Below are 144,179 nucleotides of genomic sequence, written 5' to 3' on the forward strand. Positions count from 1 at the left end.
CTGACTTTTACAGTTTCCTTTCTGAATTTTAGTACTTTCAGTTCTATTTGTAACTTACAACTTCCTTTAATGTCCTGATGTTTTAGCAAAATAACATAGAGATGTTGTTGTAGAGTGTTGGGCTGCTCCGTCTTTGGGCCAGTCTGGGCTGTCTTCGGGCCAGTCTGGGCTGTCTTCATTGGGGATTTTGATTGAAATTTATTTTTAAAAGACGGTAACTACAACGGGCTGCTCCAGTCCTAAGCACTGTATTTCATTTCAATTTTATGGTCCCAACTCCTGCAGCCAAACCTTTGGCAGTTCTCGATGGACGGCCAGGAATGATGCAGGCCCTGCAGCTGCAGCCCCTCAGAAGTGGGCCAGTTCACCCCAGTCCAAATCAACATGCTAAAGTTAGCTAGCAAAACTCAGAACTATCACTAAACATTAATGTAAATCTGTAAGACTGAGCGAGCCCATTAATGTATGTTGAAAGAGAAAAGTAATGTTGTTCATAATTATCTTTTATTGTCTTTTGCATTGCTGCCTGGCTTAACGTTATTGCGGTTTGGTCAACCAGAAGGCACTCAGTAGAGCACAAACCTCCACCAGTGCTTCAACATTCTTCAACTTGCCAATCTGCAACCTCCGTAACAGTATATGTTTGTTTATCGTTTGTTTTCCAGGTTTGATTTTCCCAGAAAATAGCACATGAATATAATGCGGTTTAGCAGCCAATGTTGAAATTGCGGATGTCAGACCTTCCCACCAGCACGTAAACACAGCATAATAGTTATGGTTAAAAAATCGATAATCCTCTAATGGTGGAAATCACCAAAGTCGAATCAACTGCTCCTTGGGCCAAGGGCTGTCTGTCCACTTAATTTAATCCAAATCCATTTGTTACATTTTAATCATGGTATTCAGCGATGTGGTGTTGTAGCACATAGACATTCAACAGTTACAGTTTCTGTTCTTATCAAACATCCAACTCACCTTCATCTCCATAATATTCAACACAAGTGATATAATTGTGTTGGCGTCATCCTAGGTGTGTGAGTTGAGTGTCCAGGACCTTTGGTTTACCCTCATAAAGTGATGTGCTGTTTTTCTGTTGGCCTGTGCACTTTGAACCTTTCATTTCACATGAAGGAGAGTGATGATGCTGAGCGGCTCACAGGCTCACTGCAGGCTTCTGTCACTCACATCCTTATCTGGACTGACTCTGCCTTTCACTGATAAATCTGTCAGTGCTTTTCTCCAGACCCGACCAAATGCTCTTAATATTTTAACCATGTCATCATCCCAGGTCGCCCGTTTCACACCCTGGCCATGGGTATTTAATAAGGATAATTTCATGTCACTGATGTTTAATGGACAGATATGAAACTGTTTAAATTACTATTCTGAAAATAGGAATATGCCAAAACACATATAACTGACATAGGGCTGCAACTAACAAGTATTTTAATTCTCGATTAATGAATTAATTCTTTTCATTCTCAATTAATTTCTCAATTCATTTTTCCATTAATCGATTGATCATTTAAAATCATTTTAAAATGTCAAAAATAATGACAAATGGTCATCACAAGTTATCAGAGCCCAAAGTGATTCTGAAAATTGCTCACTCAGTCTGACCAGCAGCCAAAAAACCCAAGGGATTCATTTTATAATGATATGAAACAGAGAAAAGCAAGTAAATCTTAGCATTTGTGAAGCTGTAACCAGCAAATGTTTGGTATTCTTACTTGTTAAATGACTAAAACGAGTCATCTATCAAATTTAGAATCGATTAATTTTCTGTCAGTCGACTAACTGATTAATTAACTAAATGTTTCAACGCTAAACTGACAGCTGTTTCTCAGACGTTATCCATAATCTCACATAGTTTAGTAGACTAGTAGAAGTAGTCTGCCTTCTGTTCCAATATCCGTTAATGTTGTACTCTCATTCATTGTCAGTAAACTTTGTCTGAGTCATTGAGTCATTTGCCCTGATCAGGCAGGACAGCTGTGTTGAGTTGAATTAATAGATGTCATTCTTCCTGCTCTACGTGTGTTAGTTTGAGTTCACATAGCACCAGAAGAAAAGCTAAATGCTACTTTGGCTTTGCAGAGTCTGGAAACAAAGATGCTTAAGGGTTTCCATCCCTATTTAGTGTATTCATTGCCAGCTCATTTTTATTGCTATCAGTTGATTGCTGATTTTCTATTTTAGTACCGGAACAAAAGTAGACTTGGCCCCAAGGTGTATGAATTTATTAACACCATCTATACATGTGACATTTGGAGCTCCATGCTCTTCATCAGACTGATGTATAGGTCTTAATAAATTCATACACCTCAGGTAAAACCTGCAGTGTATGCACTCTTTTGTTCTATGCTTTGTATTCTGCCTGGCACCTGGTTAACATTGGGATGTATGTGTTTTTCCTCTGCTGTATTTTAGTCTCAGTCCATGTGTTTGCTACACTAACTCTTTTCATTTATTGATCAGTACTGCTTATGCTCTTTCTAGCCTGCAGGACTGATTTACGTTGGTTTCATCCTGCATCAGACCAAAATTTCCACATTATGACTCTTAGCCATCAGTAAGGAGTGAAATGGGGCTAAGAAAATTTTTTACAGTTCCAGCTGGGTGCCAGCCCAAGAGGTCGGTCTGGCTCATGTTAAAGTTGAACAGTTTAAACATTTTGAAACACGCATGTGCCAGTGCCCCAGAGGACCAGTTTGTGGCACTTAGTGGCATACTTTGGGGTAATTTGTGCTACAGTGGCTACGTACACTGCAGCTTAAAACGGTTGTCACTCCTCATTGGAGTTAAGTTCACACACAGTTCGGTTATTAAGGAGAGTGACAACCGCATTCTACAACCACACTAACTACCTGAAAATTCAGGTATTGGCTACTGAATTGTGTGGATGCGGTTAGTCTGCATAGTATGCACCCGAGCCGGACTGGACAACCTAAGTTTAAGTAAGTAAGTAAGGTGTGATGCTCCTTACATAACGGTTACATAACGTTCCCTTCTCCCTTGTTCATTTGAAAAAAATGTTGGAGGACAGAAGATTGTTGTTTGCCTGATATCAGACAGAATTGTCAACTCGTTACACTCCATTTCCATCTTCAGTCTGACATTGCCTCCACTCTAACCGATTTCCGTGGGGGAGGGGGATTCGATTTTCCCTAACCAATCACTATAGACCAACGTATCCGCCTGAATCTAACGTCATTTTATGTCGACACTGATGCGAAAAAAACATCTCCCCTTTGAATGGATACCTTCAAAGCAGAGTGCTGTTTGGATTTCAAAGTAATTAATACTTTTAATCGATTTAGAACAGCCTCGATAGCAGCGTCTATCGCGGTCGCCATTGTTGTTATTACTCCTCCTTGGTTCCGGCGCACAGCTTGACAACAGCTTGACAACAGCTTGACAACGGCGTTAGTCCCGCCCGTGGCGCTGATTGGCTAATCGTTAGTCGGGGGGACTCACTGGACCGATCATTTTTCAACCGAGAAACCGCTGTTTCATGTCACGATGCCAGACCAGAATCAGTCAACTCAGTGGAGTGGGCGGATTCAAAGGTCTGGACCCAGGCAAGAGTGTTGTGGTTAGATTGTCCAACCAGTTCCGCAGTCTTGGGGCGACCCAAATGTTGCAGCCGCTTAAAAGTATCAAGTTCATGCAGTGGAAAAATACCGCCGCTGTCGGTGGCAGTTTATTCAGGTCTTAAGGATAAATTGACGCCTCTGGTTACTGGTGTAACGAGATAGGAGTGGAGGAGTGGAGTGACTACTTTTAGGTATTTTAGGATATATTGTGGTACACCTTTTTTTTTTAAACAATTTATTTATTGACTTTTCTCAGATACTGAGCAGTTTACAGGAGAAAACACAGAACTGAAGTATTATTGTGGTACACCTTGTCATACTTAGCATCACACTGGGGTACTTTTAAGGGTACTATGTTATATACTTTGTAGTACTTCATGTTACGTTGTGGTACACTCGGTGGTACCTTTGGGTGTGCTATAATCTGCGGTAATTTGTGATATGCTTTCATAGTTTGTGGTAGTTTGGGGTACTTTGAGGTCCACTTTGTGGTACTTTAGGGTATAGTAGTAGATGGTATACTTTGTCTACTTTGTGGTATACTAGAGAGTACTTTGTGGTTCTTTGAGATGCACTTTAAGATTCTTTGGGGTACACTCTGTGGTCCTTTGGGATACTTTGTGTTATACTTCATGGTATTTTATCGTGCTTTGTAGAGCTTTGAGGTACATTTTGATATTTTGTGGTATTTTGGGTTACTTTGTGGTTTGCTATCTTACTTTGCGGTACTTTATGGTACACATTGTGGTACTTTAGGTCCCAGTCTGGAGTTTGGTGAAGGAGCAGGCTGGACAGAAACTGTATTTTATGAAATTTATTCTCCAGATCCTGAGTGAGAGAAAACAACGATGACACCAAAGTTGCGATGAGATTTCTCTCACTAAAACAGTGAAGCGGTCCTCATTATATCCTCCTCCCGCCAGCCGATAAGGTCTCCTCGATCAGTCAACTGCAGCCATAAAACCAGGAAGATTTCTGTCCTTGAGCTGTAAATTGGCTGTCAAAACCCTGTCTTTACCTTAGCTATCTGGTCTTAATCAATCCTGGCGTCATGCAGAACTCTGAGCTCTGTGGGCCTTTGGTGTACAGAGGGTCAGAAAGCTGAGGAAAACCACAAGTTCTCTAAAACAAAGGCCAAAACTGTTCAGTCTATATTTTGTGGTCCTTTGGCATTCTTTATGGTACTTTGTAGTACACTTTGTGCTACTTTGTGGTACAATTCGCGATACTTTGGGGTATTTTGTGGTACGTTTTATGGGTTACTTTGTAGTTTTTTTGGTAGTTGATGGTAGTTTGTAGTACGGTTTGTGGCACTCTGGACATTTATTTATTGACTCCATTTCCTTGCTTGAATACATACAATATGTCTCAATCAGCAGTCTATTTGATTGGGACTGTTCTGTTATGCCAAACTGTCTGACTTAAAATGCACTCATTGGTCCAAGGCTTTCCTGACGAGACTCTATTGAGTTTTCTCTATTAACTCTATTGACTGTTGGTTTCAGCTCAGCCAAGTAGCAGCTGATTCGTCAATTCCCTGTCTGGCGGGTGTTTTCCTTTTGCCATCTGGTCTGAATTTAGCCTCCTTTCCCTCTCTTATGTCATCACTCGTCACTTGACAGAAAGGCTCCTGGAAACATTGCTGTGGTGGTCCATCAATGGAAAAATGAGTATCTCTACCCAAACCTGTTCCATCAGTTCACACACCGATTACACGGCATCAGCAAAACGGACTTTCCGTACGTACACGTGCTCACACACATGCACACCCACACCTTTGTCCCGCCTTTATCAACTTTAAAGGAATTTGAGGAATACAAACGGCAAGCTATGATTGCAGTGATTTAATTTGTCAAAATCAGTCTTTATCACGGTGTAGTGTGCTATTGTGAATAGTCAAGGGTTAAGCAACAGGGACTGTTGTCAAAAATACTGTAATTCACATCTAAACTAAATCAGCTGTCTCTTTGAAGGAGAATTGGGCCTTTTACCACAAATTTCCCCCTCTGCTACCCATGCACAAACTTTTGGTACTGTCCTGTAATTCCTTCACTAATCAGCAATTTTAGGGTCAAATCCCTTTCATTGTCACCTTTTATGATATTTCAACACTTTTATATCAGTGTGCGTGGAAAGCTTGGTCATTATAATGAGTGAATATCTCATTTCTCTGGCAAGCAAGGCCTCCCACTTGGCACTTCCACTAATTCCGAAAGCGTTGAGTATAAGTTGGCAAAATAACATGATCTGACTAACTCCTGCAACACTCAGTACAGTTTGGGAGCCCAAATCGCTGATGGAGAAAGAGGCAAAGTTCAGTTTGGAACAGAGTGACGACGGCTTGGAGCTGTCAAGTGAGAGGAACACTGTTCACTCTGTCTTATTTAAACTGGGAATGCAGTAGTTGGTGGCTCTGTCATCCAGGTCTGTTTCATAAATAAAGGTGTGTTTGTTGAAATTGGTCAAGGGTGGAGTGGATTTCTTGCAGATCCAGTGATACACAGTTAGCACAGTGATTTTTTGGCTTGTTGTAAACACAGAGCCTTTGTGAACAGACACACAGGTACAATATGACAGAAGGGAAACATACGTGCTACTTGTTGACTGAATATTTTCAAATGTTTGGACTCAAGGGTCTGGTGTGAAGTGTACCATGATTACTTAGGAAATGCTCACAATGTTGCACCTTTATGTAGGCCGGCCAATTTTTCATCTGCATCAACATTTTTCTTCTGGTGTCACCTTGGTTATAAAATTACTTTAAACAAAAAATGCTGTCAAGCCTCTCACAAGAAAAAATAGTCTGTAGACTCCTAGATAATTAGTTACTTTGGGCTGTTTTAGAAAAAAAAAAATCAGTCAGCCCATAATTCTTAATATAGATAACACATCATAAATAACAACAAATAACATAAAATGATGCTATTCCGCGTTTATAACAAGTAATTTAGTAGCGCTAATTTGTCAGGCTAATTTTAATTTGGAGTTCAGTGAAAAATTTAGCGCAGCAAATTAACACTAATGAATGTGAAGCATAGTGGGAGTATGCTTATGGGGATAGGCTGCTTTGCTTTCTCAGGAACTGGACATCAATCATTTAGCCAATTCTGTATTCCCCACTGTACACAAGTAGTGGGATGCAAAATGAGATTTCACTAATATGGGTTCACTCGCACACATAAGCAGAGACATAACAGTTTTGATGATTTATTAGTTGCTTAAATAATGAAAAAATAATGAACTATTCACTTGTTAGTTACTTTGTGCTTTATTGATACTGAAGCTTAAAAACAAATTACAAAACAATATCCAAGAATTCACCTGGGGCTGGAGGAAGGCAAGAATACCTAAATCTACATATTTGATGTGTTGTCATTTTATTCAGGTGCGGTAATATTGCGGTAAAACGTTCTTCTGCTATTAACAGTAGCGGTTGAATCTAATATATAAAAGCGCATTCTCACTGAAAAGGTTGCTTATGCCCATCTGGCTCCAAGCCCTCCAGTGTACATTCCACAGACGGCCCATTGAAGGCAGCTGATCCAAGCTGTGTGATAAAACGTAACTAACTCAAACAAAGCTCTTTGGATAACACAGTGATTCGAGCAGAGCTTTGAAGGCGCTCCCAGCTGCAGAGGAAAGCAACGCAGCCTTCCAGCTTAAACAGAGCACAATGAGGGAGAGCCAAACTGCCATGAGCTGCCTGACAGCCACAGGAGCCGCGGCTTCAGGTTTCCTCATCTGGAAAAGCCACTGTAGCAGACCAAGACCAAGGGGGAACAGGGAGGGGATTATACACACATACTATCTTGTCAGACTGTCAAATGCGTCCCTTCAAGCACATGCTAGCCTAGTCCTTCCTGTGAAAACCTCCGTGTTTTTACACAGATGAGACTCTCTCCCTCAGACTCTCTCCCTCTGTGTGTTTCTCACGCACAAGTGCTTATTGTTACACTCATTCTGACATTGTATCTCAGTTAACCCCAGCTGGAAACTATGCGAGAGAGTGAGACTAATCTCTGATTGGCTCTGCGGAAGCACAGGCCGTTCCAGGAAATCAGTGCGGTGAATTCGCCTTTTTGGTGAGTAAGAGAGTGTTGAGCATTACACGGCAATAAGACCAGAACATTGAGTGGTGTCTGAACCTGAACCCACTGGGCCGGGCTTGCTGCCGCCGGGCTCCGTACCCCCGTCACCTACATGAAGGCTTGTCTGGGTTCACACCAGTCATCTGGTGTACTCTTTTCTCTCCAGACTCAATCATTCTCTACAACTTTTTTCAGTTTATATGTCTGCAAACAAAGACGGTCTTAAGGCATTAATCACCACTTAAATCTCTTTTTTTTTCCCAGGACTACTCAACTTTTCTACATATCACAACAATACCTAACAGTCATCTCCTCACAAATTCACTCTGTTTTATTTGGTCTCAAGTAGGCCAGGATTGTTTACACAGCATGACAGCACTTATTCGTTCCTTCAGCTGTGGCCAGTGTGAGCTGATAAATGACGAGAAATACTTGGTTTTATTGAAAACTTTGCCAACCCCTCACATCTGAGTTACGTGATTAGCCTTTACAGTTGAAAAACAAGCTGATGATGTATTGATGCAGAGTTCGCTCATCTTTTATTGATATATGCCGGCCGCCACAATGTGAACTTATTTGATCGTAGCAAGCATGATGAGTTTACAAAATGAGCCAGTTTCTGTTTCAAGCAGAGCTACAGCCAAGACTCCTCAGCGGATCTACATGCACCCTGCAACTGGTGCTGTAGCTTCTTTGCCATGGGTGTCATCCAAAACCATTTGAGCTTAACCCCCCACCCACCCCCCAGTGCCTGCACAGACTTGCAGGTCCAGTTTCATGAGAGCAATTGTAACATTCAGGCGTGACCTTTGCCCTAGTTCCTCATTCTTAGCCTTTGTTTTCTGTGGTCACCTTCAAGAACTCACAGAGTTAACTGCGTCATTATGTTTTCCTCAAGTGTTTCTCCACCCTCCTGACAGGTTTTAACAAGGAGGGAGTTCTTGACCCTTTGAACTGTGCCGTCAGAAACGTATTGTTTGTGACAACAGCCTGGAGGGAGGTTTACAAGTCAGGATGATCACTGTGTTTCTGACTGATGTTGCATCTCAGTGGGCTCCTGAGTGTCTTCCTGCCTCTCAACAGTGAGGCGCTGAAATTCCATATTGCACTGATGCGTTGCAACCCTTCCCCTCCCTTTACAACTGTAAATCTGCTGGGCCTTCACAGTGAGCCGCTGACGCAGGTGATTTGTCTCGTTCGGAGTTTTAGACGCTTTTGATGATGATAAATTATACAGGAAGTTCAGCATCGCACCCTGTCTGTCCATCCCCTGCAAGCGTTAGCCTTGTAATCTGCTTGTTTGTGACAAACCCATTTGGAGTATTGTTTCAAAATTGGTGGGTGTTGAAAAGAGACATCATGAGGCCACAAACATCAGACAGGTCTACAGTCTCTGCAGGAACCCCCCCCCCCTCCCCCAAATGTACTTAGCAGCTGTTTCTGTCGGAGTCACAGGAGAGAGCCTCCATGGAAAAAGGAGTTGAGCCAGCTGGGTGGAGAGCAGTGGGAGGATTTTTTCCACTGCTGTCTGTCTGTCTGAGACATGCAGATTTTTCTCAGTGAGCTATTCATCTCAAAGTCCTCAGACCATCGCATGCAGTGGCCAGTTGCAACATTTTTTAATAAAATGGGCCCCAACAAGCAGGGGGCGCATGACAGCCCGAAAGACCATATGAATTGTTTTCTCCTGAAAAAAAAAAAAAAAAAAAAAATCCATAATAATGCTAGCCACTTTTTCAAGTAGTAGTAGTTTTGTATTTAGTTTTTCTTTCTAAAACTAGAAAATTGGAACCTGTCATTGATAACGTGCTTCATTGTGCAGAAGCTGTGAGCTTATGTTTGTTCTTGACTTCATTTCCTTTACCTTGGCACATCAGGCAAGGCTGTCCAGGCCTTACTCAGACCTCATGTAGCCGCCTCAGTGGAAAAAGTGTCCTGAATGTAGGGAGGTGTGTGTGGCAGGGGAAGGAGAAGGAACTGTGCCTGCACTGGTTGTGAAAATTAAACTCTTGAAACTCATCCCTGCTGTGTTGTTGTTGTTTCTGGTTGTTGTTTCTGGTCCGTTTTATTCAGTTGATTCAAACCAGAGGAGGATGTAGACTTAAGTGTCTTTGGTGGAAAAAATAACATGTTTGTGAATATAAGTATAAATTGGTGAATTATGAATGGTTTACACATGTGCCTGTCAATTGCATAAACATGCCAATATCCCCTTACTCTTTCCAGAGCGTTATTACTGGGATTCCAAGCTGCGCATTCCCACAGCTGATTTCCAGGAGGTCCTCCACGATGATAAGGCGGCTCTGGCCTGGCTCTTGGCACTGCGGCGTGTTGGCATCGTCTACCTGAAGGGGGCTCCTCTGGAGCGAGGCCAGGTGGCCAGACTGAGTGAGAGGATTGGCTATCTGAGGCTCACTTTCTACGGGTAAGATACCGTGACATTTGCCCATTTAGCTCTAGTCATTCTCAGCCAAGCCACTGTTTAATAATTTAAATCCCCACTAAATCTAGAAGTGCTGAATTTTCCACTGATCATATTTTAGCTGGAGTGGAGCCCCAGGAGAGTTTTAGTAAAAATTAAATACAAAGAAGGCTTGATTTACAGCCTTTTCCAGGGATTCACAAAAGCAGACAGAGTTTTTTTGATGAACAAATCACAGTCTCAGCTTCTCACTTTTGCACCGATGTTGAGGAAAACTTGTACGATACCCAGATATCTGTAACTTTGATTCATTTGAGTGACGAAGTTTCATAGACAAGCAGCCTTGGACAGTGTCTGCTGCCCCTTTCATCACACTGGGATTCAGCAGTTTGAGTTATTGCAGTGCTGATTGCTCCAGGACAGAGACGGGGAAAACAACCTAAAAGCATTCCAACTTTTTTTTTTTAAGCCAGAGGAATTACCTGGTGCACTCAGTCAGAACAGAGTTTTGGAATACGAAGCTTTTCCACTGCCAGTGGATGAGCTCATCCTGGTGGAAGCGAAAGACTGCGGACCAAAGCTGAAGACGTGTCGTTAGAAAAGCGAGACTGTTTTATGACTTGGGCAACAAGTCAAGGAACGCATCTGAACAAGGCATGCAAACAGAACATGGAAGCTAACTTTACCTCATTAGCACACGACTCCCTCTGCATGCCAATGAACTCCTTTAGAAGCTACAGTGCAAGCATTCCTCTGAAGCTCCCCAGCCTCCCCTTGGGGATCCGTAAAGTTCATCTCATCTTATCTTTTTTTCTCCATAAAGACTAATTGTTGCTGCTGGTCTTCTAAAGCTCAAATTAAATGATTAGTATAGAGTTTATTAATGAATCTTCCCCTCCTCTGCAGGCACACATGGCAGGTCCAGGACAAACCCATGGCAAACAATGTAGCCTACACTTCAGGAATGCTCAGTCTCCATACAGATTACCCCGCATTGCACTTCCCACCTGGAGTGAGTAATTGTGACTTTAACGGTCTCTTTAGAGGATAATACTGCATATAAAAGACATGGCATTACCAATCCACTTGTGAGGAGCCTTTATTTGTTCAGTTGGCAAGGTGTCCTCGGTGTTGTAAAACCAGCACTGTGCGGCATGTGTTTCGGCCCGCTGTAGGTCCAGTTTCTGCACTGTATCAACCAGGCGGTGGAAGGAGGGGACAGCGTGGTGGTGGACGGCTTCCACATGGCCGAGCAGCTGCGGAGAGAAGACCCGGAGGCCTTCCAGACGCTCACCTCGCTCCGCGTCGACTTCACCGACATGGGGACCGACTACTGCGACTTCATGGTGCAGTCCAAGAACCACATCATCGAGTGAGTGGGCTTCACCTCGACCGAATGTAGGGTGAATAGATACAAGTAGAGGCAGCGAGGAACAAGTGGCTGGTCGTGCTGATGGGCTGTCAGAGCGCCTGTCCTTTTGTACTTCCTATACACTACCAGTCAAAGGTTTGGATGCACCTAATTGAATGTACAATGGTTTTCATTATCTTAAAGCCATTTTGATCTAAAGGCTTAAATGCTTGAAATGTGTTTCTTAGACAAATATAAATAGTGATGTATGAATTTCTTTCCAAAGCCTTTTGTCTTTCCATCAAGGCAAATGGCGGCTACTTTAAAAAATCTAAAATATAAGATAGTTTTGATTTGTTTCACATTTTTTTGGTCGCTGCATAATTCCATTTGTGTTATTTCATAGTTTTGATGTCTTTACTATTATTCTAAAATGTGAAAAATAGTAAAAATAAAGAAAATGCGTGTGTCCAAACTTTTGACTGGTAGTGTACATACACACACAGCTTCTGCCACATTTACACTGTGTGTGTGTGTGTGTGTGTGTGTGTATGTATAAAAGATTCGGACACACAATACCTTGCAAAAGTCATAATGACATGCATTTGAAAACAAGATGCAGTAGTACATGTATTAGTGAGTGAGAGCGCAGGTGTGTGTAATGCAGATTGTAAACTGAAGGACACTGCCATCTGCTGTTCAGAATGATTATTATACCTAAAAACACCTACAGCATGAAAGACTGATGAAATTATCAGGTTAAGAGTAGAAAGCAAGATGATATTGAGCAATTTAATCAGTGTGTCCAATAAAAAACCCCAAGGCATTTCAAATCCTTTGTGGGGAAAATTCATTATATGTATGGTTGCTTGACTTTGGATTTTGTCCCCCCTCCTCTCTGAGCAGCGTTGACAGCGAGGGTCGAGTCTCAAGGATAAATTACAACAACGCCACCAGAGACTCGGTGCTGGACCTCCCCTTGCATCAGGTCCAGCCCTTCTACAGAGCGCTCAAGGCCTACGTGGACATCATGAACCGGCCGGAGAACGTGGTCAGCTACCGCATGGAACCAGGTCAGTGTGTGGCTCCTCTCAAAACCCAGCTGAGATAACGCGTATGTTTAAGTTAAGTCAGATTTACTTTTATAACCCTTAATCACAGTTACAGTTTCAAAAGGGCTTCACACGCCCACATTTTAACATAGTAGATGAAAAATTAAAAACGACCCATGCTAGAATGCATAAAATAAACATTGTTGTTATAATGTTATAATGATTTTTATGAATGAAGACATCTATTTTGGTTGGTTATTACATAATGCACCATATTATTACATTTTCATAAAAAAAGTGCAATAAAATGTATTAACCACCGCAATATGTAATAATTTATTACAAAATACAGGGAAATTTATTACATATTGCATTCAGGCTGTGTATTACAAAATGCGGCAGATTATTACAAAATGCGGGTGTTATTACATAATGAAGTGAAAATTTATTACATTTTGTCGAGTTATTACATAACGCGTTGTTACAATCCCTAACGAGCAAAAACTCTATAAGCACAGACCACATTCAGGACAATTCAGTTGAATACTTCAGTATTTGTTTTACATATACTTGTATACATATACTTTTGCATTTCTTCAGTGGCTGTGTCTCCAGAAGTAGGCAGCAGAGAAATGAAACGTCTGGCTGTTTCTTGTGTAGTCATCTTGAATAAGTAAAATAAATATTGAAGTATTCAACTGAGTGTGGTCTGTGCTTATAGAGTTTTTGGGACCCTGCACCAAGAAAACGTTGGCTATAGAAGTAAGTCCCTCGCGTGACAGCACATTGTCTACCATTCAGACAAGGAAAAATCATCAACACCGTCTCAGTCGTCGTCGTCATCAAGGTCATGATGAGAACGACACGTGGCGAAGGGACGTCGGTGCCGTCTCTCGGTCACCGTGGGCCACAAATGAAATTTCCCCCGTGAGGTGTGACCCTCTTAGAATAATCAAGAGGCATAAAGGGGCTGAAGTGCGGAGATGGAGTAATTGTATCAGAAATATAGGGCATCAGGGCAGCCGCACTGCTGAAGTGTCCTTGAGCAAAACACTGAATCCCCCAGCTGTTCTGTACCTGACCTCTGACCTCCCTGTGGAGTGAGGCAAACAAAACAATGAATGTCCCTGCACAGATCAATAAAGAATCACATTAAAGTCACAATGAAATGAAAAATGAAGAATTTCTCATGTCATAATATACGCCCATTTAACAATAAATGCCAAAACATTTAAAAAACTGATTTTATTTTTTCACTTTTTAATTATTTTTACTTTCTGGAAAACAGCATATCTTTAATGGTGACCTCATGCTGCACCAGGAGGCGCAAATAAAAATTCCATCAATAAAACCATCAGATATTTTAACATTCACACCTTTCTCTCCCTGAATGACCCCGCGTCCCATCCCAATATCCAATATCTCAAAATGCTGTTTCACTGGGACTTTAAGCAGAAAAAAGCCCGTCCCTCTGATCTCTGGATGTTGTTCTCTTTCAGGCGACATAGTGACTTTTGATAACTGGCGCCTGCTCCACGGGCGGAGGAGCTACATCAGCCGCCCAGACAAGCTGCGACACCTGGAGGGCGCCTACCTGGACTGGGACGAAGTCATGTCCCGCCTCCGGATACTCCGCAAGTCTGTCCACGGGGACGTTTAGGCCTGTGGGACACAGCCGCTTTTACATATGTAACTCCACAGCCTTTACAGGAAATCTAAATGACGCAAGGTGGCGATAACCTCTGTGTTATGATCAATGTTGGTCTTAAAAAGCTGAGATGACAGTGGGCAAAGTGCAAAGATATTGAAATGTCTGAAAATATCTAAATCTCTGACCTGAGTAGCCAAGAGTCAAAAGATAATTGAAACACTCTCTTATAGAAGATTTTGATTATGTGCGTGATGGTTTGGGTCAAAGAAGATCTTTCCATCAGTGGAATATAATCTGGGAAATTTAGAATATCACTGTAACTTTGCAATTCAAATTTGAACCCTAGTGCCATGCCAAGATCACCTGTTATTTATTGCATGAGGAATTTCCTCAAAGCCCTGAAGGAGCCGTTTTATAAGAAAAAACAAAACAAAACCCTGGCATTTAATTTTAAAAGGACGTTTTGCACTCTTGACTAGTCATAGTGACAAACAAACATTGTGACTTTTTGTAAGCTTAAATTAAACTATCTTGTTTTATACATTGTCCTCTATGTACTCTACATTATGACAGTCTTGTGTAATGTATGAATTTATTACTAAGAAACCTATAATTACTTTGCATTCCCTGCTCTCTAGTTACATTTTTTTGACTTTCACCTTTTGAAGCCCCATTTCATCTTGTGTTCATTGTCATAAGTGTATTATAATACCTGGCATTAGAAACAATACTCGTTCTTGACTAATACCCTCTGATATCTTGCTACCTCTGTTCTATAATAGTACAATAATATAATAATCCAGTGCCTTCAGAAAATTCAACGCCCTTGACTTTTTCTGCATTTTGTGTTACAGTCTTAATGCAAAATGGATTAAAGCTGCAGTAAACTAGGCAACTTTGCACTTTGGTTTGAACAAACTGAACTTGAACCAGAAATACTGAACGTGAGATCAGTAAACTGCACACAGGACGCTCATGTTTACCAACCCGGCCAGTCTGTGATCGCTTTAGACCAATGGGACTAGAGGGACAAAAGATCTTAAGTTGGTGAGTCCAGCTTTCTCTGGACAGGGTGCTCGCTTGCTGCTGATTAGGGGACAGTTTGGATTTTGTTCTTAAGTTTCAATTTGTAGAGAAGTGTCCATAACTCACACCAGAATTACATTTGAGCAAATAGGGCAAATCACAGGCCTGTTAGGGGGGGATGAGATGCTCTTCTCTATTGCAGCAGCATTTTTCGATTTAGGCTGTAAAAGACAGGTGCATTTTCATGTAGATAATCTGCATGCTCACCTGATATTTAATCATAGGCATATAGGCGATCTACTCTACTACTACTTCTACTACTATCATCATTTGTGCTCCTGGGTAAACCCATTAATGCAGCCTAATGCTCATCCATGCTTGTGGATGTACTGGAGGGTCAATGATAAGTTTATTCAGCACACAAAACGGTCATAGTAGCAATATTAACTTAAACCTGAGACGTACTCACTAGTGGTGGGTAAATGTTTCATCCTCCATGGGACCCCAGACAGCAGCAGTAGGCAGAGGCTGCTTGAACCTTTGATTTGTTTGCCTTATTTGCACATTTAGCAATTCTACTCAATTATCTGCATGTGTTCATTTGGCCAGTCTTTGTAAATACCTTGCATCATGGCGCCGATGTTCGTAGATTCGGGCCTAAATGTGCTGAAGTTTATTCAAACTATTATGCAAACCTGCATTTTGTAAAACTGTCACGTTTTGCTGGTTGAGGGTAATCACACCACCCACTACAATAAATCTTCAAAGCTCTGAATTCCACTGTCTTCCACTTGCATTGTTTCCATATTGGATGTTTGATGCACACACACACACACATTTGTCTTCAAAAAAGAACAGTGCACAAAATGGAGCTTCATTTGGGACAACTTTATTATGATATTGCCAAAGCTGTACATATTCTATAAATAATTTTTCAAATACTGAAATACTTACACCTGGCATCTCATTTCATTTATTCCCTCTGTTTACAGCAGCAGGCTAGTGACAGGGATGGGCTTAATAATCCAGTTTAAAAATGTCTTTAACTCAAGCAGAAAGCGCTGTATCCCATTCCCAAACCAATTTGGGTTAGGGTTAGACTCAATGAGACGCTTCTTCTCATTGAGTTCTCTTCTATTTACACCCATGTGTGGTGCTATTCATTAATGTAACAACTAAAATAACAGCATCTTGTGAACATCCTACTGATTATTTCCTCTGCACAGTTTAATTACTAAAAATAAAAGCCATGTCAACAACAAAATAAAACATCTTCCAGTGATATAGCTGTATTGATATATTGCTGATCTGGAGAAACAAACAGTTCACTACATGAATGCACATGCACGCACAAACCCACACACACTCACACCGTGAAAGTTAATGGGTCAGCGATGGGACCAGAGTCAACAGTTCTTTACTATTACAGTACAGACACAACATTAAGACTTGATGCATCTCCTCATGGACGAAACAACTACAGCAGGGCTTGACGGCAGTAGGCTTACACGTTTATAAGACAAACTCCAAACACAGTCATGTCACACTTAAGTCATCATATTCACTTCAATCAATATGTACTGTAGAAAAAAAATGTCGTCCTTTCTTACATTCTTCACTCTGAAAGCCAGTGAGACAGTAACTTGTTAAAACCTGGCTCTGGCAATGGCTAACTACGAAGTATTGCACATCTAGCGAATAAACAGTTTGTAACATTTTATTCTGAGAAATGTACAGCATATATATATATTAAATAAATACTATATATAGAAATATATATATAATATTTATTTTTTTATCCTTATAATAACATGCAATTGATAACAGCAGACCACAGACAAGAAATTTTACAGTAGAACTAGAACAGTAATTTAGCCTCACAGGGCAAGCTAGGGCAAGAGAACACATCTTAGACCACTCACAGTATTTTAGGGTTCAAAACGACGAAACCCTCAAGAAGCGTTTACATGCGGTGCTCCGGTGCAGTGTACAGTAGCGTTTTCAGAACGGGACACCCGGCACTACAAGAGGCTCTTCTAAATGTTTCACCAGTTTTAAACTTGGACAGACTGGAATTTTACAGTAGCACGTAGCACAGAATAACTCACACAGTCGTACGGAGTGGGGCGGAGGGCGAAAGCTACTCTGTAGTGAATCTCAAGGCTGTGCGTGGGACCTGCACGCACTTTGGGCCTCATGACCGTCCCTCACGTCTCCTATCGCTTAAAAACAGTTGGGTCTTGGCAGCGGGAACAATAGAGGACCACACTTTTCACGAAGGAGAAGAGATCAGGGGGACTCATTTCTCCCCGGTTAAGGAGCAGGTAAACACATAGCTAGCCGGTATGGTCGTTAGGACGGCGGCGGTGAGGGTTTGGGAGTATTTACACGATAACCACAGACCAGGGTCAAATACATCTACACACAGGGGTCTAGAGAGGGGCTTTTCTTACGCTGTACATACAGGATAAAGGAGCAAAAGTTGTGTGCTTAGAATAAAGTTAGGGATTGTCAGAAGTCTAAAGGTTACAGAACTGAGATGCCATTGCAAGTAGAGAGGCACACCGAGGGCGGAGGGCGGAGGGCGGGGGGTGGGGGTGGGGGGTGAGGGTGCGTCGGGGGCGTCGACTAGCTGGGAAGGGGTCTCGGCGACAGAAGCTTGGGCTTGCCTTCCGCCTCCTTCCCCTTCACTGCCGCCACGTAGGAGAAAAGGCAGAGGACCGAGTAACAGATCTGATGTGCCTGTGGAAGGAAAAGATGACCATGAGGAGAGAAGTCTCGGCCCAGTTCCACATGTGTAACGTTACGGCTGTGTAAGTTACTGTAAAAAAAACCCAAAAAAAACACATGGAACCAAGCTAGAAGAGGGGTTATGTTTGGTCATCTAGCTTTTGTATGTTTGACCCAGTCTCCAACAGAGCAGTTTGTATACTTCATGTGTTCTTGTCACTGGAATTTCAAGAGTGCCAAAATGCCGAGTCATTAAGTTGTCCATAGTTGGCACTAAATTGATGGCCAATGCAAGGTCTTTTAGCCATTTCTCGGTACTGTAACCTAGTGTATTAGCACCAGTCAATACTCACAATAGGAGTGATTTTGGAGTGTTGACATGACTGATTTTTTTTTTTTTTTTTTTTTTAAAAGGACAACACTGACTTTTGGGGAATTTGGCCCATTGGTCACCTTACCCAATATCTGACGAGAGGATTGGCGCCAAAATCATCTCTGTGTCTCCGGTAGATAGCTCTGTTCAGTGTGCATGCTAGCGCTTTAGCATACAATATGTTTGGATAACGCTAGTTGCCTACGATTACTAAAGTATGAGGATAAACCTTATATTAATCCAAAATTTGGTTGGCCTGTAGATTTGTAACTTCTGAAAACAAAATCTCAATCTTCATCATTAGTGAAGTGTGATATAATTCAACAAGGCAAACACTTTAGCTGTCTTGCTAACTTTGCTCACTTCCTGTGTAAACAAAACAAGTTACACTCAAAGTCTCTTGGTAAGAGAATGCTTGTGCCATCTTTTGAAAGTAGTTCTAAAGTTCGCTTTCGTTTTTTGTCTCTGTTACCAATCCCCTAAAAATGGCAGGTCCAGCCAGAGCTGCTACAAGTTCTTATTTTCTCACTCTAAGTATAATGCTAGTCGGCTATGACTGCTTATCGTACTGTATGCTAAAGTGTTAACATGCGCATTAAACACAGCTATCTACTCAGAGATGATTTTGGTGCCAATCCTCTCGTCACATATTGGGTAAGATGACCAATGGGTCAAACTCATAAAAAGTCGGAGCAGTCCTTTAATCAGAATACAGAGGCAGGCAAAAGGCCTCTCTAGAGACTAAACTCGCAATTTTTCAAATAAAGTGTTGAGTGCTTCCCTGGAGATTGGGCCTTCAGTTTTCAAACTTAATATCATGGATGATTTTCCAAAAGGGAATTGAATCAGAGCGTACCTCCAAAGTGGCGTCTGCCATGCATTTCAGATGCAAATGTCAAATATTCTGAGGCACATTTCTGCTGTGCACACCTGGTGACTATTACATGCCCTGGCATAGCATTTACTCTGACAGAGGAACAGATAACTCACCATGGGGGTCTTGTACTTGTGGATCACCACTTCTTTAGTTTCAGGAACTATGCCGGTGCAAGAGACAAAACAAAGAATTCAAAGGCAGTAGGAACCCCAACGAGTTAATGTTTGAGAGCAAGGGGTTGCAGGGGTGTTTATGTAATGCACTTTCACATTACAACAAGGTGCAAAATGAGCTGTGGGCCAAGAGAGTCCACAACAACAGTCAGCATTGCATTTAGCATCAGAGTAGAAGATCAGAGAGGAGGATGGGGCCAACGGTGGCTCTTCTTCTTTGGGGTTCGTATCATGAGCTTTCACAAGCTTTAAATAGAGTCAATCTACTATAGCCTGCCCAAATACAATAGCTAATGAACAGGTTCAACTGTTTATATATGAAAAACAATTTAAATCTGAACAGCAGGTGATTGTTGGTGAGAGGGACATTCGTGGCCCACAGAAAGGGACAAATAAAAACACAAATGGCTTGAAAGTACGTAACAAGAGACTGCACATGTTGTGGAGTTTCAAATACAGATAACAAAAAACAAGGGGAAAAAATAAATAATAAGGACAATCCCTCACCCTTCCCCCCCAATGAACTGAAAGGTTAAAGACATCACAGAAAAGCAGCTAAAAGAGGCCCAAATCCTTTGACCAAGGACCATGTCACTGTCCATAGGACAGATTGACTTTTCATTAGTAACCGTGAACCCATAGCATAGATGAGGGGCTGAGGTCAGGACAGGTGAGGGGGTTGGGAAAGTTTAACTCCTCTGCTCCCCCAAACAGTCCCACCAAAAAGTCCACTTGCTGGGGTACCAAGGCAGACTGTCAAAGCATGAGGAACACGAGAGATGGGGTCTGGGGTGATTTCCAAACAAAGAGCAGGTTATGAAGGAAGCAGAGGAAGACTCAAGCCACATGGTACAGTAAAGAAAGAGTTCTGCAAAAGTAATGGAAGGACTGACGGAGGTATATTCTACAGAGAATAAATTGAATAAGAAAGGAGAAAGGTGACAACACTTTACCTGCTGGAGAATGAAGGTTTTCATAGTGGCAAAGATGAGGGCAACATTACAAAAGCAGCACATAGACACGGCAGTAACCCAGCCTGGCACTGAGATGGATGGGCTAGTCCCGTCGATGTTCCCTAACAAACCTGAACCTCTATGAATCAGATGCAGTAGCTTGTCATATGTGATTTCTTCCTAAGCAATATAAATGGTGCACTAACCTTTCCATACTCTTTCCTATTACAGTCTCAGTACAAACACCACACAGGCTGAGATCAGTAGACACCATTCAACCCAAAATAAGCTACAAAACTAACTTGGCATTGCTTTTTTCTACTTTCCCTATTCAATATGTCTGACTGCAGACCACCTGACCAACCTAGAATCAATTTTCACATGGACCTGAGGTTTTTTTTTAATAAAAAATAATGAAAAATCAAAAGAATAAAGACAGAATTTTTCAGCAACACGAATGAGAACAAATACAGTGAAAAGCACAACAGTGTGAGCTTGAGTTGCTGATTCTCATCTGCTTATTTCCCATCAAATTATGCATATGTACAGTATATACTGTCAGCTTTTAATCATGGTCTTTTTTAAACATGATTGTGGCATGGCTTCTGTGACATACACGGTTGACTTCATGACAAAATGTCCAGGCCCTTTGTCACTGTAGTAGCAGCGAATCATCACCCTTTTAGGACCACTGCTCAAATAGCACAGGGTCACTCAAACAGTAGAGTGCCTCCTCGATAAATATTCCACATGGTTTAATGGGGAAAATATGTGGAAAATTCGCCTGCTAAAAAAAACCCATTTATAACTTGTGTATGGTGGAAGGAGGGTTGAGTTTTTTTGATGTTGCTCTAGGTCAGAGCTGAGACAATGCTGTCCATGAGAGTCACCCATGATGCACTTCTGACTGCACCAGAGCAATGTAGGGCAGAGTTCATCTTCCAACTGAAATCACACTGAGTTACAATGGGGCTGTGTTTCGGTGCTGGCCTAATGAGCATCCAGTGAATACTAGTGAGGAACAAATTCAAAGCAGTTTTGATGCATTAAGAGTTTTGTTGCTGAAGCTTCTCCTCTAATTTGCGTTCATCACCGGCATCCACATAATGATAGAGAGTTTAAAGAGTAACTAAACCCCAAACCCAAATCTGTGAAATCCAATGCTAAAAAGATGAAATTGCCATCTGGTATTGGCTGATCTTTGGTGCCAGGTGATGTCAACAGGTAAACGTAAATCAACACCAAATCATTTTTTATATGTCATGGGCAAGACACAGCCCAAAATTTAAAAAATGTGAAGTACTAAAAAAAAAAAAAAATTCTTTATCTGCCTTGTAGCACTGCCTCGTAGCACCTATGTCCTGTTGGACCAGAACTTAGCTTTATGGCACTTACTCTCGTGGCTCTCTCTCGACTAGATCCTTGCTTGTGTTGTATTAAAATCTCATGTGTACATCGCTTTGGATAAAAGCGTCTGCCAAATGGGAAATTGTAAATTGTGTGTGGGTTTGCTTATGTGTTGGGAAATTTCCACTACTCTCTAAGTCAAATAATTATCTAATTATCACATGGGGAAAAAATTGACCAACAGGGTTCATCATCTAATTGTTTATATTTCTGTCAGCTAGTTGACATGTGACAATGATGGAAACATGGGATCTCTACTTTCTCTTTCCTTTAAAATGGAGTGTTGTAGATGCAATTTCACCTTTACCTGTAAAGGTGTAGTCAGCATTCAAAGGGTTGAATGACGTTTATTCACTATAAGATAATCTGTCTCTATGCCTCAAGAACTGCCACAAGAACTGACATTGTTTTCAACAATGGTAAATTTAAAAAAATTAAAAGCTGACAGTTTCTACTTTTGCCTCATATGCATTTTTGTTGTGAAATTCACACATAAATAGCAAAAGAAACCAAAAAAAAGTAAAGAAGTAGCCTACCTGTCTTCATGCTTGTGCTTTTGACTGCACTGACTTAATATTTCTCTCCACAATCCCGTTTCTCCACTACCAACAAAAGGCTGGGAAAATTTTGCTAGTTTAAAATTTCAACAATCCCACATGACCCAAAGATGCCAATATCCTCTTAAGAATTCATCGCTCACTTTAAATAACTACCGCCATCAGTGGCTTATTGTTCCTTGAGGAGAGCGAGTATCCAATTTACTGAATCCTTATTAGCTCTTGTCAATAATTTCGCCATGAAGCTGAGTTACTGCCGTGCCGAGTACAGGCCTAGAATCAATAGATGGTGTAATTACCAAATTCCTCCAGGACAAAGACTCCCTTCACTGTATTGCACTTTTTAATGTGACTCAGCTCTATGAAAACCTAAAACAAACAAAAAACAAACAAAACAAGACAGAACATTATTAACTCAACAACACTGGCTGAAATTAAACACTTCATATTTAAAATAACCATGTTAAATCTGTTTTATTCAGTATGAAAGGTAAAATAAAACAACTGCACATGGAATGCAAGCTTTTAACTGCTAACAAAAGAAAAAAGCACACTATGGGAAGTTTCCATGATCAAACGCATACATGGGCAGGGGTTAAATGAATAGAAATGCATTGTAAAGTTTGGTCAAAGGATGAGTTGTACATTCAAATTAATTCAAGATGACTTGTTTCATTAGTAAAGTATTATTGGTAAATGGAACTAGTAATTGGAAGATATTTATATTTGGATGTCAACAGCAAAGGTAGCTGGATACCGCAATGTTTCTTTTTTATGCTCAATGATATGTAATATGGCCCATATAATGCATACATGGAATTTCCATATAAAAACGTAGACAAAGACACAAAATTAGATTTGCCATACAGCTACAACAGTAAAAAGAAAAAGAGAGAAAAAGAAAAGGAACCCAATAAAATGTAACCGCTAATAAGCAAACACAGCAGAGGTTGTGTACCTTCCGCTCCTTGCAGGGGGAGAGAGCATGGGAGAGAAATGATTTGGATTATTATCGGACAGAAGAGCACAAACACTCGGCGACACTCCGAGAGGGCACTATCCACAGGAGCCTCGTACGGATTTAAATGAATATCTATGAATAGTTACCAGTGCCAATGAAAACCCGTCACAAGAGAATCAGCCCCAGACTAGAAACTAGGAAAAAGAGGACTAGAGGTTTGACTAGGGTTTTGAGAGCTGGATTCACCTTTCGTTTTCCTGGACTTTATACATCTCAGCCCCCCAGTGCCCTCCATGCCTCCTCCTCCAGCAACAAGGGCTGGCACCAACACCACTTGCTCACACAGCAGAACAGATAGATGAGGCCAGTCGCTGCCGTACAGTAATGTCCACTACCAAGCGGGATGTCACCTCCGACACCATCTCACCGCAACACTGCCCAGGACCGGACCCACCGCTCACTCATTTCACAGCACATTTTCTATTTTAATACAATTTTCATATTCATGGCAACCGGTGCTAGATAAAGCTCCTGCTGAGGGGGTCGGTGAAACTGTTATTGCACAATCAACCATGAAACTATCCATGAAGGCGATATAGGTTGTATGAGCCGATCTGCAAATACCTGTGCTTCATACGATCTAAGAACTGAAGCGTAGCTGCTAATGTAAATCGTTTTCAGTAATGTGGTGAAGTACAATGAGAGGGTCCTATAGCTTCACTGAATTGAGCTTGTATGGCAATCAAGTAACTTTTATAAGTGAGGCACTCTACCCCTTGCAATATGAAGCGAAAAAACTTCAACTTGAGCCAAAGAGGGCCTAAGGTAGCAAAAGCAGAAGCAGCGAGAAAAAGCAGGCAATGGTCATAACAGTGACTGCATGTAGCAACGTCCAACTTCAATTATTTTTGCCGTTGAGAAATCGGTTTAGATGGAGGATGCTTGATGAGGTATGTAGTAGAGCTGAGCAATTAATCGAAATAAAATAAAATCAAACTCCCAATGTAAACCTTAGCCTGCACTAAATTGCTTAAGAGGGAGGGGCGTCCAAATGGATTTTGGAAGGTGTTTTAGAGCTGCAGGTAATCTTTGGTCCATGAATCAAGTACAATATTTGTGAAAACCTTTCATCATACTCAAACTCAGTAAATCCTGCACACTGACATCTATTTTTTTAACAATCACTTTTCTTGAACGATTTTAAACAATTTTAAAGTTCTAAAAAATGTCTGAAAAACTTGCGATGATATGAATCGCAGTTTCAATCGCAGCTGCAATATTCTGTCAAATAATCACAATTAGATTTCCTCTCAATATCTTTCAGCCCTGGTATGTAGTTTTTGAATCTGTTTTGATGCTACAACAGCAGCTAAAACAGAACTGTATAGGTTGACATTACTCTTTGATAACAGCTGCCACCACATCTTTATGTTTTTTTTATGTCCAATATGGACAATATGGTCTATTAACAGTAACAGGACCATGCTAATGACCTTTCAGCATGGTCACTCTTTACACTGTTTTAATATATTATTCAATCACAGCCTCATGTCCTAACCTTGGGAAACATGGACACCAGAACAGGGCCAAGAACCCCAATTGTCACTAATTATGAAGATGTTCAGTAAAACACATGAGTATGTTCAAGGGTCCAAACTTAAAAATGAAAGTTGCTAGAAAATAGCCAATTATTAATGAAAAGTCTTTGCTCAAGGTCTTCTGTCTTACCACTGATGCGTAACACACTCACACACATTAACACTTTTCATTTCCTCCCACATAGATGAACAGAAGGTTTTGGGCACCACGAATATCAACAGAAATTTGTGTGGAAGGATGTGTTCATATTTTCTGAAACACATGCACCCAGACAGACAGACAGACGCACATACACACACACAAAATGAAACTGATTAAAGCAAATCAAAAAAAGCAAAAGCACAAACAGGAATTCTTCCTCTAAGTTCCCTGCTGAAAAACAACAACAACAGAATTCAGTACAAAACTACAGGTATGAAGCATACGCCAATCATAAACATTTTGTCATCAGTCACCTCTAACATTTTTAGTCATTGTAACATTTTTATTTCATGTGGACATTAGAGGAAGAGAGCCACAAGATGAAAGGAAATGATAGAGAGACAAATGGGAAAGACAAGCGGGAGATGGGCGGAGGGAGGTTGAGAAGGGGGTGAACTCATGGCCACAAAGCCATCAGGAGTTAGAGGGATTCTCTTCATGCCCCTGTGTGAGATGTACAGCGCTGTTGTCTGGTGTACTGGCTTCCTACCTGGCTGTGCATGAATTTGAGGTTGATTCCTTCCAGTGTGACCTGCAGCAGTCCGCCTTCGCCAGTTTTCATGTCCTGAACCGGGAACTCTCCGCCCAGCTCCGGACCTGAGGGAAGGAAACATGGGTTAGGAGCTAGGAAGGATACCAAGTCCGCAACTAGCTGCTTTGCTATCTATCTCAATAGTCAAAGTACACACAATTATTACAAAACAAGCAATCAAAATAAGCTGCATTACACACCAGTGGGGATATGAGAAAGAGTGTAGCGATTTTTTAGCTTGTATTTCATTGGGAATTTACATTTTGCGTCACTTCATTGTCAAGTTTGAGAATCCCTAAGGTTGTTTTGAATGATTTTGAAATGAGATGAAAGCTCAAATCTAATTTTCAAAAGTAAAAAAAAAAAAAAAAAAAATTAAGATTGCAGCCACCAAACAATCAGAATTCCCATCAGAAGCAGCGACAGTATACCCATAAACACACACACTTATTCCATACCTGGTTTAATGCTCTGCTGTCTAGCAGCAGCTCTTTCCATACTATCTTTCACACAGTAGTAGAGTTCACGACACTGGAATGCAAAGAGGAAAGCAGTTTGTATTACTGCACTGTATTATTGACGTACCACTAGAGTGGATAAAATTATGGGATGCACAAGGAGAGCGATTCTGACCTTTTTGGTATAGAACTTGTTGAGCTGCGTCTCCTGGCCGTTACGTCTCCAGAGACACAGCACCTTGGTCTTGGGGCAGTAGGTCATGTTGATCAGCTTCTCGTACCACCAGCGCTCGTAAACTGTGCCAATGTTGCTGCGCAGGACTATGCAGTCGTCACAAACCTGTGGAGAAGTTGGTGAGGGAGGATTATTCCTCCAAACACACCACAACAAGCTCGAAAGGGAAACTTTAGGGAAGATTCCAGATATTCTGATATAACATTTCGCGATTTAGTTCCAAGAGCTCTATTTTTAATGAGAGGATGAATTACACATACAGTCAAGCATTTGCATACCTCCATGAAAAAGATGTCGCCTGTGGTGTCAGTGCCAGCATGTACAACAAATGTTTGCTTCTTGATGTGACGGCTCCCACTGGGCCTGATGGACAGCTCACGGCCGTTCTGAAAGATGGCACAGAAGGATGCAGAATTCCTTACCTTCCTTGAATTAAACTAGCCAGTTGAAAAAAACATTTTTGCCAAGGGGACAGATATGTACCGTTTGGGCCAGTTTGTCCAACATCTCGTTGATCTCTTGGCTGTGTGTGAGGCCAACGTGGGACTTCCCCATCAAACGCCTCACTTTCTTCCGGATGTCATTTTTGTTCACCTGAACAAAGAGAAACAAAATCCTTGATGAGCCATGGCAAATCTGGAGGAAAACAATCAAAAAGGGCATAGGTCCATAATCTGACTGTACAAAGATTACAATGACAAAGAGACATACTTTCATCATTAGCATGTAGGCAATCATATTATGCAACAGGGTCGACAGAAGCCTGTCCTCATCGTCCTCCAGACGCTTGCGGTCATGATCTCCTAGTGACAAGTATCTGTATTGAAGCAAATACAACACAGAAAAAGTGAGTTTTAGTAGTTCTAGATGTAGGGCTTGAAATAAGAAAGGCTACTCTGTTAGTTAGAATGATTAGAAAGGCAAACACATGAAACTGAAACCATGTTTAACCTTTCAATCATCTCCTGCGGCCCCTGGTCCATCCCCATGCCCTCCCGCTCCAGCATGACGGCGTCTAAGAAGGCGTCTTCCCAGAACTGGACCTGGTCCCACAGCGTGGAGCGCTCCTTACCTGGAGACATCACACATGTAGCTTATGTCCCAAAACGTGCAGAGACCAACACTTACATCAGCAACACAGCTGATTCATTCAAACACATACTGCAAATTACCATATGCAGTCACAAGCATACAAACCCAGGCCAAAAACTCAATGAGTAATTTAAATGCCTTTCTATAAAAGGCATTTACCTTCAGGGCAACCATAAACAGTATATTACACACACACACAATTTCACACACACATTATGACCAAGAATGGCTTCTGTTGGCTATTTTGAACAGATAAAATGTCATCTCATGGTAAGGGTGGGCAATATGGACAAAATCTCATATCACAGTATTTTCCGATATTATCATAATTCACCATATACACTGCAGTATTTTTCATTTTGCCTTTCTACAGCTAGGCTGCAAGTTACTGAAAAGTTCAACCCCAATGGTAACAGTTCAGTAATCCATTTGCAGCCTTTAAAGGAAATAAAAGCCAACAAGAAAAAAAAAAGTTAGAAAATCAGTAAAACTTAAATAACATCAGGATTGTCAAAACAGGTTTTCAGACCTATTTTATTAATTCTAGTCTCAAAAGGTAAACAAGCGCCGCATAGCTTTTGGTCTACTTGTCTCCTGAAACCTTAATTTCAATTGTTTCGATAGGACCCATCCTCTGCTAGACCTCTTGTATTTCTTTCTCAAATGACTTGTCTAGCAGTGAGTGATGCTGCCTTCAAGTGCTGCTCTTCAGAAGCTCCTTCTTCCAAGTTCAAAAGTTTTGATTATAACTTGATAAACTTTCAAGTGCCTTTGGTTGGAAATAACAAATCTGACGCTGTAACAAAAAGTAGTTTTTCTTTTGGTGGCTGCTGCTGCTACTGCTGCTAATTTTTTAAAAACAAAAATGCGTGACAATTAAAAGTAAAAGACAATAGAAATATAATATTAATTATTTTCATAGAATGCCAGCAATAATACAGTAATAAAATGCATCACTTTTAATATCAGTTGTTGGCATGGCTTCCATTATCTCCACCCCCTAAACATCACATCTCGCTAAATCAAGTATAGAAAATCCCAACATTCTCCATTCTTATTAACCACTTCGGTGGGCCATTCATGCACACTCAACTCACAATTATGATATTTCCCACAGCACTTGAAGGCAACATGCACTCAAAGAAGATACTGAACCACACAACGTTAAGCTTTCAGGTTAAATGGAAAGTTACGCAGGAATTGGGTGAAACAGAGGGTGAAAGCAGCAAATGTTAACAGCTATAGCAAAAGTAATGAATGAAAATTACACATGGATTGTAGACTATTACATCATGAAGTCCATGATCATGACAAAAAATTTTAACCGGTGACAATGTAAGATTTTCATATCGCCCACCCCTATCTCATGCTAACAAACACAGGGGGAAGGAGAGAGAGAGAGAGAGAGAGAGAGAGAGAGAGAGAGAGAGAGAGAGAGAGAGAGAGAGAGAGGTGGAATTCAGTGAATAAAAGCAAAAAGCACATCCATCACATCAAAGGCCAAACACAGACAGGAGAGCTAGCCCGGGTGAACAATGGGTGCACCCCACACACATAAGAAAAAGGGCAAAGGCGAAAGATTAGCCCTACTTAGAGAAAAGGTTTCCATGGCAGCATCCTCTAGTTGATCCCAAACGGAGCTCTTATCACGCCCTGGAAGAAATTCCCAGGAGGCGCAGCAGGAGAGAAGAGGAGTACGAGAGCGGAGGGGGGTTAGGCCAAGAGGTGAGGAGGTTAATGGCAAAAACAAGAGAGAGAGAGCGAGCGAGCGAGACCACACCGTGGGAACGAGAGCGAGGACAAACAAAGATGACCCAGGCTCATTTACTCACCACTTCATAGCCTATAGCTTGCCAATAAGCTTAGAATTACATTTCCCCAAAAAAATTAGTACGTTAGCACAATCAAGTAGATGAGCAATAATCCGTTTACTGTGACTTGTGATTGTGGGGGTGAGGCTGTAAACGTTTCTGTTGAAATGTCATATGTCATTTATTTCCGGTTTGCTTTCACATGTGATATTTAGAGATTTAGATTTAACTTAAGGTTTGGTGTTGAGTTAAATTTAGTTTATTTGCACAGTCATAAAACATACAAGTAAACATACAAGTGATTAAAAGATAATCTTCAGTGGTGGCAATCACAACACACCGAATTCTTCTACACAGTTTTTCAAGAGTAGAAAATGAAAAGTAATCCTGCACTATCAATATGACTGTTTCCTGTTTATAACATGAGTATAATGTTAACTATATAAAGTGCAACATACCTAGCAGGCCTTCACAAAGGTAGATCCTCATACTGATGTCCTCCAGGGGCTGGGCAGGCGGCCCCTTCACCACAGCCGGTGCAGGTTCTTTTGCACCTGGTTTCAGCTTGTGGGTCTTTCCCTGTGGAAAGAGGAGAAGCTTGTGTTTTCAAACTGATTGCTAGTGCCATAATCAAAACTGTTACAGAAAACAAAGAAACATTTCTCACGATTGACTTAAGCAGTTCTTGCAGTTGCAGTATCACTTTTAACAAATAAAAGCCCTTTGGCCCTACACACAACAGAATTGATATAGAAACAGTGGCCAACTTTATTAATATTTCCACATGTAAAAGGTTGAAAGTTGATAAAATACCGTGCTACTATTTACTTAAAACACAAAATATGCAGGCCAACTGTTTCCAAAGACTCATTATAATCAATTTCTTGTGGGAAGGAGTTTGATAGTGTATATTTAAAAAGCTCTCTCTCTTTATTTTTCTTGATAAATGAGGCCCAATCTTTTGTTTTTAAAGCAATAATTGCAGACAGGCGAAAATATGATGAAAAATTTGCCTGAGGAGACATTTTATCATCTGCTTTGTTGGAGTCTGTATGTGTACAAAGCATAATTTTCAGACGAGCTTCTCATATCCAACACATACAAGTGAATAGAGTGAGGAAAGATTGCCTGAATACCAGTGGTAACTAGAGATTTTTTATTAAAGATTCCTGAGGGGAAATTCTCTTTTCCCTTCTCCCTCCACAGGGAGGTCAGAGGTCAGGGTCAAGTATCTGACAGCGCCACTGGAGCTGGTATGGGTTCAGTGTCTCACTCAAAGACACTTCAGCAGGGTGGATGCTTGCTGTCACAGGGGCTCGAACCCGGCATTCCAGCTGAAGGCCAGTATCTCTATTCACTATGCCAACCTGACGTTTAAGACAGCTAAATCGAGAGTTGAATATTCTACATTTCACTTCAAATGACTGGTAAACTTACAAACACCGCGCTGGTGGCCGGGTTGGTCTCGATCTCGCTGTCGGACAGCGTTCCCCTGGACTGGGCGAGATGAGGCGCCACCCGCCCACCGAGGCCGTCTCCCGCTGTGCTGCTCAGGTCGCTGTCAGCTCCGAGGGTTTCTCCAGAGCTATTGCTGATCTAAAACAAGTCAGATATCCAGGTGTAAGAGCAATATATAAATGGAGATGTGTATTAGGGTCACTACCAGTCAAAAGTTTGGTCACACCTGATTGAATGTACTATTGTGTTTCATTACCTTAAAGCCATTTTGATCTAAAGGCTTATGCTTCAATGCTTGAAATTTGTTTTTTCAACAAATATAAACAGTTAAGTTGATGCCTATGTATGAATTTCTTTCCAAAGCCTTTGTCTTTCCATCAAGGCAAAGGGCAGCTACTTTAAAGAATCTAAAATATAAGATCGTTTTGATTTGTTTAACACAACATTTGTTTTTTTGGTCACTGCATAATTCTATTTATATTATTTCATAGTTTTGATGTCTTTACTATTATTCTAAAATGTGAAAAATAGTAAAAATAAAGAAAAATGTGTGTCAAAACTTTTGCCTGGCAGTGTATAAATGCACCTTTTAATATTCATGTTCATGGTCACACATTCTATGCACAAAAATCTGTTTATGCTACTGTTTTCAACTGCAATAACATGCAATAATCCATAACCTAATTATAGTAATACTAATTGTGGTCCTCAAATGGAAGGTGCTATCAATGATTTGTGCAGAACAGACACACTGCTAATGATAAGCTAAACCTGCCACCCTCATTTTTTTACTTTTCTTTTATTTTTGTTAGAGATATTGGAGGAAAGGAACCGAAAGTATGAAATTAAAATGCTGCAGGCCAAAAATACGGCCCTGGAATCTTAAGAGTTTCTGTTGTAAAGTACTATGGAGTTGGAACAGATAAGAGTGAAGTGTATAATCTCTGTGTTGGTCGTGCCCTACCACTGTGCTGGCCTCCGAGTCCTGGCTGGTGCTCCTCGTCAGGATTGGCGGCTCAGAGCTCGTTACGGACTCTGTGTCACTCTTCTGCAAAGCCAGAGAGAGAACAAAAAAAAACAGAAAAAGGGTTCAGTGCCAAACTGAACAGTAGAGTCAAGACAGTAAATCAGCTACTGGGCTTCTGGTAGCTTTAATCTTTGCTTCAAAGGTTTACTCATTCTAATCACAGTTTATGTTTCTATGGCGCTGTGCAGGGCAGACATTTGTAGGAACAAACCTGAGATCCAGACGTGACACTGAGGCCACTGTCAGCACTGATCTGTGATTTCTTCTCCTCTGTGTCAGTCAACTCTGGACGCTGCTGCTTTGCTCCTTCTGACCCTGTGGGACAGACACAATTATCAGCATGTTGTCATGAACACTTCCATACTGAACTCTTACCTTACTGTGCGCCGCACGACTCAGAAGCCACCACAGTACAACACTGATGCTGCCCAAGCCTCTACATTAACACTTACAGTTGTGACAAAGCAAAAAATCTGTAAAAGCAAGTAATTTAATCTGTCTTTTCATGAAATAGACTAAAGAGCTTAAAATGCTTCTAGCTAAAAATTCAAGATGAACAAAAGTTAATATAAAGAGGTAAGAAAACCTGTTCTATTTCATGTCTACACAACTCTGTATATAATACTTTACTTGTGCAAAACTTAATACTAATACATAACTATAATACAATAACTAATACATAAAGTAACCTTCAGAGAGCACATAGAGAAGTGACAAAGGGGCAAGCAGAGAGTGCGATAAAATTGGGAACAAATTACAGATGAAAACAAAACTGCAAGAGCGCGACAGTAAATCTGAGTTAATGTTGCAAATGTGGCCCAAGTTACACAAAAAAGACAAACAGACACAGGCAGTTAGGCATGCAGACAAACTGATGGACAGTAAAGATAAGGAGACCTTTTCTGTTTGTCATCTGTGCTTTTTTTGTATTTCTCCTTTTTGTCACTTATCACCTGCAGTGGTGTAGATATGGTGGCTTGGCGGATGCTGAAGCCCCTTCTTAATTTTCAGTTCTTTGCAGCACTTAATATTTTGCAAACAATTCTAATGAAAGCTTAAATATGCCAGCAAACTCTGGAATATTGGCTGTAAATGCACCATTTACAGCATGTCACTTGAAACTGGAAAAAATACGGTTAAAGAGCAGGACAGGGAAGTTATTCCTTGCTGTTCATCTTGATGCATGGTCTCAAGAGGAAAAAACCCTGGAAAAAAAACATACGTGTTGCTTGAACCAATAACTATAGCATGGGGGTACCCAAACTTTTTAATGTCAAGGACCCCCAACAGATGTGCAGTAGGCAACAGACCCCAAGATTCTGTGCCAGATAGCGACATCTGAGAACATTTTTGCTACATTTGATATTGTACAGAATTACATAACTGCCTATAGTGTAGGTGGAGAGATAAAAGTGGAGAGGATAAAACATATCAGAATCATTCCTTACACAGTACCTTCCCACACATGTGTTAGTTTCTAGGTTTCTGGATCCCATTTTGGAAACCACTGGTATTCCAGATGCCACCACATTCCTAGACATTGCTCAGGTTGCAGCCACAAAAAGTGGGTAGGGTAAGCCCATTTTTTGGCAATTAATTTAACAAAGTTGAGTAAAACTGGCATATAGTAATGTCCTGCAATTTTCTGCTAGAAGACTCCACTGCAAACTGTCATTTGCAGTGGAGAAAACACGCCAGGTTTGGTTGCCATCTCAAGTCTGGATAAAAATAAGACAGGAATTGCTGTTTAGGTATGGAACTAAAACGAGGAACAAACAACTTCTCTCAGCCCTATATCAGGGAGAAATGCCTGGATCCTTCTTGTCATATAGCAAATCAAATACCACTACAGAATTGCAACGCCACCTCAATCCTGCATGTCATAAATCTCATGTCATGTCCAGTTAGTACAAAACAATTTAGAACCAACATGAGAAAATCTCCAATTCCCATTTTAAGCCAATGAACGTTTTTGTACGAACTGAAAATAACCTAATCATAATCTTATACATTTCATATCAAAATGTTATATACTTTATATACTTTTATATACTTCTTTAAATATTTGATCCATTCTGACATGCTTATCACTAGATTAAGTCCTTTGCATTTATTTATGTATAAAAACACTGGTGGGTTTGAAAAGGTGGAGAGAAAGGGGTGGAAACGTCAACAGCTGGCATTTAAGCAATACCCCAATCTTTTTTTGGTGTGTGAAAAGTCTCTTACTCTGTGGTTTTTCCATAGCTTTTTTATCCTGGTGCTTGCTCCACAATTCTACCCAAGATGCATTGCAAGCAAGGAGAGAAAGACAGAGAGAGAGTCAGAGAGCTGGTTGAGTAGGCATGTATGGTGGATGAGCATTACAAAATCATAACAAAAACAAAATAAGCATTGGAAATCTGTCATTACTGAATGAAGATGTTTTGTAATGCTTGCATGTAGCCGTGTTTCAATCTGGGCAAAATGAACTGGTGTTTGCTTGTCAAGTTGGATCCACTGCGAGCAACAGCTACTAAGGTAACATTACAACACATCCAAAGCTCTTGGCCCACAGTCCTGGAGAGCCACACCATGATGTCAGAGTGAGGTTGGCTCTGACCACAGGATAGTTCTCACTGATTGTGTTCGTCTGGCTCTCCAGAACAAGGGTGTGAGAGATGGCATCTTCTGAAAAGAGCATGGGATGGGGGTGAGAGGCCGATTAGCCAGCAGGTGGAATGGAGCAGTTGCAGAAGCCGGGGTGCAAGTCTCAAAACATTCTGTAGAATTGAAGGTGCATCTTCTAAAAGGGCGAGAGGGGTGAGGGTAGGAAAGGGTATCATGAGGGTGGTTGACTGAACCTGTCCCCTGTATACAGACCCAGACCAATTCTTGAAAAATAAGAGTAGCAGAAGGATTTCCAAGGATTTTCCCCAAGTTAGTGGGATCTTTGGCAGCCAATAGAAACCAGGCAACTTTGTTGCGGTGAAATTTGCCACTTTACTGGGACTGTTTACTGGGGAGTGATGCTTCCACCCTCCATGCTGAGAGCCAAGGGAGCTGCCATTTCTACAGCACGCCTCGCAGAAACCTGCAGTAAAGGTACAGACGAGCACCGATTCTCTGTCGATGCACATACCTCCGGTCTCCCTCGGCCAGTACTGCAGATTTAGGTATTGGAAGACAAAAACAAAAACATGCATCCAAGGTGCTAAGAGGCAAACAACGGAACTCCAGAGGAGGAAGAGGCAAACAGGGGCACAGATGTTTAAGCAAGGGGACACAAACACACGCAATCCAGGCTGGAGGACAGGCTAATATTCCAGACACTTCCACACTTCTCTAGGAACCTACAGGGGGCAACATTTTAACCAGATTTGAAATTTTGAATTTAGATAGTTATTTTAAATTGCTGAACGGAAACCACTACCAAACGTGGAAAAAGCACCTAAGTGTGTGGTGAATAAACACAGGATTATATTTTCACCACATTACCGATGCTAACAAAATAATTTTTGCAGAAAGCCCACTGAGTGAATATCACCAGCATTTCAGTCAAAGTGTGTGGAATATTACAAAACCTGCAAGAGTCTCTCTAGGACAAGTGGAAGGAGCTTTCTCTTAAATGGTGGGAGATAAGGGAGGGTACTGAGGTTGATGAGCTTGTTGGGGCAGGGTGAGGGATCTCACAGCGCACATGCAACCGGGGCTGGAGTGGTGTACACACCAATCGAGGCAATAAAGTTCTCCTCGTTCAGACTCCGGGTATCGAAATGGCGGGCTCCTTTGCCCGACGTGTGGTGTGGCAACTGCAGGTGAGGTACATGCAGAAGGCCTTGAGGTCTGGCAGTCTCCATACGCCCAGAAGGACTCTCTTTACTCCCTGGGCTGCCAGCACTGTCTGTGGGGCTTCGCTTGCGTTTTTCTGGGTCTACCAAGGCACCAAAAGTAAGGGGCCAAAAGAAAGAGTTCATCAAAATTAGAGAAAAGGAAAAAAAGAGAAGTTGAGGTAGGTTTCAATTGAGAGAGCAGGGAGAGTGGTGGAGGAAAGAGGGAAAACAGTGATGAATTCTCAAGAGTTTTACAATTACAGCACATCAAGATGAGCAAAAAAAACATTTGTTGTGGTTTTGTGATAGTCAACCTCTAGCATGCTAAAGCTTAAAGCTTAATCAAGTGCAAATATATGGAAAAGATGTTAGTAGAGCAGGTCCACTGCAGTTGTTTTTCAACACAAATAGTTTCAACACTTGACAAAAAGAGTTGCCAAAATTAAAAATGTTCCATTTCATATAGATCATAGAATCCAACATTTCATTTTCGCATACCTGCACAACATTTATGGAACTTTCTGAATATTACCTTTGGTTTGATAATGGGTGCGTGCTATTTCCAATAAGCTGAAGACGCTGGCCATGCCTCCAAGGCCTGCGTTAGTGTAAGAGTGCTCCAGGCTGGAAACTGTGCACTTCAAGATGTCCAACATGCCCTTGTACACTTTTCTGCTCACCTCCTGGTAACAAAACATATAAACAAGGGTTGTAGTGGTTTCAAGCAATGAAAAAAATACAAAGAACACTGTGGGCCCTATTTTCATGAATCAAGCAACAGGTGCCTACACTGGCACAAGCTCTTGGCGTGAGCGCACTCAGGTGTGGCCGATGGAGTTTTGGTCATTTGTAACCACAGGCGCTAAAGAAGTGGTGGTGCACGTGTGGTGCAGTTGTTAAAGGGGTTGGATCAGTCAGTGTGGTATGGAATGGTGTCAATGTCAAGGCCAATCGAATCAGCTCCTCTCATCCCCTTTAAAAGCAGTGTGCTCACTGCCACAGCACACTGACAGCTTCGTAATGGATGAGGACAGTCTAGACCGGCTTCTCCCAAGAGGAAACTGATGCCCTTGTCCGGGAGGCGCAGAGTCATAAGAAGCGAATATGCGGCACCTCAAATATTCCACCAAGGGCAGATAATGTTCCTTTTTAAGTTGATTTTTAAGTTGAATTAACTTTTCTAGAGATACTGAAATCTATGTCACCATATTTTCTGTGTCTAACATTGCTAGTTTTATGTTGGAAGACAATGATTCACACAATAACCATATGTGCATATCCAACGAACTTTGTAGTTTTTGCTGTAGTTTCCATTATTTTGCCGATTGCGTGCCGTTTTTTTCTTTAAGTGATTTGAAAGTTGGTATTCATTTAGTCATTGGTTGAACAACTTATATCAAAGTTAAAAAGGCAAACATAACATATATAACAGGCACAGATCCTGTACAAACCCACGGCACGTGTGCTCAATTCTATGCACTGACGCACTGCGACACGGTTAAATTACCTAATTCCACTAACATTAATGAAATACTGTACCACAAGGTAACGTTACCTACCGTTAAAGTTTGTAGGGCAGCGAAGACGAGTTACTGTCTGCAAATCCCCGTTACTAACTGTGGAATGTTAAGTTTCACTTTTGTTTTCACATCGGGAGACTCCGTGGATTGAGTTCAATGCTGCTGGTCTGCTGTCTGTACATCTCCAAATTACAGACATGATGTCATGCGCATCAGGTGCATTAGAGATAGATTTAGATCCATTTATATATAGTGACCAACTTTTGATTTGATTTTGTGCCTCTGTACGGGAAACACTGCATCTCAGTCAAAAATGCCCTCTAGAGGCCATCTGACAAAGCGCATCATCTCACTTAGCGTTACGTGACTGACTGACTGACTGACTGACTGACTGACCTAAATTTGCCTCATGATGCCCTCGGCTGTGCCGTGGAAAAAGAGGGTTTTGTCATTTCGGGTCAGACATGGTCTGAGTAGGCGGAGATGCAAGCATAATTTTTTATACCACAAATTGCAATGCGGCACCCGCAAATGTATTTGTACGAACACAAGAGGAGAGACATTACAAATGCACAACATTGATATTGGTTAGAGATTTAGCAACTACGTATATAATGGTATTTTAGTCATCAAGCTGTATTTTTAGGCAATCATATTGTGGCATATCACTTTCACGATGGGAAAAAAGGAGCATCTCACCACATCACGTATGATCTCCTGTCTGGCGTCTTCCTCCGACTGGACGGCTCTGTTAAGCTTACTCAGCACGAAGACACGCAGCTGCTCATTTTCAAGCAGGCGACGCACTTTTTTCATATTGAGCCAGCCAACTCCCTGGCCCTCCAGAACACTCTGCACTACCTCCTTCAAGAACTGCTGGTTCTCACTGTATCAAAAAACCAAAAAAAAAACCCAACACATTGTTTCAGTCATATTCAGCAGATACCAGCAAGAAATCTAACACCAATCTGGTACCAACTATTGTCTGACTGTCTATGTTTGTACCTTTTCAACCTAACATAGTATAATGGACTGTAATGCATGTCATGACAAGATGTTATAAACTGCATGGTGCAAGATAGAAGTTGCACATTTGAAGAAATCCATTACCTAGTGTTGTTGACACGACCCTGAGGAGAGGGAGATTCTCTCTTCACCGTTGGACTGTGCTTGATAACCGAAGACTTCTGGTCCACTAGTGCCCTTGGTGCACGTGCGCCTGGGGGAGTGCCAAAACAATGAGGTGTCTGGACGCATCATAGAGCAAACCAAGATAATAAAACACAAACTGCACACTAGACAGGAGAGCACTTGGTAAAAGTGGATTGGACACACACAGCACCACTGTAAACCAGAAAGGGTAATGGCTTTTTACACTAGACTGTTGCAAAAGCTACCACATCAAATACAAAACAGAGAAATTAAACTTATCACATTGTGAAAAGGACACACATACCTAGTAATCTACTGTTGCAGAGATACAAACTAATAGCACTGCTAGGGTCTATTACTAATACAATAGAGGTGAAGGACAGATCAAACAGGGACATGGCGCACACACACACGCACGCACACACACACACACACACACACACACAGGAGTCCAAATGGCGCCGTTGGTGGTGGCATCACACATTGCCAGTGTACACATGTGAGTTCAGATTGAGGATAGTCTGCATAGCAACTACATCAGTGATATCATGCACAAAAGAAAATAAAGAGATGAGTGAATGACAAGACAAAGTCAGAGTACACAAGCTGTACTATAATGTCAATAGTCCCACCGCTGTGAGATATTCTGTGCATCTGTGAGTACCACTTATAGAGGTTGGGCCCATGATGATTTCAATATCAAGATATCAAGGTAGCTAATCATTCATGGTGCAAGTCCAACTTGACATGACACAATATGACTGGACAAAAAATGTAAAATCCTAGCACTACCATGGATACTACAGCCTACGCTGTATGAATTCCAGAATGAGGAATACTAATACTAAAAGGATTAACATAACAGTAGGCCACATATGTAGCCTAGGTTCCGTGAGGTCAGGGAACACCTAAAACACTAGGTATGGGAAGCGTGCCTTCACAGACCCCATATTCTTTCCACAATCATTTCCAACGATTCGTATGAACACTTAAGGAAGTCCAGCTTATGCAACTCTATGAGTGGGAATTCGTTTTCTTGACATACATGAAAATCCTGGAGACTTGAAATGAAATACAAGCACTGAAGTGCTACATTTTCTCGCCAGTTTGCTAGGAGAACCAGATTATCCAAGTGATCTTTGGTTCTTCTGCCTTACGCTGTGATGAGTGGTAGAGTGCATTTAGAGAGCCCAAACAAGCAAAGGCAAATCAAAGGGTGTAACCCCTCCTCATCAAGCTGCAAGATCAACCCAGAGTTCCTCCATTTTGGCACTTGCTGATGGTTGCTGGGAAAGAAGAGAGAGTTCTTCTGATCTGACAGTTGTGACAGGCAGGTTTATCATCACATTTATGGGACAGAGGGGATCTCTTTGTTTATTATTACTTCCTGGCATGTCATGCGGACAACAAATGAGGCATGGTTTACAACACCAAAATTTTTTTATTGCACAAGCAGAATTTATCAGCAGGTTTCTGTTTGAACACAAAGTCACAGACATAGTTGCCAGGATTTCTTTATGACTTATTCTAATTCAGTGATTTCTGTTAAAACACACAGGCTGTGAGAGGCATAAGAGGCTCTTTTAGAGTATGAAAAAAGTTATTGGAGGGAGACAATGGAAATTTTTTGTTTTTTGTCCATCACGAAATCTGAGGCAAAATTGAACTTGTGGTTCTGATTAAGTGTCTGATTGAGAGTTTGTCTATAAGAAACAGAGCTCAGCTACGTAGTTCCCATGGGGTCTCTGGCTGGCGGCGATCATTAATATCTTGTGTTGGGTAGCCTAGGGGCCATAGGCAGGCCCCAGTTACAACATTTGCTTCTTAGGGTGGCTAGAACAGCCTAGAGGTTTTCTGGTTGGTTAAATGGTCCTAGGCCTTAGGGATCAAATTTTTAGTCAACCTGAGTAACAGGAGACATGTAAATCAAAAGTCTGAGCCAGGAAGAGCGTAACTACAACTGCAAGACCAAGTCAGATTGCTAACAAAAGGTAGAAAAAATAAGCAGGCAGTTGCTAATCCAGCCAAGCCACAACAAGAAGCTTGACAGCTCTGCAGCATGCCAAGAGCCATCAACATGAATCTGAAATTGAGCCTGGACTTCCCTGGCCAGGTTGAAATTCGTAATTACAGAATTTGGAGTCAGGACAAGATACTCAGATCAGTGTGTGACTCGATGGGACTCATCTGTCATTGAACTGGCATGCTGGGAACTACATTCTCCAACTCCCTGGTTTTCCCCAGCAATACTTTGACAGGTCTAGTTCATTCATAACGTCTCCTGAAGAGGGAGCTCTTGGTGCCGTTCCATGCCCAGACATTATTTTTGAGGGCATGGGGGCAAGAGAGGAAGACAAGGGTGGCTTCTCTGTTATCACACAATCTCCAAGTGCCGCAACAGCTGCTTCTTCCTCAATGAGCAATGAGCATGAGTAAAAGAAAGACAAGGACTCATTACCCACCACTTTCTTGATGTTTGTTAGGCTGAGGCAGGCCACATAAATAATGGGCTGCAATCAGAGGTGGACTTGTTAAGTGCACACACAGTGCATGTCAACATTTTGCTAATGTTAAAATGTCTGCTTGGTTAGACTTGCTTTTGCAAAGCATACCTACTTATCTTAGCAGCTAACACTAGCATGCAGAAAAATTACAACTACTCCATGAATATGACACCACCAGAGAGAAAATTCACTTCCAGCAACAGAACCCACTCACACTCACAGCTACAGTATCCATGAAGGCACACTTCCAAATTATAACATTTTACAAGAAAACTCACTTATAGGTAATTTACTGTAGAGTGTGTACTCACTTTAATTAAGTATTCTATCCCATATTTTTCAGAGAGGTTATAAAATCCAAGATACCATCACTTGAAATGAAGCCATTACACTTCAGTACTGCTCTATTTATGATACCAACAACTAGCCTAAGTATCTGGAAACTGCAATGAACAGTGACAGCCTGAGGTAAGACAGTGCAGCATTTGTTATTGCTTTATTTTTTCCTGATTCTTTGTAGTATTAAAACATGTTATAAACAACCAAGATGTTTTAGAGTATATGTGATGTCATGCCTTATCTTGCATATTGCAGTTTTGGTTATACATGGCTATTTCACCACCTTTGAAGCCATATCTGCAAGACTAAACAGACTACCTAGGCAGCTAGCGGCTTGACTGGTATTGGTGTAAAAAATTATTTATTGATAGCAAAAGGATTTTACCAGCTGAGGCTCAAAATTAGCATAATTTTAATAACTGCTGCGTGTCAGCTTAACCATGATTGCTGTACGGGCCCAACACCATTTGTACACAGTAGGTGGTGATAGTGAAGTGAAATAATAAAGTTAGTCAGAGGGGCAACAGTCACTATGATTGGTGATATGGTAAGAAGACAGACTCAATGCTCTACTGGATCCTTGATGATACATGTCAGGTGACTGAAATGAGGACAGAGAAAGGAGGATGCTGGGAGATGTAGTTGACTGGCTTGGAGAAGCATGCAGCTCACGCGATAAAAGGGCAGAACCCACCTTCTCCGCTCCCCGGGCCGGCCTCTGTAATTATCTCCATTAGAGAATTTAGCCCAAATACTGCACACAAAACCCAGAATTAGTGCCGCAAAGAAGGTGGACAGAGAGAGGGACACCGGCCCAGACACAACCAGTCTGAACATCAGCCCATAACACCACAGACATGCACACTCAACATGGCGCCAAACAGAGAGAGAACATAAAGTAGGAAATAAAAAGAGTGACAGAGAAAAGTAAAGGACAGACAGAAAGGAGAGAAAGAGACAATATGTATTGATGATGGAATCACCCTAGAATTGTTGAATGAAAGGATTAATGTCATGTCTTTGGCATTGCATTCAACATTTTCCAAACAACAGTACCAGCTGGGAGCTGCATATAGCTGGCACTCGAGTTGCATATCAATAAGTAGCCTGGGCTTTGTCAATAACACTGCGTAAAGCTGGGGTCTCTATAGTACTGTCAGTCCAGTGTACCAGTTCTACACTGAAAATGTAAATCTAGAGCTATGGATGGAGTTGGAGTTGGTCTCTCTAGAATTGGTGCATAGGATAATTCTAGCACCAGACTTTTTGTTCTAAACACATAAATATAGAGAATATACTGTAAGTATGATTCACAATCATAACAGGGCATTAGGTAACTTGTGGTTTTCAAAGTGTCAACATGATTACTGCTAAAATAGTGAGTGACTTCTTAAGGGGAAGGAAACACTAAATGGAGAGCCACCAAACAAGCAAGCAAGGCAAAACACACATTAGAATAGGGAGGCAGGTGGGAAATCAATTCCATTCACTGAGGACAAATCGTTGTCATTCAAAGAAATAAACGTCACTACATGAAAAAAATATTGGTATTGAATGCAGTTAAAAGGAATTGAGCATCCATCTTGCAGTACCGAAGACACCCCATTCCATGAAGATGCCACACCGATAACAGTATGTATGTCACAACTAAGAGATCTGTTGACTATAAATGTGTGCATCATAGCGCATCAAAAAGACTCCCACCAGTCACACAGAGGGGAATGGCAAAGGAACAGAGGGGAGGGCATGGATATACGTGAATGAAAATACAGGTATATCTGCTATCTTAGTCCTAGGCTGAGAAACAGGGTGTAAGATAGGTGTGGGTCATAGAAATATCTAGTTGGAGGGGGCAAAACAAACTATCACACCAGACATAACATACCCGGGCTGTCAGGGTCATCTGAACAACAAAGACAAAACACATCAAAATCAAAAGGAACAGAACATTTTCTATGGCAGCTATTCCACATGGAGTGAAGCTATTGAGTTAACAATACCATGCTTCACCTTTTTTCTCTCTCGATTCGTCCTCACAACATTCACGTGTGGACATTAAAGTGAAAATCTAACCTAAACAGAATTCACATGTTACTCCTGTAATCTTGAACAGTTTCATCACTACTGGCAAACAAGCCTATTCCCAAGATAGAAACCAGGAAATCGCGATGTCATCAAAGATCAAAACGTGAAGCTGTTCCATTAACAATCAATCAGAGACTGACTTTGTGGACTGCACCTGTTTGCACTTTAGACTCAAATTAGCATTACTAAAAAAAACAGCCTCGATACTGTCTGTGTAAACAAGTCAGTCTCACTTTCAACATCAATGGAGCCATCTCAATATTTGTCTCTTGATTACATCGTCAAGAGTTTTGGCTCTCATGAGTCTCTCTCTCATTATGGGAGAACAGAGTTTGCCATATATTGATTATATTTTGGCAGCCAACCCAGGTTAATTGACAGCCGCCCAAGTACATTTTAGTTTTAGATTTATTTCAGGTGCTGTGATGCATTGAGCTGGCGATCAACCCTGACATTTCTCATCAATGTAGTTTACAGATTTAATGCTGTCAAGTGCAACATTTCATTGCACCTATGATGCAGTGTTTGGTATTGGTCGCCCTTGGTCAAACAGTTGGCACTCCTTTGAGTCAAACTGTGTCTGTGCCAAATTGAATATGAACATCATGAATATCAGTCAAGACTGCAGGTTCATTTTATTATGCCAGGCTTTCCAAGTATGACTAACTGCTGGCTATCAGAAGTAAACATCTGCCTCCTCATACCCATAAAACCATGCATTTTGGGGTTGCTTCCTGTAGTTGGTTTGGATTATATTCTCACTCCTAAAGAACCGGACCACAGTTGGCTTGGAAGAGCATTTCAGGTGGCATTGGTGCGTTTATTTGCTGCGCACCTGAGTTCGAATGGCATTGTTCTCACCTGCACAAATAAACCAAACTCAAGGAGTTAATGCTCCAGAGTTCCACAAAACTGCATAGTTGCCTCATATACTGTAGTTGCCTCATAAGTTGCCTTGTTCATATAGTAAAAGACCTGAACAACCCACACCTCTGAAGTAAGCTGCCAACCTGTGGGAGACGCCGCACACTGGAGAGACTTGCTCATCTTCACAAATGAAGACTGCGTTGTGCAAGATCATAGTAATAACATATGTGAAGTCTGTTTCAGAGTGGATTTTCCCTTTAAGACTCAGGACTTGAGAGAAAAACCTAACTTTGATATATCCTCAATATCCTCCTTTAAAATAGTGCCATATCAATTTGGCAATCCAGAGGGAAGAAAGTCAAGCTATAAAGAAACAGCTCTACAAACCTGCTTGCTCCATTTCCTCCTCAACATCAAAATTAAAATATTCTTTTACGTACAGAAAATAATTTAGAAAAAGAAACGAAAATAAAAAAGGCAGACAAGGAAAGAAAGTAAAGATTTCGAATAAGAATGCTAAAATTGAAAAATACCGACTGAAAATACAGAGCTACGCTGAGGAAACATCAAACAGCTAAGAATGATACACCAAAGTAATGCAGGCCATATAAATATGACCATTTTATCATACCTTATCATCAAGGTTTCATAAAAGCTTATTAATTGATACAATCAAAATGATATTGTATTCAATTGTAATATAATTTAGCATAAGAAAGTAGTGGGACAGAATCTCTCAATGAACAGATATAAGTGATGGCAGCCATAAAGGCAATAATGTAAAAAAAAATATGAATGGGAGTTGGTCAGAAAAACAGAAAGATTTTGAAGATATTGTATCTCTATTCTTTACTCTTGTACCTTCACTTTGTCAAATCCTCCCACCTAAACCTCCCAACCAAATTTTTCCAATCATACCTTAATAAGAATAAATTATATTTCTTGTGACTCATCTCACTCTGAACCCATACTGGAACAACTGGGACAGAGAATGAGATAACAGGGACACCAACTTCATAGACTTGAGATACACAAAGAGATGGAGTAAAAGTGGGCAGGTTGGCTGTGTGATTGTACCTTTTAGACTAGGGAAAGGCGTTGATTTCTCCCTCGCTGCCTTGTTGGGAATAGCTAGATTGGATAAACTGAAACTGGTGCCATGGTTCTTGTAAAGATTGCCTGTAGTAGAAGTGAGAGCAGTTGATAATCACAATCAGAAAAGATAATTGATAAAATTATCCACTGAAACCAAAGGTATCGTAATTTAACATCATTCACTCTTCACATATCCAATCTGTGTGGGCTACCACTGGGAAAAGCACATAAATTCATTCCAATCAAACCAGTGATATAACAGTAGGCAATGGACAATTATTTAATTAGTCATTTTCACAATCAAAAAAACTCAAAGCCTCAATTCAAAAGCATTCAAATAAAACAAACAAAACGTATCTAGTAAGGTAACCGCAGTCTGACAACTGTTTATGTGAGCAAAGCCAATCTGAATCATCCCACTTAGTAAATGTTAACAAATTTGAACAAATTCACATGTTGCAAATGCTGGACTGGGCTGGAAAGAAATCTTGGCACTGTAAAGAGTTCAGGTCAAGTATACTTACTAGCAAACGACATGAGCCCTCCAAAGCCGTCGTTGCTGTTGTTGGAGATGGTGGAGTTTGGGGAGCTGTTGCGGGAGTCTCCCTCTCCATCAGACTCCCCAGGCAGCCTCAGGCTACTGGGACGTAAAGGACGCTGTGCCCTGAAAAATTACCAGAATGCTTCAGTGGTGCCTTAAAAACACAGAGACATATAGCACATACGATATGGGAAACTCTCAAACATCCACATCATATCACAACACAACACCGCCAAAGATTCAACACCACCATGGAATGGACAGGGCATATTGACAAAATGAATTGGTAGCAGGAATGTTCAAAGGGCTTTTGGTATAGAACATTGCATGGTTGGTCAGAGAGCCCATTTGAATGATGATAAAACATTCATTCAAGTGATGAACAAGTTTAACACACTTGTTGCCATTGAGATTCTGGTTGAATCGAGGGGTGTACGACTCCACTTGCTCTTCTGCTTCAGGGTCATCCTCAGAGGGGAAGCCATACTGAGGCTCAAAGTACGGGTTGTCATACTCTTGCTTTTTGTTGGCTGGATCCACCAGGCCAGCATCAGCAGCAGATCTGGGGAACGGCTGGCTGCCCAGTCCTGGGACAGGGTTCTGTAAGGCTGCGCTTGCTGATGCCTCAATTTCAGCTGGTTCCACCAGCTCCTGGAAATGAAACCAAGGAGATGTAAATTGATTTGCAGTTTCCATGGGGATTGCAAATTTGGACAATAATGCATTGTTGTCAGTCTGATATGAATAATGGCAGATATTCAACAGACTTTTTTCTCCATTTTTTCTCCCCTCATACCAATCCAGATGATGAGATTAATTTTGTATGAATTCTATTTTGACCGTACTCTTATTTATTTTATTTTTTTTAAACTAAACCTCAAACCCAAACCAAAGCTGATCTTTGATCTTTGGTGCCAGGTGATGTCACCACCTGTTGTACTCTATAGAAGGTGACATCACTTGGCACCAAAGGTCAGCCAATAGTAGATGGCAATTTCAATAGCATACTTTTTGCCATTAGATGTCAGGCTTTACACAGATTTGGGTGCGGGGTTTAGTTAATCTTCATGGAGAATACAATATTGAAAACATTAAACCTCAACCTTTGTACTGGTGTGATTAAGGTGCATATGGTATGTATAAGTAAAAATTAGTAAGTATCCTGCCCAATTATCATAATTATCAATTACAATACGAAACAGCAAGATTCTTCAACAGTACTAGCGATGACTAAAACAGCATGCAGGCATTCAAGCGTCCTACTACTTGGAACGGTCACACACATGGTTGACTCCCTGGATGATTGTGCTGGGACTTGAGCTTGCAGTTGTGCTGGAGCTTGAGCGGAGCGGCTGTCCGTCTGGGGGCTCGGCGGGTCCGTCCCCACCGGGTGGACACTCCGAACCAGGACCGTCCCTGAATTCCTGGAAGTCCTGGAACTCAACCTCACTCGCATCCCCCAGTGCAGCATGGGTAGGCGGGTCCAAGCCTAAAGCATCAATGGAAAAAGATATTACAAGTAAGTAAATGGAAGTGGAACGTGGTCAACATGCACCTAGTAATAAAACAGGAAGAAAATGAAAAATAAAGCATCAAAGGAATCTCATGTGTATGCAACAAATGAATGTGTGAAATGCGTATATGTCTATGGTTTTCATGTGTCTTCATACTGCATACTGTATATTTTAGATTTTGTGCACAAGTTTTTTTGTATGCAATAGACAGAGTCCAAATAAAACTTTACAAAAATAATTACCTAAAACAGCCATCAACTAGTGACAAAACCACTAGAGAGATATACAGTTTGGATCATTTTTCAGTTTTGTATGTGTTCCTGGGAATATTATCTCAACTTTCACTGCATACTGTGCAACAACTTACTTGGCGTGTCTCCCTGGATGTCTCCTTGGATCATCTCACTCACAAGGTCTCCAAGTGAGGAATAGGAAGAGCTGGAGTCATCGTACGCCTCACTGTCACTGCCACTGCAACAAATTTAATTTCTTATTACCAAAGGCCCGCTAACTGAAACTACCAACTGTAACTAATTGGACACATAAACCTCAAACTCAATTTAGCATTTCAGCAGATAGAGCTCTGGATCCAAAGCCCCTGAGTGGGTTTGTTTAAGTTTCAATAAAATCACATTTTGAAAGCATCTTGCTTCCTTAATTTGATGCATTTCCTCTTGAAACAGGATATTAGGCGGGACATAATGCAGGGAGAAATCATTCAAAAGTGTAAACCAATAGGGTATCAGTTAGGAAGAGAAACACAGTTGTCATCAACTATCAAATAGGTGTATGATATCATACTTAGAATGAGCTAAAAATTCATTTTTGATTTCAGTGTGACTTTAAAGACAACATGGTTCTTTCTTACCTGTCTGTGGGATCGGAGTCATTGCCCTCGTCCTCCAGTGGACCGGCCATAGCCTCGACCAGCTGGGAGCTCCCGTCGTACACGCGGTAGACAACAGGCTGCAGCTGGTGAGCGTACCACTTGGGCTTGTCTCCAATCAGGGAGGGGTCGTACACATCTGAAACAGAAGTGTGCAGATACGTGGCAACAAACCCACATAGCACAGTTAACATTGATTTCTTACATAACACCCTTACTGTATGCAAATTCACACAAAAACATAATTCGCTATTATCGTGTATGGAGTCTTACTGTTATGTATCCTCTGAAAGGCGAGGTTGCTGGGATTGAGAGCCCACTCTCCGTAAAACTCCACTGCCTGGGTGTGAGAGAGTTTATCTGCAAAGCTGGAGCGCCGGGGTCGAGACGCAAGAAAAGACGTCGCCTGGAAGGCCACAACCGGCCGGGGGAAGAGGCGCAAGGTGCGAGTGTGCATCTGGAACCCCTGGAGAACATTTGGGGAGTTGAAGAACCTAACCATGGCAACTCTGTAAGACAAAAAGGGGGTTTTAGTTTTTTCGAGTTCTTTTAATTTGGAAACTGATAGGGTTTGACCTTTTAGAGTGCTTAGCATCTTGCAGTAATGAGTAATGAGAAACTTTCAAAATGGACAGTGGAAAGAGACATCAAGGCTTGCCTAGTGGCTACATCCACAGAATCCACATCATTGCCATAAATGAGGGGGTTGAACTCGGTGGAGGATGGGGAAGCTTTATCTCGTCCGGGGGGAAGCAGCGGCAGCTCCTGGCCCTCCTGGAACTTCTCCAGGTTCAGGATGGGCTGGGTGTTCAAACTCATACTGGCCAAGGCCTAGAACAGGTGAAGGTGGAACAAATTTAAAATCACAGCAGTGGAGCTAGAGAGAAAACACAGCGCCATGATGGACCACTCCCACTATTGGCATCAACAGCAGTAGTAATTGTTAACTAATAATACTAATTGTTATACTTAATTGAATCCCAGCGTTCAGGGTCGGCTACAGAACAGTAACGCCCCAGAAGCTAGTAGGAATTCAGTGTCTCATTCAAGGACACTTCAGCGGTGCCTTAAACACAGATAATCTGGTTGAGGAGCGGTCTCTCCAACTACTAAGACACCCTGCCGCCCAACAGAGTGCAACAAAAGGGTGCTTGTGTGAAGTGAGAGATGATAAACGGTTACTTAATACCTCTGGCGGTGGCCACACTGATCCATCAGAATATGGACAGAATTATTGACGGATAGATTTCTGTCCGTTGGTTTGTTTTGGAACGTCAACATGTCAGAAATACAGGAAGTCTTTGCTCATAACGGAGCTTCTTCATAGAAAAAAGAAGAAACAGACTATACATAAATCAAAGAAACTGACCGGGAAAACCTAGAATCATCCCAATGTTGTACCCAGCTTTCTCCATTTTATCTTAGTTTTGGTCATTCCGCTGTCTGTGTTCGCTGCTATTTTTTCCAAAACAAACATAGGAACGCCTCTGATTGGCTGAACAGACGGTGATGGATCCGTCCGTTCAGAAAAAGTTGCACTGGGTTGAACTTTCTGTCCGTCAAAACGAATAGAAATCTGACGGAGGCGGACACGTCATCAGCCCAGTCAGGACAGCGGACAGCTCTCATTTAAAATGAATTGAAATGAATGTACAGGGATAATGGATCAGTGTGGCCGCCGCCTCTCTCTCTTTGCCAATTGATAGTTGATTGTTAACCACCAACACAGATTTTCCACCTTAAAATTTCACTGCACTTGTATTACATAGCTAAAGTATTAGTTTTGTGCATGTTGATGCCTGCTGTGGGAGTGTCATTTTGGAGAGGAGGAGCAAAAGGGAAGTGAGTCACCATACATGGTTTGCTTTAAGGGAACTGCTGCAGACTTTGAGTCAATGTTTCGCTTAGCATGATGGGACATTTAGTTGCTGGGTCTGGATGAATGTAACTTGGTCAAGGTGATTAGCTTCATCATATCTTGTTTGGGTTACAAGAACACTCACTGATGCCAAGATAGATGCACGCACATTCAGTCATGCTCAAGCCAAAATTGGGCCACATAATTCTCTGCCAATGTTATGCATTGTATACAAGTCTTGAGGATAGAGAAATAACATAGTAGTGACAAGCAAAACAATGTGAGAGAGAATATTTCCGTGCAGGGGCATTACACATTCCACAGGAGGAGAAATGAGAACCTTATTGTCAGAGGAGAAGATCTGCTTTTGGGTGATCACGGTCAATCTAACCAGACACTAGGAAGGGGGATAAGAGAGATGCGAGGAGAATCACATGAAAGCCTGGGATGATAACTTCATGACCGACACTGGAACAACATGTGACGGAAGGGTCAAGACCAACGCCCTTTCCTTTCTTTTCTTTTTCTCCTTTCAACAGCACTTCCTTCTCCCTATTTTTTTGCTGACAGCAAATAAAGAAAGTATATTTTGGGGCCATCTTAATGGCAGTGAAATGGATCCAACTTCACAGGAAACAAAAATATGCTGAAGTTGTTTGAATTCATTTGTGCAATGAAAGACATAAATAGGCTAGGAAAAAAATGCCAGCAAGCTTGTTTTGCTTTCTCATCATTTCCATTTTCAACTCCAAGAAATCACTGAAGAGAGGAGATAAGAAAAGACACATTTTTGTTGTTTGTTTTGAAAACTGATGGATGGCCAATAGAGCGAGGGAGGTTGCAAGAGAGAGTGAGTGTGAGAGAGAGTGAGAGAGAGACAAAAGAGAGAGAACAGATGTTTTTGATGCTCAAAACATGAAAGACAGTGGGAAAAATACACAGACAATGCAACAATGTAACACAAACACAAACACAAAACAGTAATGACGTCACCTGTACAATTCAGCCACTAAAAGACACTTAATGCCATCCATGGTGACCAACTGGGAAAACCCAGTGGTTACAATGGAATGGTGATGACAAATACAAAAGAGCAGATCTTTTGAGAAAAATAAATAATAAAATACTTGCAGACTTAAAGTAACTACAGTATATCCAAAACATTGCCTTAACTGAATGTTATCAGTTCAGAAAATAAATAAAATGTTGGGTGAGCTGAACTGATATCATCACCATCTTTATAAAAGTAAAGTGCAAGTATTTTCAGTGACTCTCATATCAGCAGCATTATACTTTGGCATTACAGTCTGGAGATATTCTGTAGTTCACCAACAGTTAACCATCTTCAGTGACATTGTTTCCATTCACAGATATCAATATGGTGCTTGCTTGTTTCCAAATATACAACTGCTAAACTGAGGCTTTGCACACTCCTACACACCAGCCTCTCAATCACACATACGCACACAGGGATCGGCTGCTAATCACACACAACTACTGAACCGGCTCTGATTCAAGGCATGATCAACTAAACCATGGTATGCAAGGATGTCAACCTAACAAGCTTTTTTTGGAATTAGTGAGTTTGGACGTAACATAAGTGGCAAACATTGTGTTAGTTGTACTCAATGAGCCCATAATATAAAGTGATATTTAACTTAACTAGTAAACAGCTTCAGTTTTTAGGCAATCATACTTTGATATGACTTTTGTAGGACAGAAAGATATGCAAACTACAGTGACATAAACAATGTAATGTGTGATGAAAGCATGACTTCTGGGAGCAGGTTTTCAAAATAAAAGCAAGTGAGCAGCACTGCTAGTTACCTAAACCAACAATACTGGTAGCTCACTGGTCATGAACTCCTCATACCTAAATCTATTAAGGTGAAATACTGCTTAAACAACATAACAGAAATAATTATGCGCATTATGTTATTGCTAAAGCTTAGGCAAATTAAGTTCTAAGATTTCAAAGCTAAAAGCTCCCCTGATAACATCAATAACATCAATCCTAATTAAATTAAATTTCAATGTGCTAAAGAAAAAAAAAGAAAACGGCAGGCAACAAACAAGATTGGAGTGCCACTTTACACACTGCGAGCAACTACAAAGTTTCTCTCTGACCGAGAGAAATAATCAATGTATTTATACATTTCAATATATTCTCACAGTAATTTTGTGTTGTATTATTTTTGTTTTTTTACAGAACAGCCAACTTTATTCAATTAGGTCATAGGTCTGTAGCCAAGTTTGATAGGCTCAATATAAATAAAACGTAATATCTGACTGACTTTCAAGTAAATTATTTCCCTCCGATATTTGGCCGTTTGCGACCACAACAATGGATGCAACCGTTCTCCAAGCATCATTTTTGAAATGTAGTAGTCTTTCAAATAAACGCTGCCAAGAACTGTGAAGCCTGGAATCAACTTCTTGTCCATTTTTGCACTTGCCAAGACAATGGACAACTTCATGAAACAAAATCACATTGGTAGGGACGCATGGAAGTGCGGAAATCTGATTGATTGTTGACTGTGAAAAGTTCAGCTGTGGCAAACGTTTCTCAGCCAACAAGCTTGCTGATCGTCCACATCGGCTGCCTTTCCCTGATCGCTCAGCTCTATTCATAGTATTCCATGGTGTCACATGCATTTCCTACCAATATGGTGCTTTACCATATTCACAGCTCATTGGCTGTGGCTGTCATTTGATTATAATCACCTGTTAATTTATTACAATCACCCGTTATTGTCCTACCAACATGGCCATGTGGTGATGTAACAGAATACTATGAGCAGGAAATGAATGGACTTCCGGTGACTTGGTGATTGCGTTGCTCGCAGTGTGGAAGCGCGGGGAAAGAGTGGTGCTTCCATGAATCAGAACCAGATTCTGAGGTTATGTTGGATTCTTAGGTTAGAGGGACAAGTTAGTTACTACCACTGTTACTAAGGCTTTTGCTTGGGTGGCAGCGACCTAGTATCTGATTTTACCTCCAAGAGCTAGTGCATGCAAAGAAAAAGAGGAAAAGAAAGAAAGAAAAACACTTGTGTCTGTTAGTGCGCTACAACACTCAATACAAATGCTCCCACACTCTATGCACGGTACATACAACTCTGTTGAAGTAGGAAGGTACAGTTATGCCCAGTCCCTACTCTTCACCCCGCTGAAAGAGAAGTTTCAGATTTATATACAAGTGTGATCAATTAGCAGTCATGGAGAAACATCATAGGTCTGTCCTTAAGCAGTACCTGGGTTCCAAAAATGCCGGTGTAAACTATTCATATATACCAGGAGTTTTTAGGCAGAGACTTGACAGCTATGGTGCAAAAGGATCAGAAAATATTACACTGACAAATATCAAAGGTCTGAATCAGCTTTGACAAATCGCCTACCTGCTTCAGATGTTTCTTAAGTTCGCTTGATTCAGGCTCTGGCAGAGGCGGCAGAATCTCTGCATTGGTGGGTGCTATGACCTGCAGAAGAAAAGCAACACTCTAAATTTAGTTTAAATTCATTACTTACTTAATCCTCTTCGTTCCCTGTGGAACATAAGGCTGCGACTATCTGCTTAAATTAATACAGAAAGCAAACAGAAATACTCAAGTCCACACACGCCCCTTCCATCTAAAATCATACAAGCACAGAGGTTCTGAATCAGCGGGTGAATCACACATTATTTGTAAATTCGGTCTTGACATCATGAAAACAGACAAAATAAGAAGGATCCGCTATATGGAAATACTGGCCTTGTTGCTGTCAAGGTCCACAAGCCACACGTCATCTGGCATTTTGAAATCAGATTTGTAGAGGAAGAAGCTAGCTGGTACACCTATAATGTAGGGAGTAGGAGCAAGGAGGAGCTGTGGAGAGGAGAGAACGGATCGATCGATCAGTCACATTTCACTGTCACCTCAACAGACTCACATCACTGCACAAAGTTAAATTGTACATTTGACAGAATTATAAAATATATAAAGGAATTCTCTAGGGAAGGGACGATATGCTTATCTCACAATACGATTCGATACACGATACGGGGTTCCTGATTCGATACAATACCACGATACTATGTGATAAATAAAATGCAGAATTATGTTTAGTTCTGAGACACAAATCTTTCTAGCAGTGGCATTGGCTTGCTAGAATGTAAACAACAATTTAAAAATGTCATTACAAAGTGAAAATAATATAATTTCAGTGTAGAGCTTGAAAATTTGTAGCGATACGTATAGTCACATTTTTGCATTGCGATATATTGAATTTCAATATATTTTCCCATCCCTAGAATTCTCTAATGTAAAGGAATTATTGATTATATAACAATATTTATAACTATCTTTCTTTTCACATAACTCTATAGTACCATCATTATCATCATCACAGTTTCAAGTTTACTTTTGGCAATTTACCTGTTCAGCAGAGGCCATGCATGTTGGCAGTAAGGGGATGACAGGGAACATGTACTCCAGAGGGTAAATCATGGCCACAAAGGCCATGACGCTCATAGACAGGGCATTGTAATCTCGGGACTGAAGAACCACCTGAGGGGAAGACATAAAAAACACATAGGCCTTGTATCATGAGGCAAAAACTATAAATGAACATATTCTTCTATGCTGTTCAATCCAAAGTTGGGAGGTTTTGAATTGTATGCACTATCATATTCAACAGGGATAGTTAGTTAGTTAGAGAGAGAGAGAGAGAGAGAGAGAGAGAGAGAGAGAGGAGAGAGAGAGAGAGAGAGAGAGAGAGAGAGAGAGAGAGAGAGAGAGAGAGAGAGAGAGAGAGAGAGAGAGAGAGAGAGAGAGAGAGAAAGAGAGAGCGAGATAGAGATAGATAGTATTTCTCAATAACATTAATGATTGCATAACTTGACCACTGTACAAAATAAAACAGCAGCAATGATGAAGCCCAAATATACATACAGTATATTTGGGCTATTCATGGTGACTCACAATATCAGACAAGCCAACCACAAATAGAGTCTCCAATCTGATAAAATAAGATGTTTAAAGTGCTTACTATAAAGCAAACAATTACTTCAGCTGCTAGACTCACCTAGGCACTGGCACAACCGTGACCGACACAAACAACTCAAGAATCTGTGGGAAAAACTGAGATGATGTACTGTTTGGAGCAAGCAATCAGCCTGCTACTTCTACTACTGTAACTGTAATGATGATTTCCTCTCATCAATTAATTTTTACTCTTATTAACCATAATGCCATGGGTGTGAATACCGGTTTTGCCTTGGATTCCTAACAATAATAATAATAATAATAATAATAATAACATAGTGTTTTTGTGAAATTACAAATGCCCATGTTTGAAAGGAATGCTAAGTCTGAAAATATTCAGGTCGCACTCAGTTCATCCTGCATGAATTCAATGTTGTTCTTCATCATTCATCTTCAAAAATGAATATAAAGTGGCACCAATTTCAGTAAGCAGCAGCATCATTTATTTATCTATTTGTTTATTTATAAGGGGGCAGGTCACTGCACGCACTCCTGAAAGACAACAGAGCAGCGGACTGCCCTTGCTGTAATGACATGGGCTTTCAGCAGTGAGACTGAACATGTTGTGAGGTTTAGGTTTGAACGTGGGATCCTTGCAAATGAGCGTGTGTATCAATGTCACTGTGTAAGCCAAGAGCGACAAGAGGACACGACACCTGCACCGGTCGAACAAGGATTCAGTTACATCCCTACTAATCCTACCAATTTTAAAGCTTAAAAATAGGCTGCAACATCTGGAGTAGCCCATTGTGCAAGTCATGGCGTTATAAATGGCACAGCTCTGAGGAGGCAGTAGAGTATCTCCCCTCCTCTAATACAGTACACGCAGCTTTGTTTTCCCCACCGTACATTTTCCACGCCTCACTGAAATGGCTTCAGTTAGCCTGCAGCTAATAGAAAATGTCTGATGAAGGTCGCCCGGGGCATTTCACCGGGAGTCTTTGAAAAAGACCTTCCTCCAGGCGGGGACACACAGCTGCACTCCAGAGGAAATCACTGACCATCACAATATTCTAAATTTAGCTTTCCTTGTCTATTCTCCTTGAAACAACCACACTTCTCCTCTTCCTGCTCTTTAAAAATCAGTAGGGGAAATAGAGAGAGATAGGCAGGAAGGGTGTTTGATAAGAGACCCTTGATATCCGGAACTCGCTGCTGCATCTGTCCTCACCTTGTGCTCTAGCAGGACACAGCTGAGCACCTGGAGACAGGCGTCCACACCCAGCAGCTCCAGAGGCAGATGCAGGGGGAAGTCGACCATGCAGAAGCGGGAGTTGTCAGGCAGGGCAAAGGTGAGCGGCCGCTTGAGCTCGCTGGGCAGCACCTCCACATCCACACGCCTCTGGCCCGCCACTGGGACCGGGGAGCGCAGCAGCCGGTACACCCAGGACTCAATCTCCCGCAGGTCGGCCAGCAGCTGGCTACCTTTCTCTTCCACCGACAGCGCCCCAGTGAACACCCGCCACATGGTGTCTCTGACAAGGACAACATGGAGATACATAGTATATTATACATTCAGAACTCATATTACACATCAGTATTTCCTTTATATTCTTTTAGCCAAAGTGGCCTTCTATCATTTGGCCTTATTGCCCAGCCCTCCACCCCCCAAAAAAGCAATAGTACATACTAAAGATATTTAGGCTATATCATGATATAAATATCCAAATAAGATCCACTCTTAAACTGCAATACCTACTGGAACTGATCCTGGGCCCTGGAGCAAACCTGCCTCTAAAGACCAAAATGACTCCAAGTTCCAACATCTATGAAATATTCTAGAGGAAACACTGCACATGGTGTAATGATATGATAGTACAATGATAGTACACTGATAGTACAGTGATATACTTTATATACAATGATCAATTGATAAAGGCCAAATTTGTACACTGATATAATCAAACACGCTTGACTAAAGTCAGTCAGTCAACATTAATTTGAGGTAAAACAAATTTATGGAAATTAAATATGTGGCTTATTTTATTGCTACAAACAGCTACCATGAGGCCCGGGCAAACTGTGTGCATTCACTAATATGATGAGCAAATGAGATGGAGCAAATGAGATGGAAACAGGGGAGAGGCTCTTAAGCAATTGCCAATACATTGATGAGAAACCCTCCACTCTCTACACACACACCCCGCTATTAAACCCTCTTTGGAGTGTGTGCTCGGTGTGTGTGGCGAGGAGGGAGATAAATCATTAGCCCTTTGGAGCCCTCCCACCAACTGCAGCTGCTACCCAAAGGCAGCCAGAGACCTCAATCTGTCAGCGCCACCATAGCACAAAACCCTCGCAGCCGTTATGCAATGGCTCTCCTCAGTCTCTGTCATTGCCACACCGCATTTCAACCAAACCATGTCAGGGAAAAAGACAGGTCTGCTCAGCCATGGGCTTGGTTGGCCTGAGAAACCACATAATTCTATACTGATGATATGTGGATGCATTGCAGAATTGAAGAAAAAGGGGAGAAGGTGAGAGATTAACTGTGTATTACCATTTCCTACAATCCCCTGTAGTGATGTGGGGAAAAGCTGCACTGATTCTGAAGCTATAAATAGATGAATGTTGAGAAAACGTGTGCGCCTACTAAAAAGCAGCAATTATGAACAGCATACTGGGCCTAAGCCAATATGAAATGACAGCCTAATTAGCGCTTTGTTAATTCAAAAAGCCAATCCATTTTGCCATCTATAGCAAGAAAATAATTAACCTAAAGACCACTGTAAATACCTTCATCCATTCACGCTGTGAATTAAATGCCACATGAAATACAATCAAAATGTCATGTATTTGCTGTATCTGAAATGAAATGTCAATCAATCACACATGGTGTGTCATTTAGAAAAAAAAAATACAAATAGTGGGTAGGCACAGAGTTTCTGCACACAGGTTCTGGTTCAGGTTCAGGTTTTTTGTAAGGCTCAGGATTATAGCTTTACCCTTGTGGTAGTACTGGTCTTCCCAAAAAAAAAAACGACTAAGGGAATTAATCCACACACTTATCATGCTATTTCTTATTTTCATATTTATCTCTGCATTTCAATTGACTCTGTGGCAGAGTATATGAATTGTATCAATTCCTCTTCCTCTTGGAATTGGTTAACACAAGAGAAATAATTCAATACAGAGTAATTTGGTGGAATGAAACAGTGATTTAATTTAAAACAAATCATTCAAAACAACAGCTACTAAGAGCACTCTGGATATTTTTGGGTGTCATTATTTATCATCAGCGTGGAGTGTGATAGTAGAGAGGGTTTTGTGAAAACACGACACAAGCTACAGATGGCCCGCATATCTGCATGGAGCCGCAGAGAAAGGCTCTTGTATTTACTTTGTATCACAGACATATGATACACGTAACAAGCCAACAATGAGACAAGCAGGTGGGGGAGGATAGAAAGCACTCCAGCAAAAATCAGCAGCAGCACTGTAAAGGCGATAATTGATTTGCCTTCTAAACTTTCCTAGCCTTGAAAAGGAATCCAAGCACTGGTAACAAACCTATGTTTGTATGGTCAATAGTTGGGAAATGCAAGGTTAACATCAACGTAAACTCAAACACTGAAATCTTTTTTTTTTTGCATTTTTGCCTTTATAATATAGTCTATAGTGAAGAGAGATATAGAGAGATAGGAAAGATTGGGGAGATGACATGCGACAAAGGTCCCAGGCAGGATTTGACCCCAGGACATTGTGGTAGCATAGTATGTGCCTTGGACCACTGAGTCACCAGGACGCCCTCACACACTGAAATTTGACCGATATTTTGATAACTTCCTAACAGTGCACAACAACCCATGTGCCTTGTTTTAATGTGTATTGATGTTACTCGGTGACATACTAACAGCTGATGAAGGTTAGCTATACAGTATGAGCCACCTTTACTATATTTTTTTGTCTTTTTAAATAGTACTATGCATTCTTTTTAAAAGAATTCAGCATTTCAATATAGTAGGGGTACACTTATCGATCAGCCATCGGAATCGGCCCCAGAAAACCAGATCAGAGCATCGCTATAATATCGAGTACACAGGTTACACAGGTTAAAAATGATGGTAAAATGTAAAATATTTGTTACATTGGCCAGGTTCCCATATCTGTACGCCTACATCACTATGAATATTACACTAGAATATAACTATTCTGTCTGTTTTTCTGTCTTAAACAGTGACTGTACATTCTACTGAGCATCAATGTAAAATTTAAAGAAAAAAAAAAAAAGTTTCAAACTATAGCTGCTGCGCAGCAGTGTCGGGGCCGAGCATTTTGAGGAGGAAGTGGAAGAAGAAGAAGAAGAAGAAGAAGAAGAAGAAGAAGAAGAAGAAGAAGAAGAGGAGAAAGAGGAAGAAGAGGAGAAGGATGAATGAGAAATACATGAGGGTCCATAGGCAGAACTGCCCGGACCATAATTATCATTAAAATATATTTGAAATCATGTGGCTTTAACCAACACAGCACAATGCCTGAGAAGGAATCAGCATGTTTATTCTGCAGCACCCGGGGCTTGAACTCACAATCTTTGCCACCAATGGCAAGTTGCAATTGAATTCAGCTACTTGAGAAGTGGGAAAATTAGAGGTGGCTTGACACCAGGGTGCAGGATAACAGCTGACAGATAACAGATTTATTTAGGGAGAATTTGCAGTAGTTGTTTACAGTACTGTTTACAGTAAAACATTTTGATGTACTATGGGCTCAATTTTTGATAATTCAAATATCTGGCTGGATCATTTGTGGAGGACAGTCTGAAGATGCAGTGTAGCGAGTTTAGTGTCAATTGAGCAAAAAATGTGGGAGGAGATAGGTTTAATTAGGTTTACAGTTTTTGAGAAAAACAAAGTGATGGACTTCATAATCCTGCCAGCTCAAAGCATCTGAACATTTCTGCTCACTTGGGCCTACATTTTGGAGAAACTTGCAAAGCAGTAGCACGTACGACTGATTTGTTATGAATTTTCAAAGTCTTAAACTTTAGATGGTTGCTGTAGCGCCACCATCAGGACTATTGACCCCCAAAGCCAGTTGAGTAAGTTTGGCATGGGACTGGACCTATGTGCAAAGTTTGGTTTATTTTCATGCATGGGAAGGCAGATTTCCTCGGAGGAAGAAGAAGAAGAAATTGGGAAAAAAATAGGGGCCGGCAGCAGAGCTGCCTGGCCCCTAAAAATAATAACGGTGTTACAGAAGAGCTGCATAACGTACATGTAACCATGAGCCTCACCTCTGGGTGGCGCGGGGGAGCCCGGCGCGCTGAGTCAGCCTCTGACTGCAGCAGTCCACCAGCCTCTTGAGAATATACAGGCATTCCCTGAAGGTGGAGAAGAAGGGGTAGTGGCTGAGTATGCACAGAGAGGTCAACGTGCTATTGCGGTTCCTGGCTGCCATCTTAGCGGCGCTTCGTCTGTGCCGCGGGGACTTGCCGGCGTTCAGTTCGCCACCCGGCGGTCCGCTCTCTGCTCCGGACGCAGGCGGAGCTGCCGAGTCAGCATTGGCAGGTGGCGATAACGATGAGGAGGGCACGCCTCCGACGCTGCCGTCGGACCCCTCGCTAGCGGTTTCCGTCCCCTGCGCCGCTGTGTCTGCGTGAGCGCTCTTGTCCCCGCGACTGCGGTGATGCCCTCGCTGAAACGAGCGGTAGAAGTTGACGCAGATTCCATAGCGGGTGATTCCTGAGTCCTTGTCGGTCAGCGTGAAAACAAAGGAGGTGTCGTCACGAAGGCTAACCCTGCGCTGGCGTATACTCAGGCAGCCCTCCGGCTGGCAGAAGAACACCACGTCTGGAGGGAGCGGGAAGTCGTGGTGGTCCTCTAGAGGGTAGCGGCGGAGGAGCTGAGGGGTCTGGGCCACACTGTCGCTACTTGGTTGCCTGGTGGGTGGTGGACAAACATTGGGTTGTTTTTAACAAAACAGAGGACAAGGCCTAATACACAGAAGTTTATATATAATCACAAGCAATACACAATGTTTGTCCGTATAGTGTATGCTGTGGTGGTTTTGTGTTCCATGTGCTTTTATTGTGCATTTTATTGTAAACCCTGTCTGTAAATCAAATTTCCCTTATGTGAAAATATAGTTTTGAATTGAACTTGAATTGGCCATGTAGTAAGCATTTCATAATGCAGTAATCAAAGCATTTGAATCACCTGATAGGATATCAGCCTAGCCTGCATAACATAACTAATGCAACAGCTAACAGGGCAGCGACAGCAGCCCAGTGGTTAGAGAAGCAAGCTTGTGACAAGAAGTTTGTCCGAGGACTAGCTGGGAAAATCGGCAAAGTAAACAAGAAACACTCTCCCCTCCCGCAACTGTCAAACTACACTTAAGCGAGGCACTTAACCCCCAACCAGTAGAGCTACTCAGTGGTTAACAGTGGAAGACTGTGGTTGTACTGGGCTCAGTTCTCAGATAGGAGTGTGTGTAAGTGTAACCCTCCCTTCCCCTGCAACTACTGCAGTAGAAGGTTTTTGTATACAAGAATCTGCTCTTATGCTGCGTTCATGTCATACGGGAATAATCGTTGGAATAACAGACAGTTCAAAGCAACGACTTGGAAGTGTTGCTGAGTTTAAACTCATCATCAGCCATCAAACGTCATTATAGAAGTTTTATGCAGACTTTGACTTGCAGCAAACAGTTACGCATACAAGTAGCTGTATCCGGCCATTCCAATGTTATAACTATGATCACAAAATGACTTAAATGATTAAAGTTATTTATTTTGTTTTGTTTGAAAAAAATATATAATTCCCCACATCCCCAAACTCAGATTTTCAAAGTAATATGTACGACCTAAAAGCTGGCGTGAACGATATCTTAAATAGGAAGGTTGTATCTACCATCTTTCCTGTATAACATGAACACAAAATTAGTCAATTTGTCTGGTTAAATGAGGGTCCATTTTTTTTAACTAACATTGCTATTCAAGATCCAATCAAGTTCTTACCTGGCTCCGACCACGACCAGGTAGTCCAGAAGGCGGGGGCACATTTTCTTTTTCTCCATCTTGGAATGACCTCGTCCTTTATGTCACGGCATCTAGGACACACATATATTCCCTCTGGAGTCTGTGGCAGCGTTCCAATCACAACTGGGAAGGTTTAGGTGCAGAGGTGAAACACAGCTCCTTGATCATCATTGTGACGGTTTCAAAAAAATGACTGAGTCGTACCTGTAACACAAGAAAAAGATGGCAAAAATAGTCTTAAACTCTAAAATTCTGTTTCAGGCCATGTTGTTCTGTGGTAACAATGAAATGTTAAACACTGCAGAGCAAACCGGTTAGAAACGCTCCAAAGTGGATACATTATAAAGACATTTAATCCTTTGCCACTGCATGAATTAGACAAGCCAGACAAAATAGACTGAGACAAATGAACCGCTGGCAGTTCAATCAGCATCCCACATTCTATTTAAAGTTATGTAACTACATATTATACCATGGCATATCATAGTCCTTGACATTTCGAACAGATAGTCGTATAGACTAAAATTCTGCTAAAGTTTACAGTAGCGATATTTATCTCACAATTGCAACTCAGTAGACCAGATTACTGTATGCAAAAAGGAAAAATCCACCTCTGATACTACTGCTATTATGTGATGAAGTGTTCTTTTTGGTGTACCCACTTTCCCTCAACCTGTCTCATCTACTGCTTCAGTTAGTGATTTCCTGCTTTCCCAGAATGCTTTTCAACACCACCCCAGAGAAAGGCGTTCTCTGTGCTGTATACATGTACTGTAGGTGTAGTGAGTGGAGAGATAGTGATATCTATAGCAGTCTAGGTTTTTCTGGTCGAGACAACGTATAGAGTGGAGAGAGAACAATGCTGTGGTGGGCTGTGCCTGGTTGTTCAAACAAATTACAAAAAAAGCCATTGAAGAGGGTGTTGTATTTCATACACTACCAATGATAGATCCGCCAAGGTGCAAGCTGTGGCTGCATTGCATTCTGGTCTTGAGGCTAGGGCTGGGCGATATGGTTGAAATCAATATCATGATAATAATAAGGATTTTTCTCGATATCAATATATATCACGATATGGTTCACATATGCAAAATCACGTTAAATAATCAAATGAATGTTCATCTCATTGAACCGAATGGGAATGTTAGGTGTCGTGTCAAACAAAACTGAAATTTTCAAATAATATTCCTACCATACCTCATTTTATCAGAGTTTTTAAGTGAAATTTGCTTGTCATCATCAATTTAGACAGCAGAAATGTGTGTCACGATATTAAAATATCTTCATATCATCACGATATGATTCCACTGAAAGACGATAAACGATAATATTGAATTATCGCCCAGCCCTACGCCCAGTACTACTGCTACGATGGATTTCTCCCTGTATGGTTGTTGAACGTTAATGCAAAATACTAAGCCTAGAAAGAAGCCCTTGCCATTTGATTCTGAGGGACTGACACCAAAACCTGATGTTTACCGCTGATGTTTTAGAGAATTCTCTGCTATCAAACTCCTTTATAGCTGTGAAAAACACACCACCAAACCACAAAATGGGCCTGGAAATTCAAGGTACATCGCCTAACTGTGTTGAAGTCCTTTAGGGTGGATTTTTCCTTCAAGAGCACTGAAAGGCATTAATAATGATGTCTGCTTGATGTTTAGAAAATCTCTCCTGTTTACAGTGCAATCTGCTCGATCAGTCAGGGTAAATCAGAGACAATGAGACAAAGCACGAGGAGCACAAAACATGTCAGATTTGACAAGCCCACATCAGCAACTCCAATGCATCACATTGTCTGTGCTTGGCCAGTTATCTGCAGGAATAAGAAAAACACACCACCAAACAGAATGGGCCCAGAAATGCGAGGTGCGTCACTAATAGTTGTTTTCTTTTAAGGGGGCTTTCACACCTACCCGGTTTGGTCCGTTTTAATCGAACCATGGTGCGTTTACTCCGTAAGTCCGGTTCGTTTGGAGAGGTGAGAACACGCATTCGAACTCTGGTGCGGACCAAACAAGCGAACCATGGTCCTCCTGAAAAGTCGGGACTTGGTCCGTTTCCAATTGAACCACGGCTCGGTTCGCTTTAGGTGAGAACGTAATCGGACTTAATATAGGACCTAATATAGGAAGCAAACCAAAATACAGTGCATTGTGGGTTGAAAATGGATGTGGACATCCATTGACGCTGGCCGTTTCCCATAGCAACAACAAATATGGAGAAAGTGAAAGCGCCGGTGGAGAAATAGGACGTTGTAATCGGTGAATTTACGTTACTGTAACAGCGATCATAAAGGCAGTATGGATTATACCATTATGACATGTATTGGAAATATCTGGTAAGCCTTTGCTTGTTCCACAACATTGCACTGTTCTTATTTGGTTGCAACACCAAATCATAATAATCAAAGCTACTATCGCAATCGCAAAATGCTGCTGTTGCTCCGTTGTTGTCCGTGACAATGTGATTGACAGGAAGTGATTTTCTCTCGGAAATGTTCTGTCCAATAGATGAACGGCATGTAGGACCGCGTGTCATTTGTTTACAAATGTTGGTTCGCTTAACACAGGACCGTGTGAACACTAAGCGGACCTAATGAAAAATTCGACAAAGTAGCAACTCATCCACTGATTCGGACCAAAGCAAACAGACTATAGGTGTGAAAGCGCCCTAAGAGTGCTAAAGTGTTTTAGTGTTGATTTTTCTGTTAAGATCACTTCTCAAAAGACCATTATTTCAGCTGTATTTTTTTGGTATGGGGAGTATAAAACTTTTCAATAGAGGCTCTCTGATGAGGTAAGCAGCTTAGGGGGCCTGGGGTGAGTGGACTTGCAGTAAGCTCCCTTCAAAGCTTGTACTATGGCCCTTGCAGCCCTCTGACTAACAGGTAGCTGCAGCAAGCTCGACCAACAGGTCTGCAGACGACTATCCCCCACTGTGGAGCCACTTACAGCTCCAGTTCAACATCTCCTCACAGTCAGGCCACTACGGGAGTTCGTAATCTTCACATGATGAACTTGACAAATCAGAGTGGAAATTTCCTTCTTGCATGGTAACACAAAGTAAATGTGTACAAATGAACAGCAGTGCACTAATGGCGTAAAAATCAACCCGAACTGCTACGCGAGTGCCAGAGGCTTCATAGCCTGTCTGTGTCAAGTAGAGACATGATTAGGCAGCACTCCAGTGAGCAGGCTGTGCTGCAGTCAAACAAAGATACACCAACAACACTGATGGGTTAATCAGCTCAGAGGAACAGTGCATCTGGACCGACACTTGTAGAGGCGATGAGACCGCATAAGCCACTCATCTGAAAAACAACAACCAGGACGAGGCAGCCTGCAGGGATTAAGCTAGGCTCTAGAGACAATATTTATTGAGTTGTGCCCAGAAACACTATAATTTACAAGTTTCCACAGATATTTTATCCTGGAGACTATGTCATGTGATACGTTACTGATCCACATTGGGAAATTCTTTTTTGCTTGCCCCTCTACACAGCGAGGTCAAAGGTCAGGGTCAACCTCCAACAACCTGCTTTTGTGCTTTTCTGATGTTTGTCCTATATCATTCTGTTCTATGGTTGATTGTTGATAAGTTAGATCTAGTTAGGCTCATTCTCTGTAAAGTCCTTTGAGACATGCATGTGATAAAAGGCTATATAAATAAACTAACCTGAGCTTAACCGCAATCTGCTTCATCTACTTCAGTTTATAAGAAAAAAAAGTGAGCCACACCCCTTGCTCAAAACGCAACATTTCTTGTGGCTGCACTGCATTATGATCCATTGAAGCTGTCAGTGGAGAAATGGGTCTCTCTGCCTCTTCTGTGATGGATTTCTCCCTGTATGATTGTTGAATGTCAGTGCAAAATGTTGAGTCTAGAAAGAAACCCTCGCTCTTTGATTCTGAGGGACTGACACCAAAACCTGACTTGTTGATGTTTTAAAATCAGTGAAAAATCTTCTGCTATCAAACTCCTTTGCAGCTGCCCAACATGTTGTCACATCATCTATCTGTCACCTGCTATTCATGGGAATGAGAAAAATTCACCACCAGAAATGCAAATGCAAGAAATGCAAGGTACATAGGCAACACAACAGCATTTAAAACTGAATTTTTAGTGCATTTTCTGCTCCATCAGTCACAGTAAACCTGAGACAATTAAACAAAGCACAAGGTGCACAAAACATGTCAGATAGGACAAGGCCACATCAGCAAGTCCAACACGTGCCTGACAAAAATAAAAAAAATAGAAAAGGCGTTCTACCATGCTGTAGTGAGAGGATCCGCTTGGACCAGAATGTCATAACATTCAAGTCAGACCTAGCTTCAGTGCTGAGGAACAGCCTTTACTCTGACAACAATAAAAAAAAACACATCAGGCCATGCCTCAGAAACTCCACCCAGAAAGACAAACACACTGAAACCATAGCAATTTTTCAGTGTCTCTCATAAGCCTGTTATCCTGACACTGATACGCTAATGGGTCTTAAATTGGACTGTGGATGATTCCACTTATGCATTCCAATTCAGCTGAGCAGAAAGTTTTTGGAGGGAATATGACTAAAACCTGTACTCTACTAGAAAATGTGAGAAGTTTAACTTGGTCATTAGGTATTCAGTAGCTCTAGCTATATTCAGGTTACACTTGAGGAAAAAAAGAATAGTCAACACTCTTAATATTTTGGATAATAGGGCAAGTCTGCTATGGCTTAAAGCTTATATTTACATTGTATATGAAACAGTAGAGCACAGACCTCTCCGACATGTCTGACAACACCCTGCAAGGCTTCACCTAGAGACATTACAAAAACTGTAAGAAGACATGGCCCAGTGGTTCTTCCCTGCACAACCTTTTGTCAAAGTTGTAATATTATGTGAATATGTTCTGAAATGCACAAAAATGCACCTTTTATGGACGACCACGCCCACCACTACGCCAATCTGCGTGAAAAGCTACTCAGTTGTTTCTTGCCCAGTGACAAGGCTTAAATAAAATTTAGTAGTGATACTTGAATTTGTTCAGACGTTATGCACCTTTTGGTGATAGGCCACGCCCCCCTTTTGGCCATTCCAAGTAAAAAGTTAAACAGTTGTTCCTTGCCCTGTGACAAGCATATGTATTCAAAATTTTGTAGTGTTACGTGAATCTGTTCAGAAGAAATGCACCTTTTGGTGATATGCCACGCCCACCACCACACCCCCTTTTGGCCAATCGACATGAAAAGTTAATCAGTTCTTCCTTGGTCCATAACCAACCTTCACACCAAGTTTTGCGCAAATCCGTGCCCAACTTGTTGAGATATCCTAAGAGATGGACGGACAAACACACACACACACACACACACACACACACACACACACACCCTTGGCAGAGGTAACAAGTAAAAATAAATATAAAAGAACTACTAAAATCATAATTAATCTAATCTTTTGTGGACATTTGAGTTTTCAGCATAAGCACTATTATGTTAGCTGTGCTGTAATGACTTTAGAATGACAAAAGTCTTTGGATGCTTCATGTTTTACGTATAACAGCCCTGCCTGTGAGTAGAGGAGCCATTCAAGGAGTAGAGTACTTTGAGGCAGATCAGTCTGTACCCTTTTTGACGTAACTACTTGCAGCAGGAAAGTGAAAATCATTTCAAATGTAACAAATTTGCTAGCTGACAGATAAACTATTGTGGTGTTGTGGTATAATAGACAGGCTAATTGAATCAAGCTAATTAAAATTATAAAATTCAATCATTAATTAGCATACCAGGATCTAGCCATCCAAATTTAGATATCCAAGGGTTGCAAGCCTATAGTAACCACCACAGTTAAGGAATATTTTCATATCAGAAAATAGTTGTAAAAATGCGTAATAGAAAAATGTGTTCTGTGTGCTTATGCTTTATTGAAAAGAAAATCAGGAATGCCTCACTTGATAGAGTTAGGCCTAACGTCAGGAAACTTGACTAACACACTGTCCAATGTAACAGCGTTGGCTGATTTGTGCTAGTGTGCCATCAGGAGAAGACGGGGTTCAAACAGCACCACATGGCGCCTAAACGTGTTGTGTTGATTCAGCTGAATGTCTGCACTCGTCACGTTTTGTTAAATTATTTAAATAGTCTACAAGCATGCCAGCCTCCTACTGCCTTTCATATCACCTTTCCTTAGAAGACCACAGTAACCCGTTATTGATCATAGACACATTCTACTTCTCCGAGAGACTGGTAAGAAAACATGCAATATATCTTTAAGGCTGGGTGGACTGAAAATAGAGAAAATAATATTCCATGTATTTACACAGGCTACTTTTCTGTGTGTTCTACTCTCTGTTGGAGAATAACGAGTGACACCTTCCTCTTAATCTGTATTCCAACAATATAGTAATCCAATAAAAAGGGCTGGGCCTATGTATATATAATGTAGACCTACCCCCTTTTTATCTTGCAAAGCCATAAGGTCCATGGATCAACATGCAGGCCTAAGGCTAGCAACATGAATGCTTCCTAGAGGTCGGCCGATGGCTATTTTATGAAGTAACAGAGCTGGAAGCAGAGCTAGAAGCAGAATCAGGTAGTCCAAAGATACAGGCCTATAGTATTTTGTTATTTTCACATGGGAAAGACAAGACTAAGCCACTTCACTGTTGACTAGTAAATGAGTGAGCTCAATATTGAACCTCGTTTTCCTCTATACAAAGGAGATAAGGAGTCACATTCAAAATTGAATCATCTTTGCTGGCAAAATAATGGTGCAGGTTAACACAACAGATGAATCTGGTCAGAGTGGTCTGCAGGCAGCACTCACTGGTTATGTAAGCACAAGGGGAGAGAGATATGATTCATAGGCCTCCAACATGGACAACATTTCTTGCCAGTCACAATGAACAGCAATAATAGCTTCCTATAGAAAAGGCTCTGTTGAAATGATTGTCTTAGTTTAATGAGAAAACGCACATGATGAGAGGGATAGAGAGTAGGTTATGGGTGCATTCATTCTTACAGGAGCACATATAGCCTACATTACAGCATTCTTGAGGCTGGAATTTTATCCATATAACCAGTAGCATATTAAGTATAAGCCCATACACAATTGTTAGTTTACCACATGTGTAGCCACATGTGGATAATCTCCAAGTAGCCAGCCACATGTGCTACTTGGAGATTATCTTTATCGAAGGGATTTTTTTTAGCCTGCTTTTCCCAAATTCTTTTCCTAAATCTTTTTACTTGCTTAGGCATGGCTACACGATAGCTGAAGATAAGAGGTGAAAACTAGACTTGGATTAGTTCTGTCTGCCCACAGACAGGCCATGTAGCAGAGCCCACTCATCCTGAACATCGGGTACCATCTCGTCCCATCAGGCAGATGATCCGGTGCCCCATGGTGCAGGCTGAACAGATATAACAACTATTTTGGTCCCCTGTCAATAAAACTGATTAACACCAAATGATAGCCCGGATCTCTCCTCACCCCATGCGCACACCAACACAGTATCATGCTTTTCTCTCTTTATATTGACTGGCTGTATTATTGTAAAAAATTTTGATTATTTGATGCTGGGTATCTGATGCATTATTTATCTGTTCTATGTTGCTGTCTGTTGTTGTCTTTAACTGTTTTTATGTCTTTTGTGCTGTGGCCTCGACAGCCAAGCCAAATTTCCCTTCAGGGACAATAATGTTTATCTTATCTTCCCCTAAGTCATCAATGTGTAGCCTATAAACGGGATGCAGCGGAGTATAAACCTACCTTCCCAGCTAAACTCAGTTTACCAATCATACATGATTGGTAAACTAAGGTAGGTTTATATAACTATATTAGTTGTGAGATAAGAGCTTGCTCCCCTTCTGGGACTGATATAAATTTACAAGAGACAAATCCATAATGTATATTACAATTCTTAGTATCAGAATGATGTAAGTTACATGATAATGTGGGTATTTTCAAGGAAGCAAAATATCAGTTCATACTATACTGATTTGGCCATTCAGTTGTTCAGCTTGTGGTGATCTCACAGTGATAGCTACCTTTTTATTTACCACAATATCACAGGCCTAAAATCCATTTATAATTAACTACCCTGCCTGGTCTGATCTATCTTGAGGCCTGTCATACTAGTGGATTACAGATCATGTTGGTGTCGCAGGTTGGTTTAAGATTCAGTTAACAAAAATAATCTGCAAAGCACTGCTTGAAGCATGATGAGGTTACCGTGCCACAAGCTATCAATGAAAAACTGTCAAGGAAGCATCGGAATCAAGATAAGACTATCGTGGGTATAATGTAAATCCTATCTGAGTTTATTATGAGTTAGGTATTTCACCAGCTAGCTAGCTAATTGTTATTATGGAGATTAGCCAGAGTAACGCTACACATCGGGATGGGATAACATTAATGTCGGTAGTTATAACGAATACGACAAAGCAATGCCAAAGCTGACTGGTTCTGTTGGCCATGTAGCAGTTCGCTATCTTGTCAGTTGTATATTTCTAACAACCTGGCAGGCCGTGGCTCGTCCTAAATGTTCACCCTAACGATGCATCCTCTCGCCTCTCCTCTGCTAGCTCCGTGGTTTCGTACGTCACGGATGGATTAGCTAGCTAGCTAGCTGCTAACAGTAGCCTGACCGATTTGTGTCATGAACGGCAAGCTGTCAAACGCAACCGACAGTTTCCATATCAGCAAACGGATCAAATCTGCGACACGCTACGTTGGCACCAGACGGGTTAAATAATAAATACGTAAGGAAAGCCTTACCTGCCTACATTAGCTGGTTAGCTGCTAAACCAGCTGCTGATGACGGCCTGGGTGTTGGGTGCCCTCCTCAGTCAGTGAGAGAGGCAGTGATGAGGGTGAATTGACACTTCTTTCTCAGATTACGGTGTAACATGGAAGCATTCGACATAGATTGCGGCTGAAACGGCTAGCTACTCCGTCAGCCCGGTTCACAGCATAGTAAACGATGCAAATGTGGGTCTGCCTCTACTCGTTGAACGGGTGGCTCAGTCAGTCACAAGCAACCTGTCTTCACAACATCCTCTTCATCAGCTCCTTCTGCAGGGAGTTCCGCATACTGAGAGCCGAGCTAACGGAAGCGACAAACAACCCTGATGAAAAAAAAACAAAAAACACCGTGACCGTGGTACAACGAGGAGTTAATATCGACCTTATCACACGTTTTTACATGTCCTATGGCAGCACTATAAAATTCCTGAACATGATTTATGCTTGAAGATATTATGCAACTTTGACTGTATATGTGCATTTTGCCTAGCAGTTCCTCATACCACAATAAGTATGATCATTTGGATCATCATCTTTAAATCCACATTAAACATGAAAACCATGAATGTACATTTTATGATCGCAAAACTCACTTTCGTCAATGTATGTGTCCCAAAACCGTTAAGGATGCTTAACGGCTTTTTTTTTGTCGTCATCGTCCTCTTCCTTGTCGTCATTGACCTCTAAGCGTGACATAGGCTTTTCGGCCCAAATAAGGAATTCAGGGTCCCACCCTCTTTCAGTCCTCTCAAGTGTTGTCGTCATCCTTTTTTTTTTGTCATCTATAGCAAAAATGAATGGGCTGTTTGCCATTCGTTCTGTTCTTAAAATGGGTGAAATAATGCAAGTAGAAATGATATTACATATTTTAACATGTTACTGAAACAACCATGGGGGATGTTGCGGTCTAGGCTGTATATCCTTTTGATTGCCAAGGATAATGCAGCATCTGCACCATGGTTGTTAGCAAAATATGTAGCCTATTTTTGTTATTCAGTAGCTCGTTAAAATATTTAATATCTTTGTCGTAGGCTATGTAATATCTACTTGTTTAAGAACAGAACGATTGGCAAACGGGATCCAAAAATCCCATTCATTTTTTAGGCAGAAAAAAAATGGATCCGGATATAATCTGAAAGCCACAAAATGACGACAACACGTGAGAGAACTATTTGATCAGTTGAGGCGAGCTGAAATTCACTCATGTTGTTGCCAACTCGTGTCTGAACATCACTCTGGGTGGAGAAAATTCATCACGTGGGACACTGTGCATTTCCGATTTCTGTTGCATCTGTCAGTTTCTACCCAACATATCATCCCAACACATAATGCATTTCTGAATTGCTGGAGATGTTGTCTAACCAAATAAGGATCCATGTTGTTATCATATTCACAGGAGACATGACACACCCATCTGTGTACAGTGTACTCAAAGCCAAATTTCATTCAGTATGGAAAGTAAAGTGGACCAGCAGGTTAGATGAAGTGGGACACTCTTCTATAATATACTTTAATACTACATTTCCAAGTCCTAATTGTAGGCTACCCAATAACAAGTGCACTCTTAGTTTTTAGATATTAAATAGTAGTAGGCCTATATATGAATTAATACATGAGTAAACTATGTGTTAATATGTTAATAACACACACAGTTTAGAGGGAAGATTGGTTCTGCATGCTCCCATATGTGACTTTTGTTGGGGTTTTTTTTAGATATGTCATGCAAATAGATTTCTGGAATTTGTCTTGATCTGTGCTCTTCATTATAAGCATAAAAGTTACAAGATCATAATTTGGACTAATTTATAGTTGGCTAAGTGCAACATCTATACCAGTGGTTCTCAACGTTGGATCCGGGGACCACCAGGGGTCCTTGAGGTGGTTCCAGGGGGTCCCCAGCAAACTGATGAATTGTTAAACGTCACCATTATTTCATTTACAAGAAGTTAACACAATTAGAGAATGTAGAAGAATGACTGTTTTGATCATAGTTTCTCTGTTATCTCTCTACCTACAATACAGATAGTCTTGGAATTCTGGACAAAATCATATCTAACAATAAAAATATTCTCAGATTTGGGTTTGAGACAAAATCTCATCAAATGGGGGTTCGTGGCCCTAATGTGGACTAAATTAGGGTCCTTGATATGAAAAAGGTTGAGAATCACTGATCTATATTATTATACACAATTGATTCCCATGTAGCCTATCTGATGACTTCGGCAGAACCAGTTTACATTAGCTTGCCCTGATACAGATGGACCAAAGGTTCAGCCACAACATAAAATAACAGTAGGCTACCAAGCAATGTCAGTATACTCAGCCTGAACAATGTCATTTTTATATGTAGACGTTCACCAAGGTCTTGTCTACAATGAAAAGTAGAGGCAATTTTCGGTTTAAATTAGTTTTTTGTTTTGTAATTACTGTCAAAAAGGGATGTGTGCCGTACCAAATATTAGGAATCAGAGTATGTAGACATTCACCAAGGTCTCTACAACAAAGTTGGTATTATTTGAGCCCCTGTATGCACAGCAAATAGCCAGTTATCAAACATACCATATACTGAGTGTGAACATTAAAAATATCTTAAGTTTATTGATACTGTTAGAGCTCAGCTATGACTTGTAAAATCTGACTGGAAAATGAGTGATTCTGTTTCCAAATACATCATCAGACTACAGCATAGTTTTAATTTATACATACAAAGCAGAAGATCTTAAGGCGTTACAAGTATTAAAATAGGTTTGCATTTCTATATATCAACATTGTTTTTACAGCGTCATCGTTTTGAAGACAGAGGGGAATTAAATGAGATCTGCACACCAGAGAGGCCAATTTATATACAGTACAATAAACTTCAATACCTACAGCATTAACATAACATATATTACAAACATCACAAACAAAAAAATAGACTGGAGATTCACTGATTCATGCCGTTTGCTCTGTACTTGCTTTCCATTTGGTCGGAGAATACTATGCCAATGTCACTTCAATTCCCTCTGTAATTCCCCCCCCCCCCCCCAATTCAAATTCACCCCAATATTACAGTTTACTTTGAACTGAAAGTATAACAGTTAGTGTTTGACTGGAGACACCTGAGCCTCAAGCAGAAAACCAATTGCAGAAACATTAACAATAGTGGCTGGTTCTACACAGAAACAAGTTAGAGTCACCCATTACATTGAGTGATAAAAAGTCACCTGACATTCAATAGCAAAAGGAGCCAAAACAGAAGTTTCACACCGCCAATTGAAACATCCCTCTGGTATGGTTTCGTATTGCTGCTCACTCCCTTAGCAATCTGCTTTTTTATATATTTGTACAGCTGTCAAAAACAGATTCAAATAAATTACGACAGGGGTTAGAAGGACTCAAAAACATTTCCTTAAAAAAAAACAGAAACAAAAGCATATACCCATTCAACTGAGAGAAATACCATCTATAGGAAGGAAACTAATAAACGAGAGGGAAAGTGAAGACATGATACAATCCATGGTCAGAAAATGCCAGGACAACATTGATGTCCGTCCTGACACACACCTGCTGAATGATGAACTGCTTCAGGAAATTGCTTTTGTACAATGGAAACTTAAGAGATTAATTAGGTTTACTGATTTCAAGTTTATTTATTATTTCATCCAAGCAACTCTCAAATTAGCAATGTAACATATTATAGCTAAAGATTGGAATACAACTTGAACTCTTCATTGGGTCTTCTCTAACCTTAAGAAACATCTCCTGCTGGGCGTTGTGTCTATTATGATTCTGGCCCCTCCCAAACCAAAAATTAGTGGCTATGGCTATTTTCAGCTGTGCCAATTCCTGGCTAGGCCACAACTGGTCTAGACTTGTTTGCAGTGGAAAAAACATATGACAAATGTCAAGACAATTATTGGTGTAACTAAGTGGGAATAAAGATGGACAACATCCAAGAGAGTTTGTATGCATTCAACCAATCACAATTCAGGGTGGAGCTCAAACCTATGGGGTTGATGACACACATATATAAAGGAATAGATGCTGCCTCTGTTGTTAGCTGCTATACTTCCTAAAGAACGGCCTGGTTACTTCTGTGTTCTTGCAGCCATTCGACTGCAGCTTGTGGCAGGAACAAGCTGTGTGTAGTAATGTGGTGTCAAGCTTTCATTCTCACTGGCTCCACCAGTGAGAAGTAATGCATTAACATCTGGGTCTAAGATGGTGGTGCACCAGCGAGAACCAGTGAATTATGGTCTACTGCTTGATTTTGAACAATTTGATCATTTAATCAATACAATGAAACATAAAACCGCAAATAAGATCAGATGTACTGTATATATCATAGCTGAATTTTAAGACAACAACAAATATAACCCAGGACATAAACTCACTCATTTGTGCTTTTACCAGCACTAGAGTTACATTACATTGGGTCTGGCAAATACCGCAATATTCCCCTGTTCTGTTGAGACTGGGCTTCAAAGACACAAAGACTTCAAAGGTGTTATGGGAATAAAACAAAAAATAAATAAAAAAATCTGGATTTAACCATCTGACAGATCCACAACAGGAATTTAAGACTATTCCTCACATCCATCACCAAGATCATTCTGATCAAATCAAAATTGGGCCTGCCTATTGTTGCAATTGAACAGGAGATTACATGCCTGTAGTTTAGTATAGTATATTTTTATTCATGTGGTGAAGAATTGATGCTCCCATTTTAGCTGTAATATGTAACATGCATGATTAAGTCAATAACCATCTGGAAATTGAGTTGAAAATTCAAATTGTCACAATAATGTTAAATTTCTGATTTTATCTGTAGCCCCGTGCAATACCACATGACCCAGAGGTGAAAAGCATTGATGACTGGAAGAGTTTGTTAGGGAGGGGAAAACAGTACTAAACTTCATTAAATTAAAATTCAACTAAAATAACCAGGACTGCCTTCACAGACAGATAATGAACTGACAAAGCGTAATTTCCAAAACTGAAGTAGAGTGATAGTTTGTTCAGTGATCAGATTAATAATCTAGAGCCCTCTTTACACAGCTGACCCCGCTAATAAAGTGAGTATGGAGAGGGATTAATTTGCATAATGATCAATTTCCACTGACATTCTTTGATCACCTAGTATGCAGCATTTCAATGTTGTACACTGGAGAACCCATAGGAAACTATAAATCTCATAACAACAAACATCAGTCTCATGGACATCTGTAGTTGTGATATTTTAAGATAACTTACTGCTCATCTCCAACTCATTCCTGTTGTTCTCTGCTCCCTGTTAATATACATTTTTTTGTAATTTGTCTAGCTAAACATCACAAAATTTGACTAGTTGCAGCTGCTGGTGTACAGTACCTGGACCAGACGGATACTCAGACTATGGTAGACCGTTAGACCAAGTTAGTTTTACACTGGACATTCAGCTGTACCCCCCCCCCCACTAAATATTGTTCAAATATTTTCAGAGGCGTCCTGGTGGCTCAGTGGTCTAAGGTGCACAACATGTAACCGCATCGTCCTGGATTTGAATCTGGCAAAAAATGCCCCAAAAATAATCTTGAAAAAATATTTTCAAAAAATGAAAGGTTGTGAACCGCTCTCCATCCTCTTCTGAATATGCATGTTTTATTATTTTTTTTTTTTTACATTTCTCCACACGTGGTTTAAATGCTATTCATAAAATCAAATATCAGAATGTCCAATATAAAAATAACTGCTGCTTTCTAATTAATTACATGGAAAATTACCATCTTGCACACACATAATGTTTACCATGGTGTTTGCAGAAGCAGTTGTTTTTTTCAATGTTGCTTTTCCGGGTCTGGATGGGCTTTTTTACGAAGTTGAAAGGAAGGTCACAGCAAGAGTAATGTGACCTCCTTTTTGTCATCTTTACATGGAATTTGGAGACACATCAGTACCACCTATTTCCAGGTACAAGTGCTCTGTGTAAAGAAAGCTTTAGTCACGTCACCATTTCCTGTACAATGTACAAATAACTCAGCAAATGACACGGCTCAAACTACACCACTTTATAGAACGAGGGCTCAGTCACGTCACCGTCGATTCTTGCAGACTTGTTTTCTTGTGCGTTAGTGTATGATTGTACAATCTTGTGGATATTTTTCGTGTGAGCACTCTATACATTTTTCTTGTGAAAATAAATATGCCATTTACATGAATGTTTGCGGGCATGTATAAATGACCAAAAGGGTCCCTTGTGAACTTGGAAGAATAAACTCAAGTAATTTACTAGAGAATATAGAAACCTCTAATTACCAGAGTTCTACATCACATTACTTTACCTGAGCAACTACACCATTTGATTTCAGTCCCTTCTCTACAACTAGTTGCCGTATCACGATGCACAATACCAACCAGGTGACCATTTTATCATAACACCAACAAAATGTTGCTGAACAACATCAGATAGCAGTCTGCTTATCTCCAACTCTGTATCCTATTCTATCTATTGCATGACTGCGTAAAACCATTACTTATACTCAATGTGCAGCTGTAATCTTCCATTGACTGTATTGTGACACAGCCACAGCCAAGACCTGCTCAAAGCTTTCTGATTAAAACTGTTAGAGAAAGAGTATAGAACTGCACTAGAGATTGACTTAACAACTTTCAACAGATATTCATTTGTTTTAACACTGGCTAGAGAGCCTGATGCTGGTATTAACATCGGCAGAATCAGCCCTTCTCAGCATCAACACAACAGGAAGTGCAAAGGCTGAAAGAAAACTAGGTGTCCACGCTTCAAACCCCTTGTCAACACAAATCCATTCAGCAGTCTGTGGGAGAGCGAAGGGCATCGATACTCTCCAAAACCTCCAAAAAAGAAATAGTGAAAAAAAATTCTCCAATCAGAATCAATCCCTGACCAAAAGAGCAGAAAGGAAGCCATGTTCCTGCGTGAGTTTCACTTCAATGTCGAGTCTTTTTGCGCTGCTCAGAGGATGCCATGTCTGTCTCAGGCTTTCTGAAGCCACGGAGTCTGACATCCGGTTTGCAGTCACTCGTGGACGTCCCAGATCTCAGAGAGCAGAGGGGGAAGCTTCTTGTCCTGGAGGCGCAGAGCGAAGACCTGCTCCGAGTGGACGCTGCTTAGTGTACGGAGGCTCACCAGCTTCATCAGCATCCGGGGGAACATCAGGTGGTCCTGAGGAAACCAAGGAAACAAACACACTATTTCAGAGAAATGCAATTCCCAGTTACCTGGTGAATGTATTCCAGTGATGGGCAGCAGTGCACAAACCAATTTCAACCTTGATTTCAGGACCCTTAGAGGAATACACTTTTCAGCAAGTAAAAGCAAAGAAAATGTTAAAGTTTCAGCTTGGTGTTCAGTATTTATGCAGTTCACTACTGCGCATGGTATATTCCATTTAAAACCTCCAATATGCATTTGTTTAGTATCAATAGATTTTTCTTTCAACTTAGTTCCATCTCTGTCAGATGAGCATTGTTTACTGCAGCTTTTACAAGTGAGATTCCCCCCATTATCTCATCTATTTTCACCCAAGCCATAATAAGATAAGATAAGATGACCTTTATGGATCCCTGAGGGGAAATTATGTTCTTTTGTTTGCAGTGGCCTCCAAAAAGGAACCGTTTTCTAGGATCTAAATGCTTCAAGGAAGTCTAGGACAGTCACTTTAATTAGTAATAGTAGTTGTCGTCTATGTGACACACACCAGAAAAAAAGAGGGATTTTCTGGACAGTTGATATGTAATAACACTAATAATAACTTTATTTATATATGTCATCTTCATTGTGTGCTGTACACTCAAAGTTTTGTTCACTTTTGTTCAATTTCCTCCTACTTTACAATTAGTGACTTCATATCTTCTATTCACATCTGTTCAAGCCTAACCACTGAAGGATCTCTTCATTCTTGAGTTTGGACAAACACAATTTCCAAATTCCATGGCCATCGAACTGCCAATCCCTGACCAATACTGTGGATCTGGGGATTATTTTGACAGCAAGTAAGGACTGAGGTGGGCTACACAGCTGCATCATGGTAAAAACATGTTCTGCTTGTGACCTTGGCTATCTTTCATGTACTGTATTTGCAACTGTTCAACCCCTTCACCAATCAGAACCAAATTATAGTTAACCTCAACCCTGACCCAATGTGCTTGTTGTGATGATGAGCAACCAGGTTATGCTGACACAGGTCACAACTGAAGAGGTGGTGTAAACCACAGGATACTTACATTTGGTCTCTTTATCATGATGTAAGAGCGAAGTGCATCCACATAGGGCTGCTGCAGCCTCTCCACCAGATCATGATCCTGCACATTTGGCCGATCTAGATGATGTTTACCACAACACCACACAAAACAATGAGATCTCTGATCACCTCTTTGATCACACTGTCAGATGATTTTTGGTAAAATGTGATTTCAACTGTGATGAACTGTAACATTTGCAACTGTAAACATACTAAAATCACATGAGGCTGTAACTAGCCATCAATTGACAAAAGGGCATTTTTTCCAAGAATATAAGTAATTAGCCATATCACATTAGAATTTAACATTAGTGCTGAGTGCATTATCACTTCGAGTCCCATATATTGAGGATTCTGCTTAGCTGACCTCGCTTTAGCCTATGACCTCTGACCTGCAGAGAAGATGTTAATGGCAATGAGCAGCGCATATTCTGCCTCGTCCAGGTGCAGGTCGTTCATTCCCTTCGAGAACTCGAAGATGGGGTTGATGAACTCAAACTGAAGCCCTGAGGGGGTGAGAGGTGAGAGAGACAAAGGAAACCAGAAGTCACTTTCAGGAAGGAAATGTGTTGCAATAACAATGCACTCTGGGTTTTAGGGGTCCTCAGCAGCGTGAGGTCTGAATTGTTAACAGTGAAGTAAGAACAATAGACAATTGTTTTCCTATATAAATTACAAAAACCAAACAGCACAAATCAACTGCATATAGTCCCACTCTGTCTTAAGATTTGTTGGTCAACATTCACTGATGATACCAAATAAGTATGATCTGTTTTATATGTTAAATTGAATGCCTCAATCACAAGTTTCTCTCTCAGTTCCATCAAGTGCACAGCTCTTCAAAGAGCAATACAGACAGAACCTGGCAAACCGTGCCTGTGCTTTTCCATTCCAGAGGACTACCAGACAGATGGAGTGCAGGCAGTCACCTGAAGTGATACCTAATATACATATCTTCAATAAACTTTTGACAGGAAATGAGCAAATGCACCTGCTTTGGCGAAATCCTCCTTGTTATAGCTGAAATCCTTCAGAAACGTAATGCTCTCAATGGCAGGGTTGTACCGCCGAGACGTCTCGAGCAGCATAATCTGTGGAAGCCAAACACAACTTTGTGAGTGGAATATGAATAAGGAGAGATGGTGAGACAAAGTGATGTATTGAGATCTAACAAGCTGTCAAAATCACATAGGGAGGAGGTAATATTCACAACAGTATGGCATTCACTTGTAATTGTAAATCATCAAATGAGCACTTTGTTGCACATGTTATGATGCCTTGCCTTCAGAGCAAAACAAAATTAATGCTACAATTCCAGATTCAAGAAACAATATACTGTGATAAATCATGACTAACTTCAATGGTGGAAGTCTTAAGCAGAGCGATCTGGTCCTCCCTGGTGAGCTCCAGGAAGCCAGGAAGCTGCTTGGCAAAGTCCACAATCTCCTGAACCGACATGATGGCTAGCTCAGTGAAGTGGGCGAAGCGCTGCTGACGAACCTCACGGTTCTGCAAGTCCTGACTCTGCGGCCACGGCTGTTGGAAGCACAAATACACACAAATACACACACACACACACACACACACACACACACACACAAATGATTGAATCAGTAAGCATAGACTACAATTTCCTTCTGATTTGTATCCAAAGCAGCAAAGCAGCAGACCCAGCATCCTTTAATGAACACATCAGTAACCTGGATGACAGAGAACCTCATATTTTGTCATAGAGCTGTCAGATTTCAACACTTCCACTCCTGACAGAATACCTGCCTCCCCCACTGATACGCCCAATAGATGCAGCCTGTCGTACATTCTTACAGCGCAGCCTGGAGCCAATTTTCTCCGCCACTCAAAGGTAATGCAACGTGTGTCAAGCTTGTAGTTAACTGCCAATCAGAAGTAATTAACATGAGAGTCAATCCCAGCTAAACTGGCTGAAACCAAGATGCCAGAACAGCAGCAAAAAACAGTGAAATGTGGTATGCTGTCCATGAGACTAACTTATTATAATATTATTGTAGTAGGCCTAAAGGGAATTCCCGTAACAGGGCCTGGGCTGCTAGATGTTGAATTTTTGTATTCCAGTTGCCAAGTAAATAGTGAAGTAAATTTGTGATTGAAGCCTGCATAAAAGGTCACTATATGGCTACTGTTAGAAAAGAACAACAAACTGGGCAACAGTCTATGATCTGAACCATCCACTCACTGTTACTTTTGGTCGGTCAATGAAGGACCTCTTGTTGCATTGCTTCTGCATGGCCACCAGCTTCTCAATCATCTCCTGCTGTTCGGGGGCCAGTGAGGCCACTTCCTGCGGTGGGGTGGGCGTGACCACTGTGGACGTGCGGGCCGTTTCCTCCTCCTGCTGCTTCTTCATCTTCTTTAGTCTGATCTGCTCCTCAGAGAGAACGCCTGTGGGTCAACGGAAGCCAACACAATCAACAGACTGCTGCATGCATTAGGTTAACTAACCGCCATTTCACATTTGATAGATATTAAGTGTAGACCTCAACTAAAGCACAATCCAAAGTTTAGAGAATTTTCCAGTATGTCAAAACCATGAAAAACAATGGCTGCTAATATTTTTCACCGTCCGGTCAGACAAAACTGCAGCAAAACCCACACACCAACATACAGTGGAATCTAAACCTTCTCTACCTCTCAGTCTTTTGGCAAACACTCACACTGCTCCAGCATGCCCGCCTCCCGGCACTTGCGCAGGCGGCATTGCTGGCACTTGCGGCGCATGTACATGTCCATTTCACAGCGGCCGTTGTTCTTGCAGGAGTACTGGGCACTTTTAATGACACTGCGTCGAAAGAAGCCCTTGCAGCCCTCGCAGCTTAGCACATTGTAGTGGAAGCCGGAGGCTTTGTCACCACACACACTGCACACCTCATTACCCAGCATCTTGGGAGCCGGACCCTTCTTCCTCTTCACCGGCTGGCCATCTAGTGCCACATATAAAAAGGTACATCAAGCATAAGAAAGTATTAAGACTATGGACATGGCTGCAATTATATATAAAACATCAAAAAGTATTAAGCCTATGAATATAGCTACCTTCACAACTAAAGGGACCTCAACAAAACAGTAAATTTAAGACCTGACAAATATAATTATTTAAATACATTTACTATATTGTTAACAGAGAAAACAACATTTTACAAGTAAGAATAAAGTATTTTGACTGATTGATTTAAGATGGAGACCAAAAAATAAATAAATAAATAAATTCACAATTGTGGCATTACAAAAAAAAGACAAGTTGTGTCAAGACAACAGTGGGCAAGCCAGATATTAACAGGAAAAATACCGGTGAGCCTACACATTGGAACTTGCCACACCGGTCTAATTACACACACAGACATACTTGAGGTGACACACAGACACAGACACACACACTATACTAGATTCCAGTAGTTTTGTGACTGGTATTTGTGGATTTTACTTTTAACTTCAGCCAGGTAGTGACTGTAAAGGAAAATTTAGAGGCACAAAAGTAAGAACACACTGAATAGTTAAAATGGGTTTTATTAACAAAAAAAAAAAGATGAATGACAATTTTCCTCGATTGCGTCAACATTTGTTTTTGAGTGTTTGTGAGCATCTCTGACCTCAACATCTTTGACTTCCGCACTGTTTTCAGTTAAACTCTGTATGACTCATCACAGATATATTTCTTCACTATACCATTGCATCTTGACTCAAAATAAAAGGTTACTGGCTCCATGGAAGCTTTCCAAACTCAAATTAATCTGCACCTGCTCTCTCACTTTATTTTTCTCTCCTTCTCTGTCTCTATTAAAAGTACTATTGGTGCTGTACTTTCTTGCTGAATAAGGAAATTGTAGTTTTTTCAATGATGTTTTTTTTTCAACAATGATCAACAATAGTGACCACAGCAGCCGAATTTATTATGGAAACTACCTATTGGTTTTTAACAGAGATACAGGAGTGGGGACTCTTCCAATTCGAGATCGGATTCCTTGTTGGATTGGATTGGATCCTGATTGGATTTTTTGCTTATTCCCTGCATTCCCTTGCTGCTTTACATCAACTGTAGATTGTTCTCATTCACCATGATGGATTACCTTTACCGACCGAATTAAAAGTCTCTGGAGTTGTTTTCTGTGCCGTTTGTAATTGAATGGAAGTGAATGAGGCCGTATGGCAAAACTGATTTTAAAATATCTTTTAATTGTGGTGCATGCATGTAAAAAAGGAATTAACATTTGTAGAGAAAATATGTACTATGTATGTATTGATTAGTATGTGCTCATCATGTGCTTCCATGTGAGGGTTTATGACTGTCATACATAGAAAAGATACTATTGTTCCTTAGACCCACTGATACAACAAATATGACAGTGTGAGGATCATAAGGGTGATCAAAGGGATCAGGGAAAAAATGAGCAAAAACCTCAAATCACACTGGAATTGTCCTTAAAAATCATTATGTGCCCTGAACTCTAGTTTGAATTTCAGTTTGGTTTCAGTTAGCTGTAAAAAGGCGAGGGCCAAATATTTAATTTAGCTTAATTTTAAAATGTTTTAATATGTGGATGGTCACAACCGAGCTGAATGCCTGAAGTACTACAAACATTTAAATTTAATATCTCTTGATTTCATGTCAGTTCTAGAGAGAAATATTACAGTTGTGTACTGCAATGGTTTAAAATAACTCAATCACTCACTCTCCGTCTCTCTCTCTCTCACACACACACACACACACCTGTGTTGGCAGGCATGTCGCCTGCAGCAGGATCCAGCTTAATGTCATTCGGCTCTACAGGCAGAGGGCTGCTCATCTCAGTGAGCGACGGGCCGTTATGGGGGGGGGCGGGGAAGTCATCCAGCGACAGCAGGCCATCGTGCTTCACTTCAGTGCTTCCACTGCTCTCCTCAACCATGCAGTCCAGCTGCAGCTCCGAGGCCCCGTCAAACACGTTACTCTCATCTGGGAGACGAGAGGCAGACCCATCACATTCAAAACAGACTTTGTTTTCACATGTCGCTCTCTAATCGTGATCTTAACTGTGACAGGTGTGCAAAATTAACATCACCTGCCAACTGCTGGTAAACAAAAAGAAAATTACCTGCCAGGAATAATTTTTACCGGCCAAAATAATTAATATATATTTTTGATGGACATATGTTACCCTGCCTGTTTTCAATGATATTTTGTGTTTAGAATAATTGAAGACTTGCTCACGCCCTTATATAATGGATCATGTTTGTAATTCATCATGAAGTTAAATTGCATTCAAATTACAAGAGAGCATTTTGAAGTTTGACAAAAGGCAAAGACAAAAGACTGTATATAACAGAGGCATTCAAATGTTTTAGTCTCAAAAAGTTACCAGTCAGTGTGGTGGATGACCCTTTATTGCCATGAACAAATTTTACTGGCATTTGGTACTTTAGGACACCAACTATGTAATTACAAGTATGCATCGAGCAAATTCCTTATGAACGCAACTTAGTGAGCTTGAAGAATCGACAAATATGATTAAATTCATGTGAAAGAACCTTTTCTTACTGATCCAACTGACTATAAAAGGATATTTTCAAATATACACAAGCCTTCGGTTATTTTACTAATATTACAGAAACATATCAAAGGCTGAGCATGACGTTCTTCTCCATGTGAAGCCACAGAGCTCTACATCTACAATCAGATTTCAAGAAAACGGTGGATCCCTATTCCTAGTACATGCAAAAAGAAAATAAGGCATTTCAGCACAGAACAACACAGATGTATGAAGACAACTTGACCTCACAAAGACATGCTGGTAAAGAAGTCACTCTTACCATGACCAACATCTGGGATATCAGTCGCAGACAGCGTGGACATCTTCTGCACAGCAGCTTGTCATTACGAAATCAACCTGCACCTGTGCAGAAAAAATATAAAAATCAATCAGACTCAAATATGCCAAACAATTTACTACTAATTCGTTATTGATCCCTGAAGGAAAATTGTCTGAATGCAGCTCCTCTGGTTGGAGGACGGTTTCTCCAACCACTACACCACTCTGCCAGACAGTATGACTCCTTAAGACCAAAAAGTCATGGGCTTGGTCTTGAATCTAATCTGTCTTGGTGGTATCTCGGTCTGGGACAAGAGTCACAAATATCACAAAAGTTCTGGCTATTTTCCTCTGTAGAAGTAGACTTCTGTTAGATTTAAGATCATATATAGTCATAACTTCCTGTGTTAAAGCTGTGTTTTGTATTACTTACACAGAAGTATACTGTATCTGCTGTTAGATTAGTGTTCATTCAGTAGTTTAAAAAATAATGAGTGCTTTGTAGTATGATAAATAAGCTAAATCTCTTCTGACGCTGTGGATGTATTGTGCGACTTGTATGTAGGCTGCGTATACATTCCAAATAGGGAAATAAACATATGTGATTGTAGTATGTCATTGATGTAGCAATTTTTTTAAGACTTAAAGACATTTCTTGATCTCAGAAAAGTTCTTAAGTAGGGCAGGTCTTGGTTTTGTCTTTGTCTCAACCTCGTGTGGATCTTGACTACAACACTGTTCCACAAAAAGACTTTGACAGGAAAACCAACTGGCTAAAAAAGCAGAAACGAAATTGGTCATGTGTCACATATGGACGCATTTCAGGAAACTGATTCAATGGGTACCCATGCATGATTCTGGGTTATTCTTAGCCAGCCTGCAAGAAGGAAAACTATCTTGAAATTAACAAACATATAAAGCTTTCTATAAATGTGTTCAAAAAAATAGTACATTGTGAACTTGAGGCACAACCAAAGAATTTCAGAATATGGGTGTAATGCGCATAACTGAATTTACACTATTCATACATACTATCTCAAACTAGTGCCATGCAAAGAAAAGTGATGGATAGAGTTACAACTCAATGTAATAGGCTGCCATGTTTAATTTAAGCATCCAGAAAAGTATACTTTAAAAAACAATTTAAAGGATAATTCTTGTTTATGAGGATACTACGATAATGGTGGAATTATCAGATGTTAAAAGTGTGATTTTTTAATTTCTAATCATTTTATTTTTGGTATTACTGATTATATTACAATATCATATTTGGTATTATTGTCATTATTTGCAATCTTTTGTTATTGTGGCTATATTTTACTCACTGTTCTGTGGGATTGGTGAGGGTAAGAAAAGGCGTACTTATGGGTATAACATATGTTTTGTCTTTGTTGAACTTCTATTAAATGACAGATAATTAAACAGTAATTTCGCCGCATAAAAAGATGCTCAACATAACACACGTCTGATTAAATTTAGCTTACATTAGAAAAGTTGCTCCCATTTAATTCCACACACTGAGGTGAGTAATGACAGGCTACTGATGAGTATCGAGAGGCAAGTAATCATTGTAGCCAAGCCCGAGTAAAACTGAGCCACTGATACAGAACAGTAGCAATGACAACGCTTCATTCAGTTGATCTATAAGAACCGTTTCCAAAAATGTGACAAAGGCATCTGAGACTTTCTTTTAAAAAAAAAGAGTCAACTTTTAGTATTTGTATTGTTTTTCGAGACAAAAAGGAAGACAGAGTAGGAAAGACACAAGAGATTTGCTCCTAAACCCGAGGCAAACTTGTGGCTCAACAGGTGAGGAACTTAACCGCTTAACTCTCTGGAAACACATCTGCTAGTTTCTAATGTGTAACTAAAAGAAATTCATAACTCATCTAAAACTATCTAATAAGTCTAAAAGTTTGAGAGTTGTCAACTCGATTCCAGTTATTTTTCCTTTGTTTATACTGTTACCATAGTGTGACACATTTTAGCATTTTACTTGAACCCCCATTTTATGACAGATTTATGATGCCTTCTTTATAACAGCTGTATGGCACAAAGATGAAATACTGATTCCCTCCTTATGTCCGCTTTCACTATGTGTTCACTGAAACTGGAACTGAGCTATCCCTTGCACAGTTCCTGAATTTTTTTGTTTGCATGCTCTGTTCTGCACTCTTAGGCGGGACACATAGTTAAGATTAATGTATGTGAAGTGAACATGAAGACAGTGGGTAGGAAAACCCAGACAGAGTAATGTACTATTTGCCAGCGGTTTCCTTTCTTGAGGGAGTTGAAGTGCTGCCAATTGATAGTCTGAGTTTAGCAGCTAGCGGATGATGAGTTGATCAAAGATTGAATCATCATGTTGATCCTCTAAATGATTCCTGCTTTCTCTCAAATATGGCATATTGCTTCACCCTAGTTGTCTGGTTCCCCATCTTTGTTTGTGTCAAAACCAAATTTGCCTCAAAATAGGCAATTTTGTTCAGGACCAAATCCATGGCCAGTGTTCATATACCTTGATAATGACAGGGCCGAAGGCAGTAAGAAGGCTACACCTATGGCCATTACGTGATATAATCAATCAGGACAAAAACGTTTCAGCAAACAACTGCTGTTGACTTTATTTTTTGTTTGTATCGTCTGTATTTTTTAAGCATCAGAAGTTGGCCTTATTCAAGCGAAGACCTATGTTTGAATGCAGTCAAACTATTCAACCCATTTGGGCTAAGCCTCTCACCTGTTCCACTTATCTCCACAGATGGTAGAAAGAGAATGAAAGAATAATTCAAATTACATGATTGTGTTCAGCTCCCGGTTATGGTCGGAAAATAAAGGGAAACAAGGGGAACACACAATGAAACAGAATAAACGAAACAGCTTTTGCAGTGGTAATGGCAGTAATTTTCCGTAATTTTTCCCAAACAACACTGGTAAGATCCCAAATACAGTGGTATACCAGTAAAGCGGTTATTGTTGCAGCCCCAGGCAAGGATAAAAGGTTTCACACAGAAGGGAACGGTGAAGGCCAGACTAGTGTTGGTAGAAGATGCTCAGGTGGCTTTTGGCTTTATTTATATTAAGAGTTATGACTGTGTTCACTTAAGTTAGCTCTGTCTTTGCTAATACAGCGCTAAAATAAAAATGAAAGTATGAAGAAAGGTCTCACTGTGAAACACTACGATAGCTTTAACCAAGCTGAAGCAAGCCCATCGAAGCAACAAGACCACAGCAGCAATGTTACCAGCTGACTGTAAAAAAACTGACAATAAAATAAGAGTTATCCATTAAATTATCAATTTCTTTCACAGACAATTTAAGTATCAAAGTTTCCCACTGACGCATAACACATTTTTGGTGCTGAATAGTATTGGTGTGATTCAGTTGGCACAAAAAAAAGCACAACATTTTGATTCAGAGGCCCATTTAGCTGAAATCAACCTGTTAGCACTGTGACAGCCCTAGTGCGGGGTTGACCTTACCTCTGAAGTTGATGTCTTCTTTATCGCCTATCCATCTTGCCCATGTGAGTCCACAACCTCAGTTCGTCAATATCCTTATGCTGACAGAGGACTTGCTTGGCTGACGAGCCTTGAGGATGCCCAGTCAAGGAAGTACAAGATCCCTCTGAATTATTGGGTGGAAGTTGAACGCCTCAATATGTTGAAGGGAGCGAGAAGGGGAGAGGAGCAATCCCTTTCTACAATGCCCTGCGGGAGACAAGAGGAGAAACAGAGAGCGAGAGAGAGAGAGAGAGTGGGAGGGAGGGTGAAAATGGGAACACAAGAGGTTACTATTGGTCGTTTGCATGGCTCTGAAATCCCCACAGGGCCGCGGTGCTCCAGCCTTTTCCTGTTTGAGTATCTAAGCAGCCCATTTTACGCAAACACCCACACACCGCACATACACCTAGGGATAACCCCATCTTCCCTCCAATTCTTTCCATGAAAACATTTCCAATGCTATATTCTACTGACTGAGTTTCCAATCTGTGCAGGCTATGTCGCTATTCCAACAAATTAAGCTGGAAGCCTTACAAACAAAACAAGATCTACAATAAATCAGATAGGGTATAAAAAGATAATACTTTTTTTTTGTGAATTAAGTTTAGATATTTTGTGTATACATCATCAGTGACTTAACTTAATGAGACTCTTGAATGTCTCGGATAATAACTACACTCATGTATCAGAAAGAAGAGAGCACAGCTGTTTCACTTCTATGACTAACTGTCCAATGAAGGGGAAAGTCCAGGTTCAAAACAGGCCTCATATTCACAAATTGAGAAACCGCAAATCAATATCATTTCAAGCTCAGAAAGTCAACCATGGTTCCTGTTGGGTGGTTTATAACCAGTGTGGAGAACCACAGGCCTAAGCTTGTTTGATTTCTGATAATTTTGAAGTAGTAAGAACAAGCGGTAAACTCAACTCTACAGATAAGAAGTCTGTAATTCCAGGTGTCAATAAGAGTTTACTAGGTGAATTCACAGTCTCTGGGTTTAAAACTTTTCTGCTCTGTCTGTGACCCGAAGTAACCCCGCCTCTCTCTCTCTCCAAGTCCAATGTTCTGTACAGCTTATCAGTCAGTTACCTTTGTCCGCATGGGTGTTTCATAGACTGTTGGAAATTAATTGAAAGCGCCAACAAATCGATAAAGAACTGAGTGAACTCAAGAGCTTCATTAAGAGTTATAATCAACATTATGAAAGAAGCATGTGAGAAAAAATAACCTTTTTTAAGCCCAAGTTATCATTCACACAAAAGGCACAGAGACATTTGTTAGATATGTAATCTATTGGCACAGTATATGAAAAAAAAGCTGCAATACGCATAGTGGGGCTGAGACATGTAGCTATGCTGGGATATTTTTGTCATTATAACCGGATATGGCTAAACTAAAACTGGGTAACACAACTCACATATCAATATTAGACCTTCATGCCAAAGTAACAAAACACAATTAGGCTAGTTGTTTGATTTTTCAAATGAAGAAAAAAAGACTAGTGAAATCTCAATTTGCTCCATCCTAGGCAAATTCAACTACCTTTGTGATATACCGTTGTGGATATAGGCTGCACTATTATTTAGCTGCACTGTGCTGTAAATATTACCAAAAACTGAAAAAATATGTCAGTGTAACAATAACTATCACTATCAGCAGCGATGTTAGTGGGTTTTAGAATGATTGTGTGCAGGCTATGGTGTGTGTGTCCAGAAATGTCTCCCACTCAGTAAACAACAACAAAAAAAAAATAGAATGCAAATACAGTCAGTCAGCATGGCTGGGTGGGAAATGCCTCTTTCCTAAAATCTCAGACTATCAGCGGATGCAACTCTCCTGGTCAAGCAGAACAGTATCCCATACTCAGCATCGACATGGTGTGAAACCAAGAGTCAGTGCTTTCTAGAGTCAGTGGCTCCTAAATGGACCAAAGTTCCCACAAACCCACTGATGGAAGAAGAAGTAAGAGTCAATTCCTCAACTACAAACTTGTTTAGGTCCACAGATATCAAGGAGGTGACGACAGAAAACGATAGTCAGGCAAATTTAACAACAGATAAAACCAAGATAGACATGTCACAGGATGACATCCTTTACCAAGCAAATTAGCGACAGCGGTTAGCTAGCTAGTTATCCACTGGCAAAATCAGGGAAACAAGTTGTGTCGTTGTTTCGCAATCGTGTTATGTAAACACTTCAAAGCAAGTTTAACAGCATGTCACCTGTGATAGCATATGTGACACGTTTCGTGTTGACACTGACGTTACCTGTTTGTGGTAAAATTCGTTATTTTGACGACAGACTAGCTGTTGACGTTAGCCAAGTTAGTTAACTACTGTCAGTTAGCCAGGTAGAAATGTAGCTACAGGTTTAGCTTGTAAACATTAAGGTTAAATACTATTTTCACAAACCGTTAAGTAGCTTTCAAACATTAACACCATAAAATTCTACCTCGATGTAATGTTAGGGTAAGATAGGCTACATAGGCAATCCAAAGAAGGCCAATAACGTTATCGTTAGCTGTTTTTTAGCAGCAACGTTAGCCTGACACCCCCGCACTCGACAGGAACTCCCTTTTGACAAGTTCAAATTAGCTAGCTAACTTCACATTACAGGTGACACAAACACGTTGAGAAATCACAAAAGGCAAAAATGTGTTGACTTGCCGGATAGTTCACAAGTTTGTAACGTGAGTTTGCAACTGCTTGGTAGTCAACGATGCCCCGTCTGTTCGTGGCTGTTGATAGCGGCAGACAACTAAAGCTAGCATGTTAGCTTGCTAGCCAACGTAAGTATCATGTGACTCGGCAGCCAGTCGCAGCAGGAAAGGGATTTTCATCAGGCAGCAAGCCAGCGGCGCTTTACTATGGACAGAGATGAAGAGGAGAAGCGAGAGATAAATCTCACAGTTTCTTCCGTCTTCCTTCAAAAAAGCCAAATAATAATAGTAAACCAGCCAACACTAGTCATTAATTTTCTATGTTTAGAAATAAGATGAGAAAGATCAAATGAAACTTGAATGATCCCCGTGTTGAAATTAGGTCGTTGTAGCAGCAAATAGTAATAGGATACAGCAAAGGCAATAAATAAGCATATCACAACCACTAGATCGTGTTAATTTGAAATGGATAAATGAAAAGTATGAGCAAACATACTGACACAAAGAAAAAAATGAAGGAAATGTGTACAGTAGGCTAGGGCTGGGCAATATATCGATATTATATCGATATTGTGATATGAGACTAGATATCGTCTTAGATGTCGGATATCGTAATATCGTGATATGGCATAAGTGTTGTCTTTTCCGGGTTTTAAAGGCTGTATTACAGTAAAGTGATGTCATTTTCTGAACTTACCAGACTGTTCTAGCTGTTGTATTGTTTGCCTTTACCCAATTAGTCATTATATCCACATTACTGATGATTATTTATCAAAAATATCATTGTGTAAATATTTTGTGAAAGCACCAATAGTCATCCCTACAATATTGTTGCAATATCGATATTGAGGTATTTGGTCAAAAATATTGTGATATTTGATTTTGTCCATATTGCCCAGCCCTACAATAGGCCTAAGAAAAAATACAGTTGGAAAGAAAGGACACCAGGAAGGGTTCAAAAGAAAAAAAAGGGTTCAACGTATTTAAATCTATCTTATGTGTAATATGATGGCACAGTTATGGTAGCAGAAGTCAAACTTTGTTCTCAGCTCTTAAAACTGTAAACTTTTGTTTGCTGATACAATTCCTTTTCTAAACTGATGATCCGACTGTTTCAAGCCAGGCCAGCGGGGTCAGTCCTCCCATTGGCTTGTTGTCTGCAAGGCTGATGGAGAGGTTGGAAATATTGGGTGTGAATATGTGGACTAGGTGGGTGTGGTGTTGTGGGATATAATGTCAGAGTAGTATAGATGTAATGCAAATGAGTGTAGTTCTGATAAGTTAGCGAGGATCTGGTTTCATATGATATCCTGATAAACGTCTCATACCTCGACACCTGTTATGTGTCTTTGCCGTAAATTGGAGTTTGCTGTCTGCACATTTGTGATGATGTTTCTCCCTAGTATTTAAATGATCTCTGGTTTGGCTTCCATGGAAAGGCAAATGATTCATACAGTGATTCATCTCTCTTTCCTATATGAAAGAGAGACAGCTGTTGCCTTCAGGTGACCATTTATGAGCTCACACTTCTGAGTTAATAGGATTTGTTGTGCATGCATGCAAGTGCTTTTGCTTGGAAATGATGACAAAATGGACCATGTAACAAAAGTCTTTTTTGTTGGCTGTTGTTCTATTTTAGAAATCAAGTGTCACAGAGAAACTTTGTGTTGCAGCAACCAAACGAATAGGAACAAATGCACATCAGGCGTGTAATTAATGCTTTAATTAATTTAAATCAGTCAAGAATTGTTGCCGTCACTTGTTGACATAGCTCTCCACCCTTTGAACATGACAGGTATCACAAAAAATACACACTTTCCCAGTATGATTCAGCACTTTCTTGGGTCGTATATGGGATCAACTCGTATTTACAATATTTCTGAGAGCATATGACATTTTTGACTTTGACTTAATGTTTTGAGACACAAATAAAGAGCATTGTACATTCATGTTTTCTCCAACTGAGAAATATATCTCCAAAAGTAAATCATTTTTATCTGCCAAGGACCTAAAATTGTAATTCATGCTTTTATTTCCTCTTAATTGGACTATACTAAAACTCACTACACTATCATACGTCATAAAGCTCTTTCACATTTGCAGCTGGTTCAGAAAACATCCTCCAGGCTCTCAGAGGCACTGAGAGAAGAGACTGTATTACTCCAATTTTAGCTTCCCTGCACTGGCTTCCTGTACAATTCCTATAGAATTGATTTGAAGATTTTATTGATCACCTACAAAGCAGTACATATAGCCCACCCGACATTTCTGAGCTCATACGTCCATAGATTCAACGTTATGCCTTCAGGTTGACTAGTATGGCTCTTCCCTCAATTCCCAAATCCAGACTGAGGTCAAAGGGCAAAAAAAATACTGTTCAATATAAAGTCAAATAAAACCAAACCAAACCCATTATTATCTTTTACGTCCCCTTTGAAGCCCTACTTTTATAAACTTGCCTTCTCTCGACTTTTTATTATCACATATTGTTTTATTGTTCTTACTTCTCTATTTATCTGTTCTCTATTGACTTTTATTATTGTGTCCTATTGTACTTCTATAAACTGCTCTTATATCGTTTGACTATTGTTCTGACTGCCTGTAAAACACTTTGTAAAATATATATGTATTTATTTGAAAGCTGCTATATGAATGCATTGTATTATTAGGGATGTTGTATAGTTTTATCCTTGAAAGCAGAGAAGAGGAAAAAGAAAACATAAAAAACATACACTATCTTTGTTGAACGATTCTCGGGGCTGCAGCTAGATGGCACTCGTTTCCTTGGCGAAACCGGAAGTTAAAGTGGATAAAGCGGTACCTTTTATGATCGTCGAAGAAGAAGCAGCTGGACGAAAACATAAACAGATATAACGTTAAGTGCTACCCCACTTTCCACGCATGTTTTCAACGCATTTCTCTGGATGAAAGTGTAGTTTCAACACCAGCGACATCATGCCCGTCATCTGTGCAGCAATAGGATGCACCAACAAGTTTGTCAAAGGGTCGGAAATCAGGTTTTATAGGTAAGTTTTCACCGGTGAGCTGTAACGTTACTGGAGGGGAAGTGTGCGGTACAGCCGATCGTTTCTTTTAACTGTTTTAAATTGATTTTTAATACAATAGGGGATATCATAGAAACCGCCAGAAATAACTAACTGTAACGTAATTTGCGAACAAAACGTCCTGTTTGCCACTATTAGGTTTTAGGTGAGCTATATCGACTTTAAACAACTAATGTTACTGTAACTTACATCCTAGCTTAGCCTAGCTTGGCATGCTACGTTACAGTCAAATTGAGCTGCCTTCAAATTGAATGCACTATAGTGGTATTTTTTAGTGGTATTTTCTGTTGGTATTTGTGTTTTGCAGAACCACACTAGAGCTTAAAAAAGTAGGCTTGCATAGTAGCTTATCTATTATACAGATACACCATTTTCTTTATCTTATACAGCCCCCTGCCATTTAAAATGCTAATTTAACTTTGGTCAAATCTGGTTTAGGCAAAGGCTATATGCTAAATCTCAACAGAAAGTCATCTCCTCAGAATGAAAGGGTGATGGTGTAGTAGTCTCTCTGGGACACCAGAAATCACTGTTGAACCGTGGGCCGAATTCAGCCAAACAGTGACAAATCCACACTCACACACACTCAACCCTGTAACATTTAGATTAGGTGTGTGAATGGTACTGCCTGTGTAATGCTCCTGTAGATTTATGATGTCCTCTAGTCACTATTTGTACATCATTCTTCTGACAGCTGAATTGAGCTTCTGTATGGATGCTCACCGTGAATTATGGTAGAATGGATTGCAATATTAAATCCTGCATATTGGTAAATGCAATTTCACACGTTGCTTGAATATATCCAACATTAAATAATAACTCTAAAATGAGTAGATTGAGAAAGCACGTGGGCCACATGGTGAAGCCAACTAAACTGCGAAATGTGTTTTTGATGAGACATGACGACTTTCCCTCCCCATAAGATTGTCCATGGAAAAGTCACAGTGTAAAGACAACAGTATATTTTCAATATCTGTGTGTGATGATTGAAATTGTGCATCTGAACCTGCTTTAAAAGTAATGGTCTTCTCACTCTCCTTTATGGCAGGTTCCCCCTCAGCAAACCTCAGCTTGCCGGCCAATGGGTGCACAGCCTGGGGATGAAAAACTTCATCCCAACCACTAACACCTGCCTCTGCTCAGAGCATTTCAGGCCGGACTGCTTCAGGGACTACAATGGCAAGCAGTTTCTGAGAGAGGATGCAGTGCCCACCATATTTAGTCTTGGGCACGATTCATCAAAGGTGTGGCTTCACACTATTATACAGACTATTGCTCACAAATCATTGTCAAATATTTGTTTTTTGTCCAACATAAGCAGGTAGTCCAGTTTTACTTTTATATTATGCTAAGTGAATAGATATCTGTGAAAACTCCACAGATTGAACTTCGGAAAAGAGGGGTGATACCTAAGGAGCAGAACCCCATCAATCGAGCGGGAACACAAGCAGACAGAGAAAGGGTGAGGGAGGCCGGCGGTCAACGCAAGGAGAAACGAGGGGGATTCAGGGTGAGTCTTCCATTACCATTGCTCTCAGCTTGTATGTGAGACATCGGTTCGGCCCTGGTAGACTCTGTGTGATGGTGCATGAGGAAGAGCCTTGTTTGTAGTGCTCAACACTGCAAACTGAGCCGGAAAAAGGAAAACTACCCATTGTGGCTTTTGCCAACGCAAAAGAGAAAAATAATGTCACAGAGTTTCATTAGACACAATCAGTAATCAGTTACATAATATTAATAATAACAATAATAATTGTTATTATTATGACTATTATTATTGTTATAATTATTATAGTTTCCCACTTTTCTTAACAATGTTACAAAGTACTGTGTAATCAGCTAAAAAAAAAGTATGCTTCATTAACTCCTGCAGAACAGAAAAAACTAAAAGTCAACTCATCAGTTCAGTGACCACTAAGTAGCCAACACCATCAAATTAAAGCCAAAAAGATAATTGATACTGCTGGTTCATTAACTTTGCAGAGTTCAGAAGCCAAATTGGAGTCCCAGCAAACACTCCTGCCATAGCATAATGAGAACAATTAAAGTAAAAAAAAAAAGAGTTTACAGTTGATTAAAAGAAAATACAGTTTGCTCATTGAATTTCCTCAGGTTGTTCTAAAGTTTAGAAGCTCTTGTTGCAAATCTTCTATCACCTTGATCCTCACCTTTTGGCTTTAATCTGAACTTTGAAACAGTCAAAAGAGCTTTATCTAGGGATGTATGACCATTGATTGCTTTAAAAGTTATAAATGTATATATGAAATCTTATAATTTACATAATAATAATAATGATACAGTGTAGTGTAGGCAAGGATGCAGAGAGTTATGACAGTCAATACAAGAAGGAATAAAGAACAACTTAAATCAAAATTGACTCCCAAATTTCTGGCACTTGGATTGGTTAGCAGATTGCAAGTTGCGTCTGTTGGAGCCAAATATAACGACCTCAGTAATTATATTTTAAGATTAAGATGCACTGATCATTAGTGTCAAAGGCATCATTAAGACCATGTAGAACTAGAATAGAACATTAACCAGCATCCACTGGTTAAAGAGGATCATTTGTATGTGGAAGCAAAGTAGTCTCTGTAATATGTTAAAACATAAACCAGACTATGACAAATGTAGAAGTTCTTCTTGTGAGTACCTATAGAAACTATATAGCCTATTGTGGGGATAACCTACCTGAGCAGAATGTTTTTCTTTTTTTTGTCACAGGGTGGACGAGGAGGCGGGCGAGGAGGAAAAACCTCATCTGACAGGTGAGACTATAACAGTCTTCTTAAAGGGAAAATCCACCCTAAAACACTGAAACACTGTTAAAAAACAGCTATTTGTGAATGATGTACGTTGCATTCCTGGGCCCATTTTGTTTTTTTGTTGGTGTATTTTTCTTATTTCTGTGGATAACTGGCCAAATGTAGACAACATGATGTCACCAAGTTGCTCTCTTGCTCTTACTGTGGTATCACTATTGCATTCACTCTCTCTACCTACACCTAATGAATGTGACAAATTCAGGCCCGTTGTTTGGGGGTTGTCAAAAGGCATTCTGGGAAACAAAGGAACTCGCTAACTGAAATAGTAGGTGTAGGCAGGTTGAGAGAAGGTGGGTTCACCAAAAAAGTAAATTACAACACTTCATCACAAAATAACTCCTGGAATGCATTGAACAGCACACATTGATGCTAACAGTGTAAGAATACCCAAGGGTGTAATTTACCTTTAAGGCCCTTGTTTTATATTAATTAAATTTTTGTTTGAAGCCAGATTTGGCCATTGTTTGTTTCATAATGATGTGAAAACTAAAGCTGTCCCCAGGATTTCACCTCTGCTTAGTAGATGCTTCATATCTTAATTGTGTGCATCAGTTTGTCATTGCCTAGCTCTACTGTGTGCTGATAGTGTTGAAACATAAAATATGGTTCATAGTTCCTATTGATAAGGTTATTACCATTTTACAATGTCATACTTTAATAAATGCCTAACTGTAATTGTGTTATTTAAAAGTAACACATTAGTGAAAGGAAACTGCTGAGGGAAAATACTTTGAGAAAACCCAGTCCAATTGCTGCATCAGTGATTAATGTCAGTCTTTCTCCTCATACATACAGACAGACCTTGGGAACCAAGAGCAAAGTTTACGACGGCAAAGGCAGACTGCTGTCCAACGGCAGGGACATGTGTGACTGTCTGGACGTAGACTGCATGGGCTGCTTCTACCCGTGTCCCGAGTGCGGCTCGCGCAAGTGTGGGGTCGAGTGCCGCTGCGACAGGAAGTGGCTTTACGAACAAGTGGAGGTAGAGGGTGGAGAGATCATCCGGAACAAATTTGCTGTTTGATTCGCAGTGAATATTTGAAAGACTTGGTCGTCATGATATCAGGGGGTTTCTGGGAACCGAAACGTGTTCTCTCTCTGAACCCAGCTATTCCGGCCCGACTGTTGGACCCCCTTCATTCAAGACTGTTACGTTTTTTTTAAGGAGTCTTTAATTAAGTTTACTGACATTCATCAGGCTTTGCAAGCCTAATGGCTGGGTAGAATGTCATGCAAAACAACAGTTATCCTGTGCAGTTTGGAGGTGTAGTTTTTGTTTTTCTTAAAACCATTTGTTGCTATTTTTTCTGAAGCTTTGCTTCTCTGTTAAGTCCTGCAGTTTGCCGCATTTTTAATGTGCCAACTTGCATTAATAAATTCTGTTCTTAATGCTAAGTTCCCAGCTTAGAGTGAATTTTGTGTTTGAGCTTTTAGCGTTTTCTGGGTCTGACATGACGTGTAAATCCATTTTGTTGTTGTTGCAGACTTGCCTCAGTCTCTGCAGCCTCAAGTCTTAGTGTCCAAGTCTCAAGTCAAGTCCCAAATTCCAGTGTGTCAAAATCAGTTGCTCTATTGCGTGCAGTAAAATGTTCAAATTAATAAATTTGTATTTTCTCTTAAGTCCAATTGAATTAATTACATTTGAACCAAGAAAGATCATATTAGATCATGCAACTTGGAAATTAGATGGATTCGGTACCAAGAAATTCACGAGATTAGAGTTTCACATAACCTTCTGTATTATAGTCTCATAATATGAAATGTATGATTGAGAGAATAAGACACATGAACAATATACACTGAATAGCTTTTTTAGAAAAAGAACATTTTCAGGATTGTAGTACTAAAAGCCTTTAAGGGAACTTGTTTCTGTGCCGCCATGATTATGTAAGTAATAGCTAATGAATTTTGGTATGATTAAGTGTAGCACTACACTGTAATTAATTACAGTATAATGCTTCACTCTCATCAATACAATATTAATATAGTTATGTACTGTATTTGCATGTAAAGGAAGGCATAAACTGACAAATGTTTGGATCATGTTTAGCAAATCACTGATTCTGGTCCTGTGTGATTTGTGAATGTTTAATCTTGGCAACAGTGAAAAGTAGATGAGATTGTCTACAATTCAAGACCCCAAAACACCTCTTCACATGTGAAAAAGTAAAAGTTGGCTCCAATTCATTTTTGTCTCTGCCAATCTCAAGGCATCAAATCTGTGACTTTTGGACTTAAGTCTCCCACTGTGTCGTCTTCTGAATCCTGAGTGATGTTGATTCACTTATGATCTTTTTTTGTCCCATAAAATGCAGGTAATCCAATATAGCCATGCACAACCACGCAGACCTCCTGCTGCATAATACTGAATCAAGCAAACAAAATGAATCAAAAGATTCACTCTGCTGAACAAATTGAAAGGGGCTCGTTCCCAAATATGAGCCAAAGCTAACCTCAATACTACAATCTGTTTCACCAATTTGATATAGTGATGTAGTGGAGGGTAAACCCACCTAACCGCAGTTTACCCTCCTTTTTAGACTGATATGAATTACATCAAGTCATAGTAAGGAGTATCAAACTGATGTAAGTTATATGAGGATAAATGAAAGCCTTTCTTTAAATGTAACTGATGTTTCTTTGTAAAAAAAGGAAAAGGGTAAGCAGCATGACACAGCAGTTCATCACACTGACAAAAGAACATTTTGAGAAATAAGCCAGATTGAAATGTCTCAAGTTTATGTCCTGCTCTCCTCAAGCTCACGTATATGTTAAATATAATGACTATTATGCAGTCCATGGTTGCTTTGCCTCCACATCCTCTGCTTATTTTCAGGGCCCATTGGCAGCATTAGTCATTTCAAAATAAACCATGGGCAATGGATGAAAAGCAGCATCTCGTCAAAATATGAACTTTCAACTGTTACCATGGGACTGGTGGATATATTTCTCTCTTAAAGGGCATTTTTAATCGCTCTTTCAGCTGTATCCACTGAGAAAGAAGAAGCAGAATAATTCAATTCAATTCCAGTCTTCATTGTCCCGAAAGGGAAATTTGGTTTACAAAAACACATAACAAAAACCAACATCAAAAACCTACACAGAGACATATCAGTCGATGAGACCAGAGAGGGAGTCAATGGCTTGATACAATGCAAAAAAGTCAGTCATCAAAGCAAATAATGTTTTCATACATCATTTGATGTGCAAATGAAGCAATCCAGTTGCTGTGGGTACAAATGAGTCACTGGTTCTTTTACTGGAGGGCTCAAACTTCAAAAGTCGGTCGTTCCTGACTCACACCAGTAACCAACCTGTCGTCCTTCACCAAGCTTCCCAGTCTGTTTTTTTCTGCTTCTTCAGAGTCCATCTGTATTCATGTCAAAGCCTTGTTTTCTATCAGCAGCAGTTCCCAGACATCATCCACCGACCCAGCTCCAGTTCCCTGCCTTTGATTACAGCAGGTTTGGGACCAGGCTGTAACCTTCTAAAATCTACTGCCATGTCCTTAGTTTGGAGAAAATTCAACTCAAGGAAGAATTCATCATGCCGTGACACATAGTCATCAACAACATGACCATGTCCATTTTCCTCTTCCTGCAGAAGACTAAGAATGACAGAGTCATCTGTAAACTTGATAAAACGTCTATCTAAATATTGGCGGCGGCAGTCATTAGTGGGGAGAGAACACAAACCTCGGGGGAGCCGGTGGATGAAACACGCTGCTCTGAAAGGGCAGCAGTGACCTGAACGCACTGAGATCTGTCAGCAGCTATCCAGCCCACAATGTTCAGATTGAACTTGAGATGTGACAGAAGCATCTCTGCAAGCATATGGGAGCTGCATGGTGTCGAAGGCTGAAACTAAATTTATGAACACAAGCCTCAGATGGGTCTTCAGTCCCTCTGGATGTTGGCAGAGAATAGAAGTAATGTAGGTGTAGCGTCTTCCACCTCGTCCCTGCCCTACAGTATACACATATGCTGTCATGATCCAATGCATTATCAACTTGCTACAGAAAGTATGTTTTTACTGAAATATTTATCAAATGTTTTCACTACTGGGGACGTTAAGGAGCTCATTTAGCTCCTTGGGTTTGTTTTGAGTCCTTTTTGGCAATGGAAATAAATCCAGACTTATTTTTTACCTTTGACAAAGAGGTTATGTTTTTTCTGTAAGTTAGTTTGTGTTTGTCTGTGAGCAGGATATCTCATGAACAAACTTCAAACTTATGAACAAAATTCTGTGAAATTTTGTGAACAGATAGTTCTTGCGCAAAGAATTAGATTTCAATGGTGATCTGGATCTGGGATTTCCACCATTACACATTTAGCATTTTTTAGCCATAACTATGAAACTAACGGAGATAGAGACTTGATTCCAAATCTTATGGGTATGTTTATAGGGTCAAGGAAACAATTTCACTTTACATTTATGTGATATGAATGATGTCTTTGCATGTAACCGCAAGTTGGAGAATTGTTCAGTGTTGCCGGAGGTTTGCGCTCTCCGAATGCCTTCTAGTTGCCAGTGTTTCCAGAGAGGAAACTATTGAGAGCTGGTGGCAGCCCAGCTTGTCTCCAGCCTTCTCCCGTGTCATCCATCCTGCTCTCCCTCCTCTGGCTACCTGCGGCTGCTTGTATCTAATTCAAAACCCTGCTGCTGGAATACAACGCTGTTAAGGAAGCAGCAGCCCCATTACCTCCGGGCCACGGTTCATCTCTCCTTGTACTCTGTGCTGTTCTACCAGCAGCCACTTCGGTCTCCGTTCCCTGCAGGGCCTGGTCATCGCTCCACCCGGCCTCAACTGCTTTCCCACCAGGCTCCCGTCTCACTCCAGTCAGTACAGTAGAGTCACTTCCAGTTTTCTATTGCAAGTGGAACGTTTGTCCGTTCAAGAAATACTTCAGGTCCCCCTCTCACTGTATCTCCCTCTTCATCTTGCATCTTGTTCTACAAAGAACCTTTCAGACCAAAGTTCTTTAAAGAACCATTTCTGCACTCCTTTGCTTAGACACCTGCATTGTGTTTTTGTTTACCTGCCCTTGAATAGCCTCATTTGCAATTGCACAATATATACTATGGAGGGGTTTGGTTATTTTCCAGATTTGCCATCACCCACCATCCAATAACAAAGAAATAAAAACCTTTTAAACCCAAAGTACCATTTGGATACCATCTTTGGATTCTTTAAAGGTTCTTTGTGGAACCAGAAATGGTTATTCTATGGCAGAACCATTTTCGGTTCCAGTTTGCACCTTTTATTTTTCTGTGTGTACAAAAATCCTTTGTGTATCTCCCCACAGCTCTTTCCTTTCCAGGCTCTTTTCTATCATCATCGATCTATTCCATTCGATCACTTTCTATCATCGATCATTCCATTCGATCATAGTCTATTATCAATCACTCCATTCGATCACTTTCTATCATCGATCATTCCATTCCGTCACTCTCTATCATCGATCACTGCATTCAATCATTCCTGCGGTACAGGAATGTGTTGTTACATCTATTGTTAGGTCACTACGGCTCTGACCTTTGCACTCTGTATTGTAATATCGATAATCTATTATTCTACTGTTGCACTCATTGTAATTCACTCTGGATAAGGGCATCAGCTAAAATGCCTCAAGTGTAAACAGTAAATGTTCAACAACGCATGCTGTGAGATTCCTCCCTGAAGTGGGCAGTCTCTCTTGTGTTTTAAACATAAACATATATAAACTTCCTCTGTATTGACCTTTCTGAGTCTGACCTTGTTGACAGTATATTCATAGAAAAAACAAAGGAGTCATTGTCAAACAGGAGAGAGACATGTTCTTTTTTTTTTTCACCGCTTGCTAAAAATAAAATACCGTCACAACACCCTCATATCTGCCCTTGTGATGTCATTGTCCTCTTCCATTTCTTCACCCTACTTTAGCTTTAACAGCCCGTTTTGCAAACAATAACAAAATAAATTTTTCATCATTTGCGGCTGCTTCTTCATTTCCCCGTGCCAATAAAAGATGCGCATTCTTTCTGGAAAACAGCCAGAGATTTCATTGTTAATGCCTTGAAAAAAAAAAAGGAAACAGCTATAGTCACGCTCCCTCCTACCAGGGTCGTTACTGTTGTGCCCTAGAGCAGAACATATAATGCTAAAATAAGCCATAACATGATAACGTGACGTGATGTTTGCTGCTTTTCTCAATGACAATGACTGCTTTTCTTTCTCTTCACAGCGCTAATGCTAACAACGCATTATATCATTGACCTGAATTAGGTGTCGCCCACGCTAAAGAAGATCTCGTTAGGGTAAAGCCACGGTGTTTTCCCAAATGCCAAGATTGTAGGCAGCAATTAGCAACATGCGATATTAATGAAGTGTGTTCAATGTCATTAGCAGGTGCCTCAGGTTTGTCTGCGTGTCTGGATTAATAAGACGTTATGCTAACAGTCTGCAGTCAGCCTGAGACGCTGCTCCTCCTTTTGGCTCAACACAAGCTGTTTCCATATTATAAAAACAATGACAGTGTGCAATGGACATTAGGGTGGGGTGCTACGCCATTATTCCTCTCATTTCTCTGCAAAGATGCCCATTAGTTCTGCCATAGTGGCATTTTGGATTCCGGTTTCCAGAATCGTAAAGAAAAAGGCCTCAGTTTAGGATGAAAACACCGCAGAAACATACACTGATTTTTTCCCCACCTTTGAGATTTGTACTATGTTTGACTTTTATATCAGGGGAGAGAACATTTCATATTTCCGTTGGCTGCTAATACAAAGTAAATCACTAAGTCTTCCTCAAGCCAAAACAGACTATATGGGCTATTTCCAGTTTCTGTTGCTTGAGGCAGCTTGATGTACAATTACCCAGACTAAACAGGGTGCGTGTATCACAGGCCTTTATCGCCAATCATACACCATGTCTGAAAACTGCTGAAGGGGAAGAACAGCCAATATTCGGAAATTATGGACTCTGCATGTAATACAGTGTGTGAGAAAACAGAATGTCCTCTGCGCAGGCTTCAGCATTCATCGACAGCGCAGAAAAAGGTGGAAAGCGGCAACAACATCATGTAGGTCAAGGTAAGGCCAACTGCATAATGGCTTGTACAGAAACATGTCCAATGTCACTTTTTATTATTTTCTATCTATTCTTTTGCTGTATAGCATTGTGCATGTTTTTCACTGTAACACTTCACGTACTCAAACTCAGAGAATAGTGCGACATTCTGGCATTTTAAGCGTACAGATGAGAGAAAACATTTGCTACGGAGTCATTTTTATATGTAGTATATTGAACAGGGCTACACTTAATATATTGCAGTGGAGTATAGGGGATAGAGGCCCGGTCTTTTCAGTGCTAGATGTCGAGCAGAGATGAGACTGGGCTCTGTTTTGATGCGATGACCAGGCTCAGCAGCTCCAACATCCCTTTCTCAGGATGAAAACTTGAATCACAGGGTTATTGAATTGTTGGGGTCAGTTGCGTTGGTCAGGAAACAAAAGGGGGATCTGTGGGTGGGATATTTAATCCCTCTGTCAGCCTCTATCACTTTAAGGCCATCCTGCTGTCTCATTACTACGTGTACAGACAGTTTCTTTCGCACTGACTTTTCCGCTGTGCTGACAAATTGTTAGAGATGTTAACCCCTTGCACCCTGAGTTTCCCCTTAAGTAGCTTCAAAGTTATAAAAAAAAAAAATACTCTTTCCATACTGTGAAACAATGTTATATACATATTCTGTATCTGTTCATTCCCAAGCTTCATTGAAGCTATAGCTGCTTATATTGAGTGAAATATTCAAACCCAAGATGCTGCACCATTACATCAAATGGAAAAATCCAGATGTCTTGTGCATCATTTTATACACATTTCCCTGTAATTCAGCCTGACATATTTGGTATCTTTGGAAACCTTGGGATCTTGACTAGAATTTGAAATAAAGTTCTGTTGGCTTGAGCAAAGCCTAGCAGTGAAACATGTTTGTAATGATGGTCCTGCATGAGGGACCTTAGGGTTGAAGGCGATGCTCTTTGATTTAAGACAGCAGTGTTCTTGTGTAAAACAGTAGCTTCTTTCATATAACCGGAGTCAAATTCCTTGTATGTGTACATACTTGGCCAATAAAGCTGATTCTGATTCTGATAATGATTGATTTTATGAAGTAGAGATAAGATAAAGCAACAAATGTCAAAGCTATAGTAACTTGACTAACATATGTTAAGAGAAAAAACCCAAACTGTTTAGTGACAACTGTTTATTTCAGTACCAAATCAATAAAGTGTCACTGACAGGAAGGTATTAAGTGCAGGTTGTGTGATTGTGTTCTTTAATAGGACCGACAGCTCGGTATGTCTCCGGGAAAACGCCCGCAGTAAGTGTTTCCTGTTTCACACGCGGTGCACCTGCAGTTCCTGGCCACAGGATAGCTGACTGGCACCAGACAGCCTTTAATGTGCTTCACCTCATAGGACCAGTCGCCGTTGCAGATAATCTGTTCGGGCCAGTTATCGTCGCCAATGTAGACGGGATCCTGTCATTAACACCAACAGATGACAATATGTGGTCAGACGCAGAGTCACACATAGTTACAAACATAACTAACATAATAACATAATAAATAATATAACAAACTGAAAGAAAAATACCTTTGTACCAGAAGAAGATAACATTTTCTGAATAAGAATCAGGAGGTTTCTAACAATGGATAATTGTAAACTATTATAATTTCAGGAATATGCATTTGACTGCTGACCTCTGCCTGCGCTCTGCACTTTAATAACACAAATCTGGTAATCTGTCCGGTCCTGTTTTTGTTATGTTATATATGTATTCTATGTCTTGTTTTTAGTGTTGTTTATAAATAAAGTTGAACTGAAATGAATTGCTCTGACATTGTTTGCCCTATACATTGGGTTACATAAAAACCATTTCCCTAAACCTTAGCTGATGTAAAATGCAGTCAATAACAATGTTTCTAAATACCAAATCTATTCATATTGGACTGAAACAGCGTGTACTATGGTTGTTCTAAACATATTCATGCATATATTAACTCAGAATAAATGTATAGGCCTAATTCTTACGAGCAAATGCAGCTTTATAAGTTACAGACTGTCACTTTAGACAGTCAGAGCGTGTTATCAGGAACTTCATCCCATCATCCTTTACCTCCTGGAAGCACTGGCCCGCACACATGGTGGTGTGGACGGGCTCGATGCTGCCACAGCTCTCCACGGTGATGCTGATGTTAGTTGGACGGCAGCCGAAGCTGCAGCCCTGCCCCGCCCCCACCACTGCCAGCATCGCTGCCATGACAACCAGCTGCATCCTCGGCCGGGTGCAGCACAGACGCCTGCCACAAGGGGGGATCAGCCTTCACATCAGATATCATGACGAAGGAGGGTTCAGTTCACATGACTAATGGATCCGACAAATTAATGTCGATCTATAGGAGGAATTTAAGTTTGACTACTGTTCCCCCTCAATTTTGCACCTGACACACTTCTGTTCCTACACAGACAAAACACCTACATAAGATCCATCATCTCTGATCAATACTATCATCTTTTAAATCACTTTTTTAAACTCATTTATATAGACTTGCTTTGATGTAAAGACCTTTTATTATTTGTTTTTGACCTCGTTTTTATGACTCTGCCTTGTTTCTATATTCTTGTTTTATTGCTTTTGCTGGTGATTTGTGGTGGGGCTTTTTTTATCCTTTGCAAAGTGTTTTGTAACTGTTTTGATAATCATAATAATAAGCAGCTCAGCTTTTCCTCAAACTGCCAAAATTAAACTCTCCGACACAGACTTTCAATCTCACATCCTCTACCAAGCCGTCAAGATATGTGATGGAAGAATTGGCACATATTTAAACAATTATTTCATTTCAGTTATTTTGAACCAATTCCAAATTGTGTGTCAAAGTATTAAAGGAGCCATTCTTTGTGTATTTTTTTTAAGCTTTTACGCGTAAAATACATACACAGTAGATACACGTTGATATTATTAATGCGACAAAACAATTATGAGGGAATTACAGATACATCCATCACAGGTATTGCTGCAACTAAAGACTAAAGTCTGTTCCAAGTTCAAATCTATTTCATACTTTTATACATTTTTCATATAATCTCAGTATGCTATTGAAACTTTAGAATTGCATCATAAAAACATGGCCAGTTTTCATGTCATCTACATCAAAGTGCATGCATAGTAAAATATATCATAAAACGCACCTGTAGAGTTCTTTGGACTTCAGTTGGGAGTCTTGTCTCTTCTGTGGCTCTCTAAACATCTGTACTGGAACGACTGTCCTCACTGTAACTTAAATAGTGCTGGACATAAATCCTTTTAATCCCTCTAGCCTTGGCATGGTGCTGTTTTTCCTACCTGTTTAGCTGTAAATGCAAATACCCGTCTCTTTCCCCCAACAGATTAGGGAAGGCCTGTGGCTCAAGGTCTCTCCTCCTACACATGAGGAGGAGCGAGTCCATATCTCTAGTAATCTACTCTAGAAAATATGAGTGAAAGGCTTAGATGGACCACAAGAAAAACATCTGCCCCCACAGTAAGAGATGGAAAACTCATATTACCTGTAATTAATTTGAGATTCATTTAATCTTTTTGTTGTTTTTTCAGTGCATCACACATCCTTGTGAATGTTTGCAGTTTAATAATGAATACAGATCATTTGTGAAACTAAAACATCGACATAATAAAGCCACTGACTGCAAATTCTTTTTTATTTAAGGTGATCTCTTGAAATGCACTATGACTTTTTGACTAAGCCTTTTTGCTCAGTTGATAGTAATGTGACAAAGAAGCTTAGTGACTTTTTGTATTTTTGTCACTTTCCATTGCCCTACCTATGGAATAAACCTGATAGAGACTTGATTGAATGGTGTTGACAGAGCGAGATTTTAGGGAGCGTCGCTAGATAAGATGAAATGAGTTTAGCAGAGTTAAGGATCGAGAGGATGGCCCAAGAATATGTAACCTTTGAACATCAGCCTTTTATTTTGGGCAAAAATCCCCAATTGTTTCCTGTGCATGATCTGAAAACTGATAGATCAACTTCAACAAGAAGCTCACATGCACTCTGGTTCCATATAAACTGTATAAACTGGAAATTTACTCACAATGAATTTCTCTAAAATGTTTCCTTTTTGTTCAGAGCAGCTGAAGCGGCCCGAGACTCGAACCAGTTGGTGTCTGTTGTGGAGCTGCAACTACTCTCTAGTCTGCTGCATTCAGTAAAGTTAGCACTGCAGCACAAGCTGGACAGTCTGCAGTGACAGTACAATATAACTGCTTGGGCGGCAGCCATGGTTCATCTAACTGCTGCTCCGTCTGCCCTTGCAGCCACCGGGGACGCAGATTCCCTGGCATCCTGCTGGACTGCCATACCTGCCTCGCAAGCCCGCAAAAGGTTTTTTATGGTGTGTCATCCTCGTCCTCTAAGGTGCTATACTTCCTCTATGGAACCCGCCGCTGAAATTCATCATTGTTAGCATGTATTTTGTCCTTAATGAACAGCAGCGATAGTTGATTAATCTTTTACTCAGAGTAGAATGCATCATTAGTCATTTTCTGAGGAGCCGGCATAACAGCTGGTAATTCTTCTTAAAATGAGCGCATCTGCACTGAAAATTGATTAATTAGGTGTGAAGCTGAAACCGGTACATCGGTGCATGCAGTGCATTGATATGTTACTTAATTACATAAACGTCTTATTTACGCTCAACCTGTATAGTGAGCTGGAAAGGTGAAACTGTAGCATCATCAGCTTTAGTTTCAGAATAAAAATATATTTTCCTCGAGCCATATCTCACTGCTCTCTTTTATAGCCAAAACAAGAGAGAGCAGCCTGTCCTGGCCACTAATCTGTAATGTCACATTCATGTCCAGTGGGAATCAATTTGGAAATGATGGAAAAGGTGATGGTTTCAGGGCCCAGGATGATTTTCTGGCTCATAACTCTTAGCACTACTATATAAAAAAAACAGCTCCTTTGGGTGTAAAAACTCCAACGAGCTTTATATATGAAGCCACAAATAAACCGGCTCCGAGCAGCACATCTTGCTGACATCACAGATTTGAGTCATTGGTTTTTAGCTTTGGAGGAGAGTTCTCCCAATTCTCAGTTTTTATCAACACGCCGTAAACACTGCCATAACGGGATCGACAGCGTCCACAAACCCGGGCCCACTCAGTCACACCTTGCTCCCCCCCCCACACACACACACACACACAGCCCGTCCTCCTTGACTGCTCCATCTGCTGCGCGTCCGTCCAGAAACAAACTCCTCCAAATCACTCTGTCACACGTGGAACGCTCACCCCAGCACCAGACCCTGAACGCCTCCTCAGCCCGTGTTTTCACCCTCCTCCCATCTGGTCTCAGCACACGCCTCCACAGCGCGACCGTGGACAAGACTTTTATTTGGAGGCTGTGTTGGATGTTGCAGGGTGAAGGCTGAGTGTGGAAGTAGGTGGTGTTTCTGTGTGTGTGTGTGTGTGTGTGTGTGCGTGTGTGTGTGTTTTGACTGCTGGGGAGTCTTAAGTGTCTTGTGTACAGGGTTGGAAAACAAATTATCCTTGAGGACGAAAAGGATCATCTATCTATCTATCTATCTATCTATCTATTGAACTGTCATAAGCTGGAAAAGCATGCATCCTTAGGACTCCTTGTATGTATCTAATAATGAAGCATTCATGTGCTGATGGGGAAGTCTGACATCTGGGACTTCAAATTTAGCTGCTAAACAACACTGCATTCACATGCTATTAAAGTCGGAAAATCAAATACGGAAGACAAACTATTCACAAACACGGATATCCTGAAAAGAATGATGTGGATTTGGCCGCTTCTTGCTTTTAAAAAGCATTTACAACAATTCTACCAGTTTCTTCGCAAAGACTGAGGACAGAAAACACTTATATATGGAGTATAAGTGTTTTCTTACTGCTGACTGACACAAAACTTGATTTTCCCACCATGCTGAGAAAGAAAAGTCAAAGGTCAAAATTTTCTCTGTATTTCCAGCTTCATCAGCCAATTTTGACTGCTGTTTGTGTGAAATTTAGTAGGAAATGTTTTTACGATATATCCGACAGCACATGAAGGCAGGGTCTGTCTTTTCCTGGTTTGAAAAACTCATTGCCGAGCCGTGAAGAGGAACAATAGGGTTAGTTGTAAATAGAAACACATTTTTAGGCATAATGTGCAGTAGCTTGCAATTGATGGTGTTTATACACTGCAAAAAGTCTCCATCTTAACAAGTCATTTAATCTGTTATTGAGTCCTAAAATCGTAAGTTTCTTCAAATAAGTGAAAAGAAATCTGCCAGTGGGGTTAGATAATTTCACTTGTTTCCAATGCAAATCAACTTGTTTCAAGAATTTTGTAGAATCAAGTGTCATTTTCTTGATAGTAGTGCCTTATTCTGACTTGTTTCAAGATATTGACGCTCATTTCTAGAAAATTCCTGAAACACATGAGACTGCATTGGAAACAAGTGGATTTATCTCACCTCATTTGCAGAATTCTTCTCTCATTTTAAGAAAAAAAACATTTGAAGACTGAATATGAGACTGAATGACGTGTTAAGATGGACTTTTTTGACCGTGTAGTGACACGCAAACATGACTACAACTTAAACTGAAAAATACAGAATGTTTTTTTTTTATTTGGCTTTTGTGGCAAATCAATAGAGTTTAGTAAACTGGATTAGTTGGCTGTGTGTGTGTGATCCTATAAGATCCAGAAGGATTTAGTCAACAGATGCACCTGTTCTGCAGCTCTGGCAGCGGCTCAGAGAGCATCTTAACTCCTGTGACCGCTGCAAGTGCAGCTTCTCTCCTTTGTTCGCTCTATCACCCCTTATTATTACTGACCTCACAACTCCCCCTGGTGCTGACAGAGGTGGTTGCTACATAAAGTGCAAGGGGTGAGTGTGTGTGTGTGTGTGTGTGTGTGTCTGTCTGTCTGGTGGGTGTCTGTGGTGGGTGGGTGGTAGCCTATATATTGTGGAGACTTGAAAATTGCTGATCGAATGTCTTGGGTACTATTTGAAGTACAGAGAGAGAGAGAGAGAGAGAGAGAGAGAGAGAGAGAGAGAGAGAGAGAGAGACGACTGTTTGAAGTCCAGCTCTTTAAAGCATCAGTGAGTGATATTTGCATTGTCAGCAATACTGATTATTTCACAAGCATAAGGATCTGGATTGGATTTTACATATTTTATCAGATTTCCTCTTATGAAAAAGAACCATCGTGATCGTATAAAACATTTTGTAAGGATTCTACACAAATACCACAACAGAAACCTAAGTCCCTACAGGAAAATTATAGTGATACCACTGGAGATAAAGAATATCCTCAGGTACGATTAGGTCGATAAACTCACTACTGAGTAGCACAGACACACAAGTCCCTATAGGAATATTTAGGCTCTGGAATACCTGACTCTGTATATCTTAATTAAATTATTTGAATAAAATGGACTTAGGCTATGGCTCCTGATTGTTGTGTATCACACTACCAGGTTTGTTAACCTACAGAATTTCACTATTATCAGCATGATCAAATTAAAACACAGGTTAAAGGTGCAATGAGTGAGCTTTGTACTGCCCCATAGCACAAAATGAGCATATCTGCAGGGTTTGATAGGGTTGCTGATCAATACCAATGACTCAATAATTACTTGGCCAGGTGCTGAGACTTTCCGGTCCTTGCTCTGTTTCGGAACAAACTCTCTGCCCCCACCTCCTTGCATTTTCAACTTCTCAAAGATGGGGAACAGTGGGGGATGGGGAACACATTTCATTCTAAATCCAAAAAAGCAAATGATAAAGCGGTGTTATTATTATAGTATTTTGCATTATAATACATTACCTCTTCACTAGGCATTTCTGTTGGATCTCTGCTCTGATTAGCTAGCTTATTTATCTCTATTGAAAATGTGACTTTATTATTTTTGTCAATTACAGGCCAAAGCTGTGCCAGAGAGCTGTCGATGTTGTTGCAATTCCTTGGTCACTGATAAATGATTTAATGCCCCTTGAAGATAAAAGATAAAAAGAAGCTAGCATTTATTACCACAAAAACATGGAACAGAGGGAATTGTGGATTTGGTTTGGGTACTATACACTATAACCTAATGAAAAAGAACTAGATTATTTCAGTAAGGACTTATAGTATGTCTGTGGTACTCAATACTTGTTATCTAAAAAAGTAATGCATTACTAATTACTTATTACTTTTTCAAAGGTAATATTTCTCTACTTATTACTCCCTGAAGGCAGTAATTTGTTACACTAGTCACCCCCCAAATTGCTGATTGCATCCAAACAATATTAATGTCCAATGCTCATCCTTTTGCTCGATGAAACCAAAGTAATGGGATCACTGCAACCCAGAGAAAGTAATACTGTGAGAGGACAATGACTAATTATAAGGAAAATGAAGCGGGGGGTGGGGGGTGGGATATAGTTTTTGAATAATTCAACTCAAATCTCATATTTACAGAGGGTGATGAAAGTAACGTGTTATTTTTCGGGGCTGCAAAATTCTGAAATTGAAGTAGCATGTATAATTCATTACACTACTCGCTACAGGAGAATATAATGACATTACAGTTAGATTTTAGTCATTTAGTCATTGGCTGACACTGTCATCCTGAGCGACTTACACCGAGTGGGTCGGCAGGGGGTTCAGTTTCTTGCTTAAAGGCACTTCAGCAGGAAACATGGCTGCTGCTGCTGCTGCTGCTGGGATCGAACCTGTGGTGGGGGGGGGATAGGGGTGCTGATTACCAGGGAGAGAGGGACCAAAATGTCTATTTGTGTGTGAATAAGTGTGTGAATATTTTATACTTTCATTTCATACTGCTCTGGTTTTGGAGCAGGGTTTGGTTGAAACCTACAAAACTGCAAACAAACTACACTTTCTCAAAAATATGACACCGCAACTGTTGTGTTATTGGCGACAAACTGGAACAAGCAGGAATAAAATTTGTCTAGGTTTTTCCTGTGCAAACTAACACAAAATTGTCCTTCCTATGGGACTACTGGTGAAAGTATGTTGATGGCAGCCGCTGAGGGACATCAGGGTAACGCCTGCTTGAGTTGTGGATGGGTAGACATAGATGTTTATCGTAGATGCAGTAATGGTGGTGTGGGGAGGAAAGGAAAGTGAAGGGGGGCCCAGAGTCACTTTATGTGCACAGGATCCTTTCCATTATAGCTCCGCTCTTGCATCGAACCTGAGACTCCTATGTTACTAACAGGTTACCACCAGTGTTAATGTAATTCAGCAATGATTTTATTACATTTCCCAGTAACAAACAGAGTAACGAATTCAACTACAGTTTCAATCTCAATGATAAGATAGTAACCAATCAGAAAATGAGTCATTCTCCCCCCACCCTGTTTGTTTTCCTCAGGATTAGTCATCCTTCTCCCAGCTAGATTAAAAGGGGAAATGGCAGAAAAATTAACTTCCTCTGGGTTTAACTTTCCCCACCTGCTTTTATTTCATTGAGCAAAAGACAACAAGGACATTGGACATTAATGCTGTTTGGTTTCCCTGACGGTTCACTGGGGAGATAACCCAGTTATCCTGATTTTTGAAGGGAAGGGAGGGACAATTTTGAGGGCGTAACGGAAAAGTAATTAAATGAGTAGTGTTAGTGTCCAGCTACCTTAGGAGAGAAACGTCAGAAAAGTTGACTTCTTCTGGGTTGAAGTATTCTCAGTTGCCTTCTTTGATTTCACTGATGACAACAACCTTCACAGGGGAGACAACTGAATTAATTATCCTTATTTGTGAAGGTAAGTGAGGCTGAAATCTGCCAGTTTGGGGGCCAAAACTTAAAAGTAATAGAACCAGCAGAGTAAAGAATCACTGCTCCCATGGAATAACAAGCAAAGTAATGACGCTACTTTTGAAATGAGTAACGAGTAAAGAGTAATGCATTATTTATTTATTAATTTTTTTTTTTTTTTTTTAGGTACCACCCCAGCAGGGCTGATGAAGGGCAGAGGCTCCAGTGTGAGACTGCAGCACGGTGCGTAGTGACCGGCTGTATCCACTGGGGGAGGACCGAGCACCGCCTGCGCTGCGGTACATGAACGACTTTAGTCTCACCGAGGCTCTCCATCATCACACACACACACACAATGGGAGAAATACAGGAGTGTAGGTAGGGGCAGCGGCAGACAGACAGATGTGTGATGCTCACACTTAACCATGGGGGCTTTTTCCCCTTAACGTCAAGCCAAACTTTTATCCATCCTCGCATCTTTCGAGTGTGACCGGGCGGAGCTGTTGATGCCACAACTCGCTGCATGCACACCTGCTTTTTCTTTTTTTTTTTTTTCTTTTTTTTTGGGGGGGGGGAGGTGGGGGTATTATCGCTGCCAGTACCAGGATCGATGCAGCAGAAAGGGGGGCTGAAGTGGCGATAGATCCTGTTGAATTGAGACAAGACAAGACGTCGAGGCGCAGCCAAAAGTGTCCTCTCAGAGTGCGTCAGAGCACGGATGTATAGTTGATGATATGGTCGCTGGTTGGTTACGACGAGGGATTGTAACATTCCCCCAAAAACAAGACGGGAATTTGGGCAAAGCAAAGAATTGCATCCTCACCTACCTCCAGCGCGTTTTTCTGTAGGGGGCTGAGACGATATCGGCTGCCCCCCCCTCCCCCTTTTCAGATGTAAGTAAAAATGCCAGCATGAAGGGTGGTTATCTTAATGAGCGGATAGAATTTCGTGCGTAATGTCTGTCCTAAACATAATTGTCTTCCATGCAGTCATCTCCGAATGCCTTGATGTTCACTGAATAATACTAATAATACTAATAATACTACTACTAATAATAATAATACAAATAATAATAATAATGTTTTACCGCGTTTACTCATAATCCAATAGATGCGTAGTATCCTAAGTGGACTATGCCGTCGCCAAAACAACGGACATCAATATGAATACATCATTTTTGTCTAACCGAACTGCTGTTTTCTCTCTTGTCTTCTCTCTTCTCTCAGTTGCCGAGAACGTCAGAGGAATAAAAGTCATTCAGATTCACCGGAGGTACATAATAAGATCAAAGATCCAGTTTTCTCATCACACATAAAATGGCAACCAGGAGTGACCACGGAGAATCAAAAAACGCATTTGGGTGCAAGCTGTGGTAGTGGAGACATTAACCACCTGATGGGCACGGGGGACGCTGCATGGGAGAGCTTGTTTTGGTGTAGCTTATTGACTTGGTGATTTATAATGCTCAACAAATAACGGACGCTGCAAGTTTGACACACAGAGGGTCTGCGTGATATGCCACCGGCCCTTACAGTTTTGGTTATGGTAATGATGTCATAAAATATTGGAGGCCTGTACCTAAACGGGAAGGTAATCAATATCTCCTATCATGTAAGTAATAGCATGGACTACACTCAGCATGGACCTACCTGAGGTATACTAGTCATTCTGACAATTTTGGCCTCGCATTAACAGCTGATTGGTCAAACTGGTTGATGTCTCATAGCCTCTCTGTGCGCCTCGAGCCGCAACTTTATCCTCTGGCCTGCGTCCACATCGCCCTGAAGGGATTACTGTAACGTTCAAGGACCGAATCACTCTCTCATTTAAAATGGAGTTTGCTATGGTAGGTGCGGACGGCGGGTGCAACAGTCACCTGCCTTACGGATATGCCCAAGCTCGCGCACGGGAGAGGGAGCGCGAGAGGGAGCGCCAGGCTGCCCAGTCGCGAGCGGCGGCCGCCGCGGCTGCCGAAGGTGGAACCGGTGGGGAGGGAGGAGGTGTGGGGGGGTCCGCCACCTCCTCCTCCTCCTCCTCGAGCGCTCATCTCCTTAACAACCACCAGCATCAGCCTCGCGCCGCCTCCTCCTCATCCAACGCCAACAACAGCAGCTGCGGTACCGCCTCGCGCCCCTCCTCCTCGCAGCCGCCACAGCACCAGCACGAGCCCGAGCAGCAGCAGAGAGTTCTCAGAGAGCGGAAAAAGCAGCGCGGCGTCGGACGGTGGAGACGGAGCCGGACGACTCTCGGCGGGGATCTGCGCCACTCCGAGTTGGCGCTGCTCGGTTCCGAGGAAGACATTATGATAGAGGAGGAAGAGGCCGAGGGCGCCGAGGAGGAGGAGGAGGAGGACCGGGGCAGCAAGAGGTCGAGTTTTCTCTGTAACATGGATGATGAAGAGGAGACCGTCTCGCTCACTGACAGGCGTCCCCAGTCTGGATACGAAAATGTTTACAGTGAGTACGGGTGCTGCGAGAGAGTTGTCATCAACGTGTCGGGTCTGAAGTTTGAGACTCAGCTGAAGACGCTGACTCAGTTCCCGGACACTCTCCTGGGAGACCCCGACAAACGAATCAGGTACTTTGACCCGCTGAGGAACGAATACTTCTTTGACAGGAACCGACCGAGTTTCGACGCCATTCTTTATTATTACCAGTCAGGGGGGCGCTTGAAAAGACCAGCCAACGTCCCCTTTGACATCTTCTCCGAGGAGGTGAAGTTTTATGAACTCGGGGAGGAGGCGATACTGAAGTTTAGGGAGGATGAGGGTTTTGTCAAGGAGGAGGAAAAACCTCTGCCGGAGGACGAGTTCAAACGCCAAATTTGGCTACTTTTTGAGTATCCGGAGAGCTCCAGCCCTGCGAGAGGAATAGCAGTCGTGTCCGTGTTGGTTATAGTCATTTCCATCGTCATTTTCTGCTTGGAGACGCTGCCAGAGTTCAGGGATGATAAAGAGTACCTACAGCCACGACACAACTCGACCCAACCTGACCACGGATTTACTCCTTTCAACGACCCGTTTTTCATCGTGGAGACGGTTTGCATCATTTGGTTTTCGTTTGAGATTATAGTCCGCTTCTTTGCGAGTCCGAGCAAACCTGCTTTCTTTAAAAACATTATGAACTCAATAGACATTGTATCCATTTTGCCTTATTTCATAACTCTCGGCACGGACTTGGCCCAGCACCAAGGCAACGGGCAGCAGGCGATGAGCTTTGCAATTCTGAGAATAATACGCCTTGTCAGGGTGTTTCGCATATTCAAACTGTCCAGGCACTCCAAGGGACTGCAGATCCTGGGTCATACCCTCCGGGCCAGCATGAGGGAACTGGCCCTGCTCATTTTCTTCCTGGTCATAGGTGTCATCTTGTTCTCCAGTGCGGTGTACTTCGCGGAGGCGGACGAGCCCACCTCGCAGTTCACAAGTATCCCCGACGCGTTCTGGTGGGCCGTGGTGACCATGACCACGGTGGGCTACGGAGACATGAAGCCCATCACTGTCGGTGGGAAGATAGTGGGCTCCCTCTGTGCGATTGCGGGCGTGTTAACCATCGCCCTCCCGGTGCCGGTCATTGTGTCCAACTTCAACTATTTCTACCACAGGGAGACCGATAATGAAGACCAGACGCCGGTGGTGGAAAGCATGCCTCCGGGCTGCCCGTATTTCCCGGACTTTCTGAAGAAATTCAAAGGCTCGCCCTCTGGGTCCTCGCTGGGCGATAAAGCGGAGTATATGGAGATGGAGGAGGGGGTGACGGAGTCGCTCTGTGGGCTGGACAAGAGCCCGAGTAAGGGGAACGGTACAGACATCAGCAGGAAAAACAGTAACTCAAAATCCATTCAGACTGATGTGTGATTACAAATAGATTCATTTCTATAAAGAAGAAGACGCCCTATAAAGATACTGTATGCCCAACAGCAGGTGGTCACCCTAAAACACGTTTTACGCACGCGTCAGCACGCGCGCACAAGCAAACACACACACACACACACACACACACACGCACACACACACACACACACACACACACACACAGAGTTCACAAATTGGTGGGTTAAAATGTTTCATTTCCCCTCATGGCTACTTAGAATGAAGATATCTAAGAAAAAAACAGAGATTCTCCCAAATCTGCTTCGCACTGACGAACCTTTAGGAACAATTATGACCAATTATGGCCTGATGGGTTGATCAATTAGGCTGGCCTGTGCGGGCTTCCAAATCTGACATGAAATCAAAAACACAGACAAGACAGGCTAATGCATTCGCACTTTATGAGTTTCATTTGTCAATAACAGAAAGGGTAGAGATGATCGTTTTGCTGTTATGCAATAAAGTCAAATTTGTTTGCACTATTGTAAAATTTGCTCGGGTCTGGCAGACTTGGACGTTTTATTCTGAGAGACAGAAACTGTAGGCCATGAAAATGGCAATAATTTAGTCATCCTCTGACCACTTAACTGAAGAATGTTTGTTTGCATACCTTCCTCAGAGACAGCAAACTAAGCCTATTAATAACCCCTTTCATAAGCTGTCAATAAAAATTGGGCTCCAGGAAAGGAGTAGGCTAAGACGGATAAAAGACTAGATTCTTTTCTTACCGCTCCAACACCTAACATTAGCAACAATACATTAATAGGCTACACAGCACTCAGCAAGTCATCAAGTAAACCAGGGCTAGCACTATTTCTACCACATATATACAACATTGCTTTTCCACAACAGGCCAAACGAAGCCTTGTGTTGACCAACCGTGAAAGCTAAGCACAGGAATCATCAGAGTTACACTGGTTGGAGAAATGACTTGCCATGCCAAGTTTTGTATGGACAGGCTTAGACCCTGGGCGACCACAATTCCCCCAGTATCATTGAAACCACCTCAAAATGACAATATCCCTTTACACGGACGCCGATGGAAAGCTATAGCAAAAATGACTCTGTTGTGGAAACTCCTCGGGGGGGTTTGCGAACAACTTCCTCTCTCGTCTGGACTTCGTGCACAAAATACTTTTCTCAAGAGGACTATGTTTATCTCCGAGCTCACAGAGGATCTTCAGGATGTGAATGTCTTCCAAGGTACGTACTGTACTCCTTTTTACACTGAATTTTATCCAGTGATTATGAATTTATATTATTAGGAAAGACAGCTCTCAGCTTCATGGGAACGATCCAATAATTCTCCTGGGAATTTGGAGATATGTCTAAAAAAAGGCATCAATAATAAATACATAACTCATGTCATACCATCTGTAGTTATAAATATAACAATACCACATCTGCACCTTTACTTCCAAAACTTTGTAGGCCCTCTCTACTGGAGAATGGTGCGTGAATACGCGTGCGTAATAGTGCGTAAAATAGATTGACGCTTGCCGAAAATGGCGCACATTCCAGGGTGTCAGTATGTAAGTAGGCCTGTTTCTCTTATACCATTACCCAACTCATAAACGCACATAGGTAGATGTTCAAGTCACAACAATATTCCAAACACATTTTCTTACAGTAGCAGTAATTATTTCTCTTAACTGAGGAAGTCAGCTCATCCTGTCAAGAACTCATGCCAAAGCTTTTGGAAGGTTAACCGCTAAGGATATTGTGGTTCATTAATGGAGTGTCTGAATATTTGTACTAAAGCCAAAGTTTAACAGTAGCAGCTATTTTCATAGTGTGGCTCTGACAAATGATGTTTGTGTGAGTTATTTGTAATATGAAAGTGCTATGTGTGGAGATTTGTCACTGGTTTGTGACAATCTTAACTGTATTGACATCAAAAAAATATTTGATTTTAATTAAGTGTTTTCTTGTTTTTTCTCTTCTGTCCAATCTTCTCATTGCCAATATTCTTATCTTCCAGAGCACATATAGTATAAGTACATTGTCCTCAAGATATTCAGTGGCCAAACAAAACTCAAACAGCACACCTAATGTGCCATTAAAGCATTATAATTATGGCTCTGAAGAGTAAAAACCAAAGTTTCTATCACTTGACCTTTTAAGTCATAGTAACATTACTTTGTAATGTTTTGAGTATTGACATGCATCAAGAGATATTATGTGCCCATAATTATGTCCATAAAACATTGTGACTGCTTTATAACTCTCCTCATAGTTTTCCAGACACTCTTTCAACGCTTGTTACAATCTGGACATTTGCATCCATACAGTAGATATTCAAACACCCTGTCTTCAGTCTATCAATGCTTCTCAGCGTGTTATCACTGCGTCAACATGCAATAATTCGTTGCTCTGTGTTTATATACTTATAAGAACTCTTCATACAAGATGGTAGCACAACACCTGCACCCACACCCTAACACACACACAACAGTCTGCCAGTCTGGCACAAAGCCAACTTGTCTTCATTCTTCATACTTAACAGCACTTACATAATGTGGCTTATGGCACGAGGCACTTCGCAAAACGATTTTCAAGCAAGTGTGGTGGTCAGGCGTATTCTGAGGCCTAGACACTGAGCTGACTTTGAAAATAGCCCATATCATGCCAGTCCTGAGCCTTATCCACACAGCAGTGCTGAATGGTTCTGACTGTTCATAGCATCCTATTGTCGCGTGCATGATGAGTCTTTGTAGTGCAGATTTAGACCATATGGTCAGCCCATGTGACAAAGTGAGGGTTATTTTTAGGTATTTCTCAAAAGGTATTTCATGCCTGTCAAAGGACATAGAGGAGAAATGGAACAAAACTAAATGCACTGCACATAAATTCGGAGTGGTATAGATTATATGAAGAACACAACACAAGTATTATCACAAGTAGTATCCTCTTCATGATGGGAAACTCATTGATAGATGTTATCGTTTACAATGCTCCAGTGTTCTCAATGGAATCATTCTAATACATATACCAACTACAGTGAACTACAGTGATTCAGTTATTCATGAACCCTATGGGTCAGACTCACGTTTGAACTGCATCAACATATTGTTAGCTTCCGAGTGTTTGTACTGGGATTATTTAGCTTGGATTTTATTTCCTCGGACACAGACAAAACTAATATGATCTATGCCTCATTAGTATGTATAGTGAATGATTGTTGGACTATGGATGGGTAATAAGGTGACCAATGGCCATCCATTTTCAACCTTGGCCACTACAAACTTACAAATATGAAACTAATACAAACCCATCATCAAACACTTGGCTATTTCCATCACAATGTGAAACCTCTCTACTTGCAGGGTTTGGAAGTCCACTAAATTGGCAAATTCATCATAGTATGAGACTGCCATTGTGCTCCTCTTATTCCCATCACATCCTGCATGAGCCAACAAATGCATCAGAGTGGGATGCAGCACAAATCCTCCAGATGATGCTAGCCCCGCCTATTATACGGCCAGCATTTTCATCAGTAGTCTTGATGCCACTTCCACCCTTTTTTCCCACTTATTTATAATCATTCTGCAAGGATATTATGGCCTAAAAACATTGACATGCCCACTCGGACCACGAGATTAACAGATGTACAAGACAAATATTTGGATACAACTTCTTCAAATCTGCCATCTTCTTTAACATTCCAGCTAAAAGGGTTCAAATCTAAAAGTAGTGTTCCTTTTCTGTCCTCTGTTTCTGCTCGGTTTGTCCATTTAAGCTGTCATTTTCCATGACTATTATCTAGCATAGAACAAAATAACAGGTTTGTTTTTTTATTACTGTATTTTGCTGTCTAGACAGGCACTTCTTTTTAAAACAATGTTGCAAATTATTGCGCTATTATGGAGGGACAGGTGCAGGAAAGAGACATTCTGTTGTACGTCTTTGACACAATGTCACGACTGATCACTTATATTTAGAATTTGTGGATGTTGGAAATGTTTGACATCATTGGTAGGCGTATTTGGTTACGTTACATTTGGTGTTTTTATGGTTTATAAATCATTAAATCGTAAAAATTGGCTAATTTACATTTGGACATAGAAGGTTTCAAGCTATAATTTACCGTTACACTGAGTTGAAAGTTTAATTAATTCTAAAGGACAGATTCTAAAAGTGTAGTATCTGCAGTATCTGTTGTGCATTTTATGTATGCAGGTGTGACATTGCAGTTATCTAATGGGCTTCTCCAATCACAGATGTTTTGTTGAATTAGGCTGATGACCCCTCCAGACGGCTCAGCAGGCAATTATAGTGCCCCAGGACCCCCCCGACCCCACCCCACCCTGCACCCCCCTCTTTACTCGCCCCCAACACTGATCAGATCTATACTCATCTACACCATACTTACACCTAGCTGACACTGTACCGATCCTGAGGCTTACACTTAGCCCACAACATCTCACCCAGTGATTTCTGACCGCACCATCAATCTCAACAACAACAGACTGATGGGACAGTTGACTCTTCTAGCTTGAAACAACCTGCTGAAACCAAATTGTACCAACAATCACAGGTTAAAGGCCCGGCTGACCCTGCTGATAAAAGGCCCATTCAGCCGTTCAGAAACTGAGTTCTACTTGCAGCCGAGACATGGCTATGTAAAACCGCTATACCAGGAGCTAAGGATGATATATGAGTACCCACTTCTGCTATCATAGCTATGCCATCACATGAACTCCTATCTTTGCCATGAGATAGATTCCCATACTTAGATGATAGGATTAGAGTTAGGGTTAGCCTCTAGAAATATTGTGTTGGAAAAGTTACAGCAAATATTTATATTGATTTTCACCACTGATGTCCATGCCTAGAAATTCAGGCAACCGTTTTCATGAACTCTATTTTTTTTATTTTAACACACTGAATGCAGAAAACAGCTTCATACCAACTAGATGGCACATTCATGAATACTGATTCAAACCATTATGTCAGTTTTCATAAGGTGTTCATGTTTTGTGTTACTTGTGACAAAGCAGTGGGGAAATTTCATTACAAATGTCCTTCTGGCAATTACCATTTTTAAATTAAAAACACGCAGCATGGTTGTGTGTTATGAAGCTGTTTGTCCGACATTTTATGCTGTTTGTTATATGCACCACACCTTTCTTTTACCCACTTCTCCATGTAGCTCCTCTCTCAGGACTTATGCTTATGGTATGTTAAGATTATGGGCTACGAAAGCTACAAAACAGTCTGGTGTACCAAGTTACCTTGTCACCAATGCAGGAGAGCAGTGTTGACCAACTGGTCGTTGACGGTTCATGTCGTCTTCACGTTGGGTGCAGCAACTAATAATGTTATACTGCAGTGGTTCCCAAACTTTTTAAAGTCCTGTACCCCCTCAAACATTCAACCTCCTGCTGTGTACCCCCTCTACCTCCACAGACAGCCAACTCTCATATGATGTTACATTTTGCCATGTTTGTAAGCCTGCTACAAAAAGGAAGTATAACAAACATAAAATAGGCCTATATGAAGACATGACAGTGTTATTAACAATTTTGCTCTTTATTCAGCCTCGTAAAAAGCACTCTCATATTTGGTTGGTTAGGTTTAGCCATGAGGAGTGAGATGGATCAGGGTCAGAGCCAATCAGAGGCAGAGTAGGGGCGGGTCTTTGCAGAATGCGGGTGGGAAAAAAAAACACTGCTAAAGATCATGCGACTGCTGACTGTTAATTACTGTGACTGAAGTGTTTTTTTAAAGTGTGGGTTTATTTTTGACACAGAGAGGGTACTACAGATTTTTTTTGCCGTACCCCCGACGGAACTGCGAGTACCCCTGGGGGTACGCGTACCCCACTTTGGGAATAGCCGTTATACTGTCACAGCTTTGTTTTTGTCTTATTTTTATTTTATCTGGCAAATAATCGTTCTTGTTAATTAAAATAATGAATCAAGTACATAATAAAGTAATATAATATACTTTCCCTCTATTCTGATTGGTTCGTGCTTCACCGCATCATCAGAGTGTGGAAAAAAGTTGAAGCCACCTGAACTTCAATTTGTAGCTGCACACACCCGGCACATTTTACACACTTCTGTTTGTAGCTTTGTGTCACTGGCGTCCATTTAAAATGAGAGACTCCCTGTTGCTTTGTAGCCTGTAATCTGAACGTACCATTAGAGTTTAGCTGCCAATTAGCTGCTACTACTTTACTAGCTACTGGTTGGCCAGTTTTTAATTGTAATAGCTACTTTTAGCTAACTAGCTAACAACGTAGCGTACATGGCTTTGTTCATGCCACATGCATTAATACTTTTTCCATGAGCTATCAAGCTAGTGTAAGTCAAATGTCTTTTCAGCGACTGTAGCAGTCTACGTAACCTGTTAGTGAGTTAATAGTAGTTAGTATGTAGCAACTACAGAAAATAGGTTGCAAATTGGTGAACTGTAAGCACAGGTCCCAAGAATAAAATGAGAAGCACAGGGAAAGGTGGGTAATATGAACGTTTGGTGTATATGATGACCAGTAGTGTCCAAAAAACAGCTTCACAACACAAATGTTATGGCCAATGTTATGGCCATGTAATGGTTCAATATATTGACAGACTGTTCCAATGCTAGGTCACTAATAGCATTAGTATTATTTGAATGTATAATGGATGCTCTAGGTATTCATGGATGTGCCATGTAGCTGTCATGAAGCTCAGAGTTCATGTAAAGTATTGTTCTATTTCTAGAGATGGGCATTACCAATGAAATTCAATATCAAGTTCAATTCCAAAGTATAAATTGGGTCTCGCTGCAATTATTCTATTTATAGATGAGCCCTCGACACTAACTGATAACCAGCAGTAACATGAAAACAAAACAAAAAACAGAGGGGAAAATCATTCAGCTGGTAGGCTAAGTCTCTCCATTCATCCGTCTTGCCGATACATTAATCAGACCTGATAAGAGGCTGTCAGCTGGCCGCTTTGCCAACATACAGGATAGATGCTGCCGGCTGTTGTCGTAGGCATCAAGTGTGTCTTTATGGTAATTGCTGGCCTCTTTAAAAACGAGCCAGCTCGATCTGCCTTACTCGGGAATCACCGACAAACGGTTCAAACAGTACAGGATTGATTCATCATTTTCAACCCAAGGAAGCAGTTGATTCCACAACGAAAGAAATACTCTTTGACTTTTAGCTTTGTAATTCAAAGTACCCACCGCCATTTCCGCTCCACACAACTCTGAGTTGCCAGATCCCTGATTAATGCTGAGCTGGTGTCCAATCGGATTGGTCAGAAAAAGCACAACAGAGTGGAGAGTGGGCCAGTGGCAGTGAGGCAGAGATAACAGGCTTTTAACCACCAGGTGAGAAATAATAACACCAGAACCTTTTTTTTCACTGACCAGCCTACTGGCCTAAGTTAACGTCTTAATGGCCCCGGACCATCAGACAATCATTTTTGTCAAACTCTGACAGCCCTTATTAATTTATTTATTAATGACAAATTGTGTTTGTCACATCCCATTTTCCATATAGTGTTCACAGCCCTGTCTGACCAGAGCAGTTATTAATGTACACTTGGGATTAAAGCCTCAGTGTAAGTTTAAACCGCCTTGTGGTTTCCATTTAGCAGTTGCATAATGTGCCTCTATTGAAGATAGCAACCTGACTCTTCGGGCCCCACACTGTATCCCCTCAGCTGATCTTTCCAATGGGCTGCATTAATCTGACAGCGTCCCAGGGTTTATTATGTTACTTCATTCTAGACGTGTAGATTGTATTGCTAATTACACATATGCTTTCGTGTTGGGTTTCCTCACTCACAGCTAAATCAGCTGCTTTTGTGTGCCATTACAGTTGAGTGGCTTACTGTTATAATAACAATAACAGCAGTTTTCCTTGATGCCGATTTGCTTTTATAGGATCAAAATTAGAATCAAAATTTTTGTCAGATGTATCAGCATCACCAGTTGTATTATTTTATACCAGGAATTTCACCTAGCAGTTGGTGCATGGCTTATCTATAAACCGAAATATAGATTACAAAAATAAATATTTAAAATACGATAAGGTATACTGTTTCCCTGTATACCTACAGTATAGACAGAACTATGTGTGGTCAAATTGTTGATTAAGTTTGCTGTCACACACAGACAATCTGGGGCAACAGAGGATTACCGATTTGTCATGGCATTGGGAAAGGTAAGCATTTCAAAGATTTGTCATATCAAGTTGAGGCCGTTTTTTCTCTCATTCTCCGGAGTGCCACCTAAAGCCCCACAGCGCTGCAGCTTTTTATGAACAAGCTCGAGATTTGATTAAATGCAGCAGCTGCTCAGCCATAAAAAAGTTTTCTCTCTCTCTCTGTGAAGATGAGCTGGTGACTAGAGGGCGGGCGCCCTGCTGGTCCTGTAAACTTTGGAGGGGCCACAGATGCAGATCATCAGCTGTGGGAATCATACATCGAGCCGAGAGTTAAGGAAAGAGCAGATGAAACAGACACTCATCAGTTTGTGTTTACGAAAGCCTTGGAGGGTGAAGGGTGGGCTTCATCCTATGCATGCATGCATATCACCTAGATATGCATGCATGCACCTCAGGGGCCTCGTGTGTAAAACGTAAATGCAACGCTCAAACGATGTATGTTTGCTCGTTCTAAATCACAAACAGTGGGGAATTTTTGCATACATGACCAGGCGTACTATCAACACCCATAAACTCCCACAAATACCCCCAAATTGATGTTGAAGCACCTAATATTCACCTGTTTAGCATGTCATTTATCATTCAACCATTCAAAAAAAGAAAAAATAGAAAGCAGTAAACTTAAACACTGTAGCTTTGCTGGCTGTGCTGTTGATCTCTGTGGTTGGTACTGATTGATTGTGGAGAAAAGCAGATATTGTTTGTAGACACGTATTAGCATTATAAAGAAAGAAAGTTTGTCAAATGGTAAGAAGTGATTAGTTTGCCTGAATGGCCTCAAGATGTTGCTGTCATGAACGCGACCCATGTAAACCTTTGGAGGAAGTCTTGACCATACACCGTGCGGCAAGAAGCAGCTGGGCGAAAATGGGTTCTGTTGTAGTGGCTTCCTCTTTGAGAATATACAAACCAGATATATGTGAAAAACAGAAGGTCAAAAGTTCGATTTTGTTGTTCAAATCCACTTTCTCCGAAACTGAAAACTCCATGTCCAAGTCCCCCATTTGCCCTGCTGCACAAATGCGGTTCCTCGCATCAAAAAATAAGACTGATGCGCAGACGAAATATGCAAATGGTACTACACAAGGCCATAATGCTAATGCTGTATCATACCATGCTATTCACTGGATTTGATTGATCCACATATCACTCTTATTTGGAAATTTGGTCTATGTGTGCTAGAGGCAGTGAGCTGGAACGTGTCCCACATGGAGGCAGAGAACAGTGCTCACAGTAGGGCAAACTGGATTTAGATGTTAAGTTTTATGAACACAAATTTTCACTTTTCACTTGTTGATGTGTTCACTTCTTTGTTCTCATACAGTGTTTATACATGAGGCTCATTAGAGTTACAATCATATTAACGCTGCAATTTGTTTTTAGTGTGAAATCACCAGAGGTATGAAACTTTATGTTATATGATTTACTATTGTTTTAGTTAACTAATTTCAGCCTTTGGATGCTTAAATGATTCCAAAAAGGTTTTGTAAAACTGGCACAGCCATTCCTGAGTTCAGTAGCTGTGGAAACCAATTGGAGAACTGCAATTGAATGTAGATTGCATACTATTAAACCAAGCAATTTGACTAAAAAGACTACAGACTAGACAAAAGAATAGAATAGACTTGACTGGACTAGACAACAGACTAAAAGTCAGGCACAGAAACACAGGCTGACAGAAGAGGATACATAGACTGGGCTGATCAGTCCTTCAGCTCAGCATCCTCTCCACGACTCAATATCAAAGCTCTGTAATTGTTCATTTGAAATATAGTTTCAAATATAGATAATGAATAAGCCCAGGTGAGCCCCTTTAGCCCTGCAGTGGAGAAAAGGCTAATAAGTAAACCCCAGCTGGCTGTGTTTATCCCTCTGGTAGACAACTGGCTAATGTACAGTATCAAAGGAGTCCTGTTGGTTAACTGGCAATTTGTTGCTTGCTATAAATCTGTCTCACTGTCAGTGATCACAGCAGCAGGTAGCTAACGTTAGGACACGGCAACCTTGGCTTCAGATTCAGATTCAGATTCAAATAACCAAATTTTTCCACTAGGAACTTCAAGTGTGGAGGCATCAAACATACACACAGGCATATATCAAGACAGTAACAGTAAACACAGTAAACTGTTATAGTCAAACAGTCATAAAAACAATCATATAAAACAGTCATAAAAAAGTCCTAAAAGAGGCACCTACCTGGTAAGTAGCCAGACTAGCCTAAGAGTTCATTAGCCGGATGGAGGTCAGCTGACTGTGCTCCAGGTTCACATGCAACGCTTTGGAAACGCAAGGCAGGCCGTTTGCATCCTTTTTTAACTTTTAAATGTCACCATCAACGATAGCCTAGAGCTAACGTTACTAGACCTAGAGTATAGGCTAACTAGACTACCTATGAGTACTATAAAATACACCAGACATCCCAAGTTTGGAGCTGATATTCCTCCAGGCATCAGTCCTTCTGTTGGAATAAAAATAATGTACACTGGACAGGTCATACAGCTCTGGGGAGCCTTAAACAAGTATGATGCACTTGCGTCATTACAAACAGTTGAGATATTTTTATCTCAATGTGCCATGGTTGTGCCAAAAAAACAAAAAAACAAGCCGCCTCGGAAAGTGTGCACCACGACTCCATCGCTCTTGCTTTTAAGCGCGCCTGCAGTGCACCTACATTGAAAATAATGGATTTGCGCACTCAAATGATGCCACATGTGAACCAGCCCTTACACAGTGAGATAGTGGTGACATACTACTTACTGAGGCGCATACACCAATACACACTGTTGCACAGAGAGAACATATGCCTAAATCAGATCAGGAGTGCTTGTTGCTTTCCTCCATGCAATTGTGATTTTTTGTACTTGTCCGTTTGACAAATACGTGGCATTTGTCTGAGTATATTTTTTCCATTCGTCCCGGACAATCTGACAACCATTAATGTCGAACGCTGATAGGTAATGTCAAGTTACATAACTGCCACGTGTTCAGTCACCATCGGTTACAATCAGCCAACCTCAAGTTTCACCCATGGTCACTCCAGGCCAGCGTGGACATGGAAGATACAGATCCTAGATGAGCCTGGATCAGAGAGAGCCTCCTCCTGTATTGATCAGTGTTATGTAAATTTGAGCCTGGCCGTCCAACATGAAAGCTTTGTCAGCTGTTGTCCTGCCATAGCAGTGTTTGTACATGTTGGAAAATGGCTGCCATGACCAGACCTCCACAGACCTTGTCTCCCACTCGTTCTCTCTGCTCTCCTGCTTTGGAGTGACTGGATGCTTTTATGTGGAGTGACTAATGCTTGCTCTAAAGGGCCTCGGGTGTATCTCAGTGTGTGTGTGTGTGTGTGTGTGTGTGTGTGTGTGTATGCATGTGTGTGTATGTGTGTTTGTGCGGGTATGTGCATGTGTGCGCACGCGAATGCTGTACACAACCAATCAGCTTGCCGGGGCTTGACTCGCTTACATGACGATGAGTCAGATTCATGGTCGACAAAGACCAAGATCCCCCACACACTTCATCTAGCTCCATAGCAATGGTTTGATTTGTAATTGTGCATTGGAATCGCTGTGTGCCATTACGTTGTAGTGCCATTTCATGCGCACAGAGGGATATACTCTTGCCGTTCTGATTTTTTTCATGTGATTAAATGTATTCTCAGGGTCGAGGCCCTGAACAGTCTTATTGGTCGGTGGGTTCAGGATGTGCTGCAGCGAGAGGAGATGGAGGTTGGAGGCGAGACTGATGAGCACTGATTGCCACAAAGAATTACATTCCTTGTTTCCCTATTCTACACTGAAACACACAGGATATGATATATTTTGTGTGCCTGGTTATGCTGAAAAAGCGGATCAGGTACTGTAGATATTCATAACTGTGAGCAAATGGCTGCTTGTACATGGATGGACATTGGATAGGGTGATGATAACATGGTGTGTTCTCCATTCTTGGGCCATTGTAGTTCCTTGTATACTGCACATCAGCGACCAAAAAAACCCCCAAGATAACGTACCAAGTCTATGTAGAAAAACAAACACTGGCGCAGAGCAAAATCTCCAAATGGTTCCAACTAACCAAAATATCCCTGAACATTAACAATTTAAAGTGACGTTGAACTTTGATAGTATCTTGGGTTGTGGAGCTTCTTGGCCATGATATAACCCCAAAATCGTCGGCTCTCTGTTATCTGTTCCTCTGGTAGAGACGATTGGAGAACTGCGTCTTTTTCTCTCTCCATTCACTGCCATTACATGGTGGAACAAGTCTCAAAAGCCCACTTCTAGCAAATAAACGAAGGTGAACAAAGAAAATATGACAATATACAGTATAAAAAAAACTAGTCATGTTGCTGAATTGTGGATAAGTGAATCGCTTTCTATTATGTTTATTAAACCTTTTAGTTTAAACAAGTGTAACAGTGAAATCTGGTCAGAGGAAACTTATGCCGATGGAATGAAGAACATAATACGTTTATCAATAATTGTAAATAGGTGAAAAAAAGAGAGAGACTAGTTGTTTATATATTGGCAGAATATGCTTTGTCAAAGTCCTGTCTCCCACCTTTTTTCGCACTTCTCCAATCTCCTCCACCGGAGCAACAGATAACAGAGAATCCCTGATTTCGGGGTTATATCAGAGCCAGGAAGCTACACAACCCAAGGTACTACAGAAAAAGTTCAGCATCACTTTAACTTCATTGTTTTTGCAGCTAAATACATAAATACATTAATAATGAGAAGGAAGGAATGAATGAAATTAGCCAGGTTTAATCAACTATATTCCTTAGAGTCGTGAAAAAAACGAGTCAACTTGTAGGCAATAAAGAGATGAAGTTTCTTGTTATCATCAACAAGATCTGTGGTTTGGTTTATCCGACATGTCTGTCACCTCTGTATTGTAGTGCGGTTTACCGATATCTCACAGTTTGCAATATTGCTTCAGCTGCGCAATTTGCTGCCAGCCTCCTCAAGAACACCACTCTTTCATCAAGCAAATATTCTCTCCATCTTAAACAAATATATTTGTTGAATGTAGACTGGAGACCTGTGTGATTAACCAGACTGTTTTCCCTCAGTGGCACAACAGTCTCCCTCCCTCCCTCCCTTTCTCTCTCTTTGATCACACACACTTACACACATCCTCCCACTTCCACACTTTCCCTTTGATTTCATTTTCTGCAATAGGTCTGTTTTAATTTATTGATGCCCCTTACCTTTCATTCATAGATGTTGTTATTAGACCTTTCTATCCCTTGTTGAGTTTTGCTGTCTTTTTTTTGTTCATGTTGTTCAATTTAGCTCCATTTTTCTCATCTGGATGTCATCTTTTGAGGTGAGATCTTTTTTTAGAAACCCCTTGTTTTGTTTTATTTTGAACTCCCCTGCTGCAAAATCTGTTATTTTTTTCTGTTGTGTCTTCATCATTTTTATATATGCAAATTAATAACCTCTAACTTCAGTTTAGTGGGCTTTGCACAGGCGGTATATGGGTCAGGCTTTTGTTATCATGCCCTTGTAACTGCATGAGTCCTGGGTTCAGGCTCATTTTATCCAGTTTTCCAGCCTGTATTCACATTCAAAGTAGAGAAAAAGCAGATATAAATTGTGGTCTTTGCCTTTAATATGATGACTACAGAGCGAAACCATGAAATTATGATCAAGTTCAGAAAGTAGAGGGCTACATAAAATATGTGAGATGGTGGAGATTGCAGTCTATTTCCAGCTGCTTACATCATACTAACTAATTTAACTGTTTGTTTACTTGGCGATTCTCTCATGGATTTGATATCGGTTAATTGCAGGAGCAGGAGCCCAATGTTGAACTGCAGGAGTGTTTTTCAAAAGAGTTGTGGTATAAAACCTTTTGCTTTCCAATCATTTGGTGGTTGATTTGATGAATAGCATGACATGTTATAAGAAAATGTGATGTGTAAATAAGTCTCCCAATGGTCACCTTTCATTAGTTTTGGCTTCACTCATCCCTCAGAGGGTCAGTGAAGGCTTTTAATTGCCCCAGGGTGAAAAACATGCTCCTGCTCTGTAAGCAACAACCCCTATGTTCAAGAGACTTTGCATTTTCGTTTTATTTGGGCCGGGTCCACAGAACTATTTTGGAAGGCTTTCACTGACGTCTGTTGGATTATGCAGAGAAACCACAACGTCCTCTTTTAGGATTTTTGTTTTACTTCTCAGGCCACTAACAGTAAATCCTTTCTCCCTCCAGCCAAGTCTTGGTTTTATACAGTCATGGTTTTCTGCTCTTTCGTTAGAGGGACTCTACAGCTGGTAGATTTACATTGCTACTCAGGCATTGATGGAAAATTCCATTTAATTTTTACAATTAACAAACGGTTGATTTGTTGTTTTTTCCTCCAGCCACAGTATCTCATTGTGAGGGCCATAAATCTTCTGCATACTATATACAGTATGGTGTGCAGGAAAAAAGTAAACGGTTCAAAATTAAGCATCAGACTGAAAGCGAATAGACTATTTAACTGTATCATTTTGCATAAATTGTGGATTGCCTATGTGAAGGAGAAATTCCTTCAGTGGCATGAACTCTTGATTACATAAGACATTTTTTGAATAAGTTTGAAGATTTTTTATTCCACCATTCAGATGTCTCCACAATTCAGCTCTAATAATCTATTTTATTTAAAGCTCAAGCTGTTTAGTGTCTGGTTCCATGTGATCAAGTCCAGTCTGAATTGAAAACCAGGAGTCTTTGGGATCTTTCTGCACAGTGCTTGCAGTCGATTTATTTGTTAACTTGATCTTTTTGCACAATAAACAGTATACTGTATTTTATAGCCTTACATTGCACAAGGTATGAGCCGCCTTGTCACAGCCTCTTTAGCTGTGACTGTGATAATTAAGTAAATCTGTCATCAATGCAGAAAATTCCAAGCCTTCACCTTTATCTTCTCATCTCTTCTTCCAGGCCTTTCTTGTTAATTAATGTTCTGAGCGTTCTTGCCTGACAGTATAAGGGTTAAAAAAAAACCCTGCAGCTTCTTTAGAAACGAGCATTTCCATGCATACTGCATCCCATCTCTAGAAGCTGGAGTGAATCCACAACCTGCAGCTGAACAAAACAACAGGGACATGAAGAAAATGATGCATAATGTCCTGAGACAGTGATGAACATTTAGATCCCAAAACAATCAGATCTGATGTACAACTTTCAGAGTATAGTGAATATTTTCACTTTTGGCCTTAGCTAATTGTGCATTCATGTGTTAGTCGGATGATTAAGTCGGAAACTCAAAATTTTGCTACCGGTGTTTCCAAGTTATGAGGCGATGGTGACCTTTAACCTTCTCATCAAGGCGAAACAAATCAGGTTTTGTGTCAGTCAACACTAGAAAACATATAGATGCTCCTTTATTGCAAGTTTGTTGCTAGCCAGACTAACATAACATTTATTTGATTGAAGCTCATCAAATTAGCTTGTTTAGCTGCAGGAGGTCAGTGTTTGTTTGTTGTACGTCTTCAGGGTTTGATTTGATCCGACAAAACAGCACATGAATGCAACGCTGTTTAGCAGCCGACTTGGAAGTCCTGAATGTCGGACTTTCCCATCAACACATGAACGCACAATAAGGCCAAGACCAAATCATTTGCATTCTTAATCTGATTCCCATCCAATCACATTCCTCAGTTTTAATGTTTTTGTGCAGCCTAGCTAGCAACATTCAAACACATTCAAAGTGCACACTAGTTTAATCTTTTATGATAACCATCGTGAGTGAACTCCTCTCTTTGGAGTGACAATTTGTTTGGAACTATATGCTATAAATTAGCTGAGTTCATGTGAGTTTCAGAAAACTGTGCATGCACACCTTCAGTTCCCCTCAGAGTGAATAAAAAACGTTTTCAGCCCTCACCACCAGTAAAGTTGCCCTTTCCCGTCCTACGAGTGTTACACATGAACAGTTACCCTGGTCAAAGGACTCCCTCATCCACTAAATAAGTCCTTAGTTCCCATGTGGCACATTGTAGTACACAAAGATAATTTAATCGCTGTTATTTTTAACCAGAAAAGAGACCTTTTTGATGGAGGAAAATGAAACATCTCAGAAGCATATTGCACCTCCAAAACTGTGATGATGCCGGACATGTAAGGGTGAAAAAATATGGCCCCTGGTATGTCAGCATGTAGGGAGAGCCTTATTATTATTATCTCAGTGTTTGCCTCTGAGTTTCCGGTGAGCTAATTGGAAGTTTGAGCCCTCCCACGAGTGCTAGCTGAAAAAATTGCATGTTTGTGGTTAAAAATAGATATAGCATTTCCTGCTGTGCCAGGGAGGGGAGTTTCTGTTTCAAAAGACCCCACCTTGGTTCTGGTTGTTCTGGCGGTAGCTGCTGCATCTTAACAGAGTGATTGTGTACAAATACGAGGCATCATCCAACCCTCTGACTTTGTAAACAAAACACATAATAACAGATGCCGCTACTGTAAAAACTGAGACCTCACAACTGATAAAAAAAATCATCGAGTCATTAGTCATTTTTATTTAATTTTTATTCCAGTAGCTAACTTGATGTAACTGGGACACCACTCAGTATTTGGAAACTGAATGCTTCTTACTATCTTTCTATGAACCAGTGTTTTTTTAAGATATATTTGTAAGTAACGATGAACCTACCACAGGGTAGCATATTCAAGACATTTTAGTAGGTATACTGTAATAACATCAACATCAGTGTCTCTCCCAGTGTACATAAACAAAGGAGACTGGTACATGTTCATTTCTAGAGTATATTGATATTTCACCCTCAGTCATCATGACTGAAATCACCTTTTTCTGTCAAATGCTTCAGGTTTGCTTGTTATCGCCTCCTGGGCATGACTGAGGTGTGGGGGTTTTCACTACTACCCCACCGATTACACCGGAACACAACTACAGCTAAGTAAAAAAGAAACATTTTAGCGATCTATAGATCTGTTAACACTGTGCTGCTCATTGTGTACAGTTTTGTATCAACTTCATCACTATAACAGTCGACAGACACTGTCATGCTTTCGGCCCTGTGAGCTAGTTTGTCTGTCTGTCTGTCAGCAGGATCTCTCAAAAACCTATGAACGCATTTCCGTGAAATTTCAGCGGACAGATCGGCCTTGAGCCAAGGAACAACTGATTCGATTTTGGTGGTGATCTGGACCTGCGATTTCCTCCATGAGACGATTATTGTTGTGTAGCCATAACTATTAAACAGAGATAGAGACTTGATACCAAACCCTATGGGCATGTTTGCAGGGTCAAGGAATCGATTTTAACCTTAACAGCAACTTGGAGAGTTGTTCAGCGCTGGCAGAGGATTGTGCTCTTCCGACTGCCTTCTAGTTGTTGTTTTTAAAAAAAAAAAATTTGTCAAACCTCTCTCCCTTGGCACACCAGGTTCTCCAGTGCGGCTTTAGACCCCTGTGTGTCAGACTTGATCAATTGGCTCCATGTAATGTTGTTCCAGCGTTGTGTTCCCATGCATTATGTTGAAAACACTCTCCCCAAGGGTGGGGTGGAGGGCACCATAAGTCATTGGAGAGAAACCCATGTTTGGGGTAAATGTAATCATTGTCATGGCAACAAGGACTGGAATCTGTGATAGGCCTATTTGTCTATGGAAAACACTATCCTCAAGAGTGCCTCTGTGTGTGTGTGTGTGTGTGTGTGTGTGTGTGCGTGTGTGTGGCCATGTGTTTGAGTTTGGTGAGTGTGAGTGTGAAAATGTCATCCTAAGTGTGTGTGAACGGCTGCGCTTTCTGTAATTCTGTACTTTTTTTTTTTTTTTTTTCCATGTCTCACCCTCTGTTTGGAAAATATGTGTTAGTGTTGTAGAGAGCAGAGCTTTCCCAAACAGAGCACTGGCAAACAAGAGAACTTAAAAAAAATATGAGTGATTTTCTTATATGACTCAATCTGCTGCATATTCTGGACTGAAATTCAACTGCTAAGCAGCAACAGAAAGCCTGCATGATATCACTGGCAGTTGCGGGTCTTTTCCGACATGCTACATGTTGTGTTTTTAAGTGGCTCTCAGCTAACAGCTGGGGAGTAAGGTTTAACCCACAGTGTGCGGCTGAATTATGCATTATACTGTGAGTGTTACACCATGTCTATTTAAATGCAGTGCTTTTCCTGTCTTCTCAATCTACACTGTTTCTGTAGCCACTCAGCTGTAGATGAAGGTTTTTTTTTCCTCCGATAGTGTGGGGATGAAAAATATAAGATAGCTGCTTCACTACTACAGATTTTGCTCTGTGCTTCTATAGTGATGATTTATACTGTATGTAACTGATATATCCTTTGACCCTGTTTTTCTCTTATTAGACTCAATCCCTGTTCTTCTGTTTTGGAAGTGTAAGCCGTATTTCACAGACCCTCAGGTATCCAGATTCTGGGTGAAACGGTGGTGGTAGTTTGATCCACTCTCCCCTCATTTCATTCTTCCGGTCCCATGTCCTCACTGTGCATTTAGTTAGATGTGGTCGACAGTCGGAGATAGGCCTGCCTTTCAACATCAATTATGTTCAGCGATCTCTGTGTGTTCGGGTGCTTTGGCTCAGTAAAATAAAGACATTCCCTTACTGGTAACACTTTACAATAAGGGTCACTAAGTTAAGGGTTAGTAAATGCTTAATAAGCATTAACTAACCCTTAATTAACAGTTAACTAATGGTGTTCATGTTAACTAAAGTATTAATTTATACATTATTTAATAGTCATCTTTATAAACTATTAAATAATGTATAAATTAATACCTTAGTTAACATGAACACCATTAGTAAATTACACATTAGTTAACTGTTAATTAAGGGTTAGTTCATGCTTATTAAGCATTAACTAACCCTTATTAAGCATTATCTAACCCTTAACTTAGTGACCCTTATTGTAAAGTGTTACCCTCTTATTAAAGGTGATGTCAACATGTAAATCCAAGATAAACTATCAGTGGAGCAAATAAGAAAATGGATCTGCCTCTGCTAGAAAAAAAGAGCAGAGTCATTTCTGTCTCATTGTAAATCAGTATATTTGCCAAATTTTGGTATTGTATCATGGTGGAACCAACATTGCTCTGTGCAGCTTGTAGCTCGCACCACCAGTGTCAACATTTTTTTTATTACCTTTTTTATTACATTGCTATAGGTAGATAATAATATGTGATAGGCTTTCTGTTGAGTTTGATACATATAAAACATGTAAATTACAGAATGTTTATATAAATTAGCCTCGTATTTAGTGCATTATTCTTTGCAAGTTTGTTGGTTAAATTGGGTTTAAGTGACTACCGTTTCTATTGATGACATTTAAGCACTAGTTGTTTAAAGGATGTAGGGTGGAGTCAGAAAACTGGAGCTCAAGGGGTTTGACTCACGGAGAGATTCAAGTCCAGTCCAGTCAAATCCTGATGTTTCAAAGTTTGTTTGTAAATGTAAATGTTTGTTTTCTTCTCTATTTTGCTATGGAAGGCAATGGAGAAATTGTGCATCAAACTCATTGATAAAAGTCCCACCTGTCTTTTCACACGTTGATGGGATAGTAAGCAGTGTTTTGATGGAAGGAAGGAATCTGATATCAGATAGTAGTAAGAAAGAGGAAAGGAAACATTTACTCAACACACCAAACTACAGCTATACACATCTGCACTTTAACAACGTTTAACAAATTTTTAGCACAATGAAACAAGGGGCATGAATCATTTTCAGATGCTTCTGCTATTTCTCTTTTACACCACTTAATAAATTTCTGGATTTTATTTTTTATTTTTTGCTTTTATTGGACAGGCAGTATCTGTATATCTCACACACTCAGACAAACTAAAAGCTAATGAAATCCTTTTTGAATGCCTCTTAAAGCTAGTATTTCACAATGTGTAGGAAACAAGACTGGTACCTGTGTGTTACTGATATGTTAAGCTGATTACCGGTGTCTTTTGTTTGAAATGGAGAGTATCAGACGATTCTCCTCATGAATTTTATAATGAACGACAGTAAACCGTAAAGAGAGACAGGAAAGGCGAGAGAGAGAGAGAGAGAGAGAGAGAGAGAGAGAGAGAGAGAGAGAGAGAGAGAGAGAGAAGCATGAAGCATCAACAGCATCTGTCAGTTTTCAGCCCATGCAGCCATGGCACATGGCATGCACACCAGCTGACTGAATTCCTGTAGATCTCTCTTTCATGTCAACCTTGAACATTAAGGTGTGGCGATACAACTCCAAATGAAATTCTCCATTGAAGGATTTGCTTTTGAGTCCAGAATGAGGTTTAATCACTATCCGGGAAGCTGGCCCATAATCAATCCAGTAATCATGCTTACCTTTATACCACTGCAATTAACCTCAAGTGTCTAATCAAGCAGTATTGCAGCCCGGAGAAAACGGCCTTTTGAGTCTTTCTCATCAGCTGTTTGCAGAACCGCTCTCTTTCCTCCCGCCTCCTTCACCTTTTCTCTCTTGTTAATGAAGTCCAAATGTTTGAATCAGCTGCCTTGACCAGACGCCAAGCGGTTCCTCCCTTTCTGCTTTCATGGCCAATTATAATTATCATATTCACTTCTTCTCCTCAGAGTATAAACCAAGCAAATAGCACGTTTCGTATGGACGTTGTTTACTCAAAAGTATGTGCAGCATAGTTGGTTGTGAATGCTGCTATTGTTTTTTCACAAAATAAAGTCCAATACTATTTTGCCACAAACAAATATTTACAAAAATAAGTTAAGAATAGTGTCATCTTGTTATTTCACTGTCACAGTTCGCTCCACATTCAGCAGCTCATGAAAAATCTTATGTATAAGTGGATTGCTGATATTTCTTCTGGAAATTGTATTGTTTGAATCAGAGACTGGCTTCATTACCAGGATGTAACAATTTATATAAAGACAAATTCAGTTATAATGTAAGAGAAATCCAGCTATTATATTCAGTGTGAGTGGATTCCTTGCCCTTTGACCCTGCCAGAAGTTCCCATAGAGCAAAATCTACATTGTTTTCAAATAGGAGGGGAGCAAATTCAATCTTATGAAACTAGGATGTTTTTTTCGAATTTGAGCTGTCTGTACACAACAATATGAACATATTGTTGAGTGTTGTTTATTGCAAAGCTCTCATTGCATTCAGTCCATTGCACTATAGCAGTCTGGCTGGATGTTGATATAAGGACAGTGTCAGGCTTGAAGCAGAGTGGTTGTAATTACAAAGAGCGTAGGCTACTGTATTAGTGAATACAGAGTCGAAGATATAGCGAAAGAGAGGAGGGGAGATGTAAAGAAAAGAAATCTGTAGATGCAAATCAAATAACCTGTTTGAAACAGAAGCACCAGGAAATATACAATAAAACAGTTCAAAGAGACATTGGGGGTGTTTGCGAGGAGCCGGTGCTCCCGAAGATTTTGTGAAATGAGTATGGTTTTGAAATGCAAATACAGTACGTGCTCCGCGCACAAAAAGTGAAGGATATACGTTTTTCCACCATGAAAGGATTATGTGAAGGAGACAGAGAAACAGGCAGGAGTTTGACATTGAAATAGTGCGATGGAAAGCAAGGGTGTTGTGGTCAAGGCGCTGGATGGGTGTGTATGTTTGGCTTCAACTCCGGGTTCAATTCCCAGCTGATACCAAGAAATCTTCTACTCTTAAGTGAAGTTTAAATTTTTAGCAAAGGTTTTTCTTATTTACCCATGACCAAAACATGTCCAATTCCTGCTGGTATAACATAATCCAATTTATGCTCTTGTCACATAATCCAATTAGCGTTGGAGGAATGTAATGTTCACCTACTTCGTGTCCACAACACACAATCTGTGTTTCAGAGATCATGCTCGTTTCACAAAATTTCCTGAGACTCCGTTGTTGTGAGTCACCAATCAGTGAGACTTTACAAACAATAAAAAAGAATTACACTCAGACTGTCCTCCATCTTTGAAACTAGGCTTATTTGGTATTTTCTAACCAATATTAGTGATACACATTGTTGCCATTTTCATTTGTTACATGAAAATGTCCAAATTAGAAGTTATGGGTGTCCTGGTGGCTCAGTTGGCCAAGATATGGACCATGATGTCCCAGGTTTTTTTTCCGATCTTGGTTCAAACCCAGCCTGGGACCTTTGTCACATGTCATCCCCCTCTGCTTTTCATAATCTTTGTCTGTCTCTCTCCACTTTCTACTGTTCAATAAAGCCAAAAACGCCTTACTTTATTTTTTTTTAGAAGTTACAGTACTGCGTTAGGACTTGTCCAGAAGTTAAATAGTATGGCACCAGAAGCAAACCGCATGTTCCAACTCTTTAAAAGAAAGTGTCAACAAGTAATCATTTATGCATTTGTTATGAGGGAGAGAGGGAGCATTTCCAGCCAACAAAATGAGATGTTGGCTCTCCTTCCCAGTGGATAGGAATAGTATTACAGTGGCAGATACATTTTTTTTCTTTTTACCTCAGCTTCAACCCATCTGAGGCAATACGACTATCATTCTTATGTGGAGGACGGTCATTGGCAGCAGAAACAGAGCCAGAGAAGAGGGATGTAAATTTGGCAGATAGCGGCTGATATATTTTTGTTTCAGATGCATCTGTGTGTTTTATTAGCCAGAAAGGAGGTGGGGAGGCAAAAAGCACAAAACACTGGCACCTCTCCTCTGATTCAGTTATATGTTGGCATTTAAAATATATACATTCAAATATTTCCCTGATGTGTTAGACCTGACGCCTTTCCAGTCATTTAAATATACAAAAACTCCCACTGTTCTGCATCTTGTAGGGCTAGAGGCTCAACATTTAAGATGTAAAATGTCATACCTTCTGTATATATAGATATATATATGTGTGTGTGTGTGTCTGTGTGCGTTGTCTGTATATAAATGTGTTGGAGAATATTAGAGTACATTGTGCATTCAGTGGCAGTAGAGGTAATCATAAGGGCATCAAAATGGTATGAAATGGGATGAAAGGAAAGCCATGCAAATCAAAAAAGATTATCTATTGTTCAACAGAGTCACAAAACACAGCACAGTTCTCTAATTGAAAAATGGGCATTATTGTAAAATAATCTAATAATTTGCCCAATTTCCCCATGGGGATCGTTAAATTTCAACTTGTTATGAAATAATTACCAGTGTTTTCCACAAGAACATTGAGTAGCCAGACAAAGAGAAAAAGTATCCAGCCTGGGGTCGTGCTCCGCAGAGAAAAGGTTTTGATGAACAAACTCTATTTTGGTGTCTCAACATGCACTCTGACACCTTGACACTATTAAAAATATATCTTCATTATTGAATAACAACTGTATGGGTTATTATTCAGTTGAATTAGGAGTTGTGGTATTGAACACTGGCATTTAGTTTCGACTAGAAACAGAATACCTTACAACTACTATCAGTAAAAATGTATAAATGCATGCTTTTCATTTTTTTATGAAGTGTATACATTGCATCAGTACTACTGTCTAAGAAAACGTTAAACAAATCACATAATAGATGAAGTGCAAGCACTGTGTGAGTTTATGGTTATGGAAATAGACATAAAACTTAACAGTCACTTATTGACAGTAAGTGACTTAAACAGGTATTAGGTAGATGAATACAATAAGTAGTGAATTACAATATTTAGATGAAACCCTCTACCCGAGTTACAAATGTAACCTACGCTAATTTTCCCACAGAGATGGAACTGGGACACAAAACGTAATGACTAAACAACTGCTGACTCTGTGCAACTGATTAAATTTCACTATACTATGGCCTGTCGTTGGTTATTGCTTTATTAATCATCCTTTCCAGTTGTGAGTGCAGTGTGTTGAGTCAAATCAAACGGGTGAATTGGGACAATATGTGAGTCACTGCACTCATGTTCATCCGAGTGTTGGGCAATTTTACAGATCTCTGATAACTAAATGTGTCAAGTTACTACTTTGCACACACTTACAAACGTATATAGGTGGTAGTTTCACTTTTGCTTTCACAACACGAGGCTCTGTCGGAGATGCAACAGGAGCAAATCTCTCTTCCCCTGCGCTGGCCTAATGTGGAGATAAATAGATCTGTCTGATGCGCGACCACAACGCTCTTATTATCAATATGGCAATCGGGTTCAGGGGAATAGCCCATATTAAAAACATAAATTACCGCCACAAAAGTAGCCGACTGGAAAGGAGTCAGTAATCGTCTATCTGGCCAGCAGCCAGCGCCTGTGGGAAACACTGTTAGGAAGCCTTCTGAAGGGGATTTGATTTTAGCCAATTACACAAACGGCTTTGAGGTAAACAAATTCAAGGTGACGTTTGATTGGCTAGAACAGAACAGATAACAGGAGAGGGGGGTTACCATGCTCGCTCTGAAGAAGTTAGTCAAAAAAAAGTCGCACCAAGACAATCATTTGTAGCTGCACCAGTGTGACCAAATTGAATTTCCAGGTTGTACAGTTTCTAGTTTGGTTGCATTTGCAGCAACTGAAAGGAAACGAAGAGAAAGTAATTCTTGAACCTTTAGGAAAGAGAACCATGTACATCAAAGTGGTTTTGTTCATGAAGGAGAACAAGTACTGGAAGAGTAGGCACGAGTTATGGCAGATAGGGGATGCCAGGGATTGTGAGTAGACAAAATCAATTTACAGTTCCACCAGAGATACTCAGCCAAACACCTGACCTGGTGTTGTGGTCCAACACTGAGCTCACTGTGCCGTGGGAAGACTCGGTAGACAGTGAGGTAGCACCTGCAGGTGAAAAGCGATGCAGCAATGCCATGGTACTCGTGTGGAAGTTAGCTGCCATCAATTTGTTTCCACGTCTACCGCTGGTTTACTCAGGGAGTTGGGGATTTGTGGTCAGGGCTTACACCGGCATTAAGACAGCTTCAGAAGCAGACACACGGTTAAGTCTATTTTTGCTGATACAATGCGGTTTTTTAACTGCTGAGTGAGCCATTTCAACACATCACATTCAACTGTATCTTTTGCACCTGTTGCACAGCTATGGTTGTGGATATAATGCAGTGTCTGAACTGTTGTCTGTTTGAGTCATTTGTCCTTTTAGTCTCTGATTGTTGATGCGGTGTGGTTTCTGAACTGCTGAATGGGCCATTTCAAGCCATCAGCTGTCCTATTAACCCATTATTTTTGCTATTGGTTGGAAATTATGTGGAAGTATAAGCCCAAGTATGGGAGTGGTATCAGTGAATTCTAGGTGTAGTGGCTGTGGAGGGGTTGGTTATGGTTGTGGGACGTCTAATCCTGCGTAGCTACACCTCTGGCTCCTGCCAAGAGATCTTGAGATGTTGGTTAGAAAAGGGCAGCAATGCTGTGGGTTATTGACATAATCAAAACCAATCAAATTTTGTTTGGGCGGAGCTCTGCACTGACGCTCACTTGTTTACTGTCATAGGTACAACCATGTTGGTGCAGCTAGACAGTTAACAAAACAAAACTTTTTGCAGGGAGCAAACAGTCAACACTGAAAGATGAGGAATGGTGGAATCAATAAGAACCTCATCTTAAGAGCTGGAGTTGTTTGGTTGCCTTCCTGACCAGCAACATTCACTTTGAAGAGTTTTTCCTTCCATTCCCCCGACCTCGGCTACCCCTCTGCTCTCCCTCGTACATGCTCTTCTCTCCTGTATGAAGAGAACATCCCGCCAAAATCCATTAAAAAATCTGTTTAACGTATCTTTGCTTATCAATGATAGTACATACCCCATAAAACTCCACCAAGCACTACATTTCAAGAAAATATCAACTTTTAGATTTGGTTCACACTGCTTGCTCCCACCCTCCTGGTGTATTTTGTTGGAAGAAGATTGTGGTAATAACTAGCAAACCAATTCTAAAAGCTGAAAATTCTTGAATGTGTTTTGGCATGACAATCTCTCTGGTCGAGAGAGAACGGCACATATCAGGGCTACCTCTCTACTACTGTCCTGACTCAGTGTTTGACAAAACAAAGCTCACAGCAGGTAAAGAATAAACCCATAGCTGACCCGTCCTATAGCCAGATCAGTCGCTGCACCTAGGGCTATAAGAAATACACTTAATAGGGCCCTGGCCTCCCATCACAATCCCTATTATTTAATTGGTGATGGAGTAGACCAGTCAGCCAATCACAGGGCCCTTCAAGCTGTCAATCAATAATCATCAAGTAATTCACGACAATCAAACGGCAAGTTGTCTGTCTACCTGTCAGGTGCAAGAAAAAAGAGAATGAGAGAAAAGAGGATGTGCAAACGCAAATTAAAGGTATATTATTGTGCTAAGGAGGAATACAATGTATCTAAAAGTATCTACTCTTCTTGTATCAACAAAAGTAGAATGGCTTTGTTGCCATTGTGTGCAACAGCTCTCAGGGCCCCCAAAAAGCAAGGGGCGGCTCTGAGTAAACCTGTTATCCCTCTGCCTTTGATTCATACTGTAAATGGGTCTGTCAGTAGTGAAGTGTGAAAGCTTAAATTCATATGTGGGTCAATCAGGAAAAAGGAGCGCAAATTAGCATTGGCGTTTTACCCATTATCATTATCTCTCCTAAAGGTTCAATGTAATAATAATGTGTTGTCAGTAAAATATTGAACATGAAATAAACTATTCAAAACACTTAATGTTGATATTTCAATTCATGGATTATTTCATGAATTAAGTAGAAG

General features: G+C 40.7%; 6 protein-coding genes across 7 annotated transcripts; 3 read left to right on the plus strand and 3 right to left on the minus strand.

Moving 5' to 3' along the window:
- Nucleotides 1–9,849: 9,849 nt before the first annotated feature.
- bbox1 (butyrobetaine (gamma), 2-oxoglutarate dioxygenase (gamma-butyrobetaine hydroxylase) 1) lies at nucleotides 9,850–14,183 on the plus strand. Its single transcript, XM_071534262.1, has 5 exons — nucleotides 9,850–10,109; nucleotides 11,013–11,118; nucleotides 11,282–11,478; nucleotides 12,364–12,530; nucleotides 14,009–14,183. The coding sequence occupies exons 1-5, from the start codon at nucleotides 9,850–9,852 to the stop codon at nucleotides 14,167–14,169; spliced, it is 891 nt and encodes a 296-aa protein (XP_071390363.1). The 3' UTR covers nucleotides 14,170–14,183.
- A 3,611-nt stretch (nucleotides 14,184–17,794) lies between these two features.
- On the minus strand, nucleotides 17,795–70,848 carry madd (MAP-kinase activating death domain). 2 transcript variants are annotated; one of them, XM_071534265.1, is made up of 37 exons: nucleotides 70,563–70,848; nucleotides 61,783–62,007; nucleotides 60,058–60,702; nucleotides 55,999–56,302; nucleotides 54,219–54,350; nucleotides 53,556–53,669; nucleotides 53,202–53,282; nucleotides 48,604–48,776; nucleotides 48,219–48,454; nucleotides 47,928–48,084; nucleotides 47,427–47,530; nucleotides 46,829–47,034; nucleotides 45,943–46,196; nucleotides 45,529–45,668; nucleotides 44,987–45,088; nucleotides 41,652–41,711; nucleotides 38,073–38,181; nucleotides 37,662–37,848; nucleotides 35,975–36,125; nucleotides 35,340–35,543; nucleotides 33,860–33,907; nucleotides 31,842–31,939; nucleotides 31,568–31,651; nucleotides 30,583–30,741; nucleotides 29,604–29,724; nucleotides 28,925–28,987; nucleotides 27,194–27,314; nucleotides 26,954–27,059; nucleotides 26,726–26,836; nucleotides 26,521–26,628; nucleotides 26,183–26,347; nucleotides 26,008–26,080; nucleotides 25,508–25,614; nucleotides 23,215–23,223; nucleotides 22,556–22,625; nucleotides 19,280–19,326; nucleotides 17,795–17,928 (listed from the first exon to the last, which is right to left on the minus strand). In XM_071534265.1, exons 2-37 carry the CDS (start codon nucleotides 61,839–61,841, stop codon nucleotides 17,815–17,817), a joined length of 5,022 nt encoding a protein of 1,673 aa, XP_071390366.1. In that variant the 5' UTR covers nucleotides 61,842–62,007; nucleotides 70,563–70,848; the 3' UTR covers nucleotides 17,795–17,814. The 2 variants fall into 2 exon arrangements, with proteins under 2 accessions (XP_071390366.1, XP_071390367.1); XM_071534266.1 differs by lacking the exons at nucleotides 23,215–23,223; nucleotides 28,925–28,987; nucleotides 33,860–33,907; nucleotides 41,652–41,711 and having other exon boundaries at nucleotides 31,842–31,945.
- Nucleotides 70,849–73,231: 2,383 nt separating this feature from the next.
- nr1h3 (nuclear receptor subfamily 1, group H, member 3) lies at nucleotides 73,232–90,955 on the minus strand. Its single transcript, XM_071534273.1, has 11 exons — nucleotides 90,822–90,955; nucleotides 88,134–88,361; nucleotides 84,653–84,735; nucleotides 83,574–83,798; nucleotides 81,523–81,789; nucleotides 81,045–81,250; nucleotides 80,189–80,368; nucleotides 79,824–79,923; nucleotides 79,225–79,338; nucleotides 78,816–78,910; nucleotides 73,232–77,754 (listed from the first exon to the last, which is right to left on the minus strand). The coding sequence occupies exons 3-11, from the start codon at nucleotides 84,693–84,695 to the stop codon at nucleotides 77,608–77,610; spliced, it is 1,377 nt and encodes a 458-aa protein (XP_071390374.1). The 5' UTR covers nucleotides 84,696–84,735; nucleotides 88,134–88,361; nucleotides 90,822–90,955; the 3' UTR covers nucleotides 73,232–77,607.
- Nucleotides 90,956–93,654: 2,699 nt separating this feature from the next.
- arl14ep (ADP-ribosylation factor-like 14 effector protein) lies at nucleotides 93,655–98,825 on the plus strand. Its single transcript, XM_071534292.1, has 5 exons — nucleotides 93,655–93,840; nucleotides 94,928–95,123; nucleotides 95,261–95,389; nucleotides 96,601–96,644; nucleotides 97,497–98,825. Exons 1-5 carry the CDS (start codon nucleotides 93,770–93,772, stop codon nucleotides 97,723–97,725), a joined length of 669 nt encoding a protein of 222 aa, XP_071390393.1. The 5' UTR covers nucleotides 93,655–93,769; the 3' UTR covers nucleotides 97,726–98,825.
- A 6,194-nt stretch (nucleotides 98,826–105,019) lies between these two features.
- On the minus strand, nucleotides 105,020–106,020 carry LOC139656674 (gonadotropin subunit beta-1-like). The gene is made up of 2 exons (XM_071534279.1): nucleotides 105,862–106,020; nucleotides 105,020–105,223 (listed from the first exon to the last, which is right to left on the minus strand). The coding sequence occupies exons 1-2, from the start codon at nucleotides 106,018–106,020 to the stop codon at nucleotides 105,020–105,022; spliced, it is 363 nt and encodes a 120-aa protein (XP_071390380.1).
- A 9,333-nt stretch (nucleotides 106,021–115,353) lies between these two features.
- Nucleotides 115,354–117,378, plus strand: kcna4 (potassium voltage-gated channel, shaker-related subfamily, member 4). The gene has a single exon (XM_071534267.1). The coding sequence runs from the start codon at nucleotides 115,354–115,356 to the stop codon at nucleotides 117,376–117,378; it is 2,025 nt and encodes a 674-aa protein (XP_071390368.1).
- Nucleotides 117,379–144,179: the final 26,801 nt, after the last annotated feature.

Source organism: Centroberyx affinis, unplaced genomic scaffold (assembly GCF_046629955.1).
Source record: "Centroberyx affinis isolate AG114_WGS23_722 - 3 ecotype Tasmania unplaced genomic scaffold, CSIRO-AGI_Caff_v1 ptg002510l_1, whole genome shotgun sequence".
Classification (NCBI taxonomy): Eukaryota; Metazoa; Chordata; class Actinopteri; order Beryciformes; family Berycidae; genus Centroberyx; species Centroberyx affinis.

Excerpts from the sequence above, each read along its gene's own strand:
- madd (XM_071534265.1), bottom strand. The coding sequence starts at position 61,841 with ATGGAGAAAAAGAAAATGTGCCCCCGCCTTCTGGACTACCTGGTCGTG. Across the intron at positions 48,455-48,603 it reads TCTGTGGATGTAGCCACTAG|AGTTGCCATGGTTAGGTTCT; the intron begins GCAAGCCTTGAT and ends TTTGTCTTACAG. Across the intron at positions 45,669-45,942 it reads CAGAATCTCAATGGCAACAA|GGCACAGCGTCCTTTACGTC; the intron begins GTGTGTTAAACT and ends GTAATTTTTCAG.
- LOC139656674 (XM_071534279.1), bottom strand. The coding sequence starts at position 106,020 with ATGCAGCTGGTTGTCATGGCAGCGATGCTGGCAGTGGTGGGGGCGGGG. Across the intron at positions 105,224-105,861 it reads CGGGCCAGTGCTTCCAGGAG|GATCCCGTCTACATTGGCGA; the intron begins GTAAAGGATGAT and ends TGTTAATGACAG.
- bbox1 (XM_071534262.1), top strand. The coding sequence starts at position 9,850 with ATGGTTTACACATGTGCCTGTCAATTGCATAAACATGCCAATATCCCC. Across the intron at positions 11,119-11,281 it reads CATTGCACTTCCCACCTGGA|GTCCAGTTTCTGCACTGTAT; the intron begins GTGAGTAATTGT and ends GGCCCGCTGTAG. Across the intron at positions 12,531-14,008 it reads CAGCTACCGCATGGAACCAG|GCGACATAGTGACTTTTGAT; the intron begins GTCAGTGTGTGG and ends GTTCTCTTTCAG.
- nr1h3 (XM_071534273.1), bottom strand. The coding sequence starts at position 84,695 with ATGTCCACGCTGTCTGCGACTGATATCCCAGATGTTGGTCATG. Across the intron at positions 83,799-84,652 it reads TATCCCAGATGTTGGTCATG|ATGAGAGTAACGTGTTTGAC; the intron begins GTAAGAGTGACT and ends CTCGTCTCCCAG. Across the intron at positions 81,790-83,573 it reads CGACATGCCTGCCAACACAG|ATGGCCAGCCGGTGAAGAGG; the intron begins GTGTGTGTGTGT and ends ATGTGGCACTAG.
- arl14ep (XM_071534292.1), top strand. The coding sequence starts at position 93,770 with ATGCCCGTCATCTGTGCAGCAATAGGATGCACCAACAAGTTTGTCAAA. Across the intron at positions 95,124-95,260 it reads TTGGGCACGATTCATCAAAG|ATTGAACTTCGGAAAAGAGG; the intron begins GTGTGGCTTCAC and ends AAAACTCCACAG. Across the intron at positions 95,390-96,600 it reads AGAAACGAGGGGGATTCAGG|GGTGGACGAGGAGGCGGGCG; the intron begins GTGAGTCTTCCA and ends TTTTTGTCACAG.
- kcna4 (XM_071534267.1), top strand. The coding sequence starts at position 115,354 with ATGGAGTTTGCTATGGTAGGTGCGGACGGCGGGTGCAACAGTCACCTG.